Here is a 144,179-nt window from a genome sequence, read left to right on the forward strand (position 1 = left end):
ACTGTGACACGCAACCGATCCGGCGTTTACCAATAACAAAAAGAATTGATAGACTCTCAACATTTTGCAAATTCTATCAGTAATAGCCCCTGACGATCGAAAAAAAAAAAGTCACTAACACCTTTCGGGCGGAAATCACGGCCTTTCCCTTCTTTGGAAGTGGTTAATACGAATGTTTTCACTGTAATCTTTGCCGTCGTGTTTTGGGCTCGCAGTAGTGGCACCATGGTTCGTCCCCTATCACCATTGCAGACAAGAAGTCGTCACTCTCAGCGTGATACCGGTTCAGATTAGTCAAGGCAGCGCTGAACTTCTCCGTCTTCTGGCGGTGGTTCAAAATATTGGGCAACCATTGCGCACACAAGAGCCGATAACCGAGATATCCATGAATTATGGCGCAAACCGAACGGTGACTGATGTTCACACGCTCTGCCAGTTCGTCGATGCTTATCCTCCGTTTTTGTCTCATCATCTCATCAACCTTTGCTATATTGTTAGGGGTGATTGCATGATGGCTTTGACCCGGTCTTGGATCGTCTTTGCAACTTTCACGTTCTTGTTTGAATTGTTTGCTCGAACGCTTCACAGTGGCCAGTTAATGCCATGTTCAACGCACACGGCAACCATACAGCGAGTAATTTCGTTTTGGAAATACCTTCAGCTGTCAAAAACCTCACGGCACAACGCTGCTCAACTCCTGTAGCGTCCATTACTTCACGCAACCATGTTCACCCGAGTGTATGAGAGCATTAAAAACATTTTTCCTTACACCTACGTGTCACTTTTGTAAATGACAGATGCCTGTGTGCAACGCGCATGTTTCGCAATAATGAACTGAATCAATCATTCAGTTCATTATTATTCAGTTCAGTAGGCTCACATTATTCAGTTCAGTAGGCTCACTTTCAATTGACTCGCCCTCGTACATTAGAAATGCGAAGATACAATCTAATATACAACTGCGAAGATACAGCTTGATAAAAGGCAAAAAGTGTCACTGAAAACAAAGTTCACTGCACGTATGCACAAAACCTCGCAACAAGATATTTAAATACCCATATAAGTCTCCAATAAATCTACGTACCTAAAGAAAGTCAGTGTATATAATGCGTCAAACAAGGCAAATAAACATGTTGCGCCACGACCGATTCGCAGATCACGGCCCCCGTCGCTCCACTCCCCCAGATGTATCGTGCGCGACAAAAGCCTCCCCGCTTTTATGTTTTGCGCACAAAGGACTGAGCCACCATCTTCGGCTCACCCATACGAGCCCCTACGCCTTCATTCGCACATACAGCATGCGGCGCGCGGTCACGATGTTATCACCCGTGGACTTCATACGAAACATGAGGGCGACGGCGACGGCAGGAATGCGCCTGGAGTGTCCATATAATTGCTATCGCAGTACTATATAATAAGAGTATCCGGCAACTGAAGCGTCCTGTGGCCCATTACTTTCCGCAAAAAAAAAGAAGCAACAAAATCGAACTTTCACCATGGGACAATTCGCTGTGCCCCAACAATGTCTTCATTTTTTTTTGTGTGGGGCCGGGGCACCAAAATGAAAGAACGAAAAGTATGTTGGCCACAATAGAGTGCCTACTTAGGGCACCTAATGTGGCTACTGAAGGAATATCGAAGAAAACATGAGACGCTTGGTCCACTGAGAACCGTACGCATACTGCTCTGCATCCTACACTGGTGAGACAAGACATTCCGGAGAGGTTGCGCTCAAGCGAACGCGTTGCAATTCGTCGAGTCCCCACACTGATGGCGGCGAGCGACCTTAGTTTCTTCTTTCGTCTGCTACAAAGAAAGCGTCCAAAAATCTGCCAGGTGAAAATCCGCTAGGCCAGAGAAAAACGAACGCGCATCGAAGTGCGTCACGCGGTGGTCGGTGCCACAATAGAGAAACGCATGCGCTCTGGCTGGCTCTGGTAGCACGTGGGTAGGGTAGCGAGGACAAAACAATTTAAGAGGCTCAATGTGTCCTCGCGAATAAAAGTCAAAGTAGAAAAAATAAATAAGAACGTAGATGCCTTGGCTGGCTTTAGCGTCTTGACGTGGATGCTTTGGCCTAGGTGAAGAGAAATGTTGATATATTCTTTTTTTTTTTGTCATGACAGCACAAATGAACCACCACAACGCTTCATCTCATCAGACCTCGCTGCAAGGTTTGTCAACTTGTCTGATAGTGTGTTGATTCGGCTTGTCTCCTTCTATGTCCCGATCTAAGACTTTAGAAAAGTCAATGCACCTTTGACGATAAATATATATAGGAACAATAAAACCACAAAATTCCACAATCGAAAATCTAAAGCACAACTTTGGAAATGCCAATGTCCCTTTCACATAAAACGTTTATGAGAACTTTATGCCCATCAACATTCGGAATTGACATCCATGCGATCCGTAGATTCCGCGGCCTCCGCAAAATGCCGCGGCGAACCCGTTCGCCGTCAAAACGCCCTTGAAACTTTGTGCTCGGATGGGGCTGCTTGGGCGTTATCTTACTCCCGGTGCATGGGCGTTGCCGCGAAATCCAGCCTGAGTTCGCAATGTTCGCAGTGGAATGTCTTTTTGAGCGCGAAAAAGACGTTCTAGACAAAATTCAGAATGATTTCCGGCACAGGGGGTTGCTTTGGTCGGAGGTGCATGGAGAGCACGACCAAATTTTGGGGAGGGGGGCTGAAGCCCCATAAGCCCCCCCTGCCCCTGGCTACGCCCCTGTGCCTAGGCACTACACAGGAGGTTTCTAGCTCGCGTTGCATTCGTTCCAGACATACCGGCATTGCGGAGTGCGGTCGAGTTTGTTTACGCTCGGCCACTGGCTGCCCGCGCGGATCGCTGTGTCTGAAGGGGCAATGTTCTGACTGGTGTTGTATACGTCGCGGGTCGCTTTTTTCGTCACGACGATAGATTGGATTTTTTACAAGCACTGCTCCAGGAGGGCACATTTAAGCGTCAAATAGAAGCCCCAGAAGAGCAACTGAAGTTAGAATAAAGCAGGCGGCGCAGGATCTCCAGGGCACCCAAGGGGTAACGGGGGAATCAACTTTGGAAGCAGGGCGGCACGTGGGTTGGGGCACGTGGGTGGTCCGCTATCGCGGACAGCCAATCTGCACCCATGACACGCGCAGGCCTCGGCGAGCTCCAAACCAAGGACCAGTTCGGGTTCCAGCTTTGGTGTCCCCGTTGCCGCTTTGGTGTCCTGGAGGCGCCGCCAATAATGCGAAATAATGACACTCTGTTAGAATTAGTAAAAAAAACACGATTGAATAAATATGATTACGTCCAGCCACCAGCTTGTGACGCTAAGTTCAGCACTACCGAGCCCCGCGACTTTTTTCAATACATGCGGCCCGGGCTCTATCTACTACGGTCGCTACACTGCTCCCACAGAAACGTATGTGGTAATATTTACAAGGTACATCGCCATAAGGCGCCAGCAAGATATGATCCGCCACGACTGACTTAGCACGAGCGCCGCAGGTGTCAGACAGACTGTCTGACACAGTGGTCGCACAGAAGCTACATTTTCGGCGAAATCACCTCTGCATCCAGATTCTACGTAATCATCATGTGCTTGAAGTCAGCCAGAGCACGTCAACACCAAACTTGAAGGTGTAAGTGCTATATTTTGCATTTTACGGCCACATCACGTTTCGCAGCGGGGCCGCCCCGCTAAACCCACTTCGCTAGTGGCGAGGCCTAGCAAAGGCTTCGGCCGTCGCACCGCTGCAGATGGCGAACGCGCTGCTCAATGCCGACGCCGACAAAGCCCACCAATCGTCTACCGGGGCCCCGGAGGACGAGGACATGGAAATTCGCGAATACCAAGGACTTCTACGGGTTGCTGAGGAGAACGAAGAAGACAGTGAGCCTTGGATCAATGTTACCAGTCGTGCCCGTCGCCGGCGGCTGCAGACACGCTCGACCACGCTCCAACTTTCCCGAACGCCATCGAAGCCCGTTCTCCTCCACAGCCGACCGGCGATGCGCAAGCCCCGACAACCCTCCCTTCCTGCCGATGATTACAAGTTGGCGGTTCGTCCAAGGAACGGCCTGCAGCTCAACAAGGTGAGCCCAGGGAAGTTAGTAGACGCCATCACAAATGAGGCAAAGCTACAAATCGGCTCCACTGGATTCAAAATACCCATCGACGAAGACCAAAACATCCTTGTTCTGAGCACTGCCTCAGAAGCTACGGCCTCAGCACTAAGCAAGATGAAAAAAATCACAATTGATGCAACAACATATGATATTGCATCATACGGAATTTCCCCCGATAACTCTTCCAAAGGGGTAATATGCAACATCGATCACGACACCACGCCCGAAATGTTACTTAAACGCATTGAATCTCCCGGATACAAGGCGCTAACATGTAGAAGACTGGGAAACACAACCACCATGGTGATCACATTCTTGGGAAAAACAGTTCCATATTACATCGAATTTTCCGGCCTTCTTCTGCGGTGCTACCGCTACAAGAGAACCGTGCCACATTGCCGAACCTGCAACGAGACAGGCCACAGAGAGGACGTCTGCCCGCGGCCCCCCGCCACACCCAAGTGCAGAGAGTGCGGCACATCGCTAGCAACGGAGCAGCACGAGTGCCACCCTCGGGGCTCTCTGTGCGGCGGGAATCACCCGACAGCAGCGAAAACCTGCCCCAACAGGTTCCTGCCGCCCGTCAACCGCCGGAAACCGCAGCAGACCCCGAGAGCAGGCTCCTCGTCTCCGAGGCCACGTGGCGAGCACTCAGCATCCCGCAAGTCGCGGTCCCCGAAACGACGCGGAGCTGTCCAGGGGAGGAGCAGTTCCAGGCCGCGTTCCGGTTCCAGGCGAAGGACCTCATCGCGACGACGGACGCCATCCCATGGCATGACCTCGAGCCATGGTCGTTCCGCAAGCGGCAGGAGGGGAAGCAAGGGAGCAGCGCAGGTCACGCAGCAGGTGAGCTGGGCACAGGTTGTTTCTCCCAAAGCTCGCCCCCCCCCCCTTTTGACACAGAGCTGGCACAGGCACATGCCCAGATTAGGCGTCTCACTGAAGAAAACGCAAAACTCAAATCAGAAATCACTGGCTTACACGCAGAATTCGTAGCACTTAAAGATGAATTGCTTGGAAGAAATAGCATTACCTCTACACAAAACACTTCAACGCCACCTCCGGAGAAGCGGAAACGGGAAGAGCAGCCAGCTCACACAATCACGTCAAATTCGACACCGCAACGAGCAACCGCGCAGCCCACTGCACCGCAGGGAGTCATACCCGTCCAATATGCCACTCTCCAGAAGGTAGAAGAGGTAGTAGTAAAAGCTATTCAGAGCCTTCAGACATCCCTACAAGCTACCATGCAGCAACAACGCACAGCTATACAACAGTCAGCGGCACAACAACAATTCGCAACTCAACAACAACACTTTAACACTCAGTTGGCGGAACGCATCATGAGACTAGAGGAACGCATACTAGCACTGGAAGCTCGTCAAAGCCGGCGCCCCAAGAAAACAGCTAATCAGACCCTACCAGAATTGCCAGATTCTCTGGGCTCCCCAGAACCCCATCTTGTGCACGCATCACCACCCTTTGATAACCAAGATGGCTCCGCCTCAACATATATGCAGTAAGCGCGGGGGCTCCCCAGGCGAAACCACGGTGTGGTAGTGGAATAGCCGGGGCTACAAGAACAAGTATGGATCACTGATACAATACATCGCTACATCAACAAGACCACCTGAAATCATCGCATTGCAAGAAACGAACACAAACGTCCGCCTACCCGGATACGTCACTTATGGCACCGATACAGGGAGCAGCCTTCACACCCTGGTCAGTAAAAAGCTAGTGGCTGTTCAACACCATCTCCAGCAATCCGAACCGCTTGCCATTCTGCTCGAAATTATCCCACAGGCAACAAAGAAAAAGGGTCCCATGTTTGTTCTAAACGTCTACTGTTGGCCGAAAATCGCGCCATCGGTCCTCAAAATGGTTTTGGAGCAAGCCACGCACGCAGCAGGCAACCATCCGCTTCTAATTGTGGGCGACTTTAATGCAGCCCACCCCCTCTGGGGTTATACGTACACCAACCCCAGGGGAAACATGCTTCTCAAAGTTATTGAGGACATGGATCTCACGCTCGTCAACGATCCAAGGAATAGCACGAGGCTCGGCACAAGTGTTCAAAGAGACACGAACCCCGACTTAACCCTCACCAGAAGTATCCCCCAAGCTTGCTGGAAAGGAAACCTTCCCGAGGACTGGAAAATAGCCGAGGTTCGTCTGATACCGAAGCCAGGCAAGCCATCAGCCATTGAGAACCTAAGACCGATCTCCCTCACTTCGTGTGTAGGAAAGCTCCTCGAGCACATCGTTCTCAACCGGCTACAACCATTCCTGGAGGATTCGGGGAAACTTCCAACAACGATGATAGGATTCCGTCCACACCTTTCAACTCAAGACATCCTACTTCAGCTGAAAGAGGAGGTGATTGTACCAGCGACACGAAACTTCCCACGGCTATCCTCGCCTTAGATCTTAAAGGGGCGTTCGATAACGTCAAGCACACAGCAATCTTACAGAGGCTAAACGCGCTGGGCTGTGGGGCCAGGACGTACTCCTGTATCAGAGATTTCCTCTCAAATGGAAAAGTCATCCTAAAGGTCGGGGACAAAGCCACAAACCCCTTCCTACTGGGCGGGCGCGGCACACCACAGCGCGCAGTGTTATCCCCTCTCCTTTTCAATATCGCCCTAATAGGCCTACCGCCGCTCCTCGATAACATCCCAGGGATCCGGCATGGCCTATACACCAGAACACCGTGAATTCAAAGGGCGCCGCCATATTGATGAGCGCCGGTCGCGCCATCTATCCCAAGCGCCGCGAAGTAGCAGGCCTGGGCTGCCACGCTGGGAGATGCGACCCGGCGCGAAAGCAAAACTTGGGCTTTTTAGCTGGGCGGAAGGCGTGTTTCGCGTTTTTTCTAACCTGTCATTTTCGCTGTCTGGATTCAATCAAACTTCAATCAAATCAAGACCTCATGCAAGTCCGCAATGGACACACTGAGTGCTGTGCAGACTGCAGAAGCGAATACATCGGGTAGGTACGCTATTACGTTTGTACAAACCGCGCGCTATATGCTAGAACACCTGTGAGCTTTTTGGCACGTAACCTGTGAAGGAATTTACAGCACTGTGTTGGTGCCATATATTATTAAAGCACGCAGAACACTGTCATCTGCACTTTCAGTTTGGTCTTGTTTGTAATGGTCTCTACTGGGTTGGCCGCGCTTGGCAACCAACTGACGAGGTCGTTTGACTGCCTGGTTAGCAGACGCCTGCCCTTCACCACCTGCACACTGAAAACAAAATAGATGTTATAGTAAGAAGGGCTGTAGTTCTTTCCCATGCCATCACTTTTGCGAAGATATAAAGTCCTCTCAAAATGAAATAGAAAATACACCAGGTCAATTGTATCGTGCAACCACTTAAGAGTACAACATTCAGAACAAAAGCCTACAACACTCGAACAAGCAGCATATGATGCTAAACCTGCACTCATTGGAAAATGAGGTACTACAGTAGTTATAATGTTCAACTACATGTGCAGTCAAAGCCCGTATAACAGGGCGAGCATGACAGATGCAGGTGTTGTACAGTTGCACAAACCATGACAGGGCACGTAAAATTACCATCCCTACTTAAAGCTGCATCATCAGGACCCCTTTGGTATAAGACAACAACCGCACCTGCATTCCAAGAAATTAGCCCCACCAACTGCAGCTACCTGGTACCAGACCTGTTTCGCTTGTGCGAGGCCATCGGATTGTTGGCGCTCCCTTAGAAAAGAAAACAGTAAAAAAAAACTAGTGAGAACGATCAAAATTTTGTTACAAAATACAAGAATAATTAAGCACCTTATTTTCCTCGCCATATGAACGGAAATATTTTGCGCTTTGCCCCGCATAACAGCCCGCACGCAGTTTAGAGCTCAGGAGGCTCAAATGAATTCGTTACGAATGACACCTGCAACACCAGCTCGTAAAGGTAGGTGCGCTGCAAGAACACCTTCGGCGACGAGTAGTCGTCGTTTACGTTTCTGTGGACGCATGCTACGTGACGAGCAGACTTCGGTTTACTTTCATTAGCAATAACGCTCACCAGCAAGGCCTACAACTTGTCGTTCACGCTTAATGGTCATTCCGTGCACCAGCTGCAAGTATCACTAACCGCAAACTCAACTGTTCCGCTTAACCGTCGGGAGCTCTGCCTGAATGAAAACACGAAAAGGCTTGCCTTTTTGTTATAGCCAAGGCGAAGCACCGGCGCGGGATTCTGCTCTGTAGGCTTGTTGGCCAGAAAGTGCTCGGAGCAAACCTGCTTATTACGTTTGTAGGGCGCAAAGTTGAACGTGGCACCAAAATATACACAGATCGAATACTCACTCGTGCATTTTCACTGGGTTGGTAGTTCTTCCTATTCACTGCAGCTATCCACCGGTGGCGCAGCTTGGCATTCTTCGTTGCGGATGGAAATCGGCGCAGGCTGAAAACACCGCACCGGCACGATTACCTACGTGTGTTGTGCTCTTCGCAAACAGCGCTAAGCAACCTGCTCTTTTCCGCTGGTTGTTTTGGCATCCAAACACGACGCAATGATGCCCAGATGACTTCTTCTACTTTGGATCCGTGTGAACGGGCACATTTCCGCACTTTGGAGCCCTAGAGCTGGCGCTTGCCATGTCAACTGGTCGCCGGCGAACACACTTTGGCAGCCCAGTACAAAATAGCGCCGGTCGACCGGGCAACCCGGGTGCGAGAGTATGCGTTCGGTTAGTCTGGGTGCGAGACTAGCGTGTTCTGGTCTATATGCTGACGACATTACCATCTGGTCGTCCACAGGGTCCATCGGGGAAATGGAGAACCGCTTGCAGGAAGCTGCAGACGTGGTGAGCGACTATGCTAAGTCATGCGGGCTCAGCTGCGCCCCCCAAAAGTCGGAGCTACTCTTGGTCTCACCGCGAAAGAAGCACACATCCGACTCGCCCACTGTCAACATACAATTGGAGGGACACACCATCGTTCCGTCTCAGAGCGTAAAGATATTGGGAATCGTTTTCCAGTCGGATCGCACCAATAAAATATTAATTCAAAAGCTTAAGAATACAACAGCCCAAGTTACGCACATGATCCGGTGAATAACAACAAAGACAAGAGGCATGGTGGAGGCGGACACGCTTCGGCTTGTCCAAGCCTTCGTCGTGTCTCGAATAACTTACGCTATTCCATACGCACTATACTCAACGAGACGGAACTGAAGAAAATCAACACAATGATCAGAAAGGCAATAAGCAGGCGATGGGCCTGCCAACCAGTACGTCCACAGAACGCCTACTACGACCAGGTGTGCACAACACGGCCGAGGAGCTGATCGAGGCACATTTATCCAGTCAGAGAACAAGGCTGGCGGTTACGGAAGCAGGGAGGTCCATTCTATTACGCCTGGGGCTCTCTGCCCCTCTGAGCCATCCGCCACCTCAGACTGTGAGCTTACCCCATGCCATCCGGAGAAACATCACCGTACGTCCTCTACCTCGCAATATGTACCCAGTGCACCACGCAGAGCGAAGGGAGGCCCGCGCCCTGGCCATACACAAGCGATACGGGACTTTACCCTCTACAGCCTACACGGACGCGGCTTCTTACTCCAGACGCGCAACCACAACAGCCACCGTAGTCGTCAACACAGAACATCGGAGCAGCATTTCCCTCACACGAAACAATCCCCTCCAAGCCGACGAAGCGGCCATAGCGCTCGCGCTCTCCCAAACAGAGGTTGAAGTCATAGTGACCGACTCCCAACAGGCGTGCCGCAACTTTGCTAGCGGCAGAATTCATACCACTACGCTTCGGATCATCAATCAAAAGCCGCCAACGAGATCAGTCATGATCATCTGGGCACCAGCTCATCAAGGCATTCCTGGCAACGAGGTCGCCAACCACGTGGCTCGAGATCTGACCCACCGAGCCGACGCCGAGGAATCTGAACCCGAGCGCATGCACCCTCCAGTCTCTTACCAAGACATCACACAACACTACAAGCTAACCCGCAGAACATATGCACCCCCACACAAGTCACTACCTAGAGAGCAGGAGCGATTCCTCCGAGCTCTACAGGTTAATACATTCCCGCACCCAACCAGAAATCACCTCATAGCCCCTACACAATTCTCTCCGCAATGCCGCTTCTGAGCAGAGCCCGGGTCCCTCAGGCACATAGTAGGGGGTAGCAGAGCGGCACCATTAAATCCTCCGAACCCTTACCCCACTAACGAGCTTTGGGAGAGAGCCTTGGCCAGCTCCGACCTCGAGGATCAGCAACGGCTGATTGCGAGGGCCCAGGACGCGGCCCGAGCTCAAGGCATTCTGGAATGAGGACGCCTCTCCAAAGCTTCGTTCACCAAATAAAAATGTTTATTCTCTCTATTTTACAGCGCTGGAAGCCAGCGTCCGAGCGTAAACAAACTCGTCCCCACTACTCAATGCCGGCACGCCTAGGGACAAACGCCTACAACACGTACGCGCAAGGAAACCACAGCAGAAACTTCCTCTGTAGCACCTAGGCCGAGTCATATTTCTACGCAAGGAGCAAAAGCCCCCAGATTTTCTCTCTCGCGCCTGCGCATAGACGACTGGCGATCCCTCAAATGAACGTCTCGTGGTGCCCTAGCAGTTCCCACGTTTTCGGGCCAGGTTTCCCTCTAGAGTTCCTCATACTACGGCCATAGAGTTTTAGCGTCCTCGATCACCTGCACCAGTGCGCATCGGGGCGCCGTGGTGCGCACTTTCATCCTCGATCAACCACACCGGTGCGCACCGACCATCCTCGGTCACCGGAAGCGCACCCAGATGGAGCGGTTTTCCGTTGCCCCGTCTCGCACCGAGAAAATCGGCGGTGCGCCGGGGTGCAATCCCAGCAAATCCCAGCAAGCACTGCGGGACGCGCGACGCGCGCGCGCACAGCCGACTGCAGAACCGCAGACGCCAGACGCTCTGGCCCCATAGCTTGCTGCAGTTGCAACGGAGTTGGCGGAGTTAGCTAGTGGAGATGTCGGCAATGAGAAGGGAAGCGCTAGTAGTTGCCGCAATCGATGAGCTTTCTTCAAGTTTGTCTGCCAGTGAAGACGACGTACATGGTAATCGACCTCGTCCAAAAACAATGTGGTGAAGAGCGACCGAAAGTGTACAGGTTCGTTGAACGGGTCGTCAGGAACGGGTCGTCAGGATTAATTATAATATCCATTGGTGTTTGCTTGCAACCAGGTATGTCGGAGCACGCCGTCTTACAAGGTTCGAGCGCTTGCCGCGGATGCTCGGCACTTGCAAACAATAAAATGTGCGCGCGCGCGTGTTCGCGCACGTTTTTCGCGCCAGGGGTTAAGTGGCGCTGCATGCAAGCACCCTGCACGGGGTGCAGTTTTGTCCTCGATGTTGACCCTGTGCACCACCACCGCGGTGCAAAGCGCACCTTTTTGGTTTCGGGGCAATCCCGGGGCAAGGAGATCGAGGACGCTATTTGAGAAACTCTATGACTGCGGCCCCTGCGGCCGCTCGATGAAAACGAGTTTTCATCGAGCGGCCGTGGTTATACCAACTCTATGGTACAAACACACCTTCAATTTTTTTTTCCACATTAGGTGTACTTAAATAGCGAAAATTTTGAGGCTGATTAAAGCATGTAAAGAAAGGTTTGTAGACAACAGCGGTTGAATGGCATTGGCCAAGTGGGTCGAGTCAAGCCAATCCAAACATTTGCAAAGAGAAGCGGAGGAGCAGGGGCCATGTGAACCCGTCAACCAGGAATTACGTTGTTTCAGCGCACTACAGCGTTCACTGGCGCTTTGCGCCCCCGACTATAAAACCTCCTCGTGCACTCTGCGCTGTGCGCGGACAACTCTACAGGCAAGCGAGCGTCGATTTTTCCTTCCGCTATTGCGGTCGACTCCAAATAGCCCAACGCTTCCTGCAACGCACAAAGGAGAGCATCGGTTATGCTACAAGGCTCGATTCCACCTCGGTGTATGTGACCACGTGCATCATTTTGTAACTTGACCGCCTGCATAGTCGTGTACTAGACTCGGTGCTTGTTAATCCTATTGTCATTGTCGCCCCGCCCTTCGCGTCTGGCATTAGTAATCCGTTGGTCTACGAGGTGCAGATTTTGTTGCGTGCGGGAAGTGCACATTTTTTCACCCTACCACTCAAGCATGTCCGAGGCACAACAACAGCGAAAACGTAGGCGCCAGCCAAAACAAGCGCACGAACAGCAAAACCGTCAGCGGCCGCAAATGAACAAGACAGAAATGCCGGCAAACAGTATGCAGATGCAGAATGATCTCATGGCCTACCAGGCCTGGCTGGCGGAGCAGCTACAGTACACGGCGTACCTCCAACAGAACGGCCCCGTGGCTCAGTACATGAACCTGCAGCAACGCCAGCCACAGCCCCACTACAGCAATGGCCCTCAGAACAGACCGCGCTTTAACCAAAACAGGGGGCCCGAGCAGCAGAGACCGGGAGGCAAGCCCCAGAAAGCGGCTGCCAAACCGAACACCCCGACTCGGCGCCACGTCGCTACGTGGACTTGCTTCGAGCCCGACGGACCCCCGCGTTCCTACTTCAGCGAGCGGCCCTGGAAATCCCAGGTGAGGTGCAGCGCGACCTGCTCGGAGGATCAGTGCCCGAAAATCTTTCGGGGCCGTACCGTCACGACAACAACCAATGCACCGGCCATGCCAGCGCCGCCGGAGTCTCGCTTCTGCGCGGACTGCGGCGGAACGGTCGTCAACGAAGTGGCGCACCAGCGGTCCAGGTTGCACCGCGAGGCGGTCGAGCTGGACGTGTCCCTCATATGCTCCAGGATACGGCGTGACCCGGCCTTCGCGGCGGCCGTCATAGCGGCCGCGCGCCAATGTGTCGAGAGCACGGGCGTCGAGGATTCGGGCCCCGACGACGACGACGAGGGGCCCAGCAAGCGGGCCCGGCGCGGTGACCCGCCGGCCGCCGACGAGTTCGAGTTCCTCGAAGGTGACGTGTTCAGACGAGCACCGGCTGACAAGAAGGCAAACTGATGATTCCTTGTGATGCATGACCTTTGTAGTGTTTTACCTGTGTTGAGGAGGTCACTGTTCCTGTGTCTTCAGACACGTTCAGCATTGTTGTGCAGCACAGCACAAGTGGTTTGACATTTGAATGTCCCCAACTGCACTTGTGGGAAACTTGCCTGGCAGGAACTTTGTTGAGCTCCCTGCTGTCTGAAGGTAGTTTTGGTATGTAAGGTATGCAACATACACAGCCTTCGGTGCAGTTCGATAACGTTCCCTCGTGTTCAGTTTTTAAAAAGTAAGCCTCCTCATGATAGTGGCTTCCATGGCATTACCATCTGGGAAGGTATGATAACTTTTTGCTCTTCATTATTGCATCTAATGCACAATAATATGGGCCTTCACATGTAAACCAGGTTCATCCTACGGATCAAGAAATTTGGAAAAGTACATGTTTAGCTGGTCAAGATCTAAACATGGATAAGTGCTCAGTCACAGTACTTGTCATTATCTTCTCGGGCATCGATTTTTTAACTTGGGGAATTATTTGGAAGCGTTTCCTCAGTGACATTTTGTGTCATACGTTTCTTTAATATGAATCGGAAAGAAGTTCTGTTGTGAACAGACAATGAAGTGCTGTATCCACCATGTTGGAAGAAGTAACGTGGCAAACCATTGCGAGTTCTTAGCACGAGTGTGCATTTGTGCTAGCCTTACCGAAAACCAACTTGGCCAATGTGGCTGTAAAAACTCAACTGCACCTTCTTCTTTTTCTTTTCACAAATGTTTGGTGCAACAGAAACAATACAATGTATAGTGTTTTTTAATCCTTCACAAATCACACATGTAGTCAATTCAACTGTACCATATACTCTCTTGTATCTTGACTCTGAAATTAAAAATGAAATGTCCCAGGAAGAAGGCTTTCTTGCAGCATGCATATTTCCTTATACAAATTAATGTTGTGTCAAAAAAACATTCACAAATAATAAGCAGCAGTGCTACTGTCATATGCTCACACCATCGAGTCTGTGTTCATTCTGGCAATAATTTCTGCAGGGGTGGTAATTCTGCACCATTTCCATACTCTCGAATGGCTGCATCAGATTGCATCGAAAACAGAAAAATTACTGAAATTGCACTACGCTGCAGCGGAACAGCTTTGGCTCCGAGGGTGGCGTCGGTGGTAGGTTGCCGGTGCAGCGCATCGGGTAGTTAGTCTCGGAGGTTTCGTAAAAGTAGCCTTAGCAACCCGGGCGCCAACAGTCGCACCCAATTAGTCCCCTCGGATAATTAAACGTAGTGACGTTCTTCTGTCTTGCTGGCTGGGCAGGCAAGGAAATCTGGTGCTCATCTGTCGCTCCTTGTTGGTGGAGCGGAGTTGCGCGGTTGTACTAGCACCGCTTCTGCACCGTTTATTTTTGTTTTGTTTCTTTTTGTTTCTTTTGTGCTGGCGCCACGAAAGTTGTTCTTGATCATGGTGCTCGGCGATTGCAGTGAGCATGAATCCTGATACAGCCACAGTGCTACCCCACATGATCACGGCAATCAAAAAGCAGTCTCTGTGCGAGTAGTGAGGGGACTTGAAGAAGGAGGGGAGGAATGTTTCTGGTTTTAATTTATTAAATCGCTGAATATGGCAAATCAGTTCTGTGGATTCCTGCAAGGTGGAGGAAGTGTCATGGAAGGGTTTATTGAAAAGCATTTCTACTTGATGCGACTGCACCAACTAGGTCAAACCAAGATTGTGCATGTGACTGATTTCATTCTGCCATTCACTAGAAGCACCGCAACATCTGGAGTTCACATTGAGCAATTTATGCAGAATAATTATGCGAGACGTAGCAGACTGAAAACAACTCAGTCGGTTGTTTTAAGACATAATTATTGCATTTGTATTGCAATCTGTGCCCTCAATTTAGTAGTTAACATATTTATTCATTGATCTAATCAATAGCTCAGTTATGAAAAAGAAAGTCGTGCGGAAACTCCTGTGGGAGTTGCCTACGTATACGCAAGCATTGTGCCACTTGCTCATCTCCATGCACCCCGATGTCATTATGAATGTTGCAGAACTTGAGCCGACCAGTATAAATGGTGGTGGTGCGGCGACATGAACTGCTGCGGACACCGGCGCAAGGAATCGATGCGAGCAAACTATTGCAGGCGGCGAAGCCAGGTGTGCCGATGATGTTCCGATTGTTATAAGCTGTCATTACTCTCTAGCGCCTATCTGCCTGTGTCCAAGCATTATGAACCGTGATCAACCGTACTCCAGTGGCGGCTGCTGCCTATCGCACGAGCCCTGTCTTGTAAGTGATCTGCGGTGAGTACAGATGGCACCAACTGCCCATACCTTCGTGTGCACTGTATACTCGCCGTTCAGTTCGTGTTGAAGCAAAAGGCAACATGAAGGTGAATTCGCTCGCTGCTGTGGGCCCTATTTCAAAGTGATCATCTTAGGTGAGGGAATGGACGAACGGTTTTCCTCGTTGGGTAAACATAGAAATGCTTGCGCATTTACAATATCCTCCTGGTGTGGGACGTCGCTGCTGACAGAATACCATTGGTTACGTCCTTGTATATTCTATATTTTATTTTTAAGAGCTTGGCTAACGTTAGCTCGGACACCCTGTATAGAGTTGCAATACCAGTAACCACAGAACATATCTAACTGTAAGAACATTCAGTAAGTGATTGGTTATGCTCTGAAGCACCCGACTGTGAGAAGGAAATTTACTTTGGATAAATTCTGTAACAGTTATGTGCAGAAACGTCAGTCAAGATTGTCTTGTGCTTGGAGGGAGTGTGGGGAATGACGTGTTTTATTTTATTTTATTGTACCCTCAAGACCAAAGTATTACAGAGGGGAGTGGGTAAAAAACATACACAAGTAAATAACAAAGCAAAAACTTGTTAGTTATTACAGCAAAATTGATGAGTTAATTGCATCCAGGAGTAATGATGTCTGATAAGGCCGAACGAAACTGAGTTGTCCTTGATTGCAACAACTGCGCCGGGAAGGTAGTTCCATTCCTGAGAGGTCCTAGGAATAAACGATTCGTTACAGGTTCCCTGGTGCAGCATTGAATGATTCCAACCTTATGGCTATGATCAATGCGAGAGGAAATGTAGGTAGGTGATGATATAAGATTTTCGCGCAGGTAGGAATTGCGGAAATTCAGTTCATGAAATAAAACAAGGTGAAAGCTCTCATGCCGGGCTAAGAGAGGAGCAAACAGCAAAGAGTTTTTCATGGCAGTTACGCTTGATGTGCAGCTGTAATTGCTATGAATGAAACGTGCGACATTGTTTTGAATTAGTTTAAGTGATGTGATTGAATAAGGGTTTCGAGGTACGGGTCCCAGATGGATGAGGCGTACCCCATTTTACTCCTGATAAGCGTTTTGTATAGGATTAAATTTAATGATGTAGGAGCAGAAGAAAAATTTCGGCGAAGATGACCTAGCATGCGATTAGTATTCTTAATTACGTTGTTGATGTGCAACGACCAGTAAAGTGACAAGGTTATGTGGATGCCTAGGTACTTATAGGAGGTTACGACCTCTAGGGGAGTATCATTAAGGTAATAGTTCGGCGGAGGAATATTGCTGCGAGTTACATGCATACAGTCATGGAGGCAATACGGAATCAGGGTGTAGACGAGCCGCATGTAAAAATACTGAAAGATATCTATGGCGGCTCCACAGCCACCATAGTCCTCCATAAAGAAAACAACAATATCCCAACAAAATAAGGCGTCAGGCAGGGAGATACGATCTTTCCAATGCTATTCACAGCGTGCTTACAGGAGGTATTCAAACACCTGGATTGGGAAAAATGTGGGATAGGAGTTAATGGAGAATACCTTATTAACTTGGGATTCACTTATGATATTGCCTTGCTTAGTAACTCGGGACCAATTGCAATGCATGCTCGCTGACCTGGACAGGCAAAGCAGAAGGGAGGGTCTCAAAATTAATCTGCAGAAAACTAATGTAATGTTTAACAGTCTCGGAAGAGAACAGTAGTTTACCATAGGTAACGAGGCACTAGAAGTGGTAAAGGAATACAGCTACTTAGGGCAGGTAGTGACCACGGATCCGGATCATGAGACTGAAATAATCAGAAGAATAAAAATGGTCCGGGGTGCATTTGGCAGGCATTCTCAGATCATGAACAGCTGGTTTCCATTATCCCTCAAAAGAGAAGTGCATAACAACTGTGTCTTACCAGTACTCACCTTCGCGGCAGAAACCTGGAGGCTTACGAAAAGGGTTCTACTTAAATTGCGGACGACGCAACGAGCTATAGAAAGAAGAATGATGGATTTAACGTTAAGGCATAAGAAAAGAGGAGATTGGGTGAGGGAACAAACGCGAGTAAATGACATCTTAGTTGAAATCAAGAAAAAGAAATGGGCATGGGCAGGACATGTAACGAGGAGGGAAAATAACCGATGGTCATTAAGGGTTACGGACTGGGTTCCAAGGGAAGGGAAGCGTAGCAGGGGGCGGCAGAAAGTCAGGTGGGTGGATGATATTAAGAAGTTTGCAGGGACGACATGGCCACAATTAGTACATGACCGGGGTTGTTGGAGAAGTATGGGAGAGGCCTTTGCCCTGCAGTGGGCATAACCAGGCTGATGATGATGACACGCATACATTTACATTTAGTTATGTTAAGTTGCATTAACCATACGTCACACCAGTTAGAGATAGCGTTTATGTCGTCTTGTAAAAATTTGTTACCAGATTTGTCCGAGATTTCAAGGAACATAACACAGTCATCTGCGAAAAGGTAAATATTAGAACAAGTGTCATTGGGTAAACCGTTAATGTAAATGAAGAAGAAGGCCCATAACTGATCCTTGGGGCACACCAGAGTCTACAGGATTAGATGGGAACATATGATTGTTGAACACAACATGCTGTGACTGATTAAGGAGAAAATGCTCAAGCCATGCAAACAGATTAGGAGCAAGATTAAGTTTACAAGTTTAAATAGAAGCAATTTATGACAAGCTTTGTCGAAGGCTTTGGCAAAATCAAAGAAAACACTCTCTCTGAATGAACCTTTGTCGAGAATAAGATGACTGTGAGTAAATGAAAGAAGTTGAGTTTCACAAGACAAGTTTTGTTGGAAACCATGTGCTTTTGTGAAAAATGAATTATTGTCTAAGTGCTTTGCTAAATGTGAGTACAAAATATGTTCAAGAACCTTGCAAGGAATGCTGGTGAGAGAAATGGGGCGGTAGTTGAGGGGTGAATGTTTGCTTCCGGACTTATCAAGTCAAGTGGGACTACCTTCCCGACCTTCCGATCTGCACGTAGCTGATTGGTATCTAAGGTTTGCTGAAAAATTTTCGAAAGCAGAACAGATAGCAGCAGTATTTTTCAAAAATTTCATGTTAACCAAATCAGCACCAGGACTTTATGACAACTTCAGATCTTTAATTACGTTTTCGACCTCAAGAGGTTCTATGAAAATAAAGTCCATAGGTGGGTAATTGCAACACTCGAGAGTTGGAAGCACAGGGTGACTACATACAACAAAGTTGTTACAAAGCACACAATTAAGAATATGGGGACATACATCTTTGGGTACTGGTGAACAACTGGAATCAATGAATGGGACTGAATTATGTTTGAAAGGGTTAATAACACGCCAGAACTTTTTTAGGGTCATTGGCAAGCATTGTGGGCAAAGTGTGTACTTGGAATGCCTTTCTGGCAAATTTTATAGCTTCTGTGTTAGTACTGTTCGCCTCCTTATAGGCATCCCATTTCGATGCCAGTGAACTTTTATTCGCTATTCGATAAAGTTGTTCTTTTTTTCGGTTGGAAAGCCTTTTTAACTTGTAATTGAACCAGGGTTTCTTAACATTGCAGGATATTACACTTTACGGAATAAACTTGTCACTGAGCTCATGTATTTTATTCTTGAAAGCGGTCCAGTTCTCATCAAACGTGTGATCATCAAATTGGCTTAGGAAAGGATCAAGAAAATTAGCTAGTTTAATAATAGTGTCAAAGCTTGCCCTATCATAGTGGTAAATTATTTTTTTTTTCAACGATTGGTTTTACCACAGGAGATAATATGTTGAAAGAAAGACCCAGGTGATCGGTTAAGCCCAGTAAGCATGAAACATTGGTAACTATGTCAGGATGAGACCATAAGATTGTCAAGGAGGTTAGCAGCACTTCCCAAGGTCTTAGTTGGTTCTAATAATAATTGTGTTAGGGAAAACATAGAGCAGAGATCAAGAAAGTCGTTACTTTGTGAAGAAAATGGATAACAATGCGGAGGTTCAGTAGTCCAGCATGTGTTGGGGAAGTTGAAATCCCCTAATAATTTAATTGGGTTTGAAGGATGCCGCGAAGTAAGGGTGATAAATAAGCTCAGCGGTGAAAGTGGATGGGCAGGATGGAATGCGGTAGCAAACAACGATCGTAATTTTACGGTAACAAATATCAACGCATGTGCACATAACATCCAGGTTACAGTGAATGTGGACTTGATGATATTGCAGGGATTTTGAAATAGCGAGTAGTACGCCTCCGCCTTGTGCGATCGCAACGGAAGATACGAAATCGAGACAAGTCAAAGATTTCACAATCATGCATATGGGGCTGTAGCCACATTTCTGTTAGTGCTATAATACCAGCATGACAGCTATTAATGAGTGATTCAAGTTCCTCGCATTTGCGAAACACACTTCTAGCGTTTGCAACAAGTGCGGAGGCTTGTGGTGTTAAAGATGCGCCATTGCCCTTTGCGCATTGCTATGTAGTAGAATGATGATGCAGATTGTCAGGTACGCTTGCATAATCTGGAACACCACTATTAACTCGCTTAACGCTATCACTTGTTGGATCATACATAAAACATTGTTTATCAATGAAAAGCTTGTTAAAACGTAGTTTAAATGAGGGGGAATTAGGCTGGTTTTTACCAAATTCAAAAAGGTTTTTTCGAGCAAGCCTTGTCGCAGGTGAGAAGTCCTCAGATACTGAAATGTTACTACCTTTAAGCTGGCTGTGCGACGAAAGTATGCTCTCCTTAATTTTGAAGTTTGATAGTTTCATTATAACCGGACAACACTTCGTATTTCAAAAAGCCCCGTTTCGATGCGCCCGTTCAACTGAGTTTGGTGGCAAGGCATTTCCCATAGCTGACGGCAGTTTATACTTGTTGTGGATTAATATAATTGCTTTCTTTTGTGTCTTTTGCAGTTTATAAGTGTCAGTAGCAGTGCGTGGGAATGACGCTATGTTGACGTATTAGAATATAGGTGTTTCAAATGGTTTATAGTCTAACAGGTTAGTCAAGGAAGCCTTAGTTTGGGGCCAATTATGATACTGCCTATTTAAATGCATATAAAACACAGGTATGCTTTTATGAGACAACCGGGGGACAGATTTGAATGAAATTTGTTTAATTTCAGAGAGCAAGCTAAATGCTAGGGACAGTAGGAAGCAGAATTTTGATTTAGGGCTTTGAATTTTTGTTCGTTGTTTTCGAAATTGTTAAGAATCTGAGTTTCTAAAAAAAGTTTAGTGATGAAGATTACAAAACTGTAACTCTGTGCCAAAACAGGATATTGCAGTTCTGTAAACTGCATCCATTAGGTCATCAAAATTAGACAAATTTGATATAGGTATTTACAAGTTACATGAATTTGTTACAATGTTTGCAAGGGTTCAGCAAAGGTCCTACTCACTAATTAGTAGTATTCCGAAAAATGGTGCATAATACATCAATTTTGTCCACTTTAATTGTGTTCTTAGGTGCTGTTGGACAGAATTGTCCAACAGCACCTAATGCTGAGCTGAGAGTTATAAAGATGTTTTTCTCGAAATATTGCAGTTTTTATCAGTTGTTAAATATTGACAGCCTAAATAAAAAAGCTGCTTCCTACCGTCACTAGATATAAAATTTTTCTTTGAAGTGCAACAAACCTCGTCAAATTTGGTACAGTGGTTGCCAAGAAAAGCAATTTCTCCATTCCCACGTATTGAGATAAAAGCAGCGACTAAAGATTCTTTTTAAGAAAAACGTTTTTGTGGAGCTATAGAGGTTCGTAATAACCAGCCATTAAGAAAATAGCACACAAGACGAAGTAAGCCAAGGAGTGTGCACATGTGAATAGGTAATAAAGTGGCCAGTAAGTGGCCCCTGGGGGACGGTCGCCAATGTAATTGCCTCTATGCCGATTGGGACAGGTTAGCCGTGCAACATGTGGACTTCCTCTAGAGGATGAAACTTCCTGAGCTTCAACAAAGTAAGAGGAAACGCTTTTCTAATAATTCACCATCAAATAACCTACTGGTTCTTGGAGACGCCATCATAAGTGATACCCATATAAAAACCCTTGCTTTAGGTCCTAAGCACTGTTTTAAGCCTGACATAAAGCCTGTTGACGTTTTAAGCATACCACGCTGCCTAACCAGGTTCATCCCAGAAGAACGCTCGCGCTGTATTTCAGATTGCATTGCAAGCATTAAACAATCAAAATTCTCAATTTAAGACGTCTGACCCTGTCTGACCGTTACTTATTACCTTGTGGAGCACAAACTTAGACCAATAATATCTGACAAGGAACGTTATTTCTTAATTATGCCAGATGACATGTTTCCAGAAAAAGCAATTTCAGCCATAGAAAAGAATTTACAGCCAGTAAAGCTCAACCCTTCGCCAGTTAAGCAACGTGCAGTTGACCTCCTGTCGAGACATAATCTTGGTAGGGTTGTCTCTAATGTCAGGAAAGCAAAATCTTTTAGAACTGTCTTTTTCGGCGAAGACCCATAAGCAAGAAATTCCTTTTTGTGCTACAGTCTCAGAGAAAGGGACGTGGCAGGTCTCTGTCGCTAGTTACCTACAGAACTGCTTAGCTTCCCTAGTTTTTTCATACCCCTTTTGCTTGCATAATTCTCAGGCACTAGTTCACTATTTGAGAGAGGAAAATCCTGGTGATTGTACAGCTTTTAGTATGGATATCAAAGACCTGTATTACAGCTTGCCGCATGACGGGTTCCTAAATTCCGTAAATGAGTGCGTTAAAGAACAAGTACAAGAGTCGGCTTTTATTGACAGATGCGGTGTTTCCACAAGAGCTTTTCTATAAATTCTTTCATTGTACTTAAAGTCAACGCTGATTGGGTGGAGAGATAGTGTGTTCCTGCAGAAATCAGGCATTTGTATTGGCTCTAAGGTTGCGCCTATACTTAGGAATATTTACCTGAGTAAGGTTGGCAGCTGCTTAGAGAAAGCCTTAGGTGATTGAGTTAACAAGATATTTCGTTACGTTGATTACCTGATATTCTGCATTCGGGAAGAATTTGATTCTGCTGCTACCTCAGTAAGTGAGCAATTTAAACTTTACGGAGGAGGATTAAAGTTTACCAAGAAATTTCCTCAGCGATGCGTAATTCAGTTTCTGGACATTTCCTTGGTTTTCGAACAAAATCACGTTTGTTGGCAGTACTCCCCACAATCTTCGAAGACATTGTTCAATTTTCAATCCAAGCATGTCAAAGTAGCAAAAGAACGGAATTGCCATGTCGTGCCTTAAGTCTTCCCTCACCAGATCTTGCATGCACAAAATGAGCGCCAGTTTTAATGCGCAGGTTCGGCGCCTATTAGAAGCAGGTTACCCTAGTGTAGCAGTGGCCACTGTGGCTGAGCGCTGAAAGAAGTCGGTTTTGAGGGGGACGGACGTGATTACAGAAAGCAGCAATAGCAAAAAAGGAGAAGTGGTTATTCCATACATTAATTCAGTATTGCATAGGCTTAAAAAAGTTGCAAATAGATATGATGTTAATGTGGCTTTCACTGCTCCCAATAAGCTAGGTATGATATGCACTGCCGCGCAGAGGAAAAAGGAGCAGGTAAAAGGCAAAAAAGAACAGATATTTGTCCAGTGAAGCACAATAAGAACAACAGTTTCACTGACTGTCGTGTGGCTGTGGTTTATAAAGTTCCTTTTAGCTGTGGCCAGTTCTACATAAGGCAAATGGGGCAGTGTATCAATCAGAGGCTAATGGAACATAAAAGGTCGTTAACCAGTGGATCGCCTTCTAATCTTTCCCTACTCTGCCAAGATTGTAAGTGCACGCCTAAGTTAGATGAATGGCAGATATTGTACACGCATAAGAATGAAGATACGGGTCTTATGGTAGAGGCACGACATATCTATAATGGTGGAAGTGCGTGCGTGAGTCAGCCTTCGATTACTTTACATAAGAAAGAGATTAAGTGCCTTAACAGTTATCTCTCACATAGACCAGCACATGTACCCGATTGACACGTGGTGATACCATTCCAGAGCTTGTGCAGATGAGTTTTGTGCCTTCTTTCTTTCTTTTGCCTCAGTGCTCCATTCAGTTGATAGTCGGCGTTCATGTTCTACACTTCTCTTGTGTCCTGTCTGCACGCCTCACCTTTTCTTGCATAGTGAATCCTTACCAACTAGCTCAGCTTTCTGTCATTCCAAGTGGCAACTCGCAATCTTCTTGTTGCAACATGGCCAGGCTAGCCAGCTATACGTGGCAAACATAAGAGTAACTGGGACGAGATTACAATTTTCCTGGAAGGCAGGTTGATGCTACCAGAGTACAAGAATGCGCTGCCAGGTGAGCAGGTCTAGCAGAACCAGGCTTCCTCCAACAGAACGTAGCCTGTTGATGTGTGGGCATTCTACGATGGAAGTGCTTCATTGCTGTAAGCTCCCATGCAACAGTTATTGCAATCAATGGATACTGTGAGTTACCATTATCTCAGAGAAGTCGGAAAATGCCAATACGGTTGAAAGGAACCCTTTGCGATAACTTACCACCATCATGGCTATGACTGACTTACCATGACTTGCCACCATTGTGAAACATAACGTAACATCCCCAGTCCCATCATCATCATCATCAGCCTGGTTACGCCCACTGCAGGGCAAAGGCCTCTCCCATACTTCTCCAACAACCCCGGTCATGTACTAATTGTAGCCATGTCGTCCCTGCAAACTTATTAATATCATCCGCCCACCTGACTTGCTGCCGCCCCCTGCTACGCTTCCCTTCCCTTGGGACAGTCCGTAACACTTAATGACCATCGGTTATCTTCCCTCCTCATTACATGTCTTGCCCATGCCCATTTCTTTTTCTTGATTTCAACTAAGATGTCATTAACTCGCCTATGTTCCCTCACCCAATCTGCTCTTTTCTTATCCCTTAACGTTACACCCATCATTCTTCATTCCATAGCTCGTTGCGTCGTCCCCAATTTAAGTAGAACCCTTTTCGTAAGTCTCCAGGTTTCTGCCCCATAGGTGACTACTGGTAAGACACAGCTATTATGTACTTTTCTCTTGAGGGATAATGGCAAACTACTGTTCATGATCTGAAAATGCCTGCCAAACGCACCCCAGCCCGTTCTTATTCTTCTGATTATTTCCGTCTCATGATCCGGATCCGCCATCGCTACCTACCCTAAGTAGATGTATTCCCTTACCACCTCCAGGGCCTCGCTACCTATTGTAAATTGCTGTTCTCTTCCAAGACTGTTAAACATTACTTTAGTTTTCTGCACATTCATTTTTAGACCCACTCTTCTGCGTTGCATCTCCAATGCAGTGAGCATGCATTGCAATTGATCCCCTGAGTTACTAAGCAAGCGAATCGCGAATCGCAAGTATCAGCGAATCGCAAGTTACTAAGGTATTCTCCATTAACTTTTATGCCCAATTCTTCCCAATCCAGATCTCTGAATAGCTCCTGTAAACACGCTGTGAATAGCATTGGAGAAATCGTATCTCCCTGCCTGATGCCTTTCTTTATTGGGATTTGGTTGCTTTCTTTATGGAGGACTATGGTGGCTGTGGAGCCGCTATAGATATCTTTCAGTATATTTACATACGGCTCGTCTACACCCTGATTCCGTAATGCCTCCATGACTGCTGAGGTTTCGACACAATCAAACGCTTTCTCGTAATCAATGAAAGCTATATTTATGGGTTGGTCATATTCCGCACTTTTCTCTATCAACTGATTGATAGTGTGAATATGGTCTATTGTTGAGTAGCCTTTATAGAATCCTGCCTGGTCATTTGCTTGACAGAAGTCTAAGGTGTTCCTGATTCTATTTGCGATTACCTTAGTAAATAGTTTGTAGGCAATTGACAGTAAGCTAATCGGTCTATAATTTTTCAAGTCTTTGGCGTCCCCTTTCTTATGAATTCGGATTATGTTAGCGTTCTTCCAAGATTCCGGTACACTCGAGGTCATGAGGCATTGCGTGTACGGGGTGGCCTGTTTCTCTAGAACAATCTGCCCACCATCCTTCAACAAATCTGCTGTTACCTGATCCTCCCCACCTGCCTTCCCCCTTTGCATAGCTCCCAAGGCTTTCATTACTTCTTCTGGCATTACGTGTGGGATTTCGAATTCCTCTAGACTATTCCCTCTTCCATTATTGTCATGGGTGCTACTGGTACTGTATAAATCTCTATAGAACTCCTCAGCCACTTGAACTATCTCATCCATATTAGTAATGATATTTGTCTCTTAACGCATACATCTGATTCTTGCCAATTTCTAGTTTCTTCATTGTTTTTAGGCTTCCTCCGTTTCTGAGAGCAGGTTCAATTCTATCCATATTATACTTCCTTATGTCAGCTGTCTTACGCTTATTGATTAACTTCGAACGTTCTGCCAGTTCTATTCTAGCTGTAGGGTTAGAGGCTTTCATACATTGGCGTTTCTTGATCAGATCCTTCGTCTCCTGCGATAGCTTACTGATATCCTGTCTAACAGAGTTACCACCGGCTTCTATTGCACACTTCTTAATGATGCCCACAAGGTTGTCGTTCATTGCTTCAACACTAAGGTCCTCGTCCCGAGTTAAAGCCGAGTACCTGTTCTGTAGCTTGATCTGGAATTCCTCTATTTTCCCTCTTACCGCTAACTGATTGATCGGCTTCTTATGTACCAGTTTCTTCCGTTCCCTCCTCATATCTAGGCTAATTCGAGTTCCTACGATCCTATGGTCACTGCAGCGCACCTTGCTGAGCACGTCCACATATTGTATGATGCCAGGGTTAGTGCAGAGTTTGAAGTCTATTTCATTTCTAGTCTCGCCGTTCCGGCTCCTCCACGTCCACTTTCGGCTATCTCGCTTCCGGAAGAAGGTATTCATTATCCGCATATTATTCTGTTCCGCAAACTCTACTAATAACTCTCCCCTGCTATTCCTAGTGCCTATGCTGTATTCCCCCACTGCCTTGTCTACAGCCTGCTTCTTGCCTACCTTGGCATTGAAGTTGCCCATCAGTATAGTGTATTCAGTTTTCACTGTACCCATCGCCGATTCCGCGTCTTCATAGAAGCTTTCGACTTCCCGGTTATCATGACTGGATGTAGAGGCGTAGACCTGTACAACCTTCATTTTGTACATCTTAAGTTTCACAGCGAGACCTGCCACCCTCTCGTTAATATCATAGAATTCCTGTATGTTACCAGCTATATTCTTATTAATCAGGAATCCGACTCCTAGTTCTCGTCTCTCCGCTAAGCCCCAGCAGCACAGGACGTACCCGTTTTTTAGCACTGTATATGCTTCTTTTGGCCTCCTAACTTCACTGAGCCCTAGTACATACCATTTACAGCCCTCTAATAGTTTACCGGGTGCGCTGTCATTCAGTATGTGGGTAATAGATTCTTACTTGTTGAGAGGCTCGTACGAACAGGTTTATCGTTAATGTGTCGTGTGCTGCACCAGACATGAACAATTAGTGAGCGATTCATTCAGGGCACAATTCTCTTTGTTGTTATCGATTTCTTTATATTTAATAGTCTTCTGCAAGACGTTTAATGTTGGTGTTATAGCTAACAATAATGTCAATAATGTAAATCAGAAATAGTGCTTGTCTTAGAAGCAATACCTGGGAGGACTCCTGAGGTGACTGTAATTGTAGCTGATGGAATGTCCTCAAGAAATACAAGTTGTGAGCGATGTCACAGTAATTGATCCATTTCTGAATACAGCTTTGAGTTTTACTAGTTTTGAATGGAAGAACAAATTAAAGTTGAGCAAGATCACATCTAACTGACTGCACTTTTTCATGGCTGAAGCTAGATTGCCTCTAATAATAGAGTGACAGTTGATAATCTGCTACAGAAGCCGTGCTGTCTTTATTTATTCGTTCCTAGTATCTGCATTTGCCCCTAGGCCATTATTGCTGAATGGTACCATAGAAATACAATACAAGTATACAAATACACAAATAAGATTTTGCATGAAAGACAGAATTACGAATAATGTGTTATACCAAGCACAAATTTCAGTGAACAGGCAATACAACAAGAACAGTAGGCAAGTCCCCACTTTTAATGACGGAGTACAAAATATGCATAAATGAGGAAGTGTTTACAAAATATACTTGCACACTGCAAAATATACGTAAACGAGATAGAGTAATAGCTACATCACATTCTCAAGAAAGAATATTATAAAAAGGTTGAATAAAGAAGTAAGGCATGTTGTTGGGCTAGTAAGTTCATAGATTCAGCAAAATTTTAAACTGCGCAAGGAAGACAGGAGGGGGGGGTCTGGGGGGGGGTAGGGATGGTGGGGAGTTCTTGAGCTTAGTGCACTCTGCAAGGATGTGTGCTAGAGTGCCTTTTGATCATCTGCAAAGAGGGCAGGAAGTGTCATGCTCTGTTGGGAACATCTTGTGCAAGAGCACGGGATGCGCTAGCGACCCGCTTGTGTGCGTCGAACGATTGTTTGCTGCATTCGGCTGAGTTGCGGATGCGGACGGGGAAGCCTACATCTGCCGCTTCTGTACATTTGCGTGATATCTTTGTAACCGGCCGCGAGCGCAAAAGAAAAAGACTCAAATATACGACCCCAACCCAACCGTGCTTTCCGCCTGGCCACAGCGAGCAACTTTCTGCGCGGGGGACTCGCTACTTGTACTTAAGCAGCCTCCGTCTTGGGACCACTTGGGGCATGCCACCGCACCGAGCATGGTCACGACACCGACTTTGTTTGCGCAGGCGCTGCTGCTATCATCAATCACCTCGGCTGCCTTTCTCGGTGGAACCTGCCCTTCCTCATCTTTTGCTCGCAACTGGAATGACATCGCCTGCCAACATCCCCTGCCTTCGGACGAAGAAACCATCTCAGCCTCAAGCCCGCCACTTCTAACCCCAATCGTGCTTTCCGCCTGGCCACAGCGAGCAACTTACTGCGTGGGAGACTCGCTACTTGTACTTCAGCAGTCTCCGTCTTGGGACCACTTGGGGCACGCCACCGCACCGAGCATGGTCATGACGACGACTTTGTTTGCGCAGGTTAGTTACCTACCTTGTGCAAGATGTGGACATTCTAGTGACCGAATGTTTATTTCGGTGTCGTGCCCTGCCTCTCTGACACATTTGATGCCACTCTGAAAGTTTTGTGCTACTTGCTATGTTCATTATGTGTGAATGCTCACCTCACTTTCCTTTTACTAGCCCTTTCTGGGGACATTGAACTTAACCCTGGTCCTGTTAATGGCATTCCCACTCTGGTATCCCTTAAATCTATTGCTAGCACTCTATCCTGTTTAGAAACCTCTCAGAACACCGTTCTGTCTGAGCTCGCTCTTATTCGTGCTACACAGGCCACTATTGAAAACCAGGTCAGCTGTCTATCCACCGTGTCGAGGCCCTTGAGAAAATTGTAGACGTTTATAAATCAAGTCACTTAATACCTGCATCCAGTGATAATCCTGAAATACTTAAACTCACTTCACCAATAAACAACCTCGTACAGAAATGCGATGACTCTGAAAACCGCCTTCGCCGGCACAACCTACTTTTTTTCGGTGTTGAGGATGCGCATGATGAAACTTGGGAGCAATCAGAGTCTCGCGTTATTTCACTGTGTGCAGATAAACTTCTAATTTCCATCACCAAAAATGACATAGAATGCGCACATACGCTTGGCCATTTCCAGGCCGGTAAACACTGACCAATTATAGTGAAACTTGCGCGGTACAAAGATAAGTGTAGCATTCTGTCTGCCGGCCCAAAGCTTAAAGGTACGCCAATTTCTATCCGGGAAGATTTTTCATAGCGCGACCGGCTTGCAAGGAAAAAGTTGTACGCCTATGCGAAACAAAGCAACGCCTCCACTTACAAGATACGCTTCGATAAACTTCAGATGAATGATAGGCAGTTTTTTTTATGACGTGCAATCGGACTCGGTTTTACAAGTTAAAACCTAGCCATCACTTCAGGCTTACCCAGCACTCTCCTTTCCCTCCCAGCTGCTACTAAACCCTCTTGACACATCACGCAATCGCATACTATGTGTTGTACTGGCTAATGTTCGCAGTTACATGTCAAAAAAAAAGATACCATTGAAGCCCTTCTCGACGACAATAATACAGACATGGCCATTTTCACTAAGTCTTGGTTAACCCCTGACATAGATAGCACTGAGCTACTGCATGCAGATTCCCCCTACACTGTTTACAGAGGCGATAGGAGGGAACGAAGGGGTGGTGGCGTTCTTGTCTTCATGAAAAACAGCATTCCTTGTCACCAGCTACTGAACCATTGTACTCACGAAATTCTTTGTGTGCACATATCCATGCCTACATGCTCAGGCATACTCATATCTTGTTATCGCCCACCCGATTGTGATCCTTCCTTTATCGACGAACTTAACACTGTCATTTTAGATGCAACCTCTCAATTCCCCTGTGCTAACTATATTATTTGTGGTGATTTTAACTTTCCGGATATAAACTGGGACAATGTAACAGCATCATCCCGGCAGTCAAAAGATTTCCTTGATTTAGCCCTAAACTTCAACCTTGCACAAACAGTAAACTTACCTACACATGGCCCAAACACCCTTGACTTGGTCCTCACTTCTCAACCCGAATACATTCAGTCGATAGCATGTGTCAATTGGCTGAGCGATCACAGTATTGTCCTTTTCAATTTGAATATCCCAGTTCCAGTCAAACAGTGTTCAATAAAACTAATACGGGACTACAAAAAAGCTGACTTTTCCAATATTAGCAGTGAACTGAATATTTTTCTGTATACCTCAAGGAAACTGCCTTCAGTAGGTCTGTTGATGAAAACTGGCTGTTGTACAAGCAAAAGCTACTCAGCTTAATCAATAATCACATACCCCTTGTTTGCATTCATGGTGTCATGGGAAAGCTTTGGTACACAAACCAACTGAAAAAACTAGCACAAAAGAAAAAGCGACTTTTCAGAGTGGCAGAAAATTGTGGTTCTGCCCCAAAATGGAACAAGTATTTCACCTGCCTGCACGAGTACAACAGCCTTCTGAAGCTTTCTAAGAAAAAATTTTATCACCAGGATCTTCTCAATATCATCCGTGTAAAACCGCAAAAATTTTGGAAAATACTCGCACCAAGTAGAAATCAGTTGCATAACATTACCATAACTAATCCTAATCGGTCCCATGTTCCAGTTGAGGAGTTCTGATGTCTTCAATTCATACTTCTCTTCCGTCTTCACTTGTGAATCTTCTACCAACATTCCTGTTTTACTACCAAGATTTTGCGGCACTGAAATGCCTCCCATTGATGTAACTGCTGAAGGTATCGCAAGCCTGATCAATAAACTTAAAATATCTAGCTCCCCCGGACCTGACAACATACCGGTGAAGATACTAAAAGCCACTAACGTCATTTCTAGCCAGATATTACAAATAATTTTTACCCTGTCTATAAGCGAGGGTACTATGCCCAAAGACTGGAAACTAAGCAAAGTAACTCCCGTTTTTAAATCTGGCAAGCGCTCCGACCCATCCAATTATCGCCCTATCTCACTTACACGTATTGCCTGTAAACTTTTAGAACTTATCATATATTCCCAAATAGCGTCCCACCTTGACAGAAATTCTTTTTTCTTTAGCAAACATGGCTTTCATCGGGGCTTATCATGCGAAACACAACTTTTTGAATTCACCACAGATCTCCACCTAAACTTAGATTCTTCATTTCAGACTGACGTAATTTACTTATATTTTTCAAAGGCTTTCGATCGTGTCCCTCATCACCGACTAGTGTCCAAGCTTTCATGCCTTCACCTCGACCCACTAATTCTATCATGGATCATTTGCTTCCTGATAGACTGCCACCAGTTCACCTGTGCTGGCGGTTGCTGTTCAGATACTACCAAAGTAATATTGGGTGTACCACGGGGATCCGTCCACGGCCCACTCCTTTTTCTAATATACATTAATGACCTCCCAACAGACATATCATCTACAATACGTCTCTTCGCCGATGACTGCGTTATTTACCGTCGTGTCACTACTAACACTGACCAACCCATTCTGCAAGATGACCTAAATTCTATTGACAAGTGGTGCTAACGCTGGATGATGGAAATAAATGTCTCCAAATGCAAGTTAATGCATGTATCACGTAAATGCTCTATATCCAAATTTCTATACTCTTCGGGCTCTGCGAATTTATCTGAGGTCGACAGTTACCGCTACTTTGGCGTTATCATCACTAACAAACTAAATTGGTCGAACCACATTCTACAAATAACAGCCGATGCCTCAAGATCCCTTAACTATATTAAAAGATCCCTATCCTTGTCCCTTCCGTCAATTCGTAAACTGGCATATGAAATTTTCATCCGTACCAAATTAGAATATGCGTCTACAATTTGGAATCCACATCAAAAGTACTTGATTGACACTTTAGAAGCTACGCAAAATCGTGCCTCCCGTTTTATCTTATCGAATTATGACAACACTATCAGCATTACTAACTTGAAGTTATCTATTGTTCTGCCCCTTTTAGCATCAAGACATATAATTTTGCAACTCTGCTTATTCCATAAATTGTACTATAACATTCCTGACCTTCGTTCTTCACTTTTATTTCCACCCGTGCGCTCATCACATCGTCTATTAAATTCTTTATGTATCCAACGTCTTCACGGTTCTACAAACGCTTTCAACAAATCCTTCCTTCCCGTTGCAATAGAACAATGGAACTCGCTCCCGGAATCCATTGTTGTAGAGTGAAACCCTTCGAAATTTCTAGAGTTACTAACCACCCATATTTGCAACTAATTATGCAAAAACCTGCTCTTTTTAGTGTCTTTTCAGCCGTTGCCTTTTTTTGCTTTGTACATGACCATTCCTTTGATGTTTGTATTATTGTTCTGCCCTCCCCCCCCCCTTATGTAATGCCCCACTTGGGGCTGGGGCCCTTAAGGGAAAAATAAATGATGAGGAATATGATGATGACTGGATAAATGCCAATGACGTTAGTGTTCTTGACTTCCTAAAAAAATCTTTCTCCGAATTCCTTCGATATTTCCACGATGGAAGCATGCCAACTGATAACCTATGGGTGCTTTTCAGGGCCAATGTTGAGCACTGTCTCGCAAAATTCATTCCTAAGAAAACAAAGACTGTACGCAAAACGAACCCATGGATATCAAGAGAGATTATGCATTTAAAATGCAGAATTGCAAGGCTCGGAAGACTTGGAAACAAAAGAACTTCTTTCTTCAACTGTACAAGAAAAATTAGCGAACTTTCTCATGCATTGAAGATTGCAGTGAGAACGGCTAAACAAAAGTACTTAGATGAAACTTTAAATAACTTTATTAAAAAATCCCCTTATAAATTTTGGCACTGTCTCAAATCTGGGGCTCTGAAGAAGAGCAACTTAATGCCAACAGAAGCCTTAACCAAGGCTACCCAATTTAATCAATTTTTCCAATCAGTTTTCACAGTTGACAATAACGCTATCCCAGACAAGTCATGAGAAGCCAACAAACACTGACACCAAGGACAACATAGGGGAAATTACTTGTGCTTAATAAATGAACTAAAGAAATGATAAATTAATGTAAATTAAAGTGGATGGAAGAACAACTTGCCATAGGTGGGAGCCGAACGCACAACCTTCGCATTTCGCGTGCGATGCTCTATCAATTGAGCTACCGCGGCGCTGTTTCCCCGTCCACTTTCTTGGGTATTTATGTGTCCTAGTAGAACCTTGGGAGTGTTAGCGAGCGCCACCACTCGCATACCTTGGCAGTGGACGTGGAACGTTCTTTTTGCCGCAGGCGTCACGAGAATGTGATCTTCGCGAAATGCGAAGGTTGTGGGTTCGGTTCCCACCTGCGGCAAGTTGTTTTTTCATCCACTTTAATTTCCATTAATTTATCATTTATTTCATTTATTAAGCACAAGTAATTTTCCCTATATGGTCCTTGGTGTAAGTGTTTGTTGGCTTTTCATGATATGACTAATAAAAATCGGGACCCTCGGTTAAACCTCTCTCTTCTCGTGTATCCCAGACAAGGTCGCACTGACAAGTGACATAGGTGAGGTACCATATGAGCTAAATATAAAGGAAGCGGGAATTCTTTATTACTTAATCTTGATATAAAAACATCCAGCAGCCCAGATAACATTCCAAATATTTTTCTCAGGAGGTTCGTTGAATGGGTTTCGAAATACTTTTTGCTAATTTTTACAAAATTGTTGCAAACTACTGAAGTTCCTCAAGAATGGAAAATTGCTAAAATTATTCCTATACATAAATCAGGTGATGCTACAAATCCCTCAAACTTCCGTCTTATTTCACTCACTTGTACAGCAGGGAAAATTTTTGAGCATTTAATATTAAAACACATCGTAACTGTTGTTGAAAGTCATTCTCTAATTAACCCTAACCGACATGGATTTAGGAGTGGTTTCTCTACAACAACTCAATTAATAGAAACTATTCATGACCTACCATTAACAATCGATAAGCGAGGACAGGTAGACATAAGTTTTCTAGGCCTATCAAAAGCCTTTGATCGGGTATCGCATCCAAAACTAATCCATAAGCTGCAAGGAATTCTGGGACACGGTATTCTTACAAAGTGATTAAAAGCATACCTACTTGTCACGACGTCAACAATTTGTTCATTTCGAAGCGCAATCCTCAGACTATATTGAAGTTTTATCCGGTGTGGCTCAGGGCACAGTTTTAGCTCCCATTCTCTTCCTTCTTTTTATCAACGACACAGCAAATAGAATTGATGCAATGGTACACATGTTCGCAGATGACTGCATTATTTCTAAAGCAACATAGACCAAGGATGATCAGGTTGTTTTGAATGACACACTTAAAAAGATAGTGAAATGGTGTCAGGACTGGCAGATGACGCTAAATGCAGAAATAACGGTCTGCATGACAGTCACGAGAAAGAAAGCCCCACTAACCTTTCCATACCAAATTCAGCAAAGAAAACTTCAAAGGGTTGAAGAATACAAGCATTTAGGTATCATTATTTTTTCCATTCTAAAATGGAACAAACGTGTCATATGTGGCAACAAAATCACTTTCAGCGCTTTTTTCCCTCAAACGGTCCATCCCTCATATACGCTTCACCAATACCAAACTACTAGCGTACACATCACTCATTCGCTGTGTTATAGAATACGGCGCCACATGCTGGTTCCCATACACTAAATGTGCCATAGCGAAGTTAGAGAGCGTACAAAGAAAAGCAGCCAGATTCATTTATAATAAATACTGTCGTCACGATTCCCCAACTGAACTTCTACGCTTAGTCGGACTCCCAACAAGCTATCATGCTAGATATCTCAGACTAAAATTCGTATTCATTCTCCAGAGCAATGCTCTAAAAATAGACAAAAACAAGTTTTTAGTACACTGTAACACTAGAATTTCAATAACAAAGCACAATAAACAATTATCTGAGTATAGATTTCACAATGACACCTTCTGGTATTCATACTTCCCACAAGCTATCAGAGAATGGAATCTGTTACGACAAGAGGTTGTCGATCGTACGACCCTCAATTCTTTTTTGTCTAAGCTGTCTGACCATATCTTTGTTGCTACGTGATGAAATGTGGTTTTACATTGTGTTCTATTGTCACCAAGAATGTGCATTGTCTATGTCGCTGTACATGTGTATGAATAAGCTTGTTTTTAAACCAAAGCCAAGGCCTCTTGTAAACAATTATTGTTGAACCCTGTGTGAATTATGTATTTTTCCTTTTAAGAATGTACCCTTTCTTGCCAATGCCTTCGTTAAGACTAGCAGTATGTACCAAATAAATAAATAAATGTCAGAACTTGTAAAATGCACTGATTGTACACCTTCCTTTTCAATTATAAAGGCAAGTTTCCAGTCAGGAGCTTGTAGTGAACACAAAAATGCCGCGGATAAGCCGAGGTGCTGCCAGCGCGGAACAGAGCCGACCGCAGTCGACCGTAGCCAGCCGGCCGCCGAGAGAGGGCCGGCGCACAAAGAATAAATATCAGTTGGCACCGAGACTCCAAGCCCCATGCCTCGTCTCTGCTTTCCTCGCGCGTGCCAATAAGATGACAATGCCTGCCATATACGATCTAACCCATTGTTATTATTCTATGAATTTCCTTCTCATGATCAGGGTTTCCTGTGATTAGTTTACCTAGGTAAACATACTCCTTCACAGACTCTAGAGGCTGACTGGTGATCCTGAACTCTTGTTCCCTTGCCCAGCTATTCATCATTATCTTTGTCTTCTGCATATTATGTCTCGTGCATATTCTGCACGAGACATAAACATGCACACGCTTTAACAGAATATTCATGCCATAATGACACATTCATGTACTCTTATTTCCCCCTCGTGATAAGAAAATGGAATTGCCTCGATCCTTCGGTCATTTCTGCAGACTCATTATCTCAGTTCACATCACGGTTAGAATCCATATCAAGCAATCAGTAACGCATTTTTATTCACATAACATGCTTTGCAACTATTGTAAGCCATGCTGATTATCGTTAAGGTGTTTACTATTATTTTTGTTCCCGATTGCTGTCCTTTTCATGATGTATTCTCTGTATTGCTGCGCATGTCTCCTAGAAATGTGATATCTATATTTGTTGCTTTTTTGCCTATTCTTACCTTGTTCCTTTACCTTCCTTGTTTGGTTTATTGACACACAATTTGTATGTGCACGGTATTACCATGTATTTCATTTTTGTTTGTCCACCTGCTATGGTACCTGATGGGACTGGCAGTATTGAAAATAAATAAATTAATTAATTAATCTTCAATCCCACTTTTACACTCTCTCTGTTAGCCCTCAATCATTTGTTGTAACTTGTCTGCAGTGTTGCTTAATAGAACAATGTCATTGGCAAACTGAAGGTTGCTGAGGTATTCGCCATCGATCCTTACTCCTAAGCCTTCCCAGTTTAATAGCTTGAATACTTCTTCCAAGCCCGTAGTGAATAGCTATGGAAAGATTGTGTCTCCCTGTTTGACCCCTTTCTTGATACGTATCTTCCTACTTGTGTAAAATTAAGGTAGCTGTGGAGTATCTGTAGATATTTTCCAAGGTATGTATATAAGCGGTCTGGGTACTCCTTGGTTATGTAAGGCCTCTATGACTGCTGGTATCTGCTGAATCAAATGCCTTTTCGTAATCTATGAAAGCCATATAGAGAGGCTTATTGTACTTTGCAGATTTCTCGATTAACTGATTAATGACAGGGATGTGATCCATTGTAGATTATTTCTTCCTGAAGCCAGCCTGTTCCCTTGGTTGAGTAAAGTCCAATGTTGCCCTTATTCTGTTGGACATTATTTTGGCGAATATTTTATATAATACTGGGAGTAAGCCAATGGGCCTATAATTTTTTTATTCTTTAACGTCTCCCTTTTTATTGATTAGTATAGTGCTTGCATTCTTCCAGTTTTTTGGGACCTTTGCAGTCGATAGACACATCATATGAAGAACCACCAGTTTTCCAAGCATTATGTCTCCTCCACCTTTGATTAAATTGACCGTTCTTCCATCTTCTGCTGCAGCTCTTCCTCGTTTCTTGTTTTATAAATACCTTCTGACCACATCACTAGTTATAGAAGGAGTTTCTGTATCCTGTTTACTGTTTCTTATGGAGGTATCTTGACTCCTTTGGGTACTGTTCAGGTCATTGTAGAATTCTTCTGCTGCTTTCACTGTATCTTCAGGCTGCGTCCATTCTTTACGGCCTCTTCAGTCTTTCTCACATTATAGTTTAGAATATCACTTATTTTTGCCTTGTTGATCAGTTTTGACAATTCCGCAAATTCTGTCTTATCTCTTGAGTAGACACTTTCATTCTTTGTTGTTCCTTTGTTGGGTCCTTTGTTACTTGGGAGAGCTTGCCTACTGGTTGGCTTGGTGCCTTGCCTTGAATTGCTTCAATTGCCACTTCAATTGCTACCTGATGAAGCCAGTCTAGTTAAGGTTTCATTCCTTACCTCTATGTCATCTTCATCTCTGTTCTAAGGTTGCATATTTGTTTGCAAGCACGAGCCTGAATTTCTTTTACCTTTACTGCCTCTAGGTTGGCCTGTTTCTTCCTGACCAATTTTACTCTTTCCTCTTTTCAAATTTAGATGAATCCTCGCTCTTACTAACCTATGATCACTGCGCCTTACCCTACCTATTACTAGTTCTACATCCTGCACTATGCTAAGATCGGCAGAAAGTATGAAATCAATTTTATTTCTTGTTTCACCATTAGCACATTTCCAGGTCCAATTCCTGTTGCTACGCTTCTTGAAAAAAGGTGTTCATTATTCATAGCTTATTCCTTTCTGCGAAATCTACCTGCATCTCTCTATCATTCCTAGAATCGATGCCGTAGTCGCCAATTACTGGTTCACCTACCTGCTTTTTACCCACTTTTGCATTGAAGTCACCCATTACTACAGTACACTGAGTTTGCAATTTTCTCATCACTAATTCAACATTTTCATAAAACTGATCTACTTCTTCATCATCGTGACTAGATGTAGGAGCATAGGCTTGTAGTACCTCTTATTCTATACCTCTTATTCGATTACGACTACTTCTACCCTTTCATTAATGCTGTAGAATACGTCAATGTTGCCTGCTGTGTCCTTATGGATTAGGAATCCCACCACATATTACTTCTTATCTGGGAGATCTCTATAGCAGAGGACGTGGCCGTTATTCCACAATGTGTAAGCCTCACCAGTTCCTCTAATCTTACTAAAGCCGATGATATCCCAAACATTGTCTGACAGTTCCTCAAAGAGCTGCTAAGCTAGCCTCACTCTACAGAGTTCGGCTGTTAAAGGTTGACAGGGTCAGTTTCCATTGGCGGCCTGTCCAGAACCAGAGATTCTTAGCACCCTCTGCTGCATTACAGGTCTGACCGCCGCCTTGGTCAGGTGCTCCGCAGCTGCTGGTGACTGAGGACGATGGGTTAATTGTAGGAATCTACATTAACCCAATTAACCAATTTTAATCTTTCTCTCTTCAAATTGAGGTGAATCCTAGCTCTCACTAACTTATGATCGTACATGTATGCAAATACGTATATGTACACATAATTTTCACTCCTGAACGAATCAAAAGACTTTGCCACTGGGTTCTCTGCGACAGAGCCCACACGGCTAGTCGCATCTAAAATAATAACGTGCACGATGCGCTCGCTTTGATCACAAAAATGGGGGCATCTCAGTAGGCTCATATCGGCAGTGTGCTTCGGAAGTTCTGCAGCCCATTTCGTAAATCTTTCATGCGTAAATACTGTGATTTATCCGCGATACATGTGTTTTGCTGATCGCGATGGGTAACTCAATATAGAATGATTTCTACATGGTTCTACCCTTGTAGTTCTGGAATCTCACGTACGCAGGCAGCCGTGAACTTGGCTAGGCAAACTATACAGGCATTCCAACGAACTCAGAGAGTGTTGAAAATGAGGAGGGATCAAAATAATGGTAGAAGTGGTCGCTTTGCTCACCCGAAAGGCGACGAAAGTGGACGGGAAGATGGTGCCGTGGTAGCTCAATTGGTAGAGCATCGCACACGTAATGCGAAGACATGGTATCGTACCCAGCGTCAAGTTGTTTATTCATCCTCTTTTCAATTCCATTAATTTACATCATGAAGGGGTGTGCGGTAGCGTGATTAAAAGACGGGACAAAAGAAGACACACAGGGACACACACAGCGCTAACTTCCAACAATGTTTATTATCGAAAACCAGGTCGTACTTATGCAATCAGCCAACATGAGTCACAGCCATGTGAACGTGAATTCAACTAAATTTTGAGTTGAGTTGAGTTGCCTGTCTTTGTAGCCTGTCACATGTCCCTTCTCCTACTAGTACGTTACTATTCCCTTTTTCTGTGTCTGTGTTTGCTTGGTAAGATAGCACATATTGGGTGATGTTTTGTTGTCACGTGGCGATTGGTTTTTGCTATTCATTCCGGTGCGTTTTTATGCTTTGTATTTTAGATGATATGTTTGCCATCGGTTTATACACGTATCAGCTGTCCTTTGAACGATTCAGATGCATTTTGTTTGCCCATTTTGTTCGTTTTTCATGTAAACATATCTTCCTTTGGTTGATACGCACATGTATATTAGCTGTATTGACACCAGGCAATGTATTCTGATGAAAGCCGGACCTCGGCTGAAACGTCAATAAACCGCTTCATACGCGCGTCTACTTCACTGTGAATATTTACCCGGATACAGAATTGCTTTTTTCTGGTGTATATTGCCACATCCTATATGGCCGCCGCGGGTATGTGCCAGGCGATGAGAACGACGCTGAAGTGGCACGCGAGTGGAAAAACAGAGACGACAACGACGTCGCGTTGACTGCTCTCATAAAAGTGCTTTTACACGTCCTCTACGCCGGCTTCCCCGTCTCCTAATAGGCTGCGATACTGGTGGACGTGCGGGGTAGGATTGTCTCATGCTCGGCACCCCTTCACGGAGCCATACCTCGAAAGCGGAATCACCTTCGTTCATCGAAACTCCTGTTCACCGGTACAGTCGCTGCCTGCTAGGCCTGACGCCCGAGTTCAACCCTTTGCAGGACCCTGCTGGAACGCGTCAACCTACTTCCGCCATGGCTACTGCAACTCCATCGCAGGTGATGCTGCAGAATCCTAAGATACCAGAAAGTTTCCACGGCGACGCTTTTGAGGATGTCCAGGATTGGCTTGACCAATTTGAGCGTGTCGCCACTTATAATGACTGGGGCTCCCAGCAAAAGCTGTCTAATGTCTATTTTGCGCTTCAAGACAGTGCGCGGACGTGGTTTTTGAACCGGGAGAGAAATTTGACCACGTGGGATGCCTTCCGCACCCAGCTGCTAGACACGTTCACTAGTAGCGACAGAAGAGACAACGCACAGCGCCTACTTGAATCCCGTATTCAAAAACCAAACGAGAGCGTTGCCATGTTTGCAGAAGATATGGCCCGCCTTTTCCGCAGAGCAGACCTTGAGATGGCCGAAGAAAAGAAGTTGCGCTATCTCTTGCGCGGAGTGAAGGAGGAACTGTTTGCCGGGCTCGTGAGGAACCCACCGACGACAGTGGCCGAATTTACCAAGGAGGCTACCGCTATAAAACGGGCACTACAGCAACGGTACCACCAATATGATCGCAAGAGCTCGCCGGTGAATGCTTCCATTCTACCTGAGAGCTGCAGCACGTCTCTACGTGAAGTCATCAGAGAGATTGTGCGAGAGGAGATCCGGCAGCTCGGGATCTCTCCCATGGCACCAGCGGTGGCTTCTGTCGCTGATATCGTTCGGGAGGAAGTTCGAGAGGCCTTTTCGTCGCCCGACTGGCAGGCGGTGCCGCGACGATTGACCTACGCGGAAGCTGTCTGCCGTCCACCTCCTGCCACTTCGATGTTGCTGACACCGTCGCCCACTACGACGCAGCCATCACCGCCATCCCCGACGCCCTATTTTCGACAGTCACAGCCGCCGCCAACTATGCCGTATCGCCGCCAGTCGATCGCTGCGCCTCGTTTCTACAGTGAATCCTCTGCCGGCTACCCGCTTCGAAAGACTGATTTGTGGCGCACCCCTGACCGCCGGCCGCTATGCTTTCATTGCGGCGAAGCAGGACATGTTTACTGCGCGTGCCACTACCGCGCGGCTGGGTACCAAAAATTTTCCAGCTGCAGTTACCCTGTGTCTGATGCTGCACGTAGCCGCGACGGAAATTCTACAAACTTTCGGCCAGAAGGTTCAACGACGCCTCGATCGCGTTCCCCCTCTCCTGCTCGTTACACCCTACCGACCCGTCGCGATTTTTCTGACGCCTCTAGGGGCAGGTCCCCTAGCCCGCGCCGGGGAAACTAGACGCAGCGACCTCCGGGGGTGAGGTTGCAAACCGGCTAGCTACCCAAGAGCCCCCATCTCCGACGATCGACGACTCTACAACTCCGACGACTCCAACCACACCTCCTGTAACCGACGCCGTCAGCGCCGATCTTGTCGTATGCATTGACGGCCACCAAGTGGCCGCTCTCGTCGATACTGGTTCGCATTTTTCGATAATCAGTCAAAAGCTGGCCGACAGGCTGCGAAAAGTGAAGACGCCGTGGACCGGGCCCAACATCAGAACTGCCGGTGGCCAGTTGATGACGCCGATTGGAAAATGCACAGCCAGAATAGTAATCGCCGGTGCAACCTTCGTCGCCACCCTCGTCATTCTCTTTGAGTGTTGTAAAGAACTTATATTGGGGATGGATTTTTTGAGAGAGTATGGTGCAGTGATTAATGTCCGTGACCTCGTCGTCACATTTTCTACGAGTTCAGACGACGTCGACCCCGCGGAGCACCAGCGACCCCGCTTACGTACCGCCGACGACGACGTCACGCTTCCGCCGCGAAGCTGTTCGCTCGTGCCTGTAATCTGCGACAACTTCAACACTGGCACTGGCGTCGCTGAACACATCGACGCACTGGTACTGAGTCAAGGCGTTTCCGTCGCCAGGGCCGTAATTAACGTACATGACGGACGTGCTGAACTACTGCTGACGAATTTTACCGGGGAACGTCGACACATTGTTAAAGGCACGGCTGTTGCTTACTTCGACGAATTTACATCAATACAGGACTGCCTCTCAGTGGAGCACGCGATGTTCACTGGGGCTATGCCTGCCCCTGTGGTCGATATCAGTCCCACCTTATCGCCCGTCGAACGCAGCAGCCTTCTTGAGCTCATCGATGAGTTTAAGAGCTGCTTCTCATCCACGTCACGAGTTAGCCAGACGCCGCTCACTAAGCACCGTATTGTCAGCGAAGCCGACGCCAGACCAATTCGGCAGAACCCTTATCGTGTAGCACCAAAAGAGCGCGAGGCAATCCAGACACAAGTGAAGACGATGCTTGACGACGGCGTTATTCGGCCATCTAAGAGTCCTTGGGCATCGCCTGTCGTATTGGTGAAAAAGAAGGATGGTAGCCTGCGCTTCTGCGTCGACTACCGAAAACTCAACCTGATCACAAAGAAAGACGTTTATCCGCTACCGCGTATCGACGATTCACTGGACAGGCTACGAAACGCACGTTACTTTTCGTCGATGGATTTGAAAAGCGGCTACTGGCAAATAGAAGTTGATGAAAGAGACCGTGAGAAGACCGCTTTTGTTACGCCCGACGGACTTTATGAATTTCAGGTGCTCCCCTTCGGTTTGTGTTCTGCGCCGGCAACATTTCAACGACTAATGGACACTGTACTCTCAGGCCTCAAATGGCAAACCTGTCTGGTCTACCTCGACGACGTGATTGTTTTCTCCGTAACGTTCGAGGAACACTTACGGAGACTAAAGATGGTCTTCGAAGCAATACGCTCAGCTGGTCTTACTTTAAAACCTGAAAAGTGCCATTTTGGCTTTGAAGAACTTCAATTTCTCGGTCACGTTGTTAGTCGTGAAGGTGTCCGACCTGACCCTGATAAAATATCTGCCGTTGCTAATTTCCCAACGCCATCAGATAAAAAGGCCGTGCGACGTTTTCTGGGCCTTTGCGCCTACTACCGACGGTTTATTGCGGAATTTTCGCGCATCGCATGGCCATTGACCCATCTTACCAGAGAAGATGTCCCCTTTGTCTGGGGTGAAGACCAGCAACGGGCTTTTGATGACCTACGGCAACGGCTGCAGGCGCCTCCCGTCCTCGCACACTTTGATGAAGACGTTCCTACGATTCTTCATACCGACGCTAGTAATGTCGGCCTCGGCGCAGTGCTTGTACAGCGGCAGGACGGCACCGAAAGAGTGATTGCTTACGCCAGCAGGACGCTATCCAGGACAGAGGCTAACTACTCCACTACAGAAAAAGAATGTCTCGCTCTGGTGTGGGCCGTCCTGAAATTTCGGCCATATTTGTATGGTCGGAGTTTCACCGTTGTCAGTGATCATCATGCACTTTGCTGGCTGACTAATTTAAAAGATCCAGCTGGTTGGCTTGCGCACTGGAGTCTTCGGCTCCAAGAGTTCGACTTCACGGTTGTGTACAAATCGGGGAAACGACACACCGACGCCGACTGCCTCTTTCGGTCCCCTGTTGAGACTGCAGTCCACGACGATGATGACGCGGGTTTTCTAGGCGTGCTAGATACTGTCGACGTTTCCCGCCACCAACGCGAGGACGCAGAACTGGTTCCTCTTTTCAATTACTTAGAGGGAAAAACAAGCAGCGTGCCGAGGTTATTCGCGAGAGGGCTGCCTTCGTTTTGCTTACGCCACGACGTTCTCTATAAAAAGAACTTTTCACCTAATGGCAGCAGCTACCTACTCGTCATTCCCGCATCTCTTCGCGACGAAGTCCTACATGCCTGTCACAACGAGCCGACCGCTGGTCACTTGGGATACACCCGCACATTGGCTAAACCCGCTGGTCACATGGATACACCCGCAATAAGGCTAAAGTACTATTGGCCAAGACTTGCGTCGATCGTGAAACGTTACATACAGACATGCCTAGATTGCCAGCGCCGCAAAGCCCTACCCGGCAAGCCAGCTGGACTGCTGCATCCTGTTCAGATACTGCAAGCGCCATTCGAACAAATTGGCATGGACCTTTTAGGTCCATTTCCACTGTCTACTGCCGGAAATAGATGGATAATCATCGTCACTGATTATCTTACTCGATACGCCGAAACAGGTGCTATCCAACGTGGAACAGCAGCCGAAGCAGCGCGATTTTTCGTCGAGGCCATCGTCCTAAGGCATGGCGCTCCCGCAGTGGTCATAACAGATAGAGGATCTGCGTTCACGGCGGCGCTTCTGGATACTGTGTTGCGACTAAGTGGTACCACTCACCGAAAGACCACGGCTTATCATCCCCAAACCAATGGGCTGACAGAACGTATGAATAAGACACTGGCAGACATGATGAGTATGTATATCGACGTCGACCACAAGAACTGGGACGAGATTTTACCATACGTTACATTTGCGTATAACACGGCTCGCCAAGAGACAACACGTGTGACGCCTTTCAACCTCGTTTACAGACGCGAAGTGACAACAATGTTGGACGCAATGCTGCCACACGAGTGCGGTGACGACGAGACTGGTGCCGACGAGTTTACGCAACGCGCAGAGGAAGCCAGGCAGCTTGCGCGTTTGCGAATCCAAGAACGACAGGAATACGATGCCCGACACTACAATCTTCGGCACAGACCCGTCACATGCAACGTCGGTGACCAGGTGTGGATCTGGACTCCGATTCGTCGGCGGTGGCTGTCTGAGAAGCTCCTGCGAAGATACTTCGGCCCGTACACAGTTCTGTGCCGCATCAGCGATGTGAATTATGAAGTTTTCCCCGACAGCCATAACTGCTCCAAACACCGGCGGCATCTGCCCGAGGTTGTGCACGTGCTTCGTATGAAGCCCTACATTTCCTCGTGACCTCCACTTTGCACCGTCTGTGCACAGCCTTCGGCGGTTAGTGCATCGGGCCGATGCCTTTTTTTTCAAAGGGGGGGCAAATGCCACATCCTATATGGTCGCCGCGGGTATGTGCCAGGCAATGAGAACGACGCTGAAGTGGCGCGCGAGTGGAAAAACAGAGACGACAACGACGTCGCGTTGACTGCTCCCATAAAAGTGCTTTTACACGTCCTCTACGCCGGCTTCCCCGTCTCCTAATAGGCTGCGACAATATGTATGTATATATATATATATATATTGTGACGCTCTTATGTGCATAGTGGGTTCACGCCTCAACAAACAGTATGCGGGGGCACCGAAGAGTGGTGAACGAAGAAGACGACGGGTGGCTGGCTAGCTGAATATCGACAGGCGCTCAGCTGATCAAGGCCATCGCATCTAACTCTACCCGGCTTCAAAGTAATGCCTTTTGTGGGCGTAACAGAGTGGTGGAGGTGCGGGGTACGACACAACGTACCACGGAGTCGCAACACATCTAGCTCTACCCAGCTTCAAAGTAACGCCTTTTGTGGGCGTAACAGAGTGGTGGAGGTGCGGGGTGCGACACAACGTACCATGGAGTCGCAACATCTAGAACTTCGCCGGAGCCGTCATCTTGCCGGTCTCTTGCCAACGACCTTCCCTATGGCTCAGGACGGAGGTGGACAAACGTCAGCTCTAGTTTCACCTGCTCAAAGGTCAGCGCCAGTTGGACCTTTGCAGCGCGGAACCACGCTCGTTCGCGGGAAAAGTGGGCGAAGACGTCGACGAGTGGCTGGTGCACTACGCAAGGGTGAGCCGCTACAACCGTTGGGATTCTGTCACTCAGCTTGAATATGTCGTACTCTTTCTGAGTGAGGCAGCGCTGATGTGGTATGAAAACCACGAAGACTCGCTAACAACATGGGAGCACTTTGTTGAGGAAATTAAGAAGTGTTTTGGTGACTCCTACGCCAAACAGAAACGCGCCAAGAGAACACTAGCTCAAAGAGCTCAAGCTCCTGGGGAAACATGCACTATATACATAGAGGAAATCCTCAAGCTGTGCAAATCGTAAATTTGCAGATGTCTGAGGAAGACTGAGTCGGACATCTCCTCAAAGGAATTGCAGAAGATGTATACAATTTCCTCATAAGCTGGGAACACGTTGATTCTGTCTCAGATGTTGTGCGTCATTGCCGTACGTTTGAGACGTTGAAAACACGTCGCATTGTGCCAAAATTTGGACGCCTGGCAAAAGTGGCAACAGTTGCCAGCGTCGATGAGTGCCCATCTGCCGATCTTTCGTCTACCATATGGCAGATCGTGCGTGAAGAACTGCTGCGGTACCAGGAACTTGCACGTGACGTCATACGACAACCTGATACTTATTACCTACAACACATGGCGCCTGCCGCACCCTGCGCTTCCTGGCAACCGGCGGTATGTGTCACAGACGTCAACCACAGAGGAGCTCCATGGCCATGTGAGGGCACATTTACACCCGAACACCGACCTGCAGAACACCCTCGCCCCAGCAGGTTTGCACGCAGACCGACCATTCCTCCTGTGCAGCAGGCTCAGCTGCTTCGCTCTGCTACACGACCCCCCATGGCTGAGCGCTTCGAAGGGCAGTTCATCGATCGTCATTTACCTGTGTGTTATAGCTGTGGCGACTTGGGTCACATTGCCAGGTACTGCAATCGCCGCCAACCACCAGGGTTCGACAGATCGACGATGTCTAGGCGGTACCGCGCTCCAGTGGGCGAAACATATTCGCCCTCGCACACATATATAGGAAGCTTGCCTCACCAGCACCCGGAGCCGCTTCGGAACCGTTCTCCAGCATCCGATCGCAGCTTGACACCACCACCCACTCCTCGTGTAAGCTGATCGCCCTCTCCGCGGCATCGATACCCGTCGCCACCTCCGGAAAACTAGCCAGCGCGGCCGTTGGAGGTGAGGTCGCTGGACAATCTTCGATGTCGACAGAGATACCTTAAACCATTTGTATGTTTAAGAATAAGGTGCCTGTATTAATTGACGGGGTTTCATCCATGGCCTTAGTGGACACGGGAGCAACGGTTTTAGTGATGAGTCTTGCGTTTAAAAGCCTCCTAGGACGAAAAGTGATGTTTCGCTGGGACCGTGCCAATACGTTTCGCGGAGTGAGTGGGGAGTTGTTGTATGCTGTGGGCGTGTGTAATGTAGATGTTACCTTGGGTGGTCAAATATTTAACGCAGTGTTCACTGTTCTACCTCATTCTACGCATGACGTAATCCTGGGCCTTGATTTTTTGAAATTGTGTGGTGCCACCGTCGACTGCAAAACGGGTGATATCAGTGTAGGTAGGAGCGTTTCTGCTGCGTTTATGGAAGGCCCACCGTATTGTGAAAGTGTGCTTTGTGTATCCCGGGATACAGTTGTGCCTCCGTTATCCGCAACGTGTGTTTCAGTTGCCTGTTTCCCTACCACCGACGTTTTGGAACGTTTGACGCTACCGTGGAGCCCGTTCATCTGAGTTGCATCAAGAGGAATGTACTGATACCGTATTGCACGCTGTCGGTTGTTCAGGGACGCACTAACTTATGGGCCGCAAACTGTTCGAGTGAACCTGCAATACTGCCACAGGGTCTGAAACTTGCTGCCTACCATGAAGATCAAGTGCTATCGCTCGCCATTCTTACAGAGGCCCTTGATTCTGCGGATGAGCACCATTTCGTTAATGCCTGCCCTGCGGCGCACTCCTCATTTCTGGCTATGGTAGACAAGTCACTCAGCACTAAGCACCGTCACGAAGTGGCGAATATTTTGCTAAAACATGCCCGACTGTTTGACTTTTTCCAGCAAGAGGGGCCACCATTGTTTCCTCCTTCTCGTATACACCATCGCACAGATACGGGATCTGCCCAACCATTGCGACAGAAACCATACAGAGTCTCACCATCGGAACGCAAGGTGATCAATGACCAAGTCCATGAAATGCTAAATAAGAATGTAATCCAAGAATCCTGTAGTCTGCGGGCAGCGCCAGTGATTCTGGTTAGAAAGAAAGATGGTACATGGCGATTTTGTGTTGACTACCGCCACCTGTACATCACTAAAAAGGACGTACATCCTCTTCCGCGTATTGATGATGCTATCGACTGCCTTTCATCAGCATCTTACTTTTCGTCTGTTGACTTGAGATCGGGGTACTAGCATATTGACACATATCTTTATCGGGCAACCACGTTTCGCAGCCTAACAAATGTAATCGCACAGCGTGGGACGCGCCTGTATGTATCTGAAGTTTCTGGAACGTTATCGATGCTTCTATCCTCTGTCTGCTGTCGCCGAACGTTATGTTATCTGATTTCATCACCTGATGGGAATGGTGTAGAACTTTGTGGGAGGCACGCGGGTCCGAACGATTAGTCTGGAACATTCGATGACTGCTCTATAAAAGCCGACGCGCTTGACCCGCTGATCAGATTTTCGCCGATCGCCGACTGTGTTCGCCGCTATCATTGTGCTTTAAGTGTAGCCTGTTTTGTGGGCACAGGTTCGCCCAATAAAAGCTAGTTTTGTCTTTCACAGTACTGCTACTGTGTTCTTTCTTCAACGTCACCACCACGTGACAATATTCCTGTGCACAAGGCAGACAAGGAGAAAACGGCATTTGTAACACCAGATAGACTTTTTGAATTTAATGTAATGCCGTTTGGGCTCTGTAATGCGCCTGCAACTTTCGAGCGCTTCATGGACAACATCCTGCCTGGTTTGAAGTGGGAAGTATGCATGCGCTATCTAGACGATGTAGTGATTTTCGGGCGCACATTCAGTGAGCACAACGCACGTCTCGATCTTGTGCTAGATTGCTTGGATAAAGCGGGTTTGGTGCTCAACTCGAAGAAGTGTCATTTTCAAGAGCGCCAAACACTTGTTCTTGGACACCTAGTGGATAAGGATGGTATACGACCTGATCCAGCGAAGACTGCTACGGCGAAAGCCTTCAAGCAATCTCGCCATGTAAAAGCTACGCAGTTTACTAGGGCTTTGCTTGTACTTCCGCCAGTTTATTCGTGGATTTGCGAACATCGCGTATCTGCTGACATGCCTCCTCCAGAAGGGCGTTCCCTTTGAATGGACTCTTGAATTTGAAGCTAGTTTTCATGAGCTGAAGTCTCGTCTGACGTCACATCCCATTTTTCGACACTTCGACCATGCGGCTCCCACAGAAGTTCATACGGACGCTTGCGGTATTGGCATCGGCGCTGTCCTTATTCAACGCATCAACACCAAAGAACACGTCGTCGCCTATGCGAGACGCTCTTCAAGTAAGTCCGAGCGTAACTACACCGTTACAGAGCAAGAATGTCTTGCAGTTATTTTCGCAGTACAGCGCTTTTTGAGCAAGTTGGCATCGACCTCCTTGGTCCTTTCTCGCGTTCATCGGACGGGAATCGCTGGATTATCGTGTGTGCCGATCATTTGACACGCTACTGTGAGACAGCTGCAATACCATCGGCTACTGCGACCGAAGTGTGTATTTTTCTGTTGCGTTTTGTCATTCTCCGACATGGACCTCCCAGAGTCATCATCAGCGATCGTGGGCGGCAGTTCACTGCAGACGTGGTCGAAGAGATGCTTCGTCTATGTGCTTCAAGCTTTTGACCTTCCACCCCGTATCATCCCCAAACAAATGGCCTTACGGAACACACAAACAGAACTCTTACATGCTGTCCATGTATGTCGCGTCAGATCATAAGAACTGGGACAGCGTGCTACATTTCATTACGTACGCATTTAACACCTCCAAGCATGAAATCATGGGCTACAGTCCCTTCTTTCTTCTTTACGCTCGTCCGCCTCGTTATACACTAGACACTATCTTCCCGTTTTACAGCCACCATAATCTTTGTGTATCAGAGACAGTCTGTCTTGCTGAAGAAGCCCGACGACTTGCTTCTTTACGCACTCTTGTTTCACAAGACCACTCGAAGGCACGCTGCGACCGCCGATGCCAACATGTGATATATGACCCTGGTGATTTAGTGTTGCTCTGGAAACCAACCAGGAAACGTGGATTGTGTGAAAAACTGCTGGCCCACTATGTTGGACCCTATGTTATTACGGAGCGCATCAGCGAATTAACCTACCGCATAGCACGTCTCACATCAAATGGCCGACGGTCAGCAAAGACGGAACTTTCGCATGTTGCCCGTTTAAAGCCCTTTATTTCTCGACAGCCTGTTTGACTTGACCGGCGGGCTTCATATGCGCGGAGGGAAATGTGACGCTCTTATATGCATAGCGGGTTCACGCCTCAACAAACAGTATGCAGGGGCACCAAAGAGTGGTGAACGAAGAAGACGACGGTTGGCTGGCTAGCTGAATCAGCTGATCAAGGCCATTGCATCTAGCTCTACCCAGCTTCAAAGTAACGCCTTTTGTGGGCGTAACAATATATATATATATATATATATATATATATATATATATATATATATATATATATATATATATATATATATATATATATATATACACACACACACACACACACAGTTCAGTTTTATTTTCTTAATGACCCCTTTGCTAGGGGTGTTACATAAGGGGTGGGTGCAGTTGATAATGCAAACATAAACACAGGTATACAGAAAAGATTGTACATGAAAGCTACGTTTTCACAAGTGGATAAAAACAGAAAGAATAACACATGAAAAAGCAGGTTATTGATTAGCCAACAGAGACACATTTTCAAAAAACGATGTCGGGCCAGTGATTGCAGCGACGTGGTAACGAAGGGCGTTCCAAAGTTCCAATCTGATGCTGTGCAGGAAAAGAAAGACGAGGAAAAAGTTGTTGTGTGGGAGCATGGGCGTAAGACTTGTAATGGGTGCCCAGTTCGTTGCGATATGCCTACGGGGGGTGTGATATATGGCTCAAGAAATCGTCATCATCAGCCTGGTTATGCCCACTTCAGGGCAAAGGCCTCTCCCATACTTCTCCAACTACCCCGGTCATGTACTAATTGTGGCCATGTTGTCCCTGCAAACTTCTTAATCTCATCCGCCCACCTAACTTTCTGCCGCCCTCTGCTACGCTTCCCTTCCCTTGGAATCCATTCCGTAATTCTCAATGACCATCGGTTATCTTCCCTCCTCATTACATGTCCTGCCCATGCCCATTTCTTTTTCTTGATTTCAACTAAGATATCATCTATTCGCGTTTGTTCCCTCACCCAATCTGCTCTATTCTTATCTCTTAACGTTACACCTATCATTCTTCTTTCCATAGCTCGTTGCGTCATCCTCAATTTAAGTAGAACCGTTTTCGTAAGCCTCCAGTTTTCTGCCCCGTACGTGAGTACTGGTAAGACACAGCTGTTGTAAACTTTTCTCTTGAGGGATAATGGCAACCTGCTGTTCATGATCTGAGAATGCTTGCCAAACGCACCCCAGCCCATTCTTATTCTTCTGATTGTTAAATAAGGAACTGTAAAGTAAAGAGCACGAGTAAAGAGCTCGTGAAATAAAGAACTGTAAAAGAACTTATGAAAGAGGCAAAGGCTGGCAGTAGCGCGGCGACGTTCAAGGGGCTGTAGATCAGATTTTGCTCTAAGGATGATACGCTTGCGTCGTATGAGTAGGATGAATGGATGTATCTGACGACGCGGTTTTGAAAGCACTCGAGCTCATTAACTAGATAGACTTAATATGGATTCCAGATGGGTGATGCGTATTCAACTTTCGGTCTGATAAGGTATTTGAAAGCTAGGAGTTTTATGTTCTGCGAGGCGTCACGCAAGTGTTGTCTCATGAAGCCAAAAGTTTGGTCAGCTCATGAAAGTATGTGGGAAATATGCGTACCCCAACTGAGATTACGAGAAAGTGTGACGCCCAAGTACTTAAATGATTCTACTGATTCTAAGGGAACGTTTACTATTGTATAAGAGGAATGGAAAGGCTTACGGCGACGGGTAAAAGATATATGTTTACATTTGTTGGGATTAAGAGACATCTGCCAATCTTCACTCCAAGACTGCAAGTTGTTAAGACTTTGTTGTAAGGTGTTTTTGTCAGTAGCAATAGAAACTTGATGGTAAATCACGCAGTCATTGGCGAAAATTTTTTATCTTGCAAGATACGTGTTGGGGTAAATCATTAATTTAAATTAAAAAGAGAAGAGGACCGACAACTGGAACTATATATCTATATATATATCTGGATCCGTATCACTAGACTGAAATAATCAGAAGAATAAGAACGGGCTGGGGTGCGTTTGGCAGGCATTCTCAGATTATGAACAGCAGGTTGCCATTATCCCTCAAGAGAAAAGTGTGTAACAGCTGTGTCTTACCAGTACTCACGTATGGGGCAGAAACCTGGAGGCCTACAAAAAGGGTTCTACTTAAATTGAGGACGACGCAACGGGCTATGGAAAGAAGAATGCTGGGTGTAATGTTAAGGGATAAGAATAGAGCAGATTGGGTGAGGGAACAAACGCGAATAGATGATATCTTAGTTGAAATCAAGAAAAAGAAATGGGCAGGACATGTAATGAAGTGGGAAGATAACTGATGGTTGTTAAGGGTTACAAACTGGATTCCAAGTGAAGGGAAGTGTAGCAGGGGGCGGCAGAAAGTTAGGTGGGCGGATGAGATTAAGAAGTTGGCAAGGACAACATGGCCAGAATCAGCACATGACCGGGATAGTTGTAGATGTGTGGGAGAGGCCTTTGCCCTGCAGTGGGCGTAACCAGGCTGATGATGATGAAAACCTCTATTCTTACCCTTGTGCCTGGGATCTCTGGGCCCCAGGTATGACAAGGGTAGTTCAAAGGTGCGTCACAGATGCCGGAGCCCGCTGCCCGCAGTCCACAGGTGTATGTGCCATTGCCTGCAACATTGCGCGACTTCGTCGTACGCCCACAGCAGGGCAAAGGCGTCTCCCATACTTCTCCAACTACCCTTGTCATGTTCTAATTGTGGCCATGTTGTCCCTGCAAACATCTTAACTCATCCGCGCACCTAACTTTCTGCCGCCCCCTGCTGTGCTTCCCTTCCCTTGGAATCCAGTCCGTCTTTCTTGCGTGTGTTGTTTTTTTTGGCGCAAAATCTTTTCAGTATATATATATATATATATATATATATATATATATATACATAGGGTCTGTCCTGACAGTAATGTCAGTAAGGCCATTAAAATTCATTTATTGAATTTATGGTTACAGGTGCATAAAAATCTTCAAACTACTCTCCTTTTGCACCGATACATCGGCTCCAGCGAGATTTCCAGCTCTCGAATGCGTTGCGGTAGTCCTCCTCCGGAAAGGCCTGTAATGCTGCGGTGCAAGCTGCTTTGATCCCGTCCACTGTCCTAAAATGGTTGACTTTCAGGGGTGTTTTGAGGCATGGAAACAGAAAAAAGTCGGGGGGAACCAAGGCGGGGCTGTACGGGGGCTGGGGAATCGTTGGCACCCCTGTTTTAAGCAGGTAGACAGTGACAATGGAGGCACTGTTGGCCGGCGAATTATCGTGGTGCAACTTCCAGTTGTCTGTGATGTCCGGCTGGATGCGTTGAACCCTGCATTTCAGTCTTTTGAGGCCTTCCACATAAAATTTGGTGTTAACAATGGTTCCAGGTTCTACAAACTCGTGATGAGCCAGTCTGTGGATGTCAAAAAAATAAAAAAACTATGAGCACAATCTTGATCTTTGATTTGCTCATCCTGGCTTTCTTCTGGCGAGGGGATGAGTGCGTGTTCCATTCCGATGATTGCCTTTTGGGCTCTGGGTCATATTCAAATACCCAAGTCTCTTCACTTGTAATGACGTCAAAAGATTTTCGATCACGTTTGCATATGTCAAGGTTTTCATGGCACATTTTAACATGGTGTGACTTTTGGTCTTCAGTGAGCGCTTTTGGAACCATTTTTGCACACACCTTTTGCATGCCAATATAGTTTGTAACGAGTTTGTAACTGGCAGCAGCGGCATTGCATGACCCAAATCTAAGCCAGAATCTTCTGTTTGCGCAGCTCTCTTTGTCGGCCTTTGTTTCTTCGGCGATCATCTTCGTGGTGCTGTCCCACTGCTTTGCTTCCTGGAAGACGCTGCATCATCCACACGGGGTGAATCTGCGACTGCGTAGCCTCATCGGGGCCTGCGCCCAGCATCGGCAAGATCACCACCGGAGTTCGCTGCGATCGCAGGGTGCCCTATAAATGAGTCGACATCGACGCCTGCTCTTCATTGGCAGCAGCGGCATTGCATGACCCAAATCTAAGCCAGAATCTTCTGTTTGCGCAGCTCTCTTTGTCGGCCTCTGTTTCTTCGGCGATCATCTTCGTGGTGCTGTCCCACCGCTTTGCTTCCTGGAAGGCGCTGCATCATCCACACGGGGTGAATCTGCGACTGCGTAGCCTCATCGGGGCCTGCGCCCAGCATCGGCAAGATCACCACCGGAGTTCGCTGCGATCGCAGGGTGCCCTATAAATGAGTCGACATCGACGCCTGCTCTTCATTGGCAGCAGCGGCATTGCATGACCCAAATCTAAGCCAGAATCTTCTGTTTGCGCAGCTCTCTTTGTCGGCCTCTGTTTCTTCGGCGATCATCTTCGTGGTGCTGTCCCACCGCTTTGCTTCCTGGAAGGCGCTGCATCATCCACACGGGGTGAATCTGCGACTGCGTAGCCTCATCGGGGCCTGCGCCCAGCATCGGCAAGATCACCACCGGAGTTCGCTGCGATCGCAGGGTGCCCTATAAACGAGCCGACATCGACGCCTGCTCTTCATTGGCAGCAGCGGCATTGCATGACCCAAATCTAAGCCAGAATCTTCTGTTTGCGCAGCTCTCTTTGTCGGCCTCTGTTTCTTCGGCGATCATCTTCGTGGTGCTGTCCCACCGCTTTGCTTCCTGGAAGGCGCTGCATCATCCACACGGGGTGAATCTGCGACTGCGTAGCCTCATCGGGGCCTGCGCCCAGCATCGGCAAGATCACCACCGGAGTTCGCTGCGATCGCAGGGTGCCCTATAAACGAGCCGACATCGACGCCTGCTCTTCATTGGCAGCAGCGGCATTGCATGACCCAAATCTAAGCCAGAATCTTCTGTTTGCGCAGGTATTCAGACTTTGATCTTTTTTATTTTTTTTATTTTTCTCTCCACTGCTGCTGCTGCCATCAATCGCGTTTCTTTTTTTTCCTCTTTGTTTCTATCTGAGCCTGTTTTTAATACGCATACCATGCCGACGAATGCAGAACTATCGAAAAAAATTGAGGAGCTGGAACTAAAGATTAACAACATGGCTAAAAACACACATGAACTTGTCTTTGGCAAGATCTTGTTGAGGATGAAGGAATCTGGGATTGATGTTGTGGAACTAAAAAAGGAAGTTGATTCCTTGAGTACAAGCACTGAACACTTCAATGGACTTATAGAAGAACTACGTAGCCAAAATGCTACACTAATCGTTGAGAACACCAAGCTGAAATCTCAGAACCAGTCATTGACTCGCAAGGTTGAGGAACTAGAACAGTACTCTCGCCTTAGCAATGTCGAGGTCAAAGGCGTTCCCTGTTCCCAAGGAGAGGACTGCGTTAAAATTATGCAAACGGTAGGGGACAGAATTGGCTGTCCAGTATCGCCTAGCGATCAGGACATTGTTCATCGCGTTCCCACCAGATCTAAAGACCAGAAAAACATCATCGCTCGTTTTTATTCTAGAACGAAGAAAGCTGACTTTGTCAGTAAAGCACGTAAAGCTCAACTTTGTCTTAGTGACATTCGATTTTCCGGCTCTTCCAACGCTCCCGTTTTTGTAAATGAGCATTTGACCCCATCTAACAAGGCTCTCTTCTCCAAGGCTCTAACTTTGAAGAAAGAAAGAAAATGGATGTTCGTTTGGACAGACAACTGCCAAATTAAGGCTAGGAAGACCACTAACAGCAAAGTTCTGCGTATCCGTGACGAATCCGACTTAACCAAATTAGACTAGGCATAAATTGTTTAACCAATTGACACAACAAACATGGCTTCTACACTGGAAACCGATCAATTGAATTCTTTCTTAAATGGATTTAATTCCATCATTCATTTTAATGCTAGGAGTCTTCGTAAACACTTCGACGCTATCGATAATTTCCTCGCATCACTAACTAATCCGTTTTCACTAATTGCCATTACTGAAACCTGGTTATCTGACGATGACAAAAATTTGTATTGCTTCCCTAACTATAAAGTGGAATACTGCAATAGATTGACGACTAATCACGGTGGTGCTGCTATATATGTTTCTTCTAATATTGCTTATCAAAGAAGACATGATCTATCTTTAACCGTTACTAAGTGCGAATCTGTTTGGATTGAAATCAGTAACTGCTTTTTTGCTCAAGATAACAAGAACTTCATATTTGGCTGCATTTACCGTTCTCCCTCATCGTCAGTCAATGAATTCTGTACCAATCTCGATCATATTTTACCTACTATATCTCTAGAAAATAAAAATGTTGTTATAATAGGTGATATAAACATTAATTTACTCGATGAAACATCACCCATCTGTATTAACTACACTAGTTTATTCCACAGCTACGGATATGATTGCTTAATCAATGTGCCCACACGCGAAGTCTCTTGTGGTACAGGCTCACTTATTGATCATGCTTTTTCTAACCTGCTTCATTCACCAGAGGCAAAAGTTTTTCACGTCGACATCAGTGATCATTACCCCCTGCTTTTACGTTTCAATTCTAATGTACGACCTTACCCACTTTCACTCACTAAAGACGTTCTTGATAAAGATGGCTTCATAACTGCTGTTGCTAATACAAACTGGTCTGAAATTAAATCACTACGTGACCCACAGAAAGCTTTTTCCAAATTTTTTTCTCTAATTACATCATACTTCCGTAAGTTCACCTCCAAAAAGAAATGCAAAAAAAATGTGTCATTTGTTCACGATCCATGGCTCTCACAGCAGTTATTAGCACAAATGTGCAAACGGGATAACTTATATAGGAAAACTAAAAGACAACAATTTAACATGAACTTACGTGCGAGATATAAAAACTTCTGTAACACTGTTAACTGTAAAATAAAAACAGCTAAACGTTTTTATTTCGAGCAAAGAATTTTACAGGCAGGTAATAACACTAAAAAGAAATGGGAGGTTGTCAACTCCTTTTTAAATAACACGCGACTAAACCAGGTAGCCAGAATTTTAAAGGATGGAGTAGAGCTCGATTCCCCTGCTGAAATAGCTGAGGCATTTAGTAGTTTTTTCTTTCCTAACAATCCACCTAAACTTGCAGAAAACATTAACATGAACCGTCTACCTCATTCATTCTTTTTATTTCCTACAACGCCAGAAGAAATAACTGCCGTTATAAATAACCTAACAGTGACAAGCGCTGGAATTGATGACGTACACCCTGCTAACATTAAACTTATCTCGCACCTAATTTCAGACATACTTTCATTTATTGTTAATTTATTATTCAGGACTGGTTTATTTCCCTCTGAACTGAAGCGTGGCAAAGTTATCCCAGTTTTTAAAAAAGGCGACAACTCACTACTGCACAATTACAGACCTATTTCCATTCTGCCGTTCTTTGGGAAAGTTATTGAGAAACTAATTGAAGTACGACTAACAAAATATCTCTCTAAATTTAATATCATCTCTCCATGTCAGTTCGGTTTTTGCCGCCCTGGGTATTCCACAGAGCTGGCACTTATTCATCTTACGGACCAACTAAAAAAATTTATTGACGAGGGATTTCTCACCGCCTCAGTTTTCATCGATCTAACGCAAGCATTTGATAGCATTAATCATAATATCCTATTTTCTAAACTCGAAGCAATAGGCATTTGCGGTCCCGCCCTTTCGCTACTAAAAAGCTACTTATATAGCCGGGTTCAAATTGTGTCAGTTTCCAGTGCTTATTCTCGAGAGCGAACTACTAACATCGGTGTGCCTCAGGGCTCCATCCTGGGGCCACTCCTGTTTTTAGTTTACATTAATGATTTGCCTAACTGTCTTTCTTCGACAAAATGCATTCTGTACGCTGATGATACCACTATATTTACTTTTCATAAAGATATCTCATCTCTCGTTAACAAACTAAATGCTGACTTAGAAAATATTAGGAGGTGGTACAACGTTAACATGTTATCTATTAATGCAACTAAGACTAAATTTGTTGTATTCTCTTCACATCAGCGAAACATAGCGTCCATTCCATCTATCAGTCTTGGTCCCCACTGCCTTCATCCAAGTTCATGTTCATCTTTCCTTGGCGTTCTACTTGACTGTAATCTGAAATATCACAATCATATTGCTCACATAAAAAAGAAAATAGCTTATGGTATACGCATATTAATTAAAGCACGCCCTTACTTCACACGTACCACATTGCTCTCACTTTACCACTCTTTCGTCCACTCTCACATTACTTATGGGATCATATGTTGGGGAAACACCTATAATACTCATATTAAGTCTTTACAAACAATTCAGAACCGAGCCATCAGAATAATTACATATAGTTCATGGTTTTCTAATGCCACTTCCCTACTACACGAGAATAACATCCTTACTATTTCCGGGCTCACTACATACAACCTAGGTATATTTTTCTACAGATTTCTACATAATGAGCTACCGTTGATCACATTTTCACCATCTAACTTGACAACTATTAGTACCACCAGATTCGCGTTAAATAACAATTTTCTTTTACCACAAATCCGCACTAACTACGGTAAACAAACCGTGGAATTCACTTCCATATCAGTATGGAACACTCTTCCTCTCATCATGAAAACTACAAGATCTTTGCACCAATTCAAAAGGGAACTGAAAATGCATTTATTATTGACAAACTAATGAGAAAATTTACTGTATCCGTTTTTTTTTTCGTTCTTTTTTGCCTTTTTGTTTGTTTTTGTTCTTGTAAATAACCTACTGGTAAATTTTTCACATGCAATTTTTATGTTACTGTGAGATAAGCTAAACCTTGTTATTATTTGTAATGAATTCTGTATTTTGCTCTATTAACGTTCATTTCCTGTTGCTTGGATAATACCTTATTATATGCTACTGTTGCTTTGCGATGTCAATTATAACTATTTTTGTACAGGAGGTCCCGATACAGTCTTTGACTATGGGACCTCCTCCTGCATACTAAATACATGTAATTTGACCCAAATTCTAACAATAAATAAATTCTGATTTCATGAACTTGAGTTTTTGGAATGTTTAACATGTCGGCCATGAAGTGAACACTTAATCGTCGGTCTGAGTTCAACAGTTCCGTCACTCATGTCACATTGTCAAACGTGGTGTGACTTTTGGTCATCAGTGAGCGCTTTTGGAACCGTTTTTGTGCACACCTTTCGCATACCGATATCGTTTGTAACGATTTCATGAACTTGAGTTTTCAGAATGTTTAACATGTCGGCCATGAAATGAACACTTAATCGTCGGTCTGAGTTCAACAGTTCCCTCACTTATGTCACATTGTCAGCTGTGGTGATCGTGGATGGCCGTCTAAAGTGATCCTCCTCGTCGACCTCTTCCCGGCCTTCTGAAAAGGCCTTGTGCCACCGAAACATTTGCCAATCTGACAGGGCAAGTTCTTTGTAAGCAGTCTTGAGCATAGTAACAGTTTCCGCAGCGGTCTTTCCAAGTTTCACGACAAACTTGATCGCAAATCTTTGTTGTAACGAGTGCTGCATTTTCACTTGCACAAGAATAAAAAACAACACTCACAGACAGGCCCGTCCTACACCCTCCATTGCTTGGAGCACACTGAGCGACGGAGTGCTGCTTAGCTTGGTTCCTCCACTACCAGTTTCAACTGGTTGGACCGCACTCCGACGTACAGTCGCATCACAATAAATTCACTGACATTACTTTCAGGACAGACCCTGTATATCTATATATATTGTAATAAAGAAGAAGCGCCGGTTAGCCCGGCGCATCTCCAGCATATGAAATGTAACGAAGAAGTACCGGTAAGTCGGGCACATCACCAGCACTTTACGCACGGGTCCGGTTCTGGCTGCTCGCAGGGTTTTGACTACCGCACCAAGTTCGACCTCTCACACCTTGCGTACCCTGTCAATAAACACCTTGACGTTTGGTGGAGAGTGCAGGGTACGACTCCGTCAATGCTGGAACTTCGAAGCTGAACCCTTCAACCATCTCCACTCATGCCGGACGATCCTGCCCAGCCTTCTCGAACCATGTCTGCTGATCCAGCTCAACAAGCCGCAGTCACGGCACTGACTGTCATCAGCCCTGGCATGCAGCGTTAGCGGCATCCTGCTATTTTTGCGGGTATTGGTGATCAGGACGTCGAGGGACTGGCTCGCCTCGTATGACAGAGTCAGCACGCACAACCATTAGGATGATACGGCTAAGCTCAACAATGTAATTTTGTACTTGAGCAATGTTGCACATTTGTGGTATCATAACCACGAATCCGACATCCTGACATGGTCGGCACTCAAGACCAACTTCACGGAAGTCTTTGGTTGTCCTGCTGTCCGCAAACTCCAGGCCGAACAACGCCTGCGCAGATGTGCCAGCAACCAGGTGAGAATTTCACCAGCTACATCGAAGACGACGTTAACCTGTAAAACAAAGTCGACGCAACGATGCCAGAAGCTGACAAGATGAGCATGTCCTCAGGGGAGTTGAGGATGCCGCCTTTCAAATGTTGGTTGCCCAAAACCCGACCACAGTGTTTGTCGTCATTGCGCTGTGTCAGAGTTACGACGAACTTCAAAGGCAGCGAGTAGTCGGACGACATCCGTCCTCAGAATTCGCCGCTGTCTCAGGTCTGACGCTAGATGTTCATGAGTCGCCTCTGATGCACCAGGTAAAGGAATTCGTATGAGAAGAAGTTGCTGGGCAGCATTCCCTGGCGCCCTGTACGAACGCGCAACCATACTCTCCATTGACACTGGGGTTACAAAGCATCATCAAGGAGCAAGTCACCGAGAGCCTGCCAGCTGTTATTCAACCGCCTACCGTCGCGGCGCCCCACCAAGTTTTCTGTCATCCTTGACTGCCGTTGCCTTCTCTTGGCACCCATTCAGTAACTCTAGTGGTCCACCGGTTACCCATCCTGTGCATTACGTGGCCTGCCCAGCTTCATTTTTTTTCTCTTTATGTCAATTATAATACCAGCTATCCCCGTTTGCTGTCTGATCCACACTGCTCTCTTCCTGTCTGTTACTGTTACACCTAACATTTTCCGTTCCATCGTTCTTCGCGGGGTCCTCAACTTGTACTCTAGCTTCTTAGGCAACCTCCAAGCCTCCAAGGTTGCCACCGAGGTGGGCTCTGTGGCTGCACCACAACGCTGCCATGTAACATGCAGGTTTTCACCATGCAGATGATCACCACCATTGTTTGCCACGTGCTGCTGCCTCCACTGCAGATGGCTTGCATCGCGGCACCAGCGGAGCATGCGCCATCACTATGCCGACACCCCAACCAGATTGACATCTCACCTACCTTGGCTTTGCTGAAGGAACCTAGACCGCCACTCGGATACTGGATGCTCCAACCAGCGTGGGATCATGCATATAAAGGGGCACTATCAAGTCCGTCAACTATAAGGGAGCAGCAACCATCGCGACTGCCTTGTGGGCTCGGTGGCTGCACCACGACACTGTCACGTAAAATGCTGGTTTTTACCATGCTGGTCAGTGCAAAATACAGTATTTTCAGTAAGAAATGTAGCGATTATTGTTTGGTGCAGTTCCCGAGCCCTCAGTGCTGCCTCGCTGTGCCTGGTGAATGTGTGCATGCCATTGAGTCATTGCTATTGCTATCAGGCGATGTCGAAACCAATCCGGGGCCTAGTATAAATGATGTTATTGCTTAGCTGCAGAAGCTGACAGTTGGACAAAGCACACTAATCACTGAGGTACAAGGCCTAAAGAGTAAGCTTTTGTGCACTGATGCAACACTAATGGATATAAATATGTGAATGACCGAACTGAAGCTACACTACCAGGCACTGATCCCCCCGCAAAGTGAATTAGAAGCTGTGTATGCCAGTACCTTTGAGACGGGCTGCCTGGTATCTAGCGTAGAGAGCCACATATAAGATGCTGAGAACCGTTCACATAGAAACAACTTAATATTGTAACGCATTCCCGACTCCAACCCTCCTGAAACTTTTGCGCAATTGGAAAAAATATTTGTGGATAACATTCGTCAGCACATGGACATAAGCCTCGGTCCGAAAGAAATTGAGTGTGCACATTGGCTGGGACACTATTCACCTGGTCATAACTGCCCCATCATTGTCAAGTTTGCATTCTATAAAACAAAAGCATTGGTCTTGTCTAATGGTCACAAGTTAAAGGGAAGTAGCTGCAGTATTGGCGAGGATTTTTCAGCCCCTGTTGGAAATGCCCACAAACATCTTGTTTTTTTTCGGCAAAAGCAAGGCAACACCTTTCAAACTACATTTCAAAGCACTTGTCATACTATGACAAGTGTGACTTGCCATACTATGACCCTTGAAAATCCTTGAATTTGAAAATCACATTTTCAAGGCCCGTAAAAGTGCTTAATTTTTTTTTTTTTACCCTTGAAAGTCCTGGAAAAATCTTGCGCGAGATGGACATTGCGATATACACCAAAAAAAATTGGTGCGAAACCAATGCATAAAATGGAAAAATGTTTATTTTCTCGGCGCATAGTTTTCTACTGACCGTAAAAAAATTTCTTGAAAGTTTCACAAGTTTGGTGGAGCCCGTTAGATAACTGGTCATACTGAGGTGGCGTGATCGCCTGTTCAAAAGTGTGCGGTCGTATCGCCAACGACATCACCGGCTGTTGGTTCGGCGTCTCATGGTTTTGTGTTGCACATGCAAACTTTGACGTTTGACCCTTTGGGCAGCCGTGCGTTCAGACAGTTCTCTGCATGTGACTGCAGCAATCCCACAATGCACAGAAATGCCTAGGAAGTGTACATTTCAAAGCGCGTGGTTCAGTAACAGCGCCTGCAAGGATTGGGTGGCACCGGATGCAACGAATTCACATTGAGCAAAATGCAAACCATGTGGGAAGTGCTTCGACTTGTTGCCATGGGCGAGTCTGCACTGAAAAGCCACATGAAGAGTGCAAAGCACAGTGCCTGTATGAAGAGAGCAGCAGCAGGTTCGGTGTGCGAGTATTCTCCCACTAGCGCGAGCACACGACCCGTAGATCCGTCCCAGTCATCTGACGTCAACAGCGCGTGCAAGGTAAACGAGCTGGTGACAGATGCGGAAATTTGACGAACGCTGAAGTTAGTCACATCCCACTGCTCCTACAGATTGTCGTCGGAAACAGGCGAGTTGTTTAAACGCATGTTTCCTGATAGCGAGATTGCTGAAGGCTTCTTATGTAGTTAGAAGAAACGTGCTTACATGACCTGCCACGGCCTGACCTTTTTTTCTATCATCGTTGCAACGAGATATAGAGCGGTGCGAAAACTATGTTGTACTTTTTGATGTGTCTGCTAACGAGTGCCTGCAAGAGAACCAAATGGACGTGCACATAATATTTTGGGACTCGTCCAAAAAGGTGATAACTAAGTGCTACACATCTGTTTTCATGGGGCCCGCAACGGCTGAGGATATTCAAGACCAACTTTTGAGTGCACTAGAACCGTTGCCACCGGCGGAGATTCTTCAAATCTCAATGGGCGGACCCGACATGAACCTCAAGTTCTTCAAGATGCTGCAATCTCAACTGCAGGAAAACTTTCAAGTGCGCTGTCTTGACTTGGGTACTTGTAGCCTCCGCACTGTGCACAATGCCTACAAGACAGGCATCGTAGCGAGCAAGTGGGGACTCGACACCCTTTTGTATAGTCTGAGTGCACTGTTTGAGGATGCCCCGGCAAGGAGGCATGATTTTTCAGCAGTCACTGGGAAGGCAGTATTTCCTCTGAAATATGTTGCCCATCGCTGGGTTGAGAATGTGGCTGTCATCAAAAGAACTCTGGAACTCTGGAGTGATGTGCAGAAGTTTGTAGATTCTGCAAGGAAGAAGCAAGTGAGTCTGCCGAAGTGTGTTGTTTCAGAACACTGTTGAATTCATTCGGGACACATTAGTAGTGGCAAAGCTGAACTTTGCTCTTAGTGTGGCTGCCACACTGAAGCCATTTCTAATAGAATACCAAACAGACAAACCAATGTTATTTCTTCTGGCGAGAGACTTGGAGACGATAGTCAGAAAGTTAATGACAAAATTTATCAAGTTTTCGACCTTGTCTTCAGCAACGGGGATCACTGTCCTGCTGCAAATTGATATAGAGGACCCAAAGAATCATACACCACTGGAAAAAAGTGGACGTTGGTCACACAGTCAAACAAATCGTGAAGTGCAATGCAAGTGCAAAAGATATGTTTCAGTTCAAGATGGAGTGTAAGCAGTTCCTAGTCACAGTTACGAAGAAGGTCTTTGAGAAGAGCCCCTTGAGCTTCCCAGTGGTTAGAAGCCTTTCCTCACTTGACCCTTGGCAAATTTGCTGCAGGCCTAATGAGTGCCTGGCAGGCCTCAAGAAAGTGTTGGAAGCACTCATTGCGGCAGGGAGGCTGACGGATCAGCATCGAGACTCTGTACTTGCAGAGTACACGGAGCTGTTACAAGAAAAACATCAACTGTGACTTTTTGAGAAAGCCACCAGTCTGGATACCTTTTTTAGTGAACTTTTGCAGTTCAATGCTTCCTATGCAGAGCTGTGAAAAGTTGTAAAGTCTTTGCTTGTGCTAAGCCATGGTCAGGCAACTGTTGAGAGAGGCTTTAGCATAAACCGACAGATCCCTGTAGAGAACTTGAAAGGCCTCTCTTACATATTGCAATGAATTGTGTGTGATGCAGTGGAAAAAGCAGGTTTTATCTTTAACATTGTCATCACAAAAGATTTGAGGATGGCCGTATCAGCTGCAAGACATCTTTATAGTGCTTACTTGGAAGCCCAAACAAGGCACGAACAAGAACGTGTCAAGCAGTAAAAAAAGTGCTGTGCTGAGGACCAGCTTGACAGTCTCAATAAAAAAAGGAACATACTGGAAGCAGCTGTTAGCGACCTGACTGCATCAGCAGATGACTATGCTGAAAAGGCGGAAGCAGCCAATGACCCCACTTACATAATCAAATCAAATTCCATGAGAAAAGCGGCTAAGGTTAAGGCTGAGCAATTGTTAAACCTGAACAAAGAGAGTGAGGCAAAGCTTCAGGAGGTCTCTTCAACTTTCCTTGGTGCATCTTGACAGATATGTTATTCCACATTGATAGCAATAAAAATATTAATTAAAAAAAATACTTTTGGGTTGCAATACTATGAAATACAGCTTCATAGTGGGTCCTTGAAAACCTCCTAGAAGGGCCTTGATAGTCCTTGACTATCCTTGAGTTTTTTCCTGTATAGCTTGTACGAACCCTGCATAGGATCCAAATGCTACGAATGTGATGAATCATCTAAAACCATAAAGCGGATTCACTAGCAATCAAAGTGCAATAGAGGTTCGCTTAACCCTCGCCACATCACCACAGCAAATAACTTTCCTTAATTTGTTATTTTCACTAACGCCCATAGTTTTCTTCCTAAATGTGAAGGCATATCAAGTCTGGCTTCTTCATCTGGCAGTAATTTACTTATTTTAACAGAAACATGGCTAACATTGGAGATCAGTGACAATGAGGCATTACCCGACTTGCCAAACTCCGAAATTCATCGCTGTGACAGCCAAGAAACGCGAGGAGGGGGCATTATAGCATTTAGCAAGCAATTTCCCTGTACACAAATCGCGCCTCCTACTGGCCTTGAGATAGCCTGGCTACTTCGCCGCTCTTTCCCACAGGCTGTCCTGCTGGGTGTGTGTTATCGACCTCCTGTTAACAGCCCTGATTTCCCTGGAAAATTAAGGCCAGGTTACTGCCGCACATTCTAATGCTCATATTGTTTGGTTCGTTGACTTTAACTTTCCTGGTATTGACTGGCATGACCTATCTTCAGCAGCATCAACTAATGCTGAGGCTAGAGACTTCAGCAACGTCTGTTCGAACTTTAATCTTTCACGTGAAAAGCTTGTTTCCGAACCAACACGTGAATCGCTTGACTGTGCAAACATCTTAGACTTCATACTAACTAATCACTCCGACAGCTTATCATTAACCTTCCTTCCTGCTATCAGCGACCACAAAGCTCTTCAGGCTACCTCTTTCTTTTCCACGCCACTATGTGCAACATATCGCAATATTTTCAGCCTATACAATAAAGAAAACTTCGAAGCCATTAATGACAAACTGACTGCCTTTGTACCAAACTTTCAATCTAGATTTAACGAGAGATCCACTCACTGTAATTTGATGCTGTTTAAAAGTAAAATTGTTGAATAAACTGGCAAACATATACCAAAAATTACCTTCCATGAAATCGTCACAGCCCATGGTTCATCATCACGATCATCAGCCTGTTTTATGTCCACTGCAGAATGAAGGCTTCTCCCTGCGATCTCTAATTACCCCTGTCCTGCGCCAAACGATTCCAACTATCGCCTGCGAATTTCCCCATTTCATCACTCCACCTAGTCTTCTGTAGTCCTCGATTGCGTTTTCCTTCTCTTGGTACCCCTTCTGTAACCCTAATGGTCCAACGATTATCCAGCAGGCGCATAGATGACCTGCCCAGCTCCATTTTTTTCTCATGTCAATTAGAATATTGTCTACGCCTGTTTGCTCTCTGATCCAAACCGCTCTCTTTCTGTCTCTTAATGTTATGCCTAGCAACCTTCGTTCCATCGCTGTTTGCGCGGTCCTTAGCTTGTCCTCAAGCTTATTTGTCAGTCTCCAAGTCCTTGCCCCATATGTCAGCACTGCTAAAACGCACTGATTGTACACCTTGCTTTTCAATGATAATGGTAAGCTTTCAGTCAGGAGCTGGCAGTGTCTGCCGTATGCGATCCAACCCATTTTTATTCTTCTGTGAATTTCCTTCTTATTATCAGGGTTCCCTGTAATTAATTGACCTAGGTAAACATACTCCTTCACAGACTCTAGAGGCCAACTGGCGATCCTGAACTCTTGCTCCTTTGACCGGCTATTTATTATTACCTTTGTCTTCTGCATATTAATCTTCAACCCCACTCTTACACTCTCTGTGTTAAGGTCCTCAATCATTTGTTGTAACTCATCTGCATTGTTGCTGAATAGAACAATGTAACCGGCAAACCGAAGGTTGCTGAGATATTCGCCGTCAATCTTCGCTCCTAAGCCTTCCCAGTTTAATAGCTTGAATACTTCTTCTAAACACTCAGTAAATATATAATTGGAGAGATTGTGTATTCCTGTCTGACTTCTTTCTTTATAGGTATCTTCCTGCTTTTCTTGTGTAGAATTAAGGTAGTTGTAGAACCTCTGTAGATATTTTCCAAGGTATTTACGTAAGCATTCTGGTACTCCTTGATTACGTAATGCCGCTATTACAGTTTTGTATCACTACTGAATCAAATGCCTTTTCGTAACCTATGAAGGCCGTATAGAGAGGCTTATTATAATCTGCAGATTTCTCGATAACCTGGTTAGTGACATGTTTGTGATCCATTGTAGAGTATCCCTTCCTGAAGCTCACCTATTCCCTTGGTTGGCTAAAGCCCAGTGTTGCCCTTATTCTATTGGAGATTATTTTGGTAAATAGTTTATATAATACTGGGAGTAAGCAAATGGGCCTATAATTTACAATTCTTTAACGTCTCCCTTATTGTGGATTGGTATAATGTTTGCATTTTTCCAGTTTTCTGGGACGCTTGCAGTCGGTAGACGCTTTGTATAACGGGCCACCAGTTTTCCAACCATTATGTCTCCTCCATGTTTGATTAAATTGACTGTGATTCCATCTTCTGCTGCCGCTCTTCCTCGTTTCTTGTCCAGCAAGGCCCTTGTGACCGCATTGCTTGTTAAAGGAGGAGTTCCTATATCCTGATCATTACTGTTTCGAATGGAATTATCCCGAGTCCTCTGGGTACTGTACAGGTCAGTATAGAATTCTTCCGCTGCTTTTACTATACCTTCGAGATTGGTGATGTTATTACCCTGCTTATCTTTCAGTGCATACATCTTGGTTTGTCCTACGCCACGTTTCCTTCTCATTGAGTTCGAGCTGCGTCCATTTTTCATGGCTTCAGTCTTTCTCTCGTTATAATTTCATGTACATATCACTCATTTTTGTCTTTGTAATCATTTTTGACAGTTCCGCGAATTCTATCTTATTTCTTGAGTTGGACACTTTTTTTTGTTTTTTTATTAGGTCCTTTGTTACTTGGGAGAGTTTGCCTACTGGTTGGCTTGGTGCCTTGCCTCCCACTTCAATTGCTGCCTCTGAAGCAAGTCTAGTTACGGTTTCATTCGTCACCTCTATGTCATCTTCATCTCTCTGTTCTAAGGCTGCATCTTTGCAAGCACCAGCCTGAATTTGCTTTTACCCTTACTGCCTCTAGGTTGACCTGTTTCTTCTTGACCCATTTTGCTCTTTCTCTCTTCAAATTAAGGTGAATCCTAGCTCTCACAAACCTATGATCACTGTGCTTTACCCCACCCATTCTACATCCTATACTATGTTGGGATCGGCAGAAAGTATGAAACTAATTTTATTTCTTCTTTCACCATTAGGGCTCTTCCAGGTCCACTTTCTGTTGCTACGCTTCTTGAAAAAAGGTGTTCATTATTCATAGCTTATTCCTTTCTGCGAATTCTACCTGCATCTCTCTATCGTTCCTAGAATCGACGCCGTAGTTGCCAATTGCTGGACCACCAGCCTGCTTTTTCCCCACTTTTGCATTGAAGTCACCCATTACTGCAGTAAACTGAGTTGGCACTTTTCTCATTGCTAATTTAACATCCTCATAAAAGTAATCTACTTCCTAATCATCGTGACTGGATGTATACTGTAGAAGGATCGACGTTTGGGCGAGTTGATACTGGTTGAACATCTTGAAGGGGCAGCGCGAAAAGACGATGACAGAAGGCAGGAACATCAACGCTGTCCTGTGTGTTCCTGCCTTTCTGTCATCGTCTTTTCGCGCTGCCCCCATAGAATAAAGAACAACTTTAGAGAAGGGAAACTGTACCTTTGGCAGTGGTTCGAAAATAAGCAGCGGCAGCGCATGGAACTAACTTTCGGGGACGCCAGATGACGTTGCTCAATCCGGAAGCGGAAGTGCAAACTTTTTTTTTTTAGCGCAAAATTCAATATGGCCGTTTTTTGCCGGTCGCGCACGCTGGTACGTGCCGTGCTTGCCCTGCAGGCTATGCGGCATGCCTCAATGCCTTCGCTGCCGCTTAGCTGGTGCGTTCTAATTGCCAAGAGCCTCTACTGACGCCCATACAAACAAGCCACAAGTGAGTGAACAGAACGCGCGACTTTATTGGCAGAAGACAAGCAGTGTACATCCTCGTGCAATAGCAGAAATAAAACTTGCATGTCGAGATACGCTGGAATCATTGACGCGAGCTCGTAAACGGCTCACCGTCGTCGTCGCACGTGGTGGTCAGGTTAACGAGCAAGAACCAGCAGCGGAAACATATTGGACAGAGTGTGCCACTTATTTGCAGCGACAGTCGCCGTTAAAAATGCCCAAATTGCATTGCGAAGCAATCGGGAGACGCAGGCATCTGCTGCCGCAGCCTACACAGCGACATGGGCTACCCCAGATTTTAGCCGTTCACTCCTTTCCAACCTGCACGTTTCTTTTCTTTCGGGGGCCGCTAATGTGTGGCTCACACTTGGTGTCTCACATTGTCTCGCTATGGACAAGTCGCTTTCGTGGGCATCGCCTCCATCAGCTACTTTTGCGGGCCTTTCCACCAATGTAGCTATCAACTTCATACGCATCGGACTATGTAAGCACGTATGCTGGTCTCCGTTCGTGCCTAATCGCGGCCGAGAAAGGCCAGAGGCACAATATGCCCATTGCTGCAGCAGGAAAGCGCGAACGGGGAGCACGAATCACGGTGCATGAAAATTGGGAGTCTATGTCGCTGTGCAGGCTGCAGGAGCGAATGCTTACTTCGAGAGACTGCTTCCCAGTGCAACCGACCAGGCCGCAATATTCTAAAAACATAACACTGCGACCATAACCAAGTGACATAACAGCAAAATTAAACAGCAATCAGTCACCGCATGAGGTTCAGACAATACGTTATACATTGGCGACGAACTATATGGCAACAGTGAGCATTCACATACACGGGTCTCTTAGGGTACATTGAGCTGCCTACCTACAGGCGTAGTGCCCGACTTCGTCGCACGTGGTGGTCTACTAACGAGCAACAACCAGCAGCAGAAACAGATTGGACAGAGTGTCCCACCTGTTTGCGGCGACAGTCGCTGTTAAAGATGAGCAATTTGCAGTGCAAAGCAGTCGGGTGACGCAGGCATCTGCTGCCGCAGCCTACACAGTGACATGGACTACCCATCATTTTAGCATTGACACCTTTCCAGCCTGCATGTTTCTTTCTTTTGGAGGCCGCTAATGTGTGGCTCACACTTGGTGTCCCACATTGTCTCAATATGGACAAGTCGCTTTCGTGGGCATCACCTTCATCAGCCACTTTCGCGGGCCTTTCCACCCAACTTCATACAGGTCCGACCATGTAAGCACTTATGCTGGTCTCCGTTCATGCCTAATCGCGGCCGAGAAAGGCCAGAGGCACAATTTGCCCATGGCTGCAGCAGGAAAGGGTGAATGGGGAGCACGAATCACGGTGTGCGTAAATTGGGAGTCTATGTCGCTGTGCAGACTGCAGGATCAAATTCTTACTTCGAGAGGCTGCTTCCCAGTTCAACCGACCAGGCCGCAATATTCGAAAAACATAACACTGCGACCATAATCAAGTGACATAACAGCAAAATTAAACAGCAATCAGTCACCGCATGAGGTTCAGACAATACATCATACATTGGCGACGAACCATATGGCAACAGTGAGCATTCACATACACGGGTCTCTTAGGGTACATTGAGCTGCCTACCTACAGGCGTAGTGCCCGACTTCGTCGCACGTGGTGGTCTACTAACGAGCAACAACCAGCAGCAGAAACAGATTGGACAGAGTGTCCCACCTGTTTGCGGCGACAGTCGCTGTTAGAGATGAGCAACTTGCAGTGCAAAGCAGTCGGGTGACGCAGGCATCTGCTGCCGCAGCCTACACAGCGACATGGACTACCCATCATTTTAGCATTGACTCCTTTCCAGCCTACATGTTTCTTTTCTTTTGGAGGCCGCTAATGTGTGGCTCACACTTGGTGTCCCACATTGTCTCAATATGGACAAGTCGCTTTCGTGGGCATCACCTTCATCGGCCACTTTTGCGGGCCTTTCCACCCAACTTCATACAGGTCCGACCATGTAAGCACTTATGCTGGTCTCCGTTCATGCCTAATCGCGGCCGAGAAAGGCCAGAGGCACAATTTGCCCATGGCTGCAGCAGGAAAGGGTGAATGGGGAGCACGAATCACGGTGTGCGTAAATTGGGAGTCTATGTCGCTGTGCAGACTGCAGGATCGAATTCTTACTTCGAGAGGCTGCTTCCCAGTTCAACCGACCAGGCCGCAATATTCGAAAAACATAACACTGCGACCATAATCAAGTGACATAACAGCAAAATTAAACAGCAATCAGTCACCGCATGAGGTTGACAATACATTATACATTGGCTACGAACCATCTTACAGGCATAATGCTTGCCTTTGTCACATGTGGTGGTCTGGTAACGAGCGACAACCTGCGGTACAAACAGATTGGACAGAGCCTTGCACCTGTTTGAACCAACAGTTGCCGTTGAAGATGAGCAACTTCCATTGCGAAGCAATCAGGTGACGCAGGCATCTGCTGCCGCAACCAACACAGCGACATGGACTACCCGGCATTTTAGCGTTAACTCCTTTCCAACCTGCACATTTATTTTCTTTCGGGGGCCGCTATGTGTGGCTCACACTTTGTGTCCCACTTTGTCGCAATGTGGACAAGTCGCTTTTGTGGGCATCACCTTCGGCAGCCATTCTTGCGGGCCTTTCCACCCATACGGCTATCAACTTCATACACTTCGAACCATGTAAGCACATATGCTGGTCTCCGTTTTGAGCAAATCATGGCCGAGGTAGGCCACAAGCACAATTTGCCCATGGCTGCAGCAGGCCAGAACGAATGGGGCGCACCAGTTACGGTGTGTGTATACTGGGAGTCTATGTCGCTTTGCGGACTGCAGGAGCAAATGCTTACCTCGAGGGACTGCTTACCAATGCAACTGACCAGGCCCCCACATCTGTAACACAGTTACCACAACCAAGTGTGGCAGCAAAACCAGATTCTGCAATCAATCACTTCACTGTAGCTTGCACAAAGACCCAGGCTATCAAGGAAGAGGAGCAATCATCAACGAGACTAGGAATATGGAAAATGAGAAAGCTTGCATTCAAGAGAGAAGCCACTCTGCTCTGCAAGCATTGAAGGCTAAAAACACCAAGAAAAGTAAAATGGTGCATAGCACATGTGCATAGGTTAATGCAAGACGCATGCCGATGCTGCATCAGCTATTTCAGGAGAGTAATTGCGCATGACAACATACACTAGAAGATACTGCTACAGATATGTTAGGCTGCTAGACAGTGACTGGTATTAAGTATCAGCGAAATATCCAAATATAAAGGTTGACCTTTATATTTGGATGAGGATGAATAACCTCTAACAAAAATGGGCAATGAGAAAGCTTGCATTTATAGAAGAAAAATTACACTTCGCACAAACGGAATTAACATGGCTTGGAAGCTGATTAAGGACGAACTGATGAAACTCAATCTTTTGGCCAGCGTCGTCCGTGCTTGGTCAGATGTTGCAGGTGCATCTGAAGACGAAGAATTTCTAGAAAGTCCTTTTTGAGTTACTTGGATGACTCAGCCAAATGTCCGTGCTGGTGGAATGGTGGCTGAAGCTCTTTGCAGTCTTAACACAGTCCTTTGCAGACTTGATATCTCATCCATATTCTTGTGCATGTGCTTCTTTGTTCTTGGTGTAAAAGCCTAGCAAATTCGGCTCCAGCCCCTTCCTGTTGGTGCAGATAGGAGCTCCTGTGATGACCAAGATGTGCTTGGCATAGACTCTGTTGGGGCAAAACGGTGACACGTGAGATATAGCACAGATTAGCCAAATTTATGTGGGTTTTATATGTTCGAACCAATTATACTGAACCATATATATGAACAAACATTCATATCTGCTGCAAACGGCAAGCCAATACAGCATAGATCAAACATATTTATTTCTGAACCATATGTTGTTTACCTTGTAGTAGTAGCCAATGTCCACACAATGACCTTGTCGTAGCAGGCAGCAGCTTCTGTTTAGTGCGTGGAGTGTGTTGCTTTATACTGGTGCCGTCCTCATTACTGCATGTCTGGAACAGAAATTTTGACTGAATCAGAAATTGAAAAAGCAAAGTTTTGCAATATGAAATGCAAAAAGGTGTGACATATATGTTGTAATGATTTGCGACTACAGAACACATGCAAATGTACACTGTCTATTCTAGGGTGCTTAAGCAGCATGTTAAATAAATATTGCTATTGCCCATAAAATTGATGTCTGCCTAACTACAATGCATGTCAACAGCGCAAGTACTATTAAGATCACAAATGAGAACATTTGTGGGTTCATTTATGCTCTAGAAGTGATCACACTGCTAGTTACTCAAGCAAATGCATGAAAGTCATGAAGCTATTAGAACTGATGCATTATTTTTCTCCACGAACGTGATGCACCGCTTCACTACTGCAAAAATAAATGCCCTACGGTAAACCAATCTGAACAGCAAGAACATTTGGAACCAACAAGTACGAAATATGGGTATCATGCTTGCAACTGTTTAATACATTAAATTCTGTACTTTCACTTCATTTTACCAAAGGATTATTCGGTTTTGTGGACGAAAGACGTTGCCGGCCGACTCGAAAAAAAGTTTAATCTGTATATTGATAAGGCTACTCAGTCACCTACAACCACGGCTACAATAACATGAAAAATGAGACGCGCGTTCCGATATCGCTCTTTCTTTCCTGGTTGTGTGTGTAAACCAAACGACAGCCTCGCAAGTAAAGGTTTATTTAGGAAACAGCAACTGAGATCCTCACTGCCCATATGTAATGCAGGATCTAGTTCGTTAACTTGTGCCCGCCTGGAAGGTAATGAGACAGATATTATATAACGATTGAAGCAGCGGTGTTAAACGACTCACCGTTATTGCCGTTGTCAGCCGCAGCAAAATCCAGCTCCCGTTTCGATGCAGACCTGTTCCGAATGGCTCACGACCGAAACCCAACTGCCGGGCTTACATGTCCGCTTGCAAACACGTAACTTCACCCCAAGTTACATAGAAGCGCAAGAAACTAGTTTTAGAAACAAAGAAGCAACCAGTCTTGAGTGTACGAACGAATGAATCCGTGCCGCCGTGCACTCGGAAATACCGGTAAAAATTTTAAATCCAGGCCAGAGGTCACGTGAAAGATCGATGATGCTGAACGCTATTTGCGTTCATAATGGCGAAGAAACAATAAACTTACTAACAAAGAGTACAATATCTAATTAGCAATGATAATTTTGCCCTGTTTTTATGTAAAAGAAAATGCTTCGGTAATTGTAAGAGAAAGTTTGTAAGATAAAATTGCGCTTATTACGACGCCTCTACCGGGAAATGTTGGAACTAACGAACGAATCCCGAGGTGATGCTACTAGGTCGGCTTTGTTAGCAGCGGCGCGCGGTCGATTTTTTCGCCCTCTGTGGCCATTAGTTGAACTTGAGAGTGTACGGGGCCTGCTGCCCCTTCAAGATGACTAGATGTAGGAGCGTAAGCTTGTACTACCTGTTTGCTTGTATCTTGTATTTGTTGCTGTGCCTGTAGCTTGTATCTATATCTCTTATTAAGTTCGATTACGACTACTGCTACCCTCTCATTAATGCTGTAGAATTCGTCAATCATCGTCATCATCAGCCTGGTTATGCCCACTTCAGGGCAAAGGCCTCTTCCATACTTCTTCAACTACCCCGGTCATGTACTAATTGTGGCCATGTTGTCCCTGCAAACTTCTTAATCTCATCCGCCCACCTAACTTTCTGCCGCCATGAATACTTTGTTTAGCGCAAAAAGACAGACACAAGAAAGACGACAGGACAAGGCGCTACTCTCAACTGACATCATTTTATAGCGTCACTTCTTTATAGACCGCTCCTTTATAGTTGGTGCGAATCCATGAAAGTATTCATGGATTCGCACCAACTAGCCCGCCAACGCATTCTGCCGCCCCCTCCTATGCTTCCCTTCCCTTGGAATCCAGTCCATAACCCTTAAAGGGACACTAAAGGTTACTATTAAGTCAACGTGGACTGCTGAAATGCCATCACAGAAACCTCGAAACGCTTGTTTCGTGCCAAGGAGAGACCTATTTTAAGAGAAAATGCGTTCTGAAGCGCCCGCATACCTCTAGCGCAGTTCAAATCGCCCGCCCTCCGATCGAGGAGAACTGACATCATGGTCTCATAGTGACGTTGCGCCATCGGTGAGTAGAACGGCGTCCGCAGACGGCGCTACGGCTATTCTGCGCAAAACGCAAACGCGCGGCCAGAAACAGAGCCAAGACAGAGCCGACAGCAGAGCGAAAGCGGGAGTATGGTGGCTAGCGGAAGGAGAAACGAATTACGTCCCACGGCACACGGAGAGTCCGTTTTCGTTAAACTATAGGCTTTGGCGAGCTCGCAGCGTGGTCGGCGTGGTCTGTGAGAAGTGACGAGCCTTTTCGCACTCGCAACAGGGCATAAAAAAGTGCGAATCGACGCAAAACTCGGCCTAGAAACGTGCTTCGCCACAGCCGACCCAGATGTCGTTTCCCGCACCGCCACCAGGCGCCGCTACTATACCTAAAACTCCAGCGCAAGACGCCCATAAGCTAGTACTTTATTCTATGACGCAAACTTCGACGCTCGTCGCAATGGACCCTGACACCGACAGATTGGCTCGCGATGGTGGGCTCAACGAGCGCGACCTGCTGCTAAGGGCTCGCACTGCCGGCGTCGTTGCGTACTACAACGGCGACCTCGACACCGGCTCTCCAGAGCGGGAAAGCAACGAGGGCTTCCCACGACATCACATGGACGTGGCATTCTCGCTGCTTGTTTCAAATGAAAGTTTCGCGAGCCAGCAGAACCCTCACAGCACGACGCGATAACGAAAGTACTGAAACTCCAAAGCCTGCGCGGCGCAGAGTCGAGCGCACAAAGTCGAGCGATAACGAAACCTTTCGAACACCCATATTACTGAAGGGTAACGTCAAAATGTTATTTTTTCTTAGAATCGAATAGACGTAGACAAGCAGCATTTTCCCCGTCTTATAATCGAATGAAATGATATTTTTAATACGAGTAGTTGAGTATTAGTAACACAAATTATGAGGAGTCCTTTCGTCATCGAGCTAGTACCGGAATGTCGCTGGGGGGTCTCAAATCGTGTCATGCATTTACCTCAATTTCTCGGTTACTAAAGCTCTGTTCGCGATTAAATTGACGCCTTAGACGTTCTAGAACATTGCTCTACCACTTTAACTTGAGTTTCTGGTAACCTTTAGTGTCCCTTTAATGACCCTCAGTTATCTTCCCTCCTCATTACATGTCCTGCCCATGCCCATTTCTTTTTCTTGATTTCAACTAAGAGGTCATTAACTCGCGTTTATTCCCTCACCAATCTGCTCTTTTCTTATCCCTTAACGTTACACCTATCATTCTTCTTTCCATAGCTTGTTGCGTTGTCCTCAATTTAAGTAGAATCCTTGTCGTAAGCCTCCAGGTTTCTGCCTTGTACGTGAGTACTGGTAAGACACAGCTGTAGTACACTTTTCTCTTGAGGGATAATGGCAACCTGCTGTTCATGATCTGAGAATGCCTGCCAAACGCACCCCAGCCTATTTTTATTTTTCTGATTATTTCAGTCTCATGATCTGGATCCGCATTCACTACCTGCCCTAAGTAGATGTGTTCCCTTACCACTTCTAGTGCCTCGCTACATATCCTAAACTGCTGTTCTTTTCCGAGACTGTTAAACATTATGCAATGGGGGTGTTCGCCTAGCAGAAGGGTCACCAGTTATAGGTTGTAGCGCTAAGCTTAAACAGGTCGGTGCTATATCGTAACGGGGAAGCAAGCACTTCACGTCGTCTTCTCATGCACCAGCACCATGCCCACTGCCCAGTGCCTTCACTACAATCACTCCCCACCGAAAGAGTAGCCATCCTGGCGACTTAAGGACAGAACACAGGTGGGTCATGGCACTGCTTGAGCCGGGAGACGTGGACAATTTCCTGGCCCCGACGACGCTGGTTGGAAGGCGTTTCGAGTGGTTCGATGAGTTAGTTGACCGCGGATGTTCGTTTCAGTACCCGATAAGGACCGTGGTACTTGGAGAGCAGCTTGGAGGAGTAGAGGGCACCCACAACCAGACCAGCGAGCCAGGCGCAAAGCACGTAGCCATAGTGGATGAATCGTGGCGAAGCTTTTGGCGCCACTGGTCCTGGGATGTGAACGAACGAGCAAGCTGGCAACATTCTTCGGCGTAAGCAGCCGCTCTAGAAACAGTCGTCGAGTCCGAAGCATCTGACCGGTAAGGTAGAATCGTGTCCATAGTGCATGAAGGTTCGTGTCTGTAAAGGAGAAAGAAAGGGGAGAACCCAGTGGTGCTTTGCGTGGCGGTATTGTAAGCGTAGGTGACGAAAGGTAGAATGCGATCCCAATTCGAGTGGTCAGATGAAGCATACATGGCCATCATGTCACCAAGGGTGCGGTTGAAACGTTCTGTCATCCCATTAGTTTGAGGATGATATACTGTGGTAGTGCGGTGAATGATGCGACTCCTTTAACAAAGCTGCAATGACGTCCGAGAGAAAAACGCGACCGCGGTCGCTTAGTAATTCTCGAGGTGCTCCATGGCGTAAAATCAGATTTTGAAGGATAAAACTGGCGACGTATTTTGCTGTGGCAGATGCTAGGGCTGAAGTTTCAGCGTACCGCGTGAGGTGGTCGATAGCAACAATAACCCAGCGGTTGCCGCTTGGAGTGTAGGGAAGCGGACCGTATAGGTCAATGCCGACGTGGTCGAACGCGCGCGCGGGGCATGGTAAAGGTTGCAAGGGGCCGGTGGCATGTTGAGGTGGCGTCTTGCGTCGTTGGCAAATGTGGCATGACCGGACATACTGGCGAACGAAACGGTACATACCGCGCCAGTAGTACCGAAGCTGGAGGCGAGAGTGTGTCTTTAATACACCAGCGTGACCGCATTGTGGGTCGTCGTGGAACGTGGCGCAGATGTCGGAGCGGAGGTGTCGGGGTATAACAAGCAACCACTTACGGCCGCTGGAATTGTAGTTGCGGCGGTACAGCAGGTTATCCCGAATGTTGAAGTGCGTGGCTTGGCGACGAAGCGTCCGAGAGATCGGTGCTGGTGACTGGCTGGACAGGAAGTCAATAAGCGAAGAGATCCATGGGTCTTTGCGCTGCTCTGATGGCATGTCGGAAATTTTGAGGGCGAAGGCACCGCAGGTAGAAATAGACGAATGGACAGGACCATAGGGCAGGGGTGACCGGGATAGAGCGTGTGCGTCTGAATGCTTGCGGCCTGAGCGGTAAACAACGCGGATGTCGTGCTCTTGTAGGCGCAAGGCCCAACGGGCGAGCCGACCAGTTGGATCTTTTAATGAAGATAACCAGCATAGGGCATGATAGTTGGTCACGATGTCAAATGGACGCCCGTACACATAAGGACGAAATTTGCCGATAGCCCAAATGATGGCCAGACATTCCTTCTCAGTAACCGAGTAGTTCGCCTCGGCTTTGGTAAGGGTGCGGCTGGCATACGCGACGACGTAGTCTTCGAAGCCATCCTTGCGTTGTGCGAGGACAGCGCCGAGCCCGACACCACTAGCGTCCGTATGGATCTCAGTTGGAGCAGAGGGATCGAAGTGTCGCAGTACTGGAGGCGAGGTGAGAACGCGTCGTAGTTCTTGGAATGCGTCGTCGCACGCCGAGGACCAGGCTGATAGGTCAGAACTGCCGGTGAGAAGCTGCGTCAAGGGGGCGATGACAGAGGCAAAGTTACGGACAAAGCGTTGGAAACATGAGCACAGGCCGATGAAGCTGCGAAGCTCTTTCATGGTGGTTGGTTTAGGGAACTCGGATACGGCGCTAAGTTTAGTGGGGTCCGGAAGGATACCGTCTTTTGAAACTACATGGCCGAGAATAGTAAGCGTACGAGCGCTGAAGTGGCATTTCTTCAAATTTAGTTGCAGTCCTGCAGTGGAGAGGCATGCAAGTACTTGCTCGAGGCGGTTGAGGTGCGACGCAAAGTCGGTGGAAAAAACCACATCATCATCTAAATAACAGAGGCACGTTTTCCACTTCAGCCCTTGAAGAATGGTGTCCATCATTCGCTCGAAAGTGGCAGGCGCGTTGCAGAGGCCGAACAGCATGACAGTAAATTCATATAGTCCACCAGGCGTTACGAAGGCTATCTTTTGACGATCGGCCTCTGCCATTGGCACTTGCCAGTACCCGGACCGCAAATCCAGCGACGAAAAGAATTCCGCTCCCTGCAGACAGTCCAAGGCATCGTCGATGCGCCACAGAGGATAGACATCTTTGCGTGTTATTCGGTTAAGACGGCGATAGTGTACGCAGAACCGAATGGAGCCATCCTTTTTTTTAACGAGGACAACCGGAGATGCAGATGCTCAGGGACTGTTAGAGGGCTGGATGATGCCACGCTCCAGCATGTCGTCAACGTGCTGGTCGATGATACGGCGTTCTGCAGCCGACACACGATAGGGACGCTGGCGCATTGGTGTTTGTTGACCGGTGTCGATACGGGGACGTATTCTGAAACGTTCGCCGCGGCGAAGTTTCGCACTGGCCACGCCTCCGCCGTTGCGGCGCGCGCTGAATGGCTGCTTTGACAAAACCGGAAATGCACTTGCGCCACCTGAATTTCCGGTTTTGTCAAAGGAGCCATTCAGCGCGCGCCGCAACGGCGGAGGCGTGGCCAGTGCGAAACTTCGCCGCGGCAAACGTTTCAGAATACGTCCCCTGTACGACCTTGGCAATCGTCCGCGGACTCTTCGCGACGAGCATCTGGAAGGCTTGGTCATCGATGCCTTTCATGACGTGCTTGATCTTGTCAGCTTCGTCCATAGATGAGTTGACGCGCTTGCATAGCGAGAGCACGTCTTCAATATAACTAGTGAAGGTCTCCTCCTGGCGTTGAGCTCGACCACGCAAGCGCTGCTCAGCGCGAAGCTAGCGAACGGCGGGACGGCCGAAGACCTCTGCCAAAGTTGCCGTGAAAGCCGACCAGGTGGTAAAATCTGCTTCATGATTGCGGAACCATAGGTTTGCCACGTCAGTCAAGTAAAAGATGACATTCGTCAGCTTGGCGCGGTCGTCCCACCTATTATAGGCGCTTCCCACGAAATACGCAAGCAGCTATTTGATGTCTAAAAGATGTCTTCAACGGCTAATTGAAAAGCCTAGTTGTCTTGATCAAGACATTTTGTAGCCATGGACGTCTAGAAGTACTTCAGTAAGCCCTGCTAACGTTACGCTAAAAGTTGGCTAATGGACAGCTTGACAAGCACAACTGAAGACTTTTATTAGACATTCCCCCAAATTTTTGCGGCAGCTCTTACAGTAACACGACGTTTGCCCACAGTTACAATTTATTTTAAACGAGGCATGGACATCAGAAAAAAAAGTTTATGTTGTCAGATAGAGTGATGCAGAGGTAGTTTTTCCAGATGTGAACCATGGGAATAGTGTAGTACAGCCTCATTGGTCAATTTGTGCTTTTTAATTAGACCAATCAATTGAATGCCACCTGTCAGAATTATTTTGCAAATCAAACAAGATCTGTATTGTATGCTGATATAATTCCAATGTTCACTCATTGACCTAAACAAGAACATCTCTGCGTGAAACACGTCATTATTGACAAAACTTCGCCCTGCTGGGTCTCCACCAAATTGAAATAGTTTCTAGCAAAGAAAAATTTTGTCAGTGATGCTGCAGTTCAGGCAAAAATTACATCCTGGTTTCAGCTACAGGGGGCACAATAGCCTTACACCAGTATACGAAACAGAACACTGTGCTGCAATGAGTTAAGAAATAAAGGCTAGTACACATCTCGAAAAACACACTGCGAACCACTCTAACTAGCAATATAAATATATTTTTTCTGATGTCCATGCTTCATTTAAAAGTAAATTGTAACTTACTTTCTGGGTGCCTCTTGTAAGGTAACGCCATATGCTTGCACAGCATCACGCAGAAATAATGGCCAGTTCTTCGGCATACCATCCATTAGTGAATTCCTTGTATGTTGCATGTTACTAGAACTGAAAGATAAATCATAATATGCTGTTATTTTTTTTCATAAATTGTATGATGAGCTTTTCGTGCATAAAAGGTGATTGCAAGCGAAAATGCAGCAAGGCATCAACTTCACACCATGTCACATACTCATACTTTATTACCTAATAGATGAGAAAAGATGCAGAAAGTGTAATTAAGAAGAGTGACAAATAGCAGCAAAGGTGATCATCGATAAATCTTGAAGATGATTGCCGCCGCTGCCAGAGTAGGCCAGCCTTCGTAGGAGAGCACTGCCTGCCCACAAAAGCTTGCTGTCACAGGCCACGCGTGACGGTTCTTGTAGACATAGGAAAGCAATACCTGCACAGAACAGGAAAAAAAGGGCAAGGGAGGAAATGGGAATGTTGAAATTGGAACTTCAATTAGCAATATGTGCTAAGTAAGAAGTTTGGCTCACATTAAAAATAGATTTAAGCACTCCTTTCTCTTAAATTACGGGTATCTTAAGGTATGTATGCGATAATGTTTAAAATGACTAGTATATTTCCTATCATAAGAAGCCAACAAACACTGACACCAAGGACAACATAGGGGAAATTACTTGTGCTTAATCAATTAAATAAAAAACGATAAATTAATGGAAATTAAAGTGGATGAAAAAACACCTTGCCGCAGGTGGGAACTGAACCCACAACCTTCGCATTTCGCGTGCTATGCTCTACCAATTGAGCTACAGCGGCGTCGTTTTCCCATCCACTTTCTTGGGTATTTATGTGCCCTAGTAGAACGCTGGGAGTGTTAGCCAGCGCCCCAACTCAGAGACCTTGTTCCTGGCATATAGTCATTAAGTTGCATAGCAGAGTCAAAGTCAGCCTTTAAATTATTGTATGGTGTTTTGTGGCTAAAAAGCCACTTATCAACCTGTCAAACAAGTCTGAGAAGCTTCCTGCAAAATATAATCAGTTTAAAACAGTAATTCACTCTGCAGGGTAAATGATGTACTAACTTCATTAAAAAGTTAAATAGCGTCTTATATTGTTGAACTAAAAGCAAGTTTGGCATTTTGCGCTGCCTAGCTGTTGCCTTTCTTTCAAACTTAAACATGACACAGTACAGAGTAAGCAGGTAACATGCAAAGGATGACTGGTGATAAAGTAGTGTTCCAAAGCAACACTCCTAGCTGGATCAATCACTTTTGTTGATATATCTTCAAGTGACCCTAATTGGCTTCGGGCAATACCTCACACAAATGACGCAACACCTTGGAAGTGTTAACATGCTGTTTGCATGAGAAAGTGCAAAGTGATTCGTATAGGTGGCAAATTATCAGTGTATATATAGCCTCAGGTAATTCTGAGCATCTATGCTGACTTGCAAATGAGAAGCCACTGCACACAAAAAGGTGTATTCAAGTAATGGTCCATGCAGAATAATTGCCCACCTAGTGAAAAGGCAAATGTGGCAGGCTAATGTGGCAGGCTAATGGGCCAGGGCAAATAGATTGATAAATTCTGATAACACCTCCAATGATATTATTGAAATAGGTGATAAAAAACAGCACAGGTAAAATTGCAGTCATGACAAAATTTCAAAAGCACCTCTGCAAACTGCTGGAACCCTCAGCATCATGCCTGTTCTACACACACATATGTTGCAGCGCAATCTATATCTCAGACGCAGGCGCCTCCACAGATCGCTTTGTAATCTCCTCACAATAAGGTTAAAAGACAGTCTGGCACAAGCTACTTGATGTGATTAATTTTGCAAGCGCCAGCCAAGTGCTGATGGTGGTAGAGCAAAATTGGAGTTTGTCCTTGTATGGAAGCCTTGGCCCATGTTTTATCAATTCTAGCGGCAAAGCACACCTAAATCTTAAATTAGACTGCTTGCTGATGCTGTGCAATAAGTTCCTGTGAAGAAACTAAATCACACAGAAAACATCTAGAATACCAAACTAATCAAATACTGGCTTGAATACATTTGTGCATTAGGGAAGCAAGGTGTAATGTACACTGTTGTAGAAAATTTTTACTCATGTATGGAATACTTCTATGACACAGCAGAGTTAATTTGCGAGTTCTTACATAGCAATGACTACCTACAGGTAAATTTTGTAAGGCTTAGGGAAAATAATTATTAGTAGAACTGTGTATGTACACTGGCACTGAGAAATTGGTTATAATAGTGGCAGCTTATAATGGACCAGTGCAAAAAAATGGCCGTTGGTGAGACACCAACTAGCTATTTTACCACGAAGCGCTCCCTGGCCTTAACCCACATAAAAAGCAGTGGGAGCACCAGAGAGGGTACAGTACATTGGATTACACTGATCATGAGGTCCCGTCATCCAGCTAGCGCCAAGGTACAAGAAGGATGTCCAACCGTCTATAGAGTGAAAGGGACAAAATAAGATAGCATCAAGTCAGTTGAAAGGCAGATTTGCAATTACAAATAAGGTGACCCAGTCACAGTCATTCATTAATAAATGCCAAGCTGTCGTGATTTCACTCCCAGATGAAGCACCTACTAGGTTAAAGGTTTTGCTGCTTATTTAGAACAAAACAAGTAAAATTTGTACATCAGCAGACGATTTAATTTGGAATTGTATAGATGAAGTAAACATTGCAGTTATATTTTTTGTTTTGCTAGAAAGTGGGATAGCTACAAACTGCATAGTCACTGACACGCGCGCGCACACGTAAGTACAAAAGGACACAAAATAGGTAGTGACTACAGTGACGGGGCCCGGCACATTAACATCTGCACTACAGTGACGGGGCCCGGTACTTTAACATCCACACTACGGTGACGGGGCCCGTCGCTTTAACAACAACACTACACCGACGGGGCCATCCGGTATTGGGGGCGAGGACCATAGAGTTTCCTACAAGAATTTTGTAGGAAACTCTATGGCGAAGACGACTTACGGAGTCGCCATCTGTCGGAAGCGCCTCACATGTGTCGGCGTTAAATAAAGGCTAAATAAACATACTACGTGGCAGCCCTCCTGAACAATGTTGCAAGTACTCTCGAAATGGCAGTATTTTACCTTTAAAATAATCATGTTGGACAAGCAGAAAGCACAGAATGGTTTACAAACGCCATCTCTTTGCCTACTACGTACAGTAAGCTGGGACACTTCGAGCGGTCGCCGCAATCGATTCCACCGAACCGGTTTGCGTGAAACGTGAGCAATCGCTGAGAAAACTATGTGGAATATGTTCTTATAGTGGGATGGCTGTCTGTGTAACTAAATATAGCATAACAGAATGAAGCTGCAATGCAGTGATCGCACGGGTTCGCGGTGACCGACTTCGCGTCTGCATGCATGTCGATCGCTTTCGCTCCGAGCACATTTTCGCACCGTGCCGTGAGCTTTATGCCGCAGCATATGAACATTTGACAGCACGCAAGCAACCATTGTTGCATGGACACTATCGGAGCTGTTCAAAAATAATTTCGTTATAGCTGGGGTCTTCGACGCCTACAGCGACTTGTGATATGTTCCGTCGCGATGATTCAGTCTTAATTTTCTTTTTCTTTTCTTCTAAAGTCTTGGAAGCTTCAATATCATTATTTCTCAAATTTCATCGAACTGCATGTTTATCGGTCTTGTAAGCGATCAATTACCCGCTGCTTCTTTTTCCTAATTCAGTAGAATATTCATATTGTCTGGTGCTACACAAGCAGGAACATGTGCCGTACCTTTTTTCATGTGTTTTTACCGTTCCCCTTTCATTAGAGTGAACTTTCTTTCTTTATTATAATCATAGGTGTTACAGTGCATACGCAAAAGATTGTACATTCATGGACAAGTACCCATTGCGGTTGTTCGATCCGTATGTGTGCAATCAATGTATTCCATTACTGCACGGAAGTTGCTGACATCGTGAAAATTCACGTGGTGTTGTGGACAGTACTGGAATAAAATACCGCGGTCCGTGAAGTGCTTGGCATCCCCATAGGCGCCAGCACCGAGAAGCTCATGCAGCTGGGGGTCCACAACACCTTCGATGAGGTTGGGTCACAGATGTTAGTCCAGGTTGTCAGGCTCGCTTCCTCGCCTGCGGGGAGGCGGATCCTGGAGGCGCTGGACTTTAACCCGTCAGGGAAAGGCGGTGGGTGCTCGACGCGTGGTCGCGGGAGGCCGTCACGGTCTCGCCGTTCCCGCGCAACGCAATGTAGGCACACGCCGGGCCCGAGCGGCCGCACTTCTCGGATCCGTCGCCGACGATCCACGATCGGTCGCGTTCGTCGACGTCGCCCAATACGGTTCGCCCGACCGGTTTGCGGCGGCCGTGGTGGATCTCAGGGGGCAACCGAACGCCGCGTCCGTGAGGGGGCAGGTGTCCGGATTGCGGAGATCCATTCTGAACTTTAGAACACATGCTCTGGCGGTGTCCCTCGTTACGGGACCACGGTCATCTCACCACGGAAGAAGAGTGGGAGGAGGCGGTCAGGCACGGCCTGCCCGTCCCAACGTCGGAACGGCTCGCGGCGGCCCCCTTCCTCTTGGGGTTTCGGAGTCGCTCCTCAGGACCTTAATAAAGTTCACTGCCTGCCGTGAAGTGCTCGAAGTTGTTCGCATAGAATGTTTGAAAGAAGTGCGGCCATTGACGTCGCTACAGTGTTGATGTAAAGTGCCGGTCCCGTCTGTGGTTAAGGAGACGGGCCCCGTCACTGCAGGGCTGAGATTAAAGCGCCGGGCCCCGTCACTGTAGTGTATATGTTAAAGTGCCGGGCCCCGTCACTGTAGTGCATATGTTAAAGTACCGGGCCCCGTCACTGTAGTACAGATGTTAAAGTGCCGGGCCCCGTCACTGTAGTCACTACCCACAAAATAAGGCGAGTTCAGTCTGGTTCAGCATTACAGTCAGCGCGTCATCTTCGAATGCACTCCTTTCGGTTGGCTCGTGCTACGTTAACCACAGGCTAACAACCAGGGCAAAGTTCTGACTGTTGTTGCGGAAGTCGTGGAGCGCGGTAGTGCTGAACGGCTGAACACAAGCAGAACCCTCGTATAAAAGTAATGACGAAAACTCGCAGGACAGAAGAGCCCATATATCAAGAATTGCCGCGGGTAACACCTAAATATATTCACATTGTTGACGAAAAACGAAGCGCAATGTATTTCACTTACCGGAAAAAGTGTTATCCGAACGTGCGACGTACAAAGGCGCACCGAGACACGAAGGCGGCGAACGCAGATCCCGCCATTGTGGTAGTAAGCCGTCGGCGAAAACACTCAATACAGCCAATGTCACGAAGCACTGATGCAAAACACACGGCAAACAGCATCAACACAGCTAAATGACTCCAGTTAATATCCAGTATAAATGTACAGAACGGCTTAGAATGACGCACAACTGGATAACGAACCCACGACCGAGAAATAGCGGGCGGCAGTGGCCGTTTTTTCAAACTTCCTGCCTCCCAGTGCTTCCAGCACAGAATGAGATGTCCGACGAATTTGGATTGTGCCGCCGAAGTGGTCGCAGCGCGGTGGCTCTGTGACACCGCTGTGCAGCTTTAGCTGTGCAACACCGGCGTTTCGCTCCTGCTGCTGTAAATACCTGCTGCGCGAGCATAGAATGGTTTCCAGGCGTCGTGTGCGCGTCCCGTATGGAAAAGAATAACACGCCCTTGATTGTTGAAATTCTGGTGCGAAATTATGTAATATTAAAGCCAATTACCTTTTGTTGCTTCGAACGAGTTCGATTTGTCTGAGGCGTCTTTTATTCGCTAACGCCGACGGTAACCGCACATTTAACACGTCGTTTGGCATTTTATGCACTTTTAGACAAAAAGATCTAGAAAAGTTCTTGAGTTAGACATTCTGAATGCGTTTACCAAAACAGACTCTAGTGACACCCGTAGTGGGTTTTGCCGCAGATAGAATATATACTAGCATATTCCAAGTGCTGAGGTTATGTTTAGAAGAAATTCTATTTTCAGTCTTATCATAGACCAAGACGTCTATAGCCGTTTGTAGCCGTTTCAAGAAGTTTTTAAGAGGTTCTGTGTTACGTGGGTTACACGGTCATATTCGGCGAGCCAGTATTCCACGTCGTGGTCGTCTGTGCCGCTAAATATAGCCGGATCGCGCTGCCGGATGACGCCAGAACAGACGATGGCGGGGGCCACGGGAGCAGCAGCCTGGGATGGTCCCGGTTCATCCATTGCAACAGCTGGTGGTAGCGTTCGGCTGCGGAGTTCCAGGATGTCGAAGGGAAACCCAGCACCTCCACCAAATGCAACGGGGGTGTTCGCCTAGCAGAAGGGTCACTAGTTATAGGTTGTAGCGCTAAGCTTAAGCAGGTCGGCGCTATATCGTAACGGGGAAGCAAGCACTTCACGTCGTCTTCTCATGCACCAGCACACCAGCACCATGCCCACTGCCCAGTGCCTTCAGTACAATCACTTTAGTTTTCTGCAGATAAATTTTTAGACTCACCCTTCTGCTTTGCCTCTCCAAGTCAGTGAGCATGCAGTGAAGTTGGTCCCCTGAGTTACTAAGCAAGGCAATATCATCAGCCAATATTGTCCATCAATATTGCCCGCTATGTCCTTATCGACTAGGAATCCTACTCCGTATTGCTTCTTATCTGGGAGACCTCTATAGCAGAGGACGTGGCCGGTATTCCATAATGTATAAGCCTCACCAGTTCTAATCTTACTAAGGCCGATGAAATCCCAAAACATGACTGATAGTTACTCAAGGAGTTCTGCTAAGCTAGCCTGACTCAACAGAGTTTGGCTGTTAAAGGTTGACAGGGTGAGTTTCCATTGGCGGTCTGTCCAGAACCAGAGATTCTTAGCATCCTCTGCTGCGTTACAGGTCTGACCGCCGCCTTGGTAAGGTGCTCCATAGTGGCTGGGGACGGAGGGCCATTGGGTAATTGAGTGATTTATATGGGGGAGGGGGTGGCGGAATATGCACCAGGGAGGCCAATTCCTGATCTGGTGAGGGAGTGTCTTGTTGTAGCTTTGTGGACCTTCCTAATTTGGTTGTACCTTGATTAGTGTAGCCCCACTGGCTCTCGGCATCTTTTGCCAGTGACAGGCATCACTTCAAGTCTGCAGATGTTGTGCACTGGAGGAGATGAATGTCAAGCTCACCATCATCAAAAAAAGGAGAAAAAGCTTATAGGTGGATTCGAACTTCCCGACTATGTCAACCGAGCTTTCGACATAGCTCAGTCAGATAATCCAGCAGGCGGGGAGGCTACCTTATCGCCGACAAGCACAGCCCCGACGGCCCTACATGCCTGAAAACTTCTTTGATTTATCCGTTATAGAAGTGTTTACCTGATTGCGATGGGTAACTCAATATAGGATGATTTCTAAACGGTTCCAGCCTCGTAGTTCCGAAATCGCATGTGCGCAGGCGACATGGCATAGTATTTCTCACTGGTTCCAACATCGTGGTTTCGGAGTTACCCGTACGCATGCAGCCATGAATGCGGCTAGATATACGATACATTTTCGGCGAACTTGAACGATACCTAAATGCAGTGTGGAAGAAAAAGGAAAATGAGAAAAAATTAAATCTTCAGCGCTTACCGGGAATTTACTAGTAGCATGTTCAAGGCGGTACACCAAACAACTCACGGTCTTGGCTCTCTAACCATATAAAGCGACTAGAAAATAAGAAAAAAAAAGACTTTTTCGATCTTCCAAGCAAAGTACGAATGGTAACACATGAGAAAAGTATTATTCTGCTGAAAAAATGTACTTATCTGCTGTTCGCAGTGCCAAGCGTAGTTTTTTTTAACATCGGCTTACCGAAAATACTCAGAAAACCTTCAAGAAATTCTGGGAAGTAATAAACCCCACTCAAGCTCGCGCCATAGCTCTTGCTGACGATTCGGAAGATATTATGAGTGGTACCGACTGTGCCCTTTCTTTCAACGATGCCTTCGCCTCTGTTGTTACTAAAGATACTAGTTCTCCTCTACCATTAATGTCTAGTAATGCCGGCCATCACATTCTGCGTAGATGGTATCTCAAATGTAATTGGTGACCTTAAGCTCTCTTCCTCTACTGGTATCGATGGTATTAACTTGAAACTGTAGAAAAGAATACTAAATATATCTCAGCTCCATTTTTGTGTCTCTTATTTTCTCAGTCACTTTCAGCAGGCTGCATCCCTTATGAATGGAAAGTAGGAAATGTCAATCCTATCTACAAGGGAGGCAACAAGAATAACCCACTAAATGATCACCCCATCTCCTTAACGAGCCTTCCATGCAAGATAATGGAGCACATCATTTACTCACTCATCATGGACCATTTAGACGCCAACCACTTTTTTCATCCTGCAGAGCACGGATTTCGTAAGGGCTTTTCTTGCAAGACCCAACTAGTTCTTTTCCTTCATGACCTTCATGCGAATCTTGACTGTAATCAACAAACTGACGCTATCTTCCTCAACTATGATAAAGCTTTTGACAAAGCCTCTCACCATCATTTATTACTTAAACATTCTTTCTTGAATTTAAGCATGGATGTATTAAAATGGCTAGAGACATCCCTCACTAGCCGCGAGCCATTCGTTATTATCAATGACCAGTCCTCCTTTCAGTATCTTCAGGTGTCGCTCAGGGGTCTGTTCTTGGTCCACTTCTCTTTTTAATATACATCAATGACTTACTCCTTCATAGAAAACATAAAGGCAGGAGATGGAAATTCAAGACGATGCGCAAAACGAGAACAAAGTGAAAGCAGGAGCCAACGTTCCAACAAGTGGACTTTTCTTCAAGGTGACATATGCTTTCCTCGCCACAGTATATATTTATTTACTTATTTATCTACAAGACCCCTAAAGGCCCTCGAAGGAGGGTATTCCACAGGGGGGGGGGGAGGGGAGCTACAAGAAACAACAGAAGTGGGCAAGGCAGCAGCAATACTGGCCAGATGTTCAAACGTTGCCTCTTCTTCACGCAGCTTTTCACCGGCTGGGGTGTTTTCCTGGAGTATACTATGAAGGCCTTCCTGGATGCATCACCGCTCGCATGTCATCACGCCCTGATGTTCCTGCATGCGTGCGATGACGGCCCTATCTCCGCCCTGGAAGATAGTCATGGTCTGTTCGCGGCATTCGACAAGATACTGACCTCTGCCATTGCTGACGTCAACCGAGATGGCCCGCTAATCCAGTCACGAAGCTGGCTCCATTCAGTATAAAAGCCATGATGAAGCTTCATCGCTTCAGTGGGCAAGGCAGCAGCAATACTGGCCAAATGTTCAAACGTTGTCTCTTCTTCATGCAGGTATGTTAACTTAAGGACGCTTGTTGTATTCGATCTGACAACCGCTTCTTATTGCTGACGCCTTGCCCACACAAATGCCTTTCTACATGTATTTCTGTATGTGCTGATCTTGTTTACTGCATGAGCAGCCTCCTACTGAGTCCGGGCCCTACAAAACGCTCCGTCACTCAAACGGATGATTCTGGCTCTATAGTATCCAAAATGTTCGCTCAGCTTCTTGCCGGGCAAACTAAGATAACAAAGGATATAGCAGACATGCGAAAATCTATCGACGCTCGATTTAAGGCCATTGAAAAATGCATAGTTGATCTTGAACTGCAGGCACCCACCTTTAGCACAGCACACTACGATAACCTAAAGAGCCAAATTCAGAAAATGTCATCCACCCTTGACACTTTCTTCCCAAAATGATGATTTAGCAAATCGCTCGTGCCACAACAACCTTATTCTTTATGGTCCAACAGAATCTGAGCATGACACTAATGAATCGCTGCAATCGCAAGTTAAAAATTTTTTTACTGACGTATTAAAGCTTGATTTTCCTCAAATTGAGTGATTGCACAGGCTTGGTAGACCTAGAGGTGGGAGACCTCGCCCCGTCATTATGAAGCTCCTAGATTTTCGTTAGATTAGTGCTCTAAAAAATGGCTGTAAGCTAAAAGGGTCCCAGTGGTACATATCCGAAGATTTTTCTTCGAATGTGCGCTCCATCCGTAAATAACTGTGGGACAGTACAGCACAATTCCGTAACAATGGTTCAGTGGTACACCTCAGGTACGACCATGTGTTTGTTGATAACCAGCTCTACAATTGGGATGTTTCCAACTCTCTTGTTAAAGCTTGTGATGGTACCACTCACCATCATTTACCGCTCTCCCAGGGAAACTATCCTTGACTTAGCAATGACATGCAGGATAAACTTTGTATAATAAACCTTAACGCAAGAAGCCTATCTAACAAATATTCAAGCCTTTCCTCTTTGGTGGCATCACATTCCCCACATGTTATTAGCATTACTGAGACCTGGCTGCATAGCGACATCTATGACTGCGAAGTAACTCCCCCAAGATATAACGGGATAAGAGTAGACAGGAAAGCGGGCAGAGGCGGAGGCGTTGCCTTGTTTTGCGCTCTGACCTACAGTGTTCTGTACTACAATCCCCACTTGGAACCGAGATGATCTGGTGTAAGGTGCACATTAATAAAACAAATGTAATTATTGGTGTGGCTTATGGACCTCCCAGACATGCCTCAAATGAAATAACGATCCTTAACGCATTCATCCAAGAGCGCGATTTTGGCTCTTCAAATTTAATCTGCATGGGTGACTTCAATGCACCTAACGTTTCGTGGGCTTTATTATCGGTAACTGGTGATAACATCCCTCTTTCTAAAGAGGTGCTTGAATTTTCACTATCCCTTGGATTGAAACAAATTGTATCTAACCCTACTAGAGAGTCATCCATACTAGATTTGATTTTCCTAAATGCACCGCTCTTTACTTTGAGTGGGAGATCAAGGATGGTATTTCCGATCACAAAGCCGTTATTGCTACTATTAAGCTTTCAGTTTCAAGACGCCACTATAAATATACCAGTTTTATGCGAAGCATATTACTAGAGCTCAACCCAGCTCCTCAGGCGCGGCGGTGTCGCCTTCAATACCACATGACACCGTGACGTCACGACAGAGGAGAAACGGGGCTCCAACTCGCGCCGTCGCTCGCGGCGTCGCGGCGGTATATAAGCAGCTGCGCTTGCCTCTGCTAGACACTCACGAGGTGAGACGCCTCCTGGAGAGAGAGCTGCTCGTTGGAATGAGAAGCGAAGGTTGCGGCGTGCTACAGAGACTGTTTCTAGGTGGCTTCGCTACGGCGCAGCGACTACGCGCCCCGCATCGGACGCGGTGAGCGTCGAGCAACGCAGCGTTCGGCGCGACAAAGAAATGTGCGCCTGAGCAAGCGCCGCACGCCTGAGCCGACGCCGACGACACCGGCTTTTCTGCGACACGAGCTCCTTAACGCTGTCGCGTTAAAATAAAGGCTAGTATGCTTCGCATCCTGGGCTTAACCTTAGCTAAGCCACAGCCATTTTTTACGATTATAATCATGCAGATGATACGTCCATGCGTGATACATTAAGCATTTCATTCGACAGATTCTCCCGGTTATGCATTACCAGTGATATCAATACTATTGGCCTCGAGCTCCACCACTGGAAGAGCTGGCGCCACCGTCGGCGTGACGTGCTATTGGGGATCACGTGGACATGGCGGCCGCGTCGGCTGCTTCGGGAGCGCCGAAGCGAGCTGAAAACGAGAGCCTAAATTCCCTCATATGCGGCGGTCCTCATTTAGTGGCGAGATTTTCCTTCTTCGAGTGTCTCCTTTACAACGCTTGAAAGCACTACAATAGGTAGTGGCTGCCTTTGAAGGCGCGCAACATGGTAGACTACTGCTCGGTGCCGCAGTGCCGGACGTACGCAACGGAGCCCGGTGTCAGCCTTATTCACACGTAGCTAGCAGGACAAGAAGCTGCGTGAAGCTTGGCTCGCGAAACATAAAACCGGGAAACAGTCATCGGCTACAACTCGGGTATGCAGCAAGCACAGAAGATTTCGTGAGGAAGATTTCTTCCACGGCGCCGGGTCTGCGACGTTCGGAAAACGCCCACTGAACGCTCGCCCGAGTCAGCTGCCAGACTAATGGCGTGACGGTTCGTCTATGAACTTCTCAATGATATAGATACTGGCAAGTTCACTGGAGTGGAAAGGGAGCGGTAAGAAGCACATTAAAAGAAAGCATGACATATGGTCCTGTTTGTGTTACGAATTGATGCACTGGATTACAAAAAAGAAGCAGCGGGAAATCGCACGCTGAGAACACCGATAAACATACAGTGCGACGCAACTCGAGAAATAATGTTGAAACGTCCAAGAATTTAGAAGAAAAAAGAAGATTGAATCGTCACGACGGCATCGAAGTATCTACAATGAAGGTATTTTTGAGCGGCTGTGATAGCGCCCACGCAACAATGGTTGCTTGTATACTGTCAAATGCTCATATTCTGCGGCCTAAAGCTCATGGCACGGTGCAAAAACGCGCACGCGGCGAAAGCGAAACAGTGCGCGGACAAGCATGCAGACGCGCAATCAGTCGCTGCGAATCTGTGCGATCGCTGCATTGAGGCTTCATTCTCTTACGCTTCATTTTGTTATACAAACACTATAAGAACATATTTCACATAGTTTGCTCTCAGCGTTTACCTACTTTTCACGCAAGAAGCCGGTTCGAGAGACTACATTGCGGCGACCGCGCACAGTGGCGTTCACCGTACGTATTCGGTAAAGAGATAGCGTCTGTAAACGATGCTGTGCTTTCAGTTTGCCCAAGATTATTATTTAGACAGTGAAAACCTTCTCTCGTTTCGAAAGTACTTACAGAATTGTCCGGGAGAGCTCGCGTGTGGTGTTTTCAGTGAGCGCTGACAGCAAAACCTATGAGGAGCGCGCGCCGCGTGATCCCTCATACTACTCCAGTGAGGCGCTTCCGATAGACGGCGACTCCGTTACTCCTCGCCGCCAATAGCATCCCATTTTGAAAACATTGTTCATACTTGCATAGAGCGCTATGTGCCATTAAAAACAAAAAAGAAAAATCTTGACCTTCCTTGGATGAGAAGGGAAATGCTGCATTTGAAGCGTCGAGTAGCCAGAGAACGTTGGAAGCGCCACATGAATGCCGAAACAAATGACCAGTTCTGCTTTATGAAGGAAGAACTCCGTAAAAAAATTGACGCAGCTTAAAACGTTTATTATCAGTTCACTCTACCGAATTTAATTAAAAATAACCCACAAAATTTTTGGAGCTCGATTTCGCCATTGAATAACACCACCCAGACATTTACATTAGATGATTCCGAAATAAGTGATCCTGGAGCTATTGCTAAAGCATTTAATGAATATCTTCAGTCTGTATTTACACAGGACAATGGCGTAATTCCTCCCTGCTCCACTGCAACTAACATGTCCTGTGCAATTAACAATGTTACAATATCTAAGCAAGGAGTCCTGAACCTCATTTTAAACCTTGACACCAAAAAAGGCTGCAGTCCAGACAATGTCGACAACATGTTCCTTCATCATTATGCACTTTGGACGTGTCAATACTTCACATTAATTTTTGAGATATCAGTGTCTACTTGTACAGTTCCTTATTCATGGAAACGGGCCAGAGTCATTCCATTGTTTAAATCTAGGCAGAAACAATCTCTTCTAAATTATAGACCCATTTCTTTAACTTCTCATGCATGCAAACTCCTTGAACACATAATTTAATAAAACATCACTTTTCTCTAGTCTAATAACATTTTATGCAGCGCTCAGCATGGATTTTCTTGTGGTTTTAGCACAGTGACTCAATTAACTGAATTTACACATGACATCAGTTTTGCTCTTCATTTAGGTCATCAAGTAGATGCGCTCTTCATTGATTTCTCCAAAGCATTTGATACTGTACCACATCCTAAACTATTACATAAACTAAGCCTTATCCTTAATAACCCTCTTCTCGTTGACTGGATCCGTAGTTTTCTTTATGACCGTTCATAGTATTATTCTTTTAATTCATTCAACTCTCCTGACGCATCAGTATCTTCCGGAGCACCCCAAGGTTCTATTTTAGGGCCATTGCTTTTTTTGCTTCATATTGCCATGTGATAGAGACGGTTAAGAAGGAAGCAAAACTGTGATTAAAAACGAGCGTTTTATTGGGCGAACTTGCGCCCTCAAAAACAGGCTACACTCAAAGAACAACGGTAGTCGCGAGCACACTAGGCAATCATCGAAAATCTGATCAGCGGGTTAAGCGCGTCGGCTTTTATACAGCAGTCGTCGAATGCTCCAGACTAATCGTCGGGACCCGCGTGCCTTCCACAAAGCTCTACACCATTCGCGTCAGGCGATGAAATCAGGTAACACAAGGTTCGGCGACAACAGACAGCGGATAGAGGCATCGATAAATTTCCAGAAACTTCGGATACATGCAGGCGCGTCCTGCGCTGTGCGATGTCATTTGTTAGGCGGCGAAACGTGGTCGCCCGATAAAGATAAGTACACGTGTCAATACCCCCCTCTTAAAAAGTATCGACCCGATGTTGCAAACAAACTAAAGTAATAAAGAAAAGCACTCGTAGCAAAGAAAATTACAAAATAAGGAAGTTCGTCAGCGTCCGTAAAAGGGTTTAAGGCGCACCACGTGGACCACTTCAGATCGTGCGCGGCGCCGCTGTGAATGCGAAATGCCGTCTGGCACGACCTCATAGTCCAGTGCGCCAATACGTCGGATGACCTTGCAGGGTCCGAAATAGCGTCGCAGTAGTTTCTCACTGAGCCCTCGTCGGCGTATCGGGGTCCATACCCAAACACGGTCGCCGGGCTGGTACTCGACGAAGCGTCGTCGGAGGTTGTAGTGTCCGCTGTCGGTCCTCTCCTGGTTCTTGATTCGCAGGCGGCCGAGCTGTCGGGCTTCTTCGGCGTGCTGGAGATAGGTAGCGAAGTCAAGATTCTCCTCGTCCGTGACGTGCGGCAGCATGACATCGAGCGTCGTCGTCGGGTTCCTGCCGTAAACCAGCTTAAACGGTGTGATCTGTGTTGTTTCTTGCACCGCCGTGTTGTAAGCGAACGTTATCTACGGCAGGACGGCATCCCAGGTCTTGTGTTCAACGTCGACGTACATTGCTAGCATGTCGTCGAGGGTCTTATTCAGGCGCTCCGTAAGACCATTCGTCTGTGGGTGGTAGGCCGTTGTCCTCCTGTGTCTTGTCTGACTGTATTGCAGAATGGCTTGGTTGAGCTCCGCTGTAAAGGCGACAGGCGGGCTTGCTGACGGCGGCGGCTGTGGACGACGCAATTGTGGGGTTAAATGGCCCTGGCGTGGCTGTGCAGGGGGGCCTTGACGGCGGGCGACGGCGGCGTAGGTCATCGCTTCCGGCTGGGGCTGCGGTGATTCTGGTTGCACCTCAGGAACTCCAAGCGATCGGTGCACCTCTTCTTTCACGATGTCGGTGATCGAGGCCACTTGAGGCTGCGACGAAGGTAAGACCTTGCGCAGTTCTTCGCGCACAGTGGCCCTGATGGTCTCGCGCAGATCGTCCGTGGCCAGTGATTGAATTGCTGCGTAGTGTGTAGAGTTTGTACGGCGGTTGAATTGCCGGTTCCGCATTTCGAGTGTCTTCTCGATGATGGTGGCCTCGCGAAGGAACTCTTCTACGGTCTTCGGTGGGCTTCGTATCATTGCGCCGAAAAGTCCTTCCTTCACACCACGCATGAGAAGGCGGACTTTCTTCTCGGGCATATCCGGGTGGGCGTGGCGGAACAGACGGTTCATTTCTTCCGTGAAGATGGCAATGTTCTCATTGGGTAGCTGCACTCGGGCGTCCAGCATGGCTTCGGCCCTTTCCTTGCGCACGACGCTCGTAAAGGTGCGCAGGAAGCCGCTACGGACGAGGTCCCATGTTGTCAAAGTCGACTCCCGGTTCGCAAACCACGTTCTGGCGGCATCTTCTAAGGCAAAGTATACATGCCGCAGCTTGTCGTCGGAGTCCCGGTTGCTAAATGTCGCGATTCGTTCGTAGGTCTTCAGTCGCTGCTCCATGGAAGGTCGGTGGGTCCCGAGGTTGTTGTAGGATAATGGGGGATGCTGGGGCAGCCACTGGGGTTGTTTTGACCACGATCTTCTTTGTCGACTCAGGTAGAAGTCCGTGCTCTGGGGGCAGTCCTTGCAGTCTGCGGCTAGCACGCTGGTCTGGGGCGATGTTTATTTATTTACTTATTTATTTATTTATTTATTTATTGATACTGCAATCCCGGTATCGGGATTATAGCATGGTGGGAAAAAGAATTAAGCAGTTTCACAAAAATGGCAATATGTAAACAAAAGAAATAAGGGTGTAGTTTGAAGCTCTGCAGCCAGCATCAGGAATACATTTGAACAAGATATCAAGCAGTAAAAAATAAAATACACAGTAGAACAGTAAAGTGATGAAATGCAATAACACAGACTAGGTAATATGTTGAGCGAATAACGTCAATGACGTTTGCAACACTTAATTGTTAGTGAGGTTATTCCAATCGGTAATAGTTCGCGGAAGAAATGAGTATTTGAAACAGTTATTACGGATGCGAAAAGGAGTTAAAGTTAGCTGATGTCGTTGTCGAGTCGCATACCCAGACGAAAAATGAACTAAATGGGTGAGTTCAGTTCAGTAGTGTCCTTTAATTAATTGGTAAACGAAATTCAGTCTTGCAGAACAATTTCGCTCATTTATTGTAGGCAGACGAGCTTTAATTAACAGATGTGTTATTGATGTATGTCGGTAATTATTATATATGTATCGAACAGCCCTCCTTTGAACCCTCTCTACTTTGTTTATGTTAGTCTTAGTGAATGGGTCCCGAAGGATAGCAGCATAATCTAAGGTAGGCAAGACAATACATTTGTAAGCAAGGAGGCGGACAAATGGAGTGGATAATCGCAATACCCGTCTTAAGAAAAACTATTTACGAAAAGCGTTACACGTTATGACATCAATATGTTTGTCCCAGCTGAGGTTGTTAGTGACCCAGAGCCCTAGATATTTATATTCTGTTACTTCTGCAAGTGTCACATCATTAATACTGTATTCAAACGGTAAGGCATTCTTCTGGGAGTGATCCTCATCAATACAGTTTTTTGAAAATTAATGGACATTTGCCATGATTCACACCATGCGGAAACTTTTTGCAACACTCTATTTAGTAGTATTTGGTCTGAGACACTTCTTACTTCTGTATAAATGACACAATCGTCAGCGTAAAGCCTAATTTTCACAGGAATGTTAGACACAATATCGTAAATATATGTTAAAAAAATCGAGGCCCAAAAACACAGCCCTGAGGGACGCCAAAGTGAACTGTAAGCTTGTCAGAACAGTGATTGTTAAAAACAACGAATTGTTCCCTGTTTAAAAGGTAGGCTGAAATCCACTTTACTAATTGTTTGTTATGATGTATTGTGTGTAACTTATAAATTAACTTTTCGTGAGTGACCCTGTCAAAAGCTTTTGAGAAATCCATAAAGACAGCGTCAATCTGTGTTCCATTGTTAATTGAAGAGGAAAAATCATGTATAGTTTCTACTAGCTGTTTAAAGTTGAGTAACCCCTCCTGAATTCATGCTGATATTTAGTAAAGAAATTGTTAGCTTCGAGGAAGTTTGATATCTGATTGTGAATTATGTGCTCAAGTAGTTTACAAGCAGCCGATGTTAGCGAAATTGGGTAGTAGTTCTTGATCAATCGCTTGTCTCCACTTTTGTGAAGCGGTTTCACTCTAGCAGTCCCCCAGTTTCTTGGGAATTGACTTTCACACACGGACCTTGTAAATAAATCAAAGAAATATTTAGATGTCCTTTGTGCATATCTTGTCAAAAAGGCATTAGGTATGTTGTCCGGTCCAGGTGATTTCTTTACCTCGAGGTTAAGCAGCATACTTAAGATACCATGCTCACTAATGAGAAGATCCTCCAAAGGCGGCAGTGAGGCTTCACATTTTGGAAAGATGTTATTGTCGTTAGTAAATACGGACTTAAAAAGTTCGTTGAAGACATTGGATAGTTCGTGTGCATCACTGACCAGAACACCTTTGGTTTCAAACTGATCATGAGTCTTTGAGCTTGGGGAAACCAAACGCCAGAATTTCTCAGGAGACTCTGATATAAATTTGGGCAAAAATTTTTCAAAATAAAGCTGTTTGTCAATGGCCGTTTGCTTTTTGAGCTGAGAACTAAGGAAAGCTATATTTTGTTCCAATTCCGGAGAAGGAATGTTTTCTTTTCTTTTCTGTTTAATGCGCTTCAGTTTTCTTTTTAACGGCAGTGTCGCCCGAGAAATCCATGGGTTTTTTGTTTTCTTTTTAACAATAACCGGCACGTGACATTCAATACATTCATGTACCATGACCTTAAACTGGCCCCGAAGTTCTTGAACACTTGCAGTGTTATTACAAAATGCATCAAAATTAAAGGAAAGAACATCAATAATGGAAACATCGTCACCACGGGAGAAGTTTCTAAAATGTATTTTAAGGCAAACTTTATCAAGTCATGCCGTAAAGGTTCAGGAGAACAGCCTGGTGATCGGAGATACCAGGTATCACTACACACTTAGTTGCATCGAGGATTGTTGCAGAAACAAAGAAGACTTCTAAAATAGATTTTGAATTCCCTTGTATTCGGGTGGGGTGCTCTACAGTTTGCGTCAAGTCAAACGAGAAAGCTATATCAAGCATTGCCTCACTTGATTCGTCAATATGCGTTTTGAGTGCGAATGTTGACCAGTCAATATCCGGCAAATTGAAGTCGCCTGTTAAAATAATGAGATCATTTAGCTTAATAAAGGTTGTCATATAATCTTTAAGGTTATCCAAGACCATGACAGGCGATACAGGCGCCCTATACATGTTCCTACAATATACCGGACATAGTTATGGTATGCCTTACAGAAAATGCATTCAATATGAGGCATTTCAGGCATGCTCAATATATTTAAATCTTCTTTAAAGAGTATGGCAACTCCTGCACCTTTACCCCCACGGTCTTTCTGAAGTAGACTGTAGGAAGCCGGCACAAATTCACTATTGTAAATGGTATCATTTAACCATTTCTCTGTTAAGACCACGATGTCAGGATCTTCGCTAAGTAAAATTCCTTCCAAATCACTAATTTTGTTTAATATGCTTCTACAATTTGCATTTAGTATTTTTAGTGATTTAGGAATGGGCTTGTGCGGTCAGTTATTTTTAGTGCTCAGCTTATAACGGGCACCTTTAACTTCATCCCAGCCGTACATTATATTGTCAATGGACAATTTATTGCGCATTAGTTTCACATTGGCTCCATTAACCTTTTCTTGCGCGGCACTCTTCCACAGGTGCTTTCGTATTTCTCGCGTTCTGGTGGAAAAGTCTTCAGAGATTGATATTTCGGAACCCTTTAGTTTTTGCGTGGATTTCAATGCTGACGCCTTTTCTCGGTAGTCTAAAAGTTTGTGTATTACGGGGCTACTGAGCGTGTGTTGGTGGGCTAGTTGGTTAAGCATGATTACAAGAACGGCGCCGAATAAAACAACACACGAAGAAGGGAAACATGAGACAGCACGTAGGCGCACTAACAACTGAGTGTTTTATTTCTTGACATAGCAATATGTAGCTGCTGTCAAAAAACTACAAGAACTAAACAGGGCAGTCATCTGCATCGCACAAGGAAGCGAAGATGTTATTCTGTATCTTCGCTTCCTTGTGCGATGCAGATGACTGCCCTGTTTAGTTCTTGTTGTTTTTTGACAGCAGCTATATATTGCTATGTCAAGAAATAAAACACTCAGTTGTTAGTGCGCCTACGTGCTGTCTCGTGTTTCCCTTCTTCGTGTGTTGTTTTATTCGGCGCCGTTCTTGTAATCGTATTACGGGGCGTTTCTTATCTTTAAATTTGCGACCAATTCTATGACACCTCTCTGCCAGAGACAGTTAATCCTAATTTGTCCTGAAAGACCTCAGTCACTGCCTTACTTTCAAGCCCAGCTGCTGTCTCTTCGTCATCGTCAGGTAGCCCGTATATAACTAAATTGTTACTGCGACTCCTGTTTTCTAAGTCGTCAACTTTAGAAATGAGAGCAGATAACTGTTTATCAACCTTCGCAACAGTGTCCTCCATTGTTTTCACACGTTTGTTCAGTGCGTTCAAACCAGCCAGCTGTTTTTCGAAACCTTCTATGCGTTTGGTCAGTGCTGAAATGTTCTTCTCAATATCGTTTTGAGAACTTTGCAAGGCTTCCACAAATGTGGTCAACTTTCCCTGGCCGATCAGTAATTCGGAAAGCATTTCTTTTCTGTAGGACCCAGATTTGCCCCTATATCGCCACATACCAGCAAGTCGCTTGGCATAGAAAAGACATCATTGAAAGCATTTAAAGAAGGTAGTGGGCAGGGCAGCAGAACTAAGAAGCGATCATCGCTTCGATAGCATTTAGTAGGTAAGTACTGACTAACCTGCAGTACGAAACAGAAGGGATCCCGTAGCATGTTGCCGCTGAGGCTGCTGCCATGCCTACTGGTGAAGCTTGGTGTGGTCTGGCCTTTTATAGCGGGGAAGCGGGTCATGTGGTCCGACGTAAACGCAGTTCGCATAGATGCGGTGCTGATAGTTGGCGGTGACGAATCTTCCACGAGACAAATGGTTTTGTCCTCGGGCTTCGGGCTTGGATCGCGGCTTTGCGGGGGCGTTCGGTACATGAACGCACTAGCACCTCCACCAGATGTCACGTGGCAGTGACGGTTAAGAAGGCGGCAAAACTGTGATTAATGAGACGAGCGTTTTATAGAGCGAACTTGTGCCCTCAAAAACAAGCTACACTCAAAGAACAACGGTAGCGGCGAACACACTCGGCAATCGTCGAAAATCTGATCAGCGGGTCAAGCGCGTCGGCTTTTATACAGCAGTCCGCGTGCCTTCCACAAAGTTCTACACCATTCGCGTCAGGCGATGAAATCAGATAACATAAGGTTTGGCGACAACAGACAGCGGATAGAAGCATCGACAACTTTCCAGAAACTTCGAATATATGCAGGTGCGTCCCGCGCTGTGTGATAACACATGTTAGGCGGCGAAACGTGGTCGCCCGATAAAGATAAGTACACGTGTCAATATCAACGACATTCCAAACTCTTGTTTCAGTGAAAATTTGGCTTTACGCTGACGACTGCGTTCTCTGCAGTCATTTCTTCACCTAACGATCATAACACTCTGAATCAATCTTTTATCATTTTTGTGAATGGTGTGAACTCTGGCAAATGAACATTAACTTTAAAAAAACAGTTGCCATATCCTTTCACAAGCATGCTAATTGCTCATATTTCAGTTACTCCTATAAATCCACTTTTCTACAGCGCGTACATGAATATAAGTATTTAGGCCTCCTTTTCACTCTAAGGTTATCCTGGTCAGAACATATTCTAACAACTTGCAACAAAGTACTAAAAAAAATTGGAGGACGCTTAAGCTTCGCCTTCAAGAGTGGAACGCGACAGCGTTCCCGTCGACCCGCCAAGGGGTGTAAGACAATGCGCTACGGCGCAGCGATCACTTACGAGGCGCCCCGCATCGGACACGGTGAGCGTCGAGCAACGCAGTGTTCGGCGCGGCAACGAAATGTGCGCCTGAGCAAACGGCACAAACGGAGGAGGAAACGATCTACGCCAGCCGAACGTCGTGATCGGCACGGGCAGAGAGATAGATAGATAGTAATGTAAAGAAATAACAATAATATTTGGGGTTTTACGTGCGAAAACCACTTTCTGATTATGAGGCACGCCGTAGTGGAGGACTCCGGAAATTTAGACCACCTGGGGTTCTTTAACGTGCACCTAAATCTAAGCACACGGGTGTTTTCGCATTTCGCCCCCATCGAAATGCGGCCGCCGTGGCCGGGATTCGATCCCGCGACCTCGTGCTCAGCAGCCCAACACCATAGCCACTGAGCAACCACGGCGGGTGATCTAAAGAAAGGAACGGCGCTTGAGTCTGCAACCCGTGTGGGAGAACGGCGAAGCGTCGTCAGGGGAGAGGGAGTCGGGGCATGCGACGCGCCTGGCACCGGTCCGCGCACAGCCGTGGCGCGCCGCCTGTCGGGGCAGCGCCGTACATTGAGAGGAGGGGGTCTTCTGTGTTTGCCGCAAGATGGCTCTGCGTGTGCCGTAAGCACAGAAGAAATGTTGCGGAAACGTACTGCGCTACTCATGTAAATGCGACTTCCGTAAGTTACATGCTCGTAATTACCGATATACACCGCAGTATAACTTGCTACGGCACGTTTCTAAGGCAACACCGCATCCACTAGAAGCGCTTTTGTACTTCTTTCAAGCATCGAACTCGTGGCTGAGTGGTAGCGTCTCCTTCTCACACTCCGGAGACCCTGGTTCGATTCCCACCCAGCCCATCATCGAAGTTGCTTTTTATTTATGAAGTGCCTGCAGTGATTTATCGCTCACGGTCAACGCCGCAAACACCGCCGCCGACGACACCGGCTTTTCTGCGACACGAGCTCCTTAACGCTATCGCGTTAAAACTTGGTTACCTAACCCCAACCCTACGTGCTGCCCTCAAAAAACTAAACTAATTACATACAAAAGACTTGGAAGACCTATTCTTGAATATGCGGCTACCATATCGAACCCTTACAAAATTTAGGATATCCACAAAATTGAATCTGTTCAGAAAAAAGGCGGTTCATTTCATATACCGCCGTTATGACAGAATGTTTTCAACGTCATCTCATCTGCACATGCTCGGTTTGACCCCTCTTTCCCACCGTCGTCACATTAATTCTCTGAAACTTCTACACTCTCTATTTTACTCTCCATATTATGCGTCCCCTAACACATATCTGACCCGTGCAAAACCCCTAAGCACGAGAACCAGTAATGACTTAAACTTATCTGTCTATTTTGCTCGCACCAAAACTTTTAAATACAGTTTTTTCCTAGGACAATTGAACTCTAGAATGACCTGCCTGGTTCCATCTGTTGTTTACCACATAGAGAATTTGGGGATGCTATTGAGTGCTCCCCTTAGCCATGTTACTCACATATGCTTCTTTTGTATGGTGATTTTTTTGTTTCTTTGTTTTTTTTCACATCTTGTATTCACCCACTCCTGCAATAGCCCTTCTGGCTGCAGTATTTATAAGTAAATAATTAAAATAAAAAGTGTACATTCAGGTACAGCATATATAACAAGAAAAACACTTACAATAAATTTTTACCACACAACAAGGCAGTGCAGTTATCATATGTGAAATTGAACCAAAAAACAACGTGCATAAAAACGTGAAGAACAAGCAACAACTCACAAAGCATAAAAAATATAAAGAAGACGCACTTAATAAGAATACACAACATTTTTAACAGCATGCCACAGCAGTGCAAATTATTTCCTTAAATTTGGCCATGTCAGTTTCCATGGCTATGTATGAGGGTAAATGTTTCCAATCGCCGATAGTGCGTGGTATGGACGATTGAGCGAAAGTTGATGACCGACACAAAATGCGTTTCACTTTGTTAGGGTGATCGCGGCGAGGAAAGATAATCGGTGGTGACTGAAAAAAAAATCATCATGAAGTGAGGAGTGATGGAAAATTTTATGAAATAGTGATAAGCGAGAGTGTTTGCGACGAAGGCTCAAGGATTGCAAATCGGCACGTTTCTTTAATGATGTAACGCTGGTGAATGTTGAACAATCTAAAAATATAAATCGAGCAGCACGGTTCTGCAGGGCTTCAAGGTTAGAGGCTAGGTATACCTGATGGGGATCCCAAATTGCCGCAGCATATTCAATTTTCGGGCGAAAGATTGTGATATATGCCTTTTTTTGTACGAGTGGTGGCGCTTGCTTGAAGGTTCATTTAAGTATTCCAAGAGTGCGGTTAGCACCTGCTAGGGTTAACTTAATATGGTGATGCCACGTTAGGTCAGAGTGTAAATGAAGGCCAAGATATTTGTAGGAAATGGAAGACGCAATGGTGCTGTTATTAATGAAGTAAGTGTTTTCAATTCAAGACTTTCGGCCGTTAAATTTCATTAACTTGGTTTTAGAAATATTAAGCGACATTAGCCATTTATAGCACCATAAGGTAATTGCATCAATGTCAGATTGCAAGCATTGGCTATCGATATCAGAGGGAATTGTGGGGTAAATTACGACATCATCGGCAAAAAGACGAACCCAGGACGTTACGTAAGAAGGAAGATCGTTGTTATGGATTAAGCAAAGTAAAGGACCTAGCACGCGGCCCTGGGGGACACCGGAAGTAACGTGGGCAAAAGAAGAATTGTAGTTAGCGGAAGTAAACTGGAGCCTGGAAGAAAGAAAAGCTTTAAGCCATGCGAGCACGTTAGGGTGAAGTTTAGGCATGCAAGTTTGAGAGTTTGTGGTGCAGAACGCGATCAAAAGCTTTAGAGAAATCAAGGAAAACTGCACCTGCTTGTAAGCCAATGTCAACGGATAAGTGTAGGTCATGAACAAACCCTGCAAATTGTGTTTCGCAAGAGTAGCGCTTGCGGAAGCCGTGCTGATACTGGTATATTATGTGGTTTCATGACCTTGCATATGGTGCTTGTTAGCGAAATAGGTCTGTAGTTGCGTGGTGAAGAACGGTCGCCTGACTTGAAAAAGGGTGCTACCTTGGCTATTCCCCAATCATCGGGGATAATGCTTGTCGCGAGGGACTGTGAAAAAAGGGCCGTCAGAATACTACAGATGCCGTGGGGTGTATTTTTCAGTAAATATATATAGTGTTATTGATACCATTATGATCGCATGCAGAAGAAATTTTCAGTTTACTTAAAATGGAAAATATGCCTGCTTCGGTTGCATAAATTTCTGGCATGTCGATGTCAGATATACAATCCTTCATAGGTGCGGTAGTAATATCCTCACAGGTAAAGACAGCCGTGAATGTCTCATTCAGAAGTTCTGCGAATTGTGATTACGGAAGTGAAGTGTTGTTGCTATCATGAAGAGTGATATCAGGATCTTGTTTCGGATTCACGATGCGCCAGAATCTTCTAGGGTTATTTTTAAGCATAGATGTTAGGTTATTGCAAAAAAAATTACGGCGTGTGGTTTTAAGTAATGTTTGGTATTCTTTATCGCAGGCTTTGTAACGCAGCCAAGAAACCGAAGTAACGTTTTTATCGGCCCGTCTGTAGAGTCGCTTTTTTATTGTTTAAATGCCGAAGCTGCTGCCTGAACCAGGGAGAAGTACGGTTGCTTTTCATTGTAATGGTAGGTATAAATTTTTCTGTTAGTTCTTTCAGGAAGTTTTTAAACAGAAGCCAATTTTCTTCTCCCATGAATGATAGGTGCCTGTCAAGAAAGTGCTCTGAAAAACTCAATAATTCGGAATTCATACGCGCAAAGTGGGCTCTGTTGTAGCATCTGATTTTTTGTTGATGGCATGTCGTGCGTTGAACGGGGTTGTAAGGTTGCCAGTGATAATGACGTGGTCAGAAAGGGCATCTAAGTGGGTGATATCAGAGCAAAGGTCAGGATTGTTTGTAAGGATCAGGTCGAGAATATTTGATGAGGTAGCCGAGTGCCGCTTTGGTTGGTCTATTACTTGGGTTAGCGAGTGGTCTAGGCAAGTGTTAAGAAATTCGTACATTTCAGTATATTTGCACACAACAGTGAGCGTTGACTAGTCTAATGAAGGAACGTTGAAGTTGCCGAAAATAATTAATATCGAGTTGGGCAATCGGATTACCACACCATCCAAAACTCTGCAAAATTGGCTCGCAAGCGTGCACGTGATATCTGGAGAGCTATAAAATACACCGATAAGAAAAGACGTCGGGCCACACTTGAGGGAAACGGACACGCATTCAAGAAAGGAATTAACAGCAACGGCAACGGCCACTACATCATTTTTTATGGCAATAAGAACACCGCCTCCCTTTCTATGAAGCCTGTCAGTACGAAAAAAAATTGAGTTCTGTACCGCTAACCAAGATACAGTTGTCAGAAACAGTATTATTCGCAGCAGTATCAATCTTATAGGTGCGGTTCTTCTAAAGAGGAGAGGGCGTAAGGCCGGTAAGTGCGGCAGCGAGCGAAGGTGTGTTAGCGTGTCGAATTGACGATAAAGGAATGCTGTACACAAGGCCACGGGCTCGGCTGTCTGTCAATGACGTGTCAACGCCCGAGTGTCAGCCGGCGTGTCAATGGTGTGCACAGAAGCCCTCTATTCCCTGTTTCACTGGTGGTCGTAGGCTATCGTGCCTCTGAAAGAGATAATAGAAGGAGCGGTAGAAACCGGTGCTTGTTAAAAAAAACGAAAGAAAAAAAAAGTAGAAGGAACACACTGAAATGCTATAAATAAAGGCGGAAAACGGGAAGAAGGGAAAAAAAGAGAGAAAATGTAAAAAAGAACGCTAAGAAACCAAACTATAAACGTTGTTGCCTATAGCTTGAAATTCAGCAAAGCGAATATATTCTAAAGCTCCCTTTGAAACTTTTATGCCTATTGGTGGCAATGTCTTGAACTCTGGATAAGGTGTGATTCTCTGTATTTTCTTTCTCGTTCAGAAAGGAAATTCGACTGTAAGATGCAGAGTTTAAGTTCACCAAAGTTATGACCTAGTTGGTTGAAATGCTAGGAGACAGCTTTGTGAAGCTTCTTAGCTGTGTCCGCGCAATGTCCGTTTAATCTGACGTTCATTGATTGTCCTGTTTCACCGATATATTTTTTCTCACAGAAGGAACATTCAAGCATACAAATCGTATCCCAACTTGTAGAAGTGAAACTAGATTTGACTTCATGTGATGTGTATAACTGTTTGCAGTGCTTTTAATTGGAATGTCACTTTGAAGGCGAGTGCAGGTTTTGCACTTCGGGCGACAACATGCTTTTATCATGGGGGAATGCTGTTGGCTGGCTTTTGCTTGTACTAATTTAAAGTTCCCGTTGCGGCGATAGGTAACCCTAGGTACATCCGGGAATGCTTTTCTCAGACGCTCGGTACTTGATAATATTGGGTGGTATTTTCGTAGGATGTTGTTTATGTTTGGGAGTGCGTTAGAATATTTTGTTGTAAAGGCCGGCGGTCTGTCAGATTCGGGTGTGGGCTGTTTTTTCGCCAATTCCGACCGTCTCTCCAATCTTTACGCGGCATGTTATGTTTGTGCCTTGGGATTTGCCTGACGGGAGGCCAGTGCTGTGGTGTGTCAACCGTGGATGCAGCATTCATCCCCAAATGGTGCCCGCGTCGGGCACATGACGACTAAGTGCACGGCTTTGGTGTCCTCACGGCTGCACGGCGTCAACGACGGAAGCGGCCGCCGGCTCACGGACTGTTATACGGCCCTTCCTCGTGCGGGCAGCAATGCAGCGCCCACCCCCCCTCCTTTGTGCGGCGGCGCCCAGGGGCGACCCTTTTACCGACCACCCAAGGACTATGTGTCGACACCGTGCCTTGCAGTGGGTTCTCTTTGCCCTATGTCGGGCCATTGAACTTGCCCGGAGCACCATTCGGAACGACCGCCAGATTGGCCTGACGACGCGGCACGGTCCCCGGAAGCGCCGGCCACTGAAAGCGGCGTTGGGACCATGGAGGCTGCCCGGACCCACTCTCTCTCGGCCTTGTTCGTCCTTAGGGACTGTCTGGGGAATCTGGGGACTGAGGGGTGTTATTTAAGCAGCTTGCAGCTGCTCTGTTGCTCTGTCCTGATAACCACGGCAACTTGTACATATTGTATTGGCACGTGTACTTATCTTTATCGGGTGACCACGTTTCGCCGCCGAACAAATGTTATCGCACAGCGCGGGACGCGCCTGCGTGTATCCGAAGTTTTGGAAAGTTATCGATGCTTCTATCCGCTGTTTGTTGTCGCCGAACCTTGTATTATCTGATTTCATCGCGTGACGCGAATGGTGTAGAACTTTGCGGAAGGCACGCGGGTCCGAACGATTAGACTGGAACATTCGACGACTGCTCTATAAAAGCCGACGCGCTTGACCCGCTGATCAGATTTTCGACGATCGCCGAGCGTGTTCGCCGCTATCGTTGTGCTATAAGTGTAGCCTGTTTTGTGGGCACAGGTTCGCCCAATAAAAGTTAGTTTTGTCGTTCACAGTATTGCTACTGTGTTCCTTGACGTCACGACCACGTGACATCTGGTGGAGGTGCTTGTGCGTTCATGTACCGAACGCCCCCGCAAAGCCGCGATCCAAGCCCGATTCCCGAGGACAAAACCAACGTCGCCCAAGACCAGCGTGCTAGCCGCCGACTGCAAGGACTGCCCCCAGAGCACGGACTTCTACCTGAGACAAGCACGAAGGTTACCACCAAGTCAGCCCCAGCATCCCCCGTCGTGCTGCAGCAGCCCAGGGAGCCCCCCACGTTCCGCGGTTCAACATTCGAGGACCCGGAAACCTGGCTCGAGATGTACGAGAGGGTCGCTGCATTTAACAGCTGGAACAGCGACGACAAACTGCGACATGTCTTCTTCGAATTGGAAGACGCTGCCAGGACGTGGTTCGAGAACTGAGAAGCCACCTTAACGACCTGGGACCATTTCCGAAGCGGCTTCCTGCAGACATTCACAAGCGTCGTACGCCGAGAACGAGCCCAAGCACTACTAGAAACACGAGTGCAGCTGCCTAACGAGACCACCGCGATTTTTACAGAAGAAATGAGCCGCCTATTCCGCCACGCCGACCCGGAAATGTCGGAGGAAAAGAAAGTCCGGCTACTAATGCGGGGTGTAAAGGAGGAACTTTTCGCCGGTATGGTATGAAACCCACCGAAGACCGTCGACGAGTTTCTTCGCGAGGCCACTAGCATGGAGAAGACACTCGAGATGCGAGACCGGCAATTCGACCGCCGCACTAACTCTACAAACTATGCCGGAGTTCAATCACTGGCCTCCGACGACCTGCGGGAGGCTATCAGGGCAGTCGTTCGAGAGGAGCTTCAGAAGATCTTCCCGTCGTCGCAGCCTCAAGTGGCCTCGATCATTGACATCGTCAAAGATGAGGTTCAGCGGTCGCTTGGAGTTCCGGAGGTGCAGCCTCAATTACCGCAACCCCAGCCCGAAGCGATGACCTACGCCGCTGTCGTACGCCATCAAGGTCCCTCTCCGTGACCACGCCAGGACCCTGCAACGCCGCAATTCCGTCGACCACCGCCGCCGCCGCCAGCACGCCCAACCGTCGCCCAGCGCAGCGACCCGAGAAAAACAGACATCTGGCGAGCCCCCGACCATCGCCCGCTGTGCTATCACTGCGGAGAAGCCGGCCATGTGTAGCGCCGATGCCCATACTGCGACTTGGGACTGAGAGGGTTCGCCGTCAACGCGCCGCGTCCATAGCTTGGAGAGCGCCCACGTGACATCGCCGACTACCTCGCCGCTACTCAATGGAGCCCTCGATGACCGTCCCGTTCACCGTCACCAGGCCGCTACCTGTCGCCGCAGCGCCGACCATACACTGGCCCAGCCCGGGGCCGCTCTGCGAGCCCATATCCGGAAAACTAAAAGCAGCAACCGGTGGAGGTGCGGTTGCTGTTCGTCGAACTGACGAAGATCCTCCGCCGCTGACGAAGACGACGAAGAGACCTTCTCGACGACATAATAACGACATGCCGCCGTCAGTGAAGAAGCCAAGACTACACCGACGAAAGACGACGACGTGACGTTCCAGCTTCAGTTCAGCACGACGCAGCCGTGATCCGACGCCAAGACCTAATTGCAATGCCAGACAAAAAACCACCGACCTCGACGTGCTTCTCGACGGCCACGCAGTCACCGCGTTAGTGGACACAGGAGCCGATTACTCCGTCATGAGTGTACCCATCGCCGCGCAGTTGAAGAAAGTTAAAACTGCATGGGAAGGCCCTCAGATTCGGACCGCTGGTGGACACCTCATCACGCCGACTGGAATATGCACGGCAAGAATAACCATTCATGACCGCACTTACCCTGCCACCTTCGTTATCCTCCAACAGTGTTCACGAGACGTCATTCTCGGTATGGACTTCCTGGACCAACATGGCGCAATCATCGAGCTGAAGTACAAGTCAGTAACGCTGTCGGAAGATAAAGCGATGCTGCCGGAGAGCCCTCGTAGCCACCACGCCTTGAGGGTGCTCGAAGATCAAGCGAGCATCCCGCCTCGCTCCAGCATTGTCATTTCGGTCGGCCCCGAAACACCCGTTGACGTAGAAGGCGTCATCGAAGGCGACCAACGTCTACTGCTAGAGCTTGAAATTTGCGTCGCAAGAGGGATCGCTCGACTGCATGGAGGAAAAACCGAAGTGTTGCTAACAAACTTCAGCCGGGTGTTCAAGCACATCAACAAGGGCATGACGACCGCGTACATCGAGGAAGTTATGGAAACCAATAACGCGTTTGTCCTCTCGGATTCCGCCGCCTTTACCTCGACGACCATGGTTCCCGAACCAGACTACGACATTAATACAAGTCTCCCCTTGATTAAGCAACAGCAGCTGAGAAGTCTGCTCCGACGATACAAAGGCTGTTTTCCGACGTCATCGAGGATTAGACAAACACCAGACGCAAAGCGTCGCATAATCACCGAGGAGTACCCTCGACCACTCCGCCAAAGCCCTTACCGAGTTTCGCCGCGAGAACGTGAGGCTATAAGAGAACAAGTCGACGAAATGCTGCGCGACGACATCATCCAGCCGTCGAAAAGCCCGTGGGCATCCCCTGTTGTCCTGGTGAAGAAAAAGGACGGAACCCTACGTTTGTGCGTCGATTATCGTCGTCTGAACAAGATCACGAAGGACGTATACCCCCTCCCACGGATAGACGACGCATTGGATCGGCTCTGCAACGCTAACTACTTCTCCTCGATGGACCTCAAGTGTGGCTATTGGCAAATAGAAGTCGTCGAAAGAGATCGCGAAAAGACCGCCTTCATCACCCCAGACGGCTTCTACGAGTTCAAGGTTATGCCATTTGGACTGTGCTCGGCGCCTGCAACGTTCCAGCGCGTGATGGACACGGTTTTAGCGGGATTGAAGTGGCAGACCTGTCTCGTTTACTTGGATGACGTCGTTGTATTCGCCGGGAATTCGACGATCACCTTAGGCGGCTTGCCACAGTACTAGAGGCCATCAAGTCATCAGGGCTCACTCTGAAGCCAGAAAAATGCCGCTTCGCTTACGATGAGCTTCTGTTCCTAGGCCACGTGATCAGTAAATCTGGAGTACGCCCCGACCCCCAGAAAACAGCTGCCATCGCAAAGTTCCCGCAGCCCACCGACAAGAAGGCAGTGCGTAGATTCCTTGGCATGTGTGCCTACTACAGGCGCTTTGTCAAGGACTTTTCACGCATCGCTGGGCCGTTGACACGTCTAACTAAATATGATGTTGAGTTGAAGTGGGAAACGCCGCAGGCCGACGCATTTGAAGGACTCAAACGACGCATGAAGTCGCCGCCGGTACTTGTGCACTTCGACGAGTACGCCGATACAGAAATCCATACTGATGCCTGTGGCCTAGGCCTCGGTGCCGTTCTAGTCCAGAGGAAAAACAGAGTCGAACAGGGGATAGCTTACGCTAGCCGGTCGCTGTCAAAAGCGGAAGGCAACTATTCTACGACCGAAAAGGAATGCCTCGCCATCGTTTGGGCTACAGCTAAATTTCGCCCTTATCTTTATGGCAGGCCATTCAAAGTCGTCAGTGACCATCACGCGTTGTGTTGGCTAGCGAGTATAAAGGATCCTTCAGGACGACTGGTGCGGTGGAGCCTCAGACTATATGAATACGACATCACTGTAACATACAAGGCTGGACGAAAACCCTCAGATGCTGATTGCCTATCACGCGTCCCCATTGACCCAACGCCGCAAGATGACGAGGATGACGACGCCTTCCTTGGAATAATAAGCGCGGAAGACTTCGCTGAACAGCAACGGGCAGACCCGGAGCTAAAAGGCCTCGTCGAATATTTGGAAGGGCACACCGACGTTGTCCCCAGGGCATTTAAGCGCGGATTATCTTCCTTCACGCTTCAAAATAATCTCCTCGTGAAGAAGAACTTCTTCCGGTTATACAGCATCACACAGGCATTGATGCAGCAGCCCACATTTTCTGGAGATCATCCCGTCTGCAAGGCGCAAGCAACAGAGCCTCTTCATCCTCAATGTGTACAGCAGCCCCAGAGAACAACATAGGTTTCTACAGGGGAGCCCCCCTGCTCATCGTAGGGGACCTAAACGCCCCTGCGGTGGCATGGGGATACTCAATGGGCCGCCGAAAGGGAAGACAACTTTGGCTTGACGGACAGAATCTAAGTCTTACTCTTGTCACGGATCCAACTTCTCCCACTCGTATGGGAAACAGCGTTAGGAGAGATACTACTCCGGACTTGACATTCGCAAAACGAATTCCACAAGCAGACTGGATCAACACACAAGACAACTTGGGCAGCGACCACTATTTAATCCAAACAACAGTTCGAGCGGGCCCGCGAAAGCCTAAGGGTCGTCAACTCCACATAACGAACTGGGACGCTTTCCGGCAGGTCAGAGCCCTCACCTCTTTCTCGGGTACCCAACCCCCTTTCGACGATTGGGTCGCATCCTTGCTGCAAGACGTGAACAAAGCCACTAAATTGGTGCCTGAGGAAGCCAATCTGCAGGAGGCAGATAGCAAGTTACTGCATATGTGGGAAGCTCTCGCCAGTCTGCAACGTAGATACAAACGCAACAAGCTCAACCGAACGCTCAGGAAACGTATTAGTACTCTCACCCTTCAAATCGAAGACTACGCACAACAACTTACTCGTCAAAATTGGCAGAGCACATGCGGCAGCATGGAGCGGCAACCAAACCTGCCCAAAACGTGGAATATCCTGCGTTGCCTCCTCGATCCGGCTAACAGCAAGAACACACAACAGCACAACTTACAAAAAATTATTCACACCCATTCGGGCACGGACGCACAAGTTCTTCAAGAATTGATAGACAGATACATAGGACGTCAACCTACTACACCCGCTCCAGCATACACAGGCACCGATGACGACCACCTGGATGAGCCCATAGAAGCATCAGAAGTACGTGAAGCCATCCTCGCACTTCGCCCTAACTCAGCCCCGGGACCTGATGGCATTACTAATCAAATGCTTCGCAACCTAGATGAGGATTCTATACTAGCCCTCACAGCTTATTTTAACGCATACTGGGAAACTGGAAACCTCCCCTCACAATGGAAACAAGCCAAAATTATTATGATTCCCAAACCCGGGAAGCGCCTCCTACTCGAAAACCTCCGCCCTATCTTCCTGACTTCATGTGTCGGAAAAGTCCTCGAGCACATCATCCTCACACGCTTACACAGACATGAACGACAACGACCTCTTCCCCAATACCATGATTGGCTTCCGCCCGAAACTTTCTGCTCAAGATATCATGATTCAGCTCAAGCACCAAATTATCGATGGCGACAAAACCTCCAGGCTGGACACCAGAGCCATCTTGGGGCTAGACCTAACCAAGGCCTTCGATAACGTCACGCATGAGGCCATACTGAACCAACTGGCACAACTCCAGGTTGGACATCGAATCTATACCTACGTAAAGAATTTTCTTACAGGTCGCATGGCCACCATTACCATCGGAGGGTTGCAGTCGCCAATTATTCACTTCGGCAGTAAAGGCACGCCGCAAGTATCGGTTCTATCCCCTTTTCTGTTTAACGTGGCCTTGCTCGGACTACCGCCTGCATTAGCTAGCATCCCCCACCTCAAGCATAGCCTCTACGCAGACGATATCACCCTGTGGGTCACCGGGGGCAGCGACGGAGACATCCAAGACACGCTGCAGCAAGCCATCAACGAGGTCGTTGCATACGTAGAACCGCGCGGCCTGGCGTGTTCCCCACAGAAATCGGAGCTCCTTTTGTACAAGCCTAATTGGGCAGGTCGACGTCCAGACGCTCACCCACCCGAGATAGAACTCCACGTGCACCAGCAACGCATACCTACAGTACCTAGCATTCGTATCCTTGGCTTACGCATTCAACAATACGGCAGAAACACGGAGATACTCAAGCAATTAGATAATCATGTACACCAAACCACTCGCCTCATTGCACGCATCGGAAATCGACATCACGGCATGAAGGAAAGCAACCTTGTACGCCTGGTAACCGCCTACGCCTTGAACAGGATCACCTATGTCGCCCCGTACCTTAGCCTCAATGCAACTAAGTCCAAACTCAGTACCATGATCAAGAGGGCCTATAAACAAACACTACATCTTCCCATCACCACCTCTAACGAGAAACTGGACGCCCTAGGCATTCATAACACCATAGACGAGCTTATTGAAGCGCACCGTATTAGCCAATACGAACGACTTGCCAATTCCACCACGAGCAGGCACATTCTAGGCACCCTAGGCATAATCTACACCACCCAATCCGGACCAAAAGTACCCATCCCTCCAAACATTCGTGATCAGCTAGTTATCCCGCCCATACCTCGCAATATGCACCCTGAACACAATCCGGAGCGACGTGCAGAAAGAGCTAAACAACTATAAAAGCGCTATGACCAAGCCGCTGACGTAACCAACGTGGACGCAGCAGACTACCCCAACCAAAACGCCATGGCGGTCGTCGCAGTCACGGGTTCGCAGTACCACCTCTCCGCGGCCGCATCAATATTCGCCACGCAACCCGAAGTAGGAGAAGAAACGGCCATCGCTTTGGCCTACGCGGCTACCAATGCACACTGCATCATCAGCGACTCAAAAACGGCCATTCATAACTACGCAAGAGGACTGATAGCAGCCCAAGCGCAGAATATTCTCTCTGGCACTCCTCCCTCAAGGCAACCCCGCGTGCAGATCATCTGGGCCCCTGGTCACTCGGGTCTGGCTGGAAACGAAGCCGCACTCGATGCCGCCCGAGCTCTCGCACACCGGGCGCATCATCCTTCTCCTGCGTCTTCCGATCCCGACCAGCCCTCTGTTCTGCATCGCGGTCACGCGCGGGACCGAATGGTCACGTTCGGAGAAATTCTACTGCACTACCGCAGAGAGCGGTTACGCAACCCCCAGCACACAAAACACTGACTAAGTCTCAATCCACCACTTGGCGACTCCTTCAGACACGAACTTTTCCGAACCCCGTGCTTTACAACCGCATGTACCCCGATGCATACTCACCACTCTGCAAAGCGTGCAAAGCCCGCGCCGACCTCAATCATATTATTTGGCAATGCCCCAAAGCCTCACCCACCAACACCTCCCGCACTAACACACGCATCATTAGTACGGACGAGCAGTGGGAGACATTGTTGCTCAGCTTGGACCCAGAGGAACAGCTCTGGGCCGTCCGGATGGCCGAAGATGCCGCCAGAAAGCATGAACTGGCCGCCGTCTGAGGAAGGGGGGGATTGGGGGTTAGTCTCCCGACCCCCGCCACCCCTTAACCCCATCAAGGACACAATAAAGTTTTATCTCTCTCTCTCTCTCACCAGTGCGCGCCAACTACCTTGTTGTCCCGTCAGAACTGCGTCCAGAAGTATTGCAAGCCCTACACGACAATCCAACCGCTGGGCACCTTGGATTTTCTTGGACGCTGTCGAGGATAAAGGAAAGGTATTATTGGCCGCGCCTGACCGCCGACGTCGCTCGTTATGTCAAAACATGCGAGACTGTCAGCGACGCAAGACACCGCCGACAAGGCCAGCCGGATTACTACAGCCAATCGAGCCTCCTTGCCGACCATTCCAGCAGATCGGGATGGACTTGCTGGGACCCTTTCCGACGTCAACAACCGGAAATAAGTGGATCGTCGTGGGCGACGGACTACCTCACCCGCTTCGCTGAAACTAAAGTACTGCCGAAAGGTAGCGCAGCCGAAGTGGCGAAATTCTTTGTCAAAAACATCCTGCTGCGACATGGCGCCCCAGAAGTCCTCATCACCGACAGAGGAACGGCCTTTACAGCGGAGCTCACCCAAGCCATTCTGAAATACAGTAAAACAAGGCACAGGTGGACGCCTACCATCCGCAGACGAATGGTCTTACGGAGCGGCGGAATAAGACCCTCGCCGACATGCTAGCGATGTACGTCGACGTCGAACACAAGACCTGGGATGCCGTCCTGCCGTAACATTCGCTTACAGCATGGTGATGCAAGAAACAGCACAGATCACGCCGTTCAAGCTGGTCTACGGCAGGAACCCGACGACGATGGTCGACGCCATGCTGCCGCACGCCACTGACGAGGAGAACCTTGACGTCGCTACCTATCTCCAGCGCGCCGAAGAAGCCCGACAGCTCGCCCGCCTGCGGATCAAGAACCAGCAGAGGACCGACAGCCGACACTACAACCTCCAACGACGCTTCGTCGAGTACCAACCAGCCCGGCGACCGTGTTTGGGTATGGGCCCCGATACGCCGACGAGGACTCAGTGAGAAACTTCTCCGACGCTATTTCGGACCCTACAAGGTCATCCGACGTATTGGCGCTCTGGACTATGAGGTCGTGCCAGACGGCATTTCGCATTCACAGCGGTGCCGCGCACGATCTGAAGTGGTCCACGTGGTGCGCCTTAAACCCTTTTACGGACGCTGACGGAATTCCTCATTTTTTTTTCTTTGCTACGGGTGTTTTTATTTGGTTTGTATGTAGCATCGGGTAGGTGCTCTTTAAGAGGGGGATATTGGCACGTGTACTTATCTTTATCGGGCGACCACGTTTCGCCGCCGAAAAAATGTTATCGCACAGGGCGGGACGCGCCTGCGTGTATCCGAAGTTTCTGGAAAGTTATCGATGCTTCTATCCGCTATTTGTTGTCGCCGAACCTTGTATTATCTGATTACATCGCGTGACGCGAATGGTGTAGAACTTTGTGGAAGGCACGCAGGTCCGAACGATTAGACTGGAACATTCGACGACTGCTCTATAAAAGCCGACGCGCTTGACCCGCTGATCAGATTTTCGACGATCGCCGAGCGTGTTCGCCGCTATCGTTGTGCTATAAGTGTAGCCTATTTTGTCACAGTATTGCTACTGTGTTCCTTGACGTCACGACCACGTGACAGTATAAAGAATTCTTCGCCGAGAAAGCTCTCCTTGTCTCTGACTCTGCGTGAAGTGGGGTCCAGACCTCCTGCCGGCCACGCATACCTCGGCACACACAACAACTGGATGGCGAGCGGTAGGATCGAGCCTGAAGTATGACGGACGACAGCACACCGAGATCACGGGTACGGACAGCTTAGGGCTGGTGAGTGTTGGCTTTGCTCTTTTGAGTGACCAGGCTGACTGGATAGAGGTGTAATCCTAATCGCTGGTAGGGACCTGCCGCAGAAGCGTGTGTTTTGGTATGTTTTGGTACTTCTGGGTAGAGGTCGAGGCATTGTCACACCAGTGTTCCGTGATGGATCTCAAACCGTTTCTTAGAACTCAGCTCATATCCCTTTGCGATGAGCTAGGCGTTGAAGTTCAGCTTCAAATGATGAAAGCAAGTATAATTGAAGCGATTGAGAGCACGTATCTTGCGAAAGAGGAAATCGTAGAAATGTGGAATGAAATCCTAAGGCGCAAGGCGGACGAGCAGTAGCTAACAGAGCTTGAGATAGAGAAACTTCGACTTGAAGTCGAGTTGAGAAAGACAAGTTTGGTTCCGGAATCAGAGGGAGCAGGTAGACATGACCTATATGATCCATCTAAACTTATGCAGCCCTTCAAGGTTGCACAAGACATAGGCCTGTATCTAGTAAATTTCGAGAGAACTTGCGAAAAGTCAAAATTTGTTCGCAGCACTTGGGCGCGGCGCTTGCTTAGTTTGTTGCCCTGCGAGGCAGCAGATGTGCTTGCGAGGTTGCCGGCGGGTGATTCTGATGACAATGATCAGGTGAAAGAGAGCCTATGGAAGCGGTTTCATTTGTCAGCAGAGGCATTCAGGCAGAGATTTCGAAGTCTGAACAAAAGGCAGGGCGCCACTTTTGCTGAGTTTGCTTATATATGAGTGAAAGGTAAATTTGGCCGAGTGGTTAAAGGGCGCCAAAGCTTTTGGCAGCTTCGAAAAGGTGTTAGAAGTGTTCGCCTTGGAGCAGTTTTATTCAAAGGTGCCGGAGGCAATGAAACTTTGGATCCAACACAGAGATCATGTCGAGTCGGTGCAGTCAGCCGCTGACCTGGCGGATCAGTATGCCTCACGCGGAGGAATTAAAGAGGAGGCTATGATCGCCGGTGCGGTAGAAAAGAGAGGCTGGAAGGGTACAGCTAAGCCCAGTAATGGGAAAGGTACTGCAAAGAAGTGGAGCCGAAGGTTCACGAGCAGCCGGTAGGGGAACAAGAGAGAGAGAGATTCGTGAGGAACGTTCACAGAAGAGCTTGTTCGAAGAACGGAGGCCGGTGACGTGTTTAACTGCAACGAAACCGGTCACATAGCTGTCGGCTGCCGCAAAACCAAAAGTTGTGTTCGCGTACGTTTCTGACACGCAGACTAATGATGAGCTGCTCAAACCGCACCTGTCTAAACTGCAGGTGAATGGGAAAAACTGTAACGTGTTGCGGGACAGTGGAGCAACCATTGACTTGGTGCAGCCAGATAATGTGAAGCAGGAGCAGTAAATTGGCAAATGCGCTTGGATAAAGCCTGTGTTAGAGGACACGAGTGTCTGCCTTCCGATCGCAGATGTGGTGCTCAGCGGGCCGTTCGGTGAAGTGTGTACTGAGGCGGATGTTTCTAACAAGCTGCCGTCGCAGTACACTTGTTCTCTAACCGCACCGATCGCCTTCTGAGGGACCAGGGTAGAGATTGGGTAGAGGGTAGCGTTCCGGCTCTAACGACATCTAAAGCGCGTGCCTTGGCTGCTAAGCTGGAAATGAAAGAACGGGATACCGACGTGGAAGTAAGCAATACACTCGGCGATGAGTGCGAAATTGAGCCAGAGAACCCTTAAGTATCTGTGAGTAGTGAGGGAGAGACTTAAGCATGATAGAGAGATCGCAGAAAATACAGAGGTGAAGGCTGTTAGGCAGTCAGGCAGAACAACCAGTCAAACCAAGTTAGAGAGCGCATTGATGAAGGACACCGAATATGTCGACGGGTTATTTGTCCTGCCGTGCTGTAGCTCACTAGATAGCATGCTAGCAAAAGTGACGAGAGAGGTTCTCGTTAAGGAGCAAACAGTTAATTTAGCTCTCAACGTGACGGAGGAAGTGGCGACAGAAATTTCGTGTCTAAGTGAAACGAACGAAATTACGGGTGCGGAAGATGTGATGAGGGTAGCTGCGTCTCAGGAAGCTTTGACAGACGTGCGATTGGCTGATCTAAATAACCTGGTAGAAGGGAACATGGATTTGTTTTCTCAAAATCCAGGAGAGACCGAGCTGATCGCTCACGACATAGAACTCACATCCGAGACTCCAGTGAAATCACGAGCTTACAGGACGGCAACGATACAGCAGGAAATGTTAAAACGAGAAGTTGAGCGGATGCTAGAACTTAAAATAATCGAGCCTTGCGAGAGCATTAATGCTTCTCCGCTCATTCTTGTAGAGGTCCCGGGTAAAGACCCACCACCTTGCATTGATTACAGGAAGCTGAATGCGACAACCAAAGATCAGATCTGTCCCATTCACCAATATTCAGAACTAGCGGCTACACTGACCGATTCCCTAAGAAAATCGGCTCTCGAAAGAGTAATTTGGGATGACGCCAAGGAGCACATGTTTCATGGGCTCAAAGCGGCCCTCTCGGCTTCTCCCGTGCTGCGTGCACCGAACTACGACCGACCCCTCATTGTACAGTGCGATTCAAGCAATCGTGGGTTTGGGGTTGTGTTGTGTCAGGAGGATGACAATGGTGAAGAGCACCCAGTGTTATGCGCGAGCCGAAAGCTCACAGTACGAGAGGAGGCCTATAGCTCATCGGAAAAAGAAGGTGCATGCCTTGTTTGGGCATCTTAAAGCCTAGCCTGCTACCTTTACGGAACGACATTTGTCTTTGTGACTGATCATTGCCCGCTAAAGTGGCTGGCTCAAATGTCAGGCAAGAATTCCCGATTGTTAAGGTGGAGTCTAGCACTTCTGGAGCTGAATTTCAGCGTGCGCTATCGAAAGGCAGCAGCCAATGCCAATGCTGATGGTTTGAGCCGCGCCTTTTAGTTTATCTTGCCAGCTTGTACTATATTTCTTTTGGCTGGGACCGTATACTTTTGTTTATTTGTCTTGTGAAGAAGCGAGAACACTTGTGTGACTGCCAGAAGCTAACGAAGTATAGGAGTTTTCACTGTCAATGTCAGTTTTGTCGCTTGGGAAGTACGGCTTCCGCTGCCGAGCCAGTGGTTTCGTTCTACGTGATTTAGGAGAAAGTCAAGAGACAGGAGGCGAGGCAGATCTCTTCGATCGAGCAGCTGAGACTTCCCACCGTACGAGATCTTCCCCGTCGGTGGAGGAGCTGTTATGTTTGTGCCTTGGGATTTGCCTGACGGGAGGCCAGTGCTGTGGTGTGTCGAACGTGGATGCAGCATTCATCCCCACATGGTGCCCGCGTCGGGCACATGACGACTAAGTGCACGGCTTCGGTGTCCTCGCGGCTGCACGGCGTCAACGACGGAAGCGGCCGCCGGCTCACGGACTGCTATTTGGCCCCTCCTCGTGCGGGCAGCAATGCAGCGCACCCCCCCCCTCCCCCTCCTTTGTGCGGCGGTGCCCAGGGGCAGCCCTTTTACCGACTACCCAAGGACTATGTTTCGACACCGTGCCTTGCAGTGGGTTCCCTTTGTCCAATGTCGGGCCATTGAACTTGCCCGGCGCACTATTCCGACCGACCGCCAGAGTGGCCTGACGACGCGGCGCGGTCCCCGGAGGCGCCGGCCACTGAAAGTGGTGTTGGGACCACGGAGGCTGCCCGGACCCTCTCTCTCTCGACCTTGTTCGTCCTTAGGGACTGTCTGGGGAATCTGGGGACTGAGGGGTGTTATATAAGCAGCTTGCAGCTGCTCTGTTGCTCTGTCCTGATAACCACGCCAACTTGTACGTATTCTATAAAGAATTCTTCGCCGAGAAAGCTCCCCTCGTCTCTGACTCTGCGTGAAGTGGGGTCCAGACCTCCTGCCGGCCACGCATACCTCGGCACACGCAACAGGCATCATAAGCTCTATCGAGCGCAACTTGAGGATAAGTTCCTTACTACTAGAGTTGTTTTAAGGTCATTTAGTGGTGGATATAACCGTGGTCTTCATTGCAGATTCTTCTTATTCGTTTCGCTTGTCCGACAAAAATTCCTTGCTTGCAGTGTCGCGGGTGATGACTGTTGTAGTCTAAACATTGCTGGCTATCCGTAGGCTTCTGGTGAAGTGTCATTCTCAGTTTTCTGTTTTCCATGTAGACCGTCGTGTCCAGGAAGTAGATCTGACTAGGAGAGTGGTGAGAAGTAAGTTTAATACTCGGGTGAAAGCAATTTAAATGGCTAATTAAGTCGGTAAACGCGTATGTGCCCTGTTCCCCTATTATAGATATATCGTCAATGTAACGAAGATAGGTGTGGGGTTTTAAAGAGTAGGATTTCAACAGGTCTGCTTCAAGCTTTCCTAGGAAAATGTTCGCATACGTGGGGGCGAATGGTGTTCCCATGCTAGTGCCGAAAGTTTGCAGGTTTTAAGTAGAATCGAATACGAAATAGTTGAGCGTGAGAACTAACCAAAGGAGCGACAGGTAAACATCAGGAGCGTGCGCGCGCTTGAGGATTGATTGAGAGGGATTTAAAAACGGCTTGAATTCCTTCACTCATGGGTATGTTGGTGTAAAGGGCAGAAACATCCAAAGTGACTGGATAGCGCGGTCGGAAAGGATTTGGTTGGCGTTGATGCCGTGGATAATTCGAAGGAAGTGGAGCTTCTCTTGAATAAAAGATGGGAGGGTGGTGGGGATGTTTGACAGGTGGTGATTTAAGAATTTAGATTGTGACTCAGAAGGTGTGTTGCTATTTGACAGAATAGGCCGAACTGGGATTTCTGCTGCAAATATTTTTTCGACCGGATGTTTTTTCATAGCGAACGTTGAAGGAGCTAGGCCTAGCGTTGCCGCAGTGGTGGCTACGGCTGCTAACGGATCTGCGTGCGAGAGTGCCGGTTCGAGGTGGCGAAGTAATCAAAATGGCAGTGGTGGTGGCTTCGATTAATGCCGTTTCGGACCTGCGGTTACGGCAAACCGTCCGGAAAATCGGACGCCGAAGAGTTCTTGCCTCCGAAATTTCAGACGTTCTGATACAATGACTCTATGGGGTACGTGGTGGTGCCGCGAAGCCATCAAATTATCGGGAATCCGGAAAGTTGGTCGTTGACTTTACACTGGCAACTCGTCCAGCCGACGACAGGGCGTCAAAGACGATTCATTACGATTCCTGTCTGTTACTCGAGCGAGCCTTTACCCCGGCTTTCGACCCTTTCAATAATATTACAGCTAATTTTTCCTGATAGAGGCACAAATACCCTGAGTTTTCCCTGAGCTTTTGCAGACTACTCAAGATCCTTGAGAGTTCCCGGTTTTCCCGTTTGGTAGACACCCTGCTTACACTAATAAGCTGACCGATACACAGACAGACATCGGTGCAGGCCTCGACAAGAAAATTAAGCGTAAAAAGACACCTGAAGACCTGAAATTAAGCGTAAAGACTACCTGAAGATTTTTCGTCCCGGAGCTCTGCCCGAACAAAACAGAAATGACTACCACGAACTAGAAAATAGCACACGCAACAACAAATCTCGCCCTTTTCTCCAATCCCGCAATCTCGCCGCCAAACAAACAAATTATCGATTTCACCTAAAAACTTACATTAGCTGCATTAAACAGAGGAAAATCCCAAAAGGTCTCAGAATTAAGAGGAAGCTTTAGCTCGAGTGTTCCTATCTAAATGCTTGTCAAAGGAGAATTCGTTTTTCTCGGCAACCACTGCACCAAATTTGACGAGGTTTGTTGCATTTCAAAGACAAACTTAAAATGTAGTGACTGTTGGTTTCGAATTTTCGAGTTAGGTCGTCAATGTTTAATTAAAAATTGGCAAAAATCGAAAATTTTCAAAAAATAGAAACTATCAAGTTTACAACACTCTAACTCAACCACTAAAATGATAATACAATTCTGTGAATCGCATCTAATAGTACGTCTAAAGCGGACAAAATTGATATGTTACACATGAATATAAAGAAAATTTATTCATAGGGAAATACAACTTTTGCAAAACCGTTGTAACCAGCGTAACAAATTCACGTAAGATGCAAAATGACACATTGAATTTGTCCCCTTTGAATGATCTAATGGATGCCGTTTACAGAACCGCGATATCAGTTCTTGATGCAGAGCTATGAATTTGTAAAATTTGGGCTTCTATTTTTTTAACACGGTTAAATATATGAAAATAGTTTTAAGAAAATTGACGCCCTATATCGAAATTCCGCTTCGAACAGTCACCAGAATTTAACTTTCTCTTTCAAATGCAACAAATTTCATGAAAATCGGTCTAGGGGTTATCTCATAAAAACGGTTTTGCGTTTTACATGTAGGTGAATAGGCCGCGTCGGCGTTGGGCCCGAGCTAGTTTCCTCTTGAGGTTAGATGCGCCCTCGGCTCCCCTCCAGGCTATTATTGAAGGGGAATACTGTCCTAGAAAATGCATCGCTCTCTCTTATTGATATTCTCGAAGAACACTGCGAGGAACAACTTATGATAATTGCTAATCAACTCGACAGCATAAATTTATCTAACCCGGAAAGAAGAGAACTTAAACAATTCATCCAAACTAGGGAGGAAAAAATACTAGATAAATACCAGAACAAAGGGATGATATTAGAGCCACAGATCCACCCAAAGAAACTAATGTAATCCCTGCAGCACGTAGCTCCACCGATAGTCCTACAGGCGACCATCCAGAGCACTGAAGTTGATCTCCTAAGGTGGTCTAACGTTTTGTCAGACGATCAACGCAGTAAACGAAAACGAACTCCACAAATATATGACAGAGTTTTCAAGACGCATACGCATGGCCAAGAGGCAACAGCGCGCGCTAGCTTCCAATCGTCGTCGTCGTCTTCTTACTGCTCGGCTCTTCGTCATTGGAAATACTATCCCGTAGCACTACCCCCGGCGGCAAAAGCGCCGTCCTGGAGCGACTAAAGGCCGGACTCTGAAGCAGTGTAGTACGTCTTGAGCCTACTGACGTGCACGACATTACTAGATGCCAGAGTAGATGACGAGGTTGAGCTCACAGGAGCAATTTCGTACGGCTCGGTGGCTGTGCCACGATGCAGTCATTCAACCCGCTCGTTTTCGCTACACAGGTTTTTGCACCGCTCATCACCCAGATGCTATTCCTGTCCCTGGTTCCCGCCCTTTCGCATGCCACCTGTGCCATCGAATCCTTTCATTTCAAGTCTCCCGCCGGCCTTGCTACACAGCTGCCTGCGGTTTCAGCCTGCCCGGCGGCACCACCTCTGCTATTCCTGGACTGCCCCCGGACTCTCCCATGGTCACCGACAGTGACAGACACGACGACTTTAAAGGCGTATCATCCGCGCTCGGCGCTCTGTGGGCTCGGTGGCTGTGCCACGATGCAGTCATCCAACCCGCTCGTTTTTGCTACGCAGGTTAGTAAGCAATACTCTCTTTTCACAAAAAAATCGAGCAGCTACTGTCTCCTGCAGCTGTCGAGCCCACAGTGCGGCCTTTCCATTGCTCTTGAATGTGCTGATGTCATGCTTACCCTGTTACTCTTGGCTGGCGACGTTGAATCAAACTCAGGCCCCGAAAAGGTGCTAGAGGAACTGAAGAAACTGTGTGATGGACAGTCACATTAAATCGCCGAGGTCCAAGGACTTAGAAATCAAATTACAACTACGCTACAAGCTATTTCTGATCTGAGTAACACATTATCCGCCCTGGAAACTAATTATCAAGATGTAATGAACACCATTTGCGCTAACACCACCCAAACAACCAAAGAAATCCGAGGTATACAAGCCCGTTTTGATGATGCCGGAAATCGCTCACGACGTAACAATTTAATTTTTTACAACATTAAAGATGAGAATGCATCCGAAACATACCCCGAATCTGAAGAAACAGTCCTCCGCCTGTGCCGTGATCACTTAGACTTATCCATTGACCCCAAAGAAATTGAAAGGGTTCACCGTCTCGGGCGCCATTCTCCTAACCGCATTCGACCCATAATAGTCAAATTTACATTTTATAAAACCAACGAGCTGATTCTTTCATACGGCCGTAAGTTAAAAGGCACCGGTTACAGCATAGGGGGGAACTTTTCACGCCCTGTCCGAGAAGCGCGAAAGCACCTTGTAAAGTTCGCCAAAGCTACTAACACTAAATTTTCCTTGCGCTACAAAACCTTGTGTATCGGTACTAAATGTTATGCATTCGACGAGTCATCACAATCTGTATGTGAAATCTCATAGAATACGACTTATCGCCGCGCTACTAATCTTCCTTGTAAAAGCCTTCGCGGTAAACTGCCAAATCTTTTTTTTGTATTATCTTTACCAACATACGGAGCTTTCCCCAAAGCGTGAACACATTTGTAATCTTGTTTCTTAATCTGCCAGCAATATACTCGTTCTAACAGAAACGTGGTTAACAGACGACGTCACCGATCGGGAAGTTTTGGCTGATTTGCCGCAGTTTAACGTTTTTCGCAAGGACCGCAAGAGCTCACGAGGAGGAGGTGTTCTTATTGTCACTAACCAGCTGTTGCCTTGTTCTGTTATTAACATCCAATCGGAGCTTGAAATACTATGGGTAATCTGTCGTTCTGTACCACAAATTGTCATACTAGGCGTCCGCTACAGACCCCCCTCCAGTAATCCAACCTTTTCTTCGCAGTTAAACGATAGTCTGAATCAAATAACTGGCAAATATTCCAACGCGCGCATTATTCCTTTTGATGATATTAATTACCCCTCCATTGACTGGCTGAACCTAACACCAACAGGCAACACTGAAATAACTTCGTTGACGTTTGTTTGAATTTCAATCTCACCCAGTTAGTAACTGAACCCACACGAGTCACACATGAATCGTCCAACATCTTTGACCTTATTCTAACTAATCACCCAGAAAGTATCATCATCGCTTACTTACCTTCACGAAATCAGTGACCACAAAGCTTTACACGCTACTTTTCACCGTCACCCTTGAATCGCGTCAAACTTTCCGCAAAACAATTCGCCTCTATGACAGAGGAAATTACGAAGAAACTAATAATCACCTGACGGCGTCATTTCCAAACTTTGAGACTGGTTTCGATGATCGGTCCCTGGAGGATTATTGGCTCACTTTCAAAACTAAGATTGCCGAACTCACCGCGAAGTTTATTCCCACCATCACATTTCGTGCAAGTCACAACGAACCATGGTTTTCAAAGCTCTTGAAGACACTCGAGAACAAAAAAAAAAAGAGACTTTCCCGTGCAGCAAAACGCAACCCAAGCGCATGCGCCTGGAAGAAATTTTACACAGCCGAGTCAACATACCTGCAATCTATCCGTAATGCCAAACGCGATTTTTTCCGAACTGACCTCCCCAAGATCCTAATAAATAACCCCAGGAAGTTCTGGAAAGTACTAAATCCTCAACAGGCTCCGATCATCACACTAGCTAACCCACGTGGCTAGATGACAAGTGACATTGCCTGTGCAAATATTTTTAACACCGCTTTCTCATCCGTCTTCACACACGAAACCGATATGCCACTTTCTGCCGCAACTACCAACCTAAGTTTGCCTATGCCTTCAATCGTGTTTTTTGCGCACGGCATTATATGTATTATGGAAAATGTCAAGATGTCATCTTCAGCGGGTGCTGATGAAATCACCGCCAAGTTCCTCAAAAATACTGGCCATGCTTCCGCACCGTATCTATCAAAAATTTTTGCACAATCACATCCACAGGTAGCATTCCCGGCGATTGGAAGATGGGGAAGGTTGTTCCGATCTTCAAATCAGGTAACAAAGAATCACCCCTTAACTACCGCCCTATCTCTTTAACAAGCGTGCCGTGCAAAATCATGGAACATGTCATTTGTTCTCACATAATAAACTTTCTTGACTCTATTAATTTTTTTCATCCTGCTCAACATGAAGTTTGAAGTTAAGTTGAAGTTTGTTTTCATCACCAACAGTACAGTGTCTTTTACACAGAACAGCTGTGGCGTGGAAAGTGGGAAAAAAGCTGCGCTGATGCAGCTTGACTAGCCCCACCTCCCATCCATACAAGGCAGCAGAACGACAGCAAAGCAAACTTCATACAGTATTAACGTGTAATAGAAAAAGAATAAATAAACAAAACGTGTACAGTAATTGTGAAGTATACATAATTATATGCGCCCTTGGGTGACTAAAAGTACATCAGTCATTCACGCACAAAAAACCAAAACCAACGATAAGAAATTTATTGTAAGGTAACATAACAGTAAGACATACTGTAAACAGAAAGGAAGGCTTTAGTTAGACAGAATTTTTCTAGGCTTGTAGCGGATTATGTAACCATGTTGAATAGCTCCCTGCCTGAAAGGACATGCAAGTGATGTTCTGTAAGTTTGAACGTATTGAGTACGTGTGGAATGGTGAATTTTAACATTTGGAGACCGTAGTTCGTTCGTGTTCGGGGAATGTGCCAGTGTTCAGAATTTCTGATGGGACGCAATGCAATGTTCGGCTGTAATTGCGCTAAACCTCTTAAGCTTAGGCTATTTCTACGAATTTCAGACCTTAACGACAACGACAATTGATGTTCATAGGCAACACTGAATTTTAAAACCTTAAACTACATAGATAAATTAGATGTATGATCTCTATAGCCTAAATTTGCAACAACCCGCAAAGCACACTTCTGAAGTGTATATATCTTTTTGTTTAATGTTTGAGTTCCAGATGCCCATACCAACTGGCAGTAGTGTAGGTGGGAAGTAAAAAGCGCATTAAAATATGAAGTTTCTGGGGAACCGGCAAAAACGACTGACACCTCCTTAGCATACCTAGGGTTTTTCTTATTTTAATACATAATTCTTCAATGTGAGAATCCCACAGCATATGTTGATAAAAGATAATACCTAATGTTTTGACAGTCGCTGAAAGTTCAAGTTCAAAATTATTTAGTAGCAGTTTATGTGAGTACTTGCAAGACGTTCCTTTCGCGCGGAAAAGACAGGCCTAGGTTTTAGAGCTGTTGATTTGTAACGAATTACGACAAGACCGTTCGGATAATTTATTTAAAGTTTCATTAGCTGCTTGAATCAACTCATCTAGGTTTACTCCTGAAAAAAATAACAGTTAATTAAATAGCAGTTAAACATGGCTTCCGTAAAAACCTATCCTGTGATACACAGTTGGCTATTTTCATCCATGACTTGCATATGAACCTTGACTGTAACCTTCAAACTGATGCAATATTCCTGGACTTCGCGAAAGCGTTTGACAATGTACCCCACAAACGCTTGCTACTAAAACTTTCATGGTTAAACCTTCATCCTAACATTTTACAGTGGATAAGTGAATTCCTTGCTAACCGCACCCAGTATGTTTACGTTAATAATCAAGCCTCTAGTCCTCTTCCCGTAACATCAGGTGTCCCGCAAGGATCAGTCCTTGGCCCGCTAACATTTTTAATATACATTAATTACCTACCAATGCATGTCTCTTGTAACATCCGTATTTTTATAACGACTGTGTCATCTATCGCACAATCAATGACACCTCTGATCAGCTCGCCCTCCAGAATGACTTAAACAGCGTACAGGACTGGTGTAACCAATGGCTCATGGCACTAAACCCCAATAAATGTAAACTCGTGTCTTTTAACCGAAAACGTAGTCCTCTCCTCTTCTCATACAAAATCTCGCACGCCACGGTAGAATTAACTCACACTTATATATACCTCGGCGTAACATTGTCCAATGATCTAACCTGGAACGCACATGTCACAAAAATCATATCCGCTAACAGAACCCTTGGATTTTTAGAACGTCATCTACGACATGCCCCACTAAACGTAAAACTACTTGCCTACAAATCTCTTGTCCGTCCTAAATTAGAATACGCCTTTGCTATTTGGAGCCCTAACCAAAATTATCTAACAATTTCCCTAGAATCAGTGCAAAGTCGAGCCGCAAGATTCATATATTCATGCTATTCACATAACGTTAGTAAACCAGCATTAAAAGCAGAGGCAGGTTTGACATCTCTAGCTCGTAGACGTCGTATTACTAGTATGTGCTTGTTTCATAAACTTTATTACAGCTCACTTCGTCATCCGCCCTACATGAATCCGCCGGCACGTATTTCCCCCAGCATTGGTCATCCTCTTCAAGTTGCACGGCTTCGTACGCGCACTGCAACATTCGCATCTTCATTCTTTCCACATTCAGCCCCGGACTGGAACGGGCTTCCACACGACATCGCCGCAATCTTCTGTACATCTAAATTTCTGAATTGTATAACTACTCTATTAAAAGCGAATAATTTATGTTCATTACGTGTTTTCTTTTTTTTTATGACTTATACATGTAACCCACCCCTTATGTAACACCCCCAACCCCGGGGGCCTTTAAGGTAATAAAGTGAAGTGAAGTGAAGCATCAAGGAGTTTTTTTTTTTCGATAGACCAGACGTAGGAAAACAAGATAGAAACTCTCTTTGACCACCTAGCAAGTGGACACTGGAAAACGAACAGTGCCCAGACCTGGACTTATACATAAAGCTGATATCAATGGAAATTCTATAGTCAGCGCGGCATTGCCGGAAACGCAAAAATTTGTCCCCTGCTCAACACCAAATCCCTAAAGAACCTGCGAAAGAGAATGATATTGTTACGTAGGAAGACACCGACGAAAAGCTATTTACAAGTATATTTACAAGGCAATACGCCGCAGTTGGCCAAGAGGCAACAGCCCGCGCTAGCTTCCTATCGTCGTCGTCTTCTTACTGCTCCGTTCTTCGTCATTGGAAATACTATCCCGTAGCACTAACCCCGGCGGCAAAGGCGCCGTCCCGGAGCGACTAAAGGCCGGACTCTGAAGCAGTGTAGCAGGTCTTGAGCCCACTAACGTGCACGACATCACTAGATGCCAGAGTAGATGACGAGGTTGAGCTCACAGGAGCAATTTCGTACGTCACAGGCGTCACCTGGCGCAGCACGCGGTAGGGCCGTGTGTATCGCGAAAGGAGCTTTTCTGAAAGTCCGACGTGACGAGACGGTGAGCACAGGAGCACGAGTGCACCAGGCGAAAACTGTACGTCACGATGGCGGGCGTTTACTGACGTTGCTGCGTGGTTTGCGAGTCTGTCAGTCGAGCACGGGCAAGCTGGCGTGCATGGTCGGCGAGGGCGATGGCGTCGCGCGCATACTCGGTTGTTGAGGTCGCAGCAGGATGAAGCATCGTGTCAAAGAGCAAGGTCTGTTCGCGACCGTAGAGTAGATCAAATGGAGAAAATCCGGCGGTGTCGTGCCGGGAAGAATTATAAGCAAATGTGACGTAAGGAAGGGAAACGTCCCAGTCATGGTGGTCCTTCAAAACGTACTTGGACAGCATGTCCGTAAGAGTAGGTTTAACCGCTCTGTCAGACCATTGGTTTGAGGATGGTATGAGGTAGTCAGCTTGTCTTGAATAGAGCAGGAACGCACAATGTCGGCGATATTTTTCGAGAGGAAGTTACGACCACGGTCAGTAAGCAGCTGTCGCGGGGCGCCATGCACTAAGATAATGTGACGCAAGAGAAAGTCCGCGACGTCAGTGGCGCAACTGGTAGGGAGAGCCCGCGTGTTAGCGTATTGGGTGGCATAATCAGTTGCGACGGCTACCCATTTGTTCCCAGAGGATGACGTGGGAAAGGGACTGAGGAGGTCTAACCCAACACGAAAGAACGGTTCCACAGGGAAGGTGATCGGCTGGAGATGACCGGAAGGTAGCACCTGAGGTGTTTTCCGACGCTGGCAGGGATCGCAGGCAGAACATAGCGTCGGACGAAGCGAGCGAGACAACGACAATAGAAGCGGCGGCGGACGCGGTCGTACGTGCGGGTTACCCCAAGATGTCCTGCAGTGAGTGCGTCATGCATCTCAAAGAGCCCAGTCTGTCGTAGATGTTTTGGCACGACAAGAAGATCAGTGCCATCAGGGAGGAAGTTCCTTCGGTACAGAATGCCGCCCTGGAGGACACATCGGCGGACGGATTCGTCGGTAGGTGTAGAGCGCAGACGCTCGATGAGCACTCGCAGCGATAGGTCTCGGTACTGCTCATCGGCAATGTTAGTGAAGGCAGACACAGAGAAAATGCCGTCGGCGGTACTACTGTCGGCGTCGTCAGGTTCGTCTACCGGGTAGCGAGACAGGCAGTCAGCGTCCTTGTGTAGTCGGTCAGATTTGTAGGTGACAGAAAACTAATATTCTTGGAGGCGTAAGGCCCAGCGACCAAGTCTTCCTGTAGGGTCTTTCAATGAGCATAACCAGCAAAGCGCGTGGTGGTCTGTGACAACGGAAAACGGTGGGCCATATAAGTATGGGCGGAACTTCGCAACCGCCCAAACTAGGGCCAGGCACTCACGCTCAGTGATGGAATAGTTGCGCTCCTCGGGCGAGAGGAGCCTGCTGGCGTAAGCGATAACACGGTCGTGGCCCCGCTGGCGTTGTGCCAGTACTGCGCCAATTCTGTGACCGCTGGCATCAGTACGGACTTCAGTAGGGGCAGAAGGATCGAAATGGGCCAGAACGGGAGGCGTTGTGAGAACGTCGATTAGAAGCGAGAATGCAGAGGCCTCGTTATCGTCCCACTGGAAAGGGGCGTCTTTTTTCAAAAGCTCGGTTAGCGGTTGTGCTATGGCCGCGAAATTTTCCATGAAACGGTGGAAGTACGAGCAAAGGCCGATGAAGCTGCGCACATCCTTGACACACTTTGGAACAGAGAAGTGCTTAACAGCATGGATCTTGCCTGGGTCCGGTTGCACTCCGTTCGCGTCAACGAGATGTCCAAGGACGGTAATCCGGCGACGGCCGAATGGGCACTTCGATGCGTTGAGTTGCAGACCGGCTCGCCGAAAAACGTCCGCGACTGCTGAGAGGTGCTCGAGGTGCGTAGCGAATGTTGGGGAGAATACTATAACGTCGTCCAAGTAGCACAGGCACGTGGATCATTTGAAACCGTGAAGAAGGGAGTCCATCATGCGTTCAAAAGTGGCAGGAGCGTTACATAGACCGAACGGCATCACTTTGAATTGATAAAGACCGTCGGGTGTTACAAAGGCAGTCTTCTCGTGGTCAAGATCGTCCACGGCATTCTGCCAATAGCCGGAGCGAAGGTCAATAGATGAGAAATGGGGAGCACCGTGGAGGCAGTCAAGGGCGTCATCAATCCGAGGTAGGGGATAGACGGCCTTTTTGGTAACCCTGTTAATGTGCCGATAAGCCACGCGAAAGCGCCATATGCCATCTTTCTTTTTTACCAGCACAACAGGTTACGCCCATGGAATCCATGACGGTTCAATAATGTTCTTGGCAAGCATTTTGCGAACTTCGGTGTGAATAACTTGACGCTCAGCCGGTGATACTCGATACGGGCGACGATGAATGGGAGGGGCATCGCCGGTATTAATGCGATGTTTAACAACTGTTGTTTCGGCCAAACGACGATCGTTGGAGTCAAAAATATCTTGGTAGGAAATCACTACGCGGTAGAGCGCACGAGCGTGCTCGGACGGCATGTCGGGTGCAATAATTTTCTGTAAGTTGGCGATTGTACAAGTTGCCGACTGCGATAGTAGAGGAGGATGGGCTGAATTGTCGTCTACTGAAATCGATGCTACAGAGTGATCCTCGAATGAGCAAAGTTGGGCCAGAGACATCCCACGTTGCAGTACTTGTGTCGTCAAGCCAAAATTGACCACTGGCAGGCAGACGCAATTCGCCGTAATAGATAAAACTGTATAAGGTGCTGTGATCCCGTGTGTAAGGAGGACGTCTTGCATAAGAGCCGATGCAAGACGTCCGATGCAAGACCGTCGGGGACTGGTGGGTACGACACGAAGTCAACGGAAATCAGTGCCGAAGGTGGCAAGCGAACGAAGTCGACGGAATTGAGGCGAGTAGGGTGTTATTCAGCGGGATCCAGAACAGGCAGGTTGAGGCGGAGTGTACTGGCGGCGCAATCGATTGGAGCAGAATGTGCGGAGAGGAAGACTAAGCCGCGGATGATGTCGTGGGGACAGTGAGCGATGAATGTGAATAGCACGGTAGTGGAGCGATTGGCGAAGGAGATGCGGGCGGCGCACAAACCAATTACAGGGGCTGTTCCGCCATCGGCGACACGGGCAACAGGCGTCGTGGCGGGCGTGATTATTTTCCTCAGCTGGTTACGAAGGTCAGCGCTCATTACCGACAAATGCGCCCCAGTGTCTATGAGAGCAGATACAGGAACACTGTCGACTTGCACGTCAAAAAGGTTCAGATGAATGAGCAACGCCAGGAGAGGATTTGGTGGCGTAGGGAGCAATGCAGCGTCACCTCGAGGCGCTGCATCGTCTAGTTTTCCGGCTGGGACCAGCGTCCGAAGGGAGTCGGCGAATAGGAGCGACGGGGCTGGGGGGAGCGAGATTGTCGTCGTTGGGGCGAAGGCGAACGAGAATAGGGGCGGTTCGGCGCCGGAGAATCGGTGGCGGCATTATCTGAGCGGGCAGCACAGGGACGAGAAAGGTCACCTGGGGGGCCAGAGTAGGCAGTATATGTAGACTAGTTCGGGGAAAGCCAACGACTGCGACAGTGCCGAGAAATGTGCCCAATTCGATGGCAGTGAAAACAAGTTGGCTTGTCGGCTGCAGTGCGCCATTCAGAGGGGTTGCGGAAACGTGGCAGGTAAGAAGGTGCGGGGCGGGGTGGAATCGAAGAAGCCAGGTGGGTATCAGGGCGATGGGCCGAGCAGATGGTGTGTATACCCATGTTGGCGAACTCCTGGCGGACAACTGCCTGGATCAGGGAAAAAGTAACTGCAGGTGCATTGGAGGGGCTGGAGTCGAAGTCAGCCTGATAGGTGGCCTCGATCTCACGCCGGACAATCCTGGTAACATCGCCAGCGTTGTTGGGACGAGGACCGTCGGCACAGGAAGATGTCGCTGGGGTGTTGGGCAGACGGGCAAACTGTTGGTCGATACGTCGGCTTTTAGCGAGTTCCAGGTGGCGGCACTCTTTTATAACTGCATCCACCGTCGCCACGTTATTAAATACGAGCAAGTTGAAGGCGTCATCGGCAATGCCTTTGAGGATGTGGGAGACCTTGTCGGACTCAGTCATGCGTGCGTCAACTTCGCGGCACAGAGTCAAGACGTCCTGAATGTACGCGACGTAGGGCTCCGTTGACGTCTGCACACGACCGGAAAGCGCCTTCTGCGTGGCAACTTTGTGACCGTCGAGGTTGCCGAACAAGTCTCGAAGCTTTTGCTTAAGCGAATCCCAACTGGTCAGCTCATCTTCGTGCGTCCGATACCAAACGCGAAGTGTGCCACCGAGGTAAAAGACTACGTTGGCTAGCATGATAGTAGGGTCCCACCGGTTATTGCGGCAGACGTGTTCGTACAGGCTGATCCAGTCCTCGACGTCTTCCCCATTTTTTGCCGAGAATACGTCAGGATCACGGGGAGCGGGGAGAGTGATGCAGGTCGTTGAAGTGGCATGCAGGTGTCGGATCGTCGCCGGGAGCCATGAAGGAAGGCTCGACGTACCGTCCACTGCGAGTGGACGGTACGTCGTGACGAGCTCCCTGACGAGGTACAGGGAATGTCCACCTCCACCAGATACGAAAACCTAACCTCTCGCTCGAGGAAGCTCCTTGCCACTGCCAAAGAATGGGCAAAAGAGGCGGGATACAAGTTCGTGTGGCATTCAAATGGAAAAGTTCTCGTACGTAGGGCAAACGGTGAATCGGCAGTTGTCGTTAAGGGTGAAATGATCTTCGTGCTTTATTGCAATGAACGCCAATTTCTTGTTGCTATTATTTGACCCTTTGCCGAAATGAATCATTTGGGATGTATTGGCAAGCAGGATTGGTTCACGTTATTGGCCACTCTAAAGAAGGGGCTGTCTTTCATACATATGAACATTCAATCAGTCTCCAACAAGCTACCTGAGTTAGAAAGTTTTTTTTTTCTGATATAAATAGTCAGTGTAATGTAGTCATGCTAAGCGAAACATGGTATTGCTCTGATGATGTTTTTCGCCTGCCTTGCAAAAAAATATTTTATAATAACCGAACCTCACGTCGCGGTGGAGGAGTATCTGTTCTGATAGATGATTCTCTAACATGTGAACTACTAGCCGAGTATTCTGGTATGACCAAAAATTTTGAAATGTTGTGTGTACAAACAGCGGGTGTACTCTTTGCGGTATGTTACCGCCCGCCGGATGGTTTATTGGAACCTTTTTTCATTTTTTAGAGCGCATGCTAGAATTCGCGTCAGAAAACCAATATAAAGTGGTCTTAGGAGGAGACTTCAACATTGATATGAGTTCCGATGGTGCTAGAAAAACGATATTTCAAAGAATTTTTGTGGCAAGCGGATGTATAAATGCGGTTGAAACCTTCACGAGATTAACAGAAACTACGAAAACCATTCTTGATCTCTTTATAACGAACTATAATCCATTCTTAATAACTAGTGGAGTCTTAAACTGTCCTCTCCGTGACCACATGCCAATAGTCATGTTTATCCACTCAAGAGCAAACGCTACCGAGAAAGATAACACTGAAAAAACATTTCAGAAAATAAACGAGCACACATTAAGTGCTTTTCAAGATGCCTTGAGACAAGTATCTTGGAAGGAGGTTTTTCAACAAAACTAGGCAGAGCCAGCATACAACATCTTCTTAAAGAAATTCTCAGCTGTTTATGCGCAACATTTCATACATAAGAAAAGAAACCACAAAGCTTATCGGAAACCTTGGATGACCAAAGAGCTTCTAAAAAAAATAAAGAAAAGAGATAAGCTTGATGCCAGGTTTATAAAATCTCGGAATGGCGAGGATCTAAAATCCTTCAAAATTTTTAGAAATAAATTAAATAAAGAGCTAAGAAATGCAAGAAATCGCTATTATTTACGTACTTTTTCTTCATGTGAGGGACAAACAGAGAAGATGTGGAACAAGTTAAATGAACTAATGGGACATAAACAGAACACTGAACCTATAAAGAAAGTTTCTGTAAACGGATGCATTCTAACCGGAGATAATTTAGTTAACGCATTAAATGATTACTTTACAGACACTGATTCCCATTTATCACTAAGCCCACCATGTACGTTTCAATTCCGTGCAACTATGGACACTATTTTTTTCCAAGCGACAACACCTACCGAGATTTGTTCAGTTTTTCTCAAACTGAAAAATTCATGTAGCTGCGATGCTGATGGCCTCCAAATAAGACCTATCAAACACGTCATTTTTGACATTGCACCTGTGTTAGCTTATATTTATAACTTATGCATAACATCAGGTACATTTCCTGAAAAAATGAAAATTGCAAAAGTAATTGTGTTATATAAGAAAGGTGACAAGCTTGATTTAAAAAATTACCGTCCGATATCTATTCTCCCGCAGTTTTATAAAGGTCCTGAAAAAATCATTCTTAACCAATTAACATCTTTCAGCAATAAACATAAACTAATAACAGAGGCTCAATACGGTTTTCAACAAGGTAAATCAACGGAATTAGCACTAGTAGCACATAAAGAATATGTACTGCAGAACCTCGAAAATAAGTCACTTGTAATTGGTCTATTCATAGATTTCACAAAAGCGTTCGACTGCATAAACCATGATCTCTTGATACTTAAGCTTGAAAGATATGGCATCACGGACCTTCCTCTTCAGGTACTGACATCTTACCTTAGAAATCGACAACAATATGTGGCTATAAACAGTAGCATATCATCTACACAAAAAATACAAACAGGTGTCCCTCAGGGAAGTATCCTTAGCCCATTTTCGTTTAACATCTACATAAACGACATAGTTCTTATCCACCGAGAAGCAAAATTCATAAACTACGCAGATGATACGAGTGTTCTTTTATCAAACAACTCTGTTGCAGACCTCACTGGTACAACCTATTAACCCATCTCTCAAAATGGAGCCAGGACAACTTTTTAAAAGTAAACTCGAATAAAACACAAGCAGTCATCTTTAAAACAAGAGGTACATGTACACCATTGACCCACAACATATTCTACAACTCTGAGAAAATAGAGGTTGTTGTCACGGTAAAAGTACTTGGAGTATATTTTACCGACACATTGCAATGGGACGCTCACGTTGATTTTGTGCTCCAGAAACTGAGCCGCGTAACAGGTATACTACATCGAAAACGCTACCTTTTACCAACGTCAGCTAAATTGATCATTTATAATGCACTGCTTGCCTCGCATGTAAATTATTGCCATCTTGTATGGGGCACGACATCAGCTTCCAATCACTCTAAAATACTATTGATGCAAAAAAGATAATACGCGCTATCGCAAATGTGCCATACAACTCGCACACTGAGAGTCTTTTTACCAAGTACAACATAACAAAAAGTCATCATCTCTACAAACAAACCCTCCTACGCACCTACTACTTTCAGGTAAAAAATAGAAGCAACTTAATTACAAATATAGCAAACTTAAAGAGAATAAACCCACATATGAGACGCGCAGCCATGAAAAATGGCTCATACCCTTTTCGACGACAAGTTACGGCCATCAAATGGTCGCAAATACCTTGCCACGGCTACTAAATTCTTATCTAGAAGCCGGCATTGACATCCATGCCTTGACACCATCGGAGCTCATCTGTCTGGTGAAAACTACCATTTAAATCGCTATGGTTCCGTAAAACCGAATGTATTCAATGAAAGAAATGTAATTTATTTGATGTACCCACTGTTCTTTATTTTTTTTTCATTTCTGAAAGTTTGCTCTGCCACCCCTCTGCCAATATGTATAGGGGGCCAGGGACCACTCAAGCTGCCAATAAGCATCTTTTACCTTGGCCCCCTCCATTTGCTTGTAAATGGGCACAAATAAAATGAAATGAAATGAAATGTTACGTAGGAAGACACCGACGAAAAGCTATTTACAAGTATATTTACAAGGCAATACGCCGCAGTTGGCCAAGAGGAAACAGCCCGCGCTAGCTTACAATCGTCGTCGTCGTCTTCTTACTTCTCGGCTCTTCGTCATTGGAAATACTATCCCGTAGCAATATTGTAATAAAACCAGCAGACAAAGGCCATAGTATCAAAGTATGGCCTACAGAAAAGTACAAGAATGAGGCCTCTAAGCAACTGAGCAACCACACCCATTACAGAAAACTCGACTCTATCCCCCAACATCAGATTACAGCAATACTGTGAAAAACGCCATAGCGGAGCTCCTGTCCAGGGAACTAATCACGTCATCTAAATACCGCTTCATGATGCCCAAGAACAAAAAGCAGGTCGCTTTTGTCTTCTTCTTAAAATACACAAAGTCGGTCGAAAACATATTTGCAGCAGAAATCCCAGGTCGGCCTTTTGTGTCTAACAACAACACACCTACTGAGTCATTATCTAAATTCTTAAATCACCACCTGTCAAACCTTGGAATTAGCAGCCCTGGTAACGACGTTAATTGGCTTTAATGGCTTATAACCTTGACGAACTTGAAGACTTACATCGTAAGCAAGATAATTTTTCACTTTTGCACTGCAACGTATGCAGTATTGGAAAAAACTTTGAAAGCCTATCAGCATACTTATCCTAGCATACATTTAAATATGACATTATAGCTCTAACATAAACATGGCTAAAAACGGGTGAAACAGTCCAGCTACCGGGATATGTTTCAGTGTCGCAACTATGACTGGGGTCGACCCGATGTGGAGGAGTGGCACTATTTATTGAAAGTGACATTAAATATGTTACGCTCCCTGAAAGCTCGATCTGTCAGTCACATGCTGAAATTCTATTTGTTCAATTGAAATGCGGTGTTGAAGTAGGAGTCGTGTACCGGCCTCCTTCTTCAAACATAAAGGATTTTGTTGGACGCGTGGAGAAAATAATGACACCCCTTATTTTCTCAGATGACACTATAGTCATTTGCGGAGATTTTAATATTGACCTTTTAAAACAGAATTCTTATGATTACACGTTCTTACTTGAATCACTCAATCTAAAAAATGTAATTTCTTCTCAGACACGTATTAGAAACCACTCCGAAACTCTTATTGATCACATCTTGTGTACTTTTGAATTTAATGTATCAGCTGGTGTTTACGATGTTACCATTGCAGATCACAACCCCACGTTTCTCTTCTTACCTCGTAAATACATGTCCTCCTTGTGTAACACACGCGATAGAAGATCTTACTGTATAAATTATGCAGAAGTACGACGATTGCTCCAATGCATAGACTTTAAGAAAGTATTTGATTTGTGTGATGCTCATACTCAATGTGAAAATTTTATTCAATGCATCTGCAATGCCATTAAGCAATCTACAAAGGTATATGTGCGCCACAATTACGAGCGACCAGTGTGCCCTTGGATAAGCAATACTATACTGGAAACATTAAAGCAGAAAGGCTCGTTTTACCGTAAATGGAAACGCAACAAACCAAATTCATATTACAGGGAGAGCTTTAAATACTTTAGAAATACTTCAGTTAATATGATTAGAAAATCGAAAAAGCAATACTATACTAACCTTATTAAGAACGAGAGGTAATACGAAAAGGATATGGGAAATCGTAAAAGAAGTTATAGGAAAAAGCAAAACACAGAGCATTCAACCTGATAAACCATCGTCACAAGTAGCTAATTATTTTAACTATTCTTATGCTAACATAGGAACAAATTTGGCTAACCAAATTTTATCTTGTAATCTCGAACCTGCCCTACCTAGAATAGTTGACAACGACTTTTAGCTAGAAGAAATAACTCATGATGAACTTATATCAATGATAAATCAACTGCATCTAAAGAAAGCGGCTGGTCATGATGATATATCCACTAGGATTTTAAAAGACAATATAGACATTCTCTGCAGTCCCATATGCACTGTATCCAATGTAGCTTTGGATTCCAGCTCGTATCCAGATATATTAAAAACAGCCAAAGTCATTCCTTTATGCAAGTCCGGAGATTCGAACCAACCAGAGAATTATAGGCCAATTTCTGTTCTGAGTGTGATAAACACTGTTTTTGAAAAACTAATTTCCAAGAGATTTCCAAGCGATTTCCAAGAGATTCCAAGAGATTCCAATAGAATTTCTAACTGAAAACAATAATTTGTGCGCAGCAGCATGGTTTTGTTCCCTCCAGGTCGACATCAACAGCAGTCCTAACACTTTCGCAATTAATAAATTCTGCACTTTATCATAACAAAATAATTGTATGAATATTTTTAGATACAAAGAAGGCATTTGATACCGTTCCTCACTCTATACTACTGCAAAAACTTGAATGTTATGATGTCACAAAGGACTCCCTAAAATTATTTTCCAGCTATTTATCCTCACGCAAACAAATGGTAGTAATGGGTTTTTATTATTCTACGTACAGCACAGTCACCAGCGGAGTCCCACAAGGTTCAGTGCTCGGTCCTGTGTTATTCTCATTGTACAATAATGACCTCCCTAATGCTCTTCAGAACTGAAACGTTCTAATGTACGCAGATGACACAGCTTTATTATTCACAGGAGACACACTTTCTGCACTGCAAACGCATGTGACGTCTGAGTTATCAAAAATGTTTTTATGGTTCTTAGAAAACAAACTGACTTTAAATGGCAATAAGACAAAATATGTAGTTCTTCGATCGAGGAGAAACAATGAAACAAATAACACGTTAAATAAAAGCTCCATCCAAGAAGTTGATTCGTTTAAATATCTGGGCGTCATATTTAACCAGCATATACATTGGGAAGCACGTATTCATAATGTATGCAAGAAGGTCGCTTATGGTTGTTGCTCCATTATAAAAGCAAAGCAATATATCCCCCACGAAGTACTCAAATCCCTTTACTATGCGTTTTGCCATAGCCATATTAGTTATTGCTTAGAATCATGGGGCGTGACTTACATTACATACATACAACCTTTACAAAAACTATAGAAAAGGGTCCTGAAAATAATTAGCGCTTCAAATTATACCAGTGATGTATTTAATGACGTTTTCTAAACACAACACATGTTATCCGTTAATGCACTATGTAATCATAAGATCTCAATTTCAGTTAATACTATTTTATGCACTGCAACGGGGGTGTTCGCCTAGCAGAAAGGTCCCTAGTTATGGGCAACCAGCGCTGAAGCTTCGCGTGCCGACAGCAGCGCCGTAACACACAGCCTAGCGAGCGGTAGAGACAGTTTCCAGTAGCACACGCAGTGATTTCGTGTCAGCAAATTCACCGATTGTCTTGAGTCACACTTTCCACGGCTCCTCAAACGGCAGGGAACCGACGTGCTAGGACGTAGCAGCGCATGCGCTCTACGCAGCGCGCATGGCCATGGACAGAACTTGGCTGGCCGCATCGGGCTAGACAAACACTGATACAGGCGCACGTTTCTTATCGCTAAATATGTCGTGCCATCTTCGTAGCCTCCCTATCGGACGGTTTCAGCATATTTTAGTAACGCATGAAAAATGTCGTAGCGCCTCCTGGCCAGCGCTGGTTCCCCATAGGTTGTAGTGCTAGGCTTAAACAGATCGGCGCTATATCGTAACGGGGAAGCAAGCACTTCACGTCGTCTTCTTCTCATCCACTGGCACCATGCCCACTGCCAAGTACCTTCAGTACAATCACTCCCCACCGAAAGAGTAGCCATCCTGGCGACCTAAGGGCAGGAAAACACAGGGGAGTCATGGCACTGCTTGAGCCGGGAGACGTGCAGAATTTCCTGGCCGCGACGACGCTGGTCGGAAGGCGCTTCCGTTGGCTCGATGAGGTAGTTGACCGCGGATGTTTTTTTCATTACCCTATAAGGACCGTGGTACTTGGAGAGCAGCTTAGAGGAAAGGCCTGGAGGAGTAGAGGGCACCCACAACCAGACCAGCCAGCCAGGGGCAAAGCACGTAGCCGCAGTAGATGAATCATGGCGATGCTTTTGGCGCCACTGGTCCTGGGATGTTAACGAACGAGCGAGCTGGCGACATTCTTCGGCGTAAGCAGCCGCTCTAGAAACAGTCGTGCACTCCGAAGCATCTGGTCGGTAAGGCAGAATCGTGTCCATAGTGCATGAAGGTTCGTGTCCGTAAAGGAGAAAGAAAGGGGAGAACCCAGTGGTGCTTTGCTTGGCGGTGTTGTAAGCGTAGGTGACGAAAGGCAGAAGGCGATCCCAATTCGAGTGGTCAGATGAAGCATACATACATGGCCAACATGTCGCCAAGGGTGCGGTTGAAACGCTCTGTCATCCCATTAGTTTGAGGATGATATGCCGTGGTGGTGCGGTGAATGACGCGACACTCCTTTAGCAATGCTGCAATGACGTCGGAGAGAAAAACGCGACCGCGGTCGCTCAGTAATTCTCTAGGTGCTCCATGGCGTAAAATCAGGTTTCGAAGGAGAAAACTGGCGACGTCTTTTGCTGTGGCAGATGCTAGGGCTGAAGTTTCGGCGTACCGCGTGAGGTGGTCGATAGCGACAATAATCCAGCGGTTGCCGCTTGGAGTGTTGGGAAGCGGACCGTATAGGTCAATGCCGACGCGGTCGAACGCGCGCGCGGGGCATGGTAAAGGTTGCAAGGGGCCGGTGGCATGTTGAGGTGGCGTCTTGCGTCGTTGGCATATGAGGCAGGACCGGACGTACTGGCGAACGAAGCGGTACATACCGCGCCAGTAGTACCGAAGCTGGATGCGAGAGTATGTCGTTAAGACACCAGCGTGGCCGCATTGGGGATCGTCGTGGAACGTGGCGCAGATGTCAGGGCGCAGGTGTCGGGGTAT

The 144,179-nt window shown here is 46.6% G+C and overlaps 1 protein-coding gene and 1 long non-coding RNA gene across 7 annotated transcripts; one reads left to right on the top strand and one right to left on the bottom strand.

Annotated features, from left to right (window-relative positions):
• Positions 1–15,184: 15,184 nt before the first annotated feature.
• On the top strand, positions 15,185–91,142 carry LOC135915574 (uncharacterized). Of its 6 annotated transcripts, none has more exons than XR_010568659.2 (3): positions 15,185–15,433; positions 28,155–28,451; positions 90,265–91,142. XR_010568659.2 is itself a non-coding variant. In XM_065448691.2 (3 exons), the coding sequence occupies exons 1-3, from the start codon at positions 15,221–15,223 to the stop codon at positions 90,502–90,504; spliced, it is 603 nt and encodes a 200-aa protein (XP_065304763.1). In that variant the 5' UTR covers positions 15,185–15,220; the 3' UTR covers positions 90,505–91,142. The 6 variants fall into 6 exon arrangements, 1 of the variants encoding a protein (XP_065304763.1); XR_010568660.2 differs by having other exon boundaries at positions 15,185–15,419; XM_065448691.2 differs by having other exon boundaries at positions 15,185–15,286.
• Positions 72,785–74,347, bottom strand: LOC139049408 (uncharacterized). Its single transcript, XR_011508216.1, has 3 exons — positions 74,155–74,347; positions 73,206–73,317; positions 72,785–73,023 (listed from the first exon to the last, which is right to left on the bottom strand). It is a non-coding gene; the product is annotated as an uncharacterized lncRNA (long non-coding RNA).
• Positions 91,143–144,179: the final 53,037 nt, after the last annotated feature.

The sequence above is a fragment of the Dermacentor albipictus genome, chromosome 9, assembly GCF_038994185.2.
Source record: "Dermacentor albipictus isolate Rhodes 1998 colony chromosome 9, USDA_Dalb.pri_finalv2, whole genome shotgun sequence".
Taxonomy (NCBI): domain Eukaryota; kingdom Metazoa; phylum Arthropoda; class Arachnida; order Ixodida; family Ixodidae; genus Dermacentor; species Dermacentor albipictus.

What these genes read in the sequence shown, in the direction of transcription:
- LOC135915574 (XM_065448691.2), top strand. Translation starts at nt 15,221, where the DNA reads ATGAACTGCTGCGGACACCGGCGCAAGGAATCGATGCGAGCAAACTAT. An exon ending in ATTGCAGGCGGCGAAGCCAG is followed by an intron (nt 15,287 to 28,154) that starts GTGTGCCGATGA and finishes TTGTTTGCGCAG; the next exon opens with GCGCTGCTGCTATCATCAAT. An exon ending in CGACGACTTTGTTTGCGCAG is followed by an intron (nt 28,452 to 90,264) that starts GTTAGTTACCTA and finishes TTCTTCACGCAG; the next exon opens with CTTTTCACCGGCTGGGGTGT.